Source organism: Pongo pygmaeus, chromosome 9, assembly GCF_028885625.2.
Source record: "Pongo pygmaeus isolate AG05252 chromosome 9, NHGRI_mPonPyg2-v2.0_pri, whole genome shotgun sequence".
Classification (NCBI taxonomy): Eukaryota; Metazoa; Chordata; class Mammalia; order Primates; family Hominidae; genus Pongo; species Pongo pygmaeus.
Genome location: NC_072382.2, coordinates 91422199 through 91566377, shown reverse-complemented (window position 1 = coordinate 91566377; position 144179 = coordinate 91422199). Strand labels below are relative to the sequence as shown.

Here is a 144179-nt window from a genome sequence, read left to right as displayed (position 1 = left end):
GGATCCTTCATGAGTACATCAATGCCCTCTCTTGCGGTAGGTGGGGGGATTTGAGTGAGTTCTCACTCTATTCGTTGCCTTGCGAGCTGGTTATTTAAAAGAGCCTGGCACCTCCCTTCTCACTCTTTCTTATTTCCTCTTGCCATGTGATCTCTGCACACACTGGCTCCCCTTCATCTTCTTCCATGAGTGGGAGCAGCAGGAGGCCAGAAGCAGATGCTGGCACCATGTTTTTTGTACAGCCTGCAGAACCTGAGCCAAATAAACCTCTTTTCTTTATAAATTACTCAGCCTCAGGTATTCCTCTATAGCAACACAAATAAACTAAGACACCTTCCTAACTTGAATAAAATTGAGATAATAAAGTACCCATCTCAGTTTTTGTGAGAATTTAATAAAAAGAGCCTGGAACAGAATAATAACTAAATTATCTTTGTTGTCTTACATAGTAATGAATGTAAAAGAACAGAATGATTTCATGTTCTTGGCTATTTTTAGCAATTAAAAAATATTTAGATGACTCAAGAGAACCATAAAAATGTACACATGTGGACATTTTATGGGGTTTTGTTTTTAAAATACCTTGTACTTCTATTTTTTAAGAAATGTGATATAACAAATATAGAAATATATGTTGATTAAACTACTATTAACTTTTGAAGTTGCAGTTTACATCATTATCTTTCAGATATGTTTACTTATTTTCAATAACAAACTGAAATATTATGAAGCAGATATCAAAAGTTCAACCAGTGAAGTATTTAGTATTTATCACATGAGATATTCAAAATTACAATGCTACCAGTATTCATTTTAAAAAGATAGTAATTTTTTACTTCTTTAACACATTCAGAAACATCTGGATTTTATTTTAATGTTAGTAAATATTGAACTGGTCCTATTAAAGTCTGATGCCATTTAAAGTGCTTAGCAGATGTTTTCTGCTTTCCCTCTTATTTTTTTTTCATTTTCATTATATTAGCCCTCTTTCCCACTTTTTATTTTACAAAATTATTTTCCCAGACAAGTAATATGTGTGAATAAAAATATGTAATAGAGACTGACAACACTTAACAAGTTTTTATTTTCAAAATTCTTTGAAAGTCCTCATTATACTTACTACTTAATAGACTAGTAAAATGTGACTGTATTTTATTAAAAGAATCATGTTACCTGCACTATTCACATTGTTTTTAAATTTTACTTTCCAATGGCAAATACTATATAAAAGTTGCCATTTTATTTAAGTCACACAAAGTAGACATGGTAAAGGCCTATCAGGCTCCTAGTCAACTCAATCACTGTATAAAATGACTCCCAGGAGTGTATTTTTAATGCTGTTTCCAGGCTGGTTTTGAATAACTGAAGTTTTCACACTTCCCATGGGAGGGTATTTCATAGCATGATTTTAGTATTAGAATATTTGCCCTGAAACTCTATTTATTTAAAATTTCCTTTTTTATATTATAATATAGTATCTATTCAGTTCTCTAAACACACTCCACATTTGTTTTTATGAATTCCTCATTTGGTTATCTCATGACCAACTGAGTACTTTATCATTAATATTTCATATAATATAATTTATATTAACAGCTATTCAAAGAAATGGAGAGAGGCTAAGCATATGTTATTTGGAATCACAGATGACTTACCAAATATGTGATTTCTAAATGTCTATTAAAATGATATTAAGCTGACAAATTTTGCAGGGTTTCAAAAAAGAAAAGGCACATTATAAATACATAATGAAATAAAACTGAATTGGAAAGATTGCCAGGACACAGAGGGATTAAAAGAATGAGGAATAGGCCAGGCGTGGGTGGCTCACTCCTGTATTCCCAGCACTTTGGGAGGCCAAGGCAGGGGGATCACCTGAGGCCAGGAGTTAGAGACCAGTCTGCCCAAAATGGCGAAACCCCTCTACTAAAAATACAAAAATTAGCTGGTCGTGGTGGCGGGCACCAGCAATCCCAGCTATTCAGGAGGCTGAGGCAGGAGAATAGCTTGAACCCGGGAGGCGGAGGTTGCCCTACACTGAGCCGAGATCGCGCCAATGCACTCCAGCCTGAGTGACAGAGCGAGACTCCGTCTCAAAAAAAGAAAAAGAAAAAAGAGTAAGGAATAATTGGCTTATCTATACAAGAAACCAGCCTGGATACTGGCTCAATCTTAAACTAACTGAAGGCAATTAATTGCCCTGTATGTTTTTTCTAAGATTAGCTGAGAGATAAATATAAACATTCATTCTTTAAATTTTTGATGAATGTAACTAGTACAAATAAGCAGGAAAAAAAAAACATTGTAAATAGATAAAATTTCATGTGTAACATCATAATATATAAAATCCGGTGCAAGTATATTGGATTTGGTAGAAATAATAATCACCAAAAAATATCTAATAGCAGCAGTTATAACTAATAATATTTTATAGAGACAAAACAATCAGTGTATCAAATCTCAGTTAAAAACTTTAAAAGAAAAAATATATTTTGATAAAAATTTCAGTACATTTAAAGTGAAATAGCAAAGTTGTGAATAGATAACTGTACAGAAATTGATCAATAAACTGACATGATGTTTATTACCCAAAATATTTTTATTTTCTTCCAAATATTTTCTCAAAAATAAACAATTTTGTCATAATTCTGGTTAAAATGCTTTAAACTTCTGAATAAAAAGCAAAATTACCTTAGGGTCAAAATCTGAAGTTAAGTACCCATTACCTAAAACCAGTCAAGCCAAAATATTCTGTGCCTGTATTTAAAATATGCAATAAAGACTTTCAGATGTTTAAAAACAAGATAAATATTTTTATAGGATCCACTATTCACTAATTATTCACATAACAAACATTTACTGAAGGACTTTTAATTGTCAAATTGTGGTAATAAGAACCAAATTGCTGTCAATATGAAGATCAAAATCTGTGAAATATACAGAGAATCAGATACTGTAATTTTAATAAAGCTTCAAAAGTATAATGCGCTTTAATATGAATATTTCTTTAAAACATTTACTAATATTTTTACAACCATTTGTAGTTGACAACACATTTTCACAACAAAAACTTCTTAATTGATACTCCTCAAAAAGTTTTTACAGAAGCATGTAGGCCTGAAAAATAAAGTATATACCCAAGATTATGCACTTGTACTCAATGCCAGGTCTTGTTACTCCAGTTCCTGGCTCTTCTCATTACATGGGTTTTTTTTTTTCTTACAATTTTAGTGTACAGCTATTTGTATTGTTTTTCCCAATTTGACTCTTTTATATTGCTAAAAAGTCACATAACAAAAATTTAACAAGATTTTAGGAGTACCATTGGGAAACTTAAGCAGAAACAAAAATTAAATAAACATTTTCTTAACGGTAAATTAATATATATTTTGCTTTTAATAATAAGAATAAAGACATCAGCAGGATGGAGGAAAAGCTCTTAGACTTTGTATACCCATAAGAGCAACAATTAGACAGCTATCCACAAATGGAAATACCTCTGGAAGAGCTCAGGAGTTCAGTTAAGAAGGTGCAGCCACGTGGCGGGGAAGAAAAATGAGAATAATCTCACAGAAAGGGTAGAAAGAACAGTTTTATTTTTGCCTGCATCATCCCATCCCCCAGGTCCACACAGCTCAGTACTGAAAGGGAGCCCCAAGTCCATAAGTTTCCTTCATGAGGGAAAAGGAGAGCCTTTTCAGAGCACTGCCTGAGGACCACTTTGGTTTTATCCCACCCAGATTACTAAGGAGATAGGAATAGTCAAGACATCTGGAGACAGCTAGGAACAAAGAAGGTTGTGGACTATAAGTATCAGCCATACTGCAGGTGCCACTGTTGTCCCTAGCGGTGTGCTCTACAGAGGATCCCGGGACACTTCACAGCTGAGGACATCAACAACCATCACAGCCACTGAGACTCACTATGTTCACCACCAAAGACCTCACAATGTGGGCTGTCAAGGACCCCAGAAGTGTGCTCCACACAGAAGCCGATAGACCTCACCACTGAGAAATCCAACAGCCAGCACAGATGCCACAGACCCCTACATCTTTTGTCACAAAGGATCCTGCAGTTTTTCACTTCTGCAGAGCCCCGCTACCTGAGCTGCTGTCCCCACTCCTCTACGGGCCACCCCAGTCAGCACACTACAAGTGCCCTAGCCTTGGACAGAGTACAGCCACCCCATATGCTCCACAACCAACCCCAGTCCCATCAGTAGTCTCATCTATACCACCATGCACATATCTACTGCCAACCCGAACCACCAGTCCTCATTGCCTTGCGCACACACACACACACACTGTGAGTCCAGGACCCACAGCGAAGCATACATATGACCAGCTCTGACCAATATGGCCAACCCTTACTTCTATATGCGCATACACCACAGCCCCAGCCCTCACAACAGCATGTGCACATGCAGACAGCCCTGACCCCAGCTGCTGGTCCCACCATAGCATATACATCTGCAGAAGACCCCTGCAACCACAATCACAGGGCACCAGCTCTAACCTCTGTAGCCTTGTGCACTCACCACTGATTTTGCCACTGTAACCATGCCAAAAATCAGCCCTAACCCCTCTGACTGATCCCAGCCCTTGACACTGGGTGCATACCTACAGCTAGTTCCCATCACTGTGCACACACTGCACATACCACTGCCTACTGCCACATACTTGCCCACCGCTGCCCCTGGTTTTCACCAACATGCATGTTCATCACTGATGTTCACTTGCTGTGTCCTGCCTCAGCCCAGGTCTAGGTATACCCACAACTAGAATTGGAGGCACTGCTAAGGACTCCAACAGCTCTCAAAGCCACTACAGACTTGGTACAGTGGGTCTCTTGCCACTGAGGACCACGAAGTTGCTAATGCCACTGACACTAACTGCCTGAGCCCCCTAGCCACCATGCCTTCCTAAACCTAGAATCACTGCACATTCTCACATTTGGCACTCCATGCCATCAGACTTGCTACTGTAGTATGCTCCATCATACACCCCATAGTCACCACCCCACATCTCCTTCCTACCCCCACCTTCCTATAAGTGAAGGTCTTTCATTACCAAAGCCAGTCCATAAAATCTGGAAGAAGTAATTACTTATTCAAATGTACAGACACCTATGCAGAGCTACAAGAATCATGAAGAATCAGGGAAACATGATAACATGAAAGGAACACAATGAGTTTTCAGTGGGTACATGAAAAATAACATAAAATCAATCAACCCAAACCACCACAAACATCATCAAATACCAAAAGAAAACAACAAAATAGGAAAAAAAAGAACCGCAAGACAAAAAGGAAACAATGAACAAAATGGCAACAGCAAGTCCTTACATATCAATGATCTTTTTAAATGTAAATGAATAAACTCCCAATCAAAATGAATAAAAATACAATATCCAGCAATATACAATCTATATGAAACTAACGTTAGATATAAGGACATACAGAGACTAAAAGTAAATGGCTGGGAAAAGGTAGTCCATGCAAACAGTAAGAAAAAGAGATGTGAGTGACTATACTCATATCAAACAAAATAGTCTTTTAGTCAAAAAATGTCACAAGACAAAGAAGGTTGTTATGTAATGATAAAAAACTTAATTCAACAGGAAGACACAACAATTATAAATATATGGGCATTCAGCATTAGAGCACATAAATATATTAAACAAACATGGACAGAGCCAAAGGGAGAAATTGACCATAATACAATAATAGGAAACTTCAATACTCTCACTTTCAATAATGGATAAAACATCTAGGCAGAATTCCAATAACGAAACAGCTAATTTAAACAAAACTATACACCAAAGAGACCTAACAGATATACACAGACCTTCTCCCCCAACAGCAGCAGAATACAAATTATTCTCAAGCACACATAGGACATTATCCTAAATAAGTCATATGTTAGATCACAAAACAAGTCAACAAGTTTTAAAAGATTTAAACCATATCAAGTGTCTTCTCAGATCACAGTGGAATGAAATTAGAAATAACAAAAACACAACTGGAAAATTCTCAAACACATGGAAATTAAACCACAGCTTTTGAACAACCACTGGGTAAAATAGAAAATCAAACGGGGAATTTTTTAAATATCTTGAGACAAACAAAAATGAAAATACAATTTACTTAAACTTATGAAATTCAGCAAAAGCCATATATTAAGAGGGAACTTCATTGTGTTAAATGCCTACATTAAAAATGAAATATCTTAACTAAACAACCTAACTTTACAACTCAAGGAACAAACCAAACCAAAAGGCAACAGAAGGAAGAAAATAATAATGATCAGAGCAGAAAGAAACAAAATATAAGATAGAGAGAAAAAATAATATTACAGAGCTGGTTTTTTAAAAGATAAACAAAATTAACAAACTTTTAGCTAAACTAAGAAAAAAGGAAAGACTCAAATTATGAAAAAAAGAAATGAAAAAGGAGGCTTTACAATTGATGTCACAGAAATAAAAATGAAATTAAACAACTATGATGAATAATTATACACCAACAAATTTGATAATCTAAAAGAAATAAGTAATAGAAATATACAACCTACTAATGCTGAACTAAGAAGTAATAGAAAGGCTGAGTAAACCAATAACAAACAAGGAGATTGAATCAGTAATAAAAAACCTTCCAACAAGGAAAAGCTGAGGACAAGAAGGCTTAATGAGTGAATTCTACCAAATATTCAAAGAACTAATACAAACCCTTCTTAAACCCTTGCAAAAAAATAGAAGAGATAACACTCTCAAGCTCATTTTATGAAGCTAACACCACAATTCTAAAGCCAGAAAAAATCAACACCAAAAAAGAAAACCGCAAGCCAACATTCTCAACCGCCATAAATGTGAAAATCTTCAATGAAATATTAGCAAAAGAATTAAAATAATCATATATCATGACTAAGCAGATTTTATCCTTGACATACAAGGACAGTTCAACATGTAAGAACTACTCAATGTGATATACTAAATTAACAGAAGAATAAACTACATAATCTCAGTAGATACAAGAAAAAATATTGGACCAAATTCAACATTAAGATAAAAACTATCAACAAAGCAGATATAAAAGAAACTTTCCTCAGCACAATAAAAGACATATATGAAAGAGGCACAGATAACATAATAATCAGTGCGGAAAATCTGAAAGCTTTTTCTCTAAGATCTGTAAGAAGGCAAGAATGCCAACTCTCACCACAGCTATTCAGCATAGTACTGGAAGTCCTAGCCAGAGCAATCAGGCAAGAAGAAGAAAAAAAATAAGTATCCAAATTGAAAGGGAAAAAGAAAAATCACCTCTTTCTGCAGATGATATGATCATATACCTGGAAATCCCTTAAGATGCTACACAAAACACTATTATAACTAACTTAAAAAGTCAATAAAATTACAGGATACAAAGTTAACATACAAAAATCAGTGGTGTTTCTATATACTAACAACAAAATTTCCAAAAGGAAAACCAAGAAACAAGCTCATTTAAATTAGCAACAATAACAACAAGGAAATACTTAGAAATTAAGAAATAAAAGACCTGTACCCTGAAAACTGTAAAACATTACCAAAAGAAATTTTTCAAAAGACACAAATAGACATTCCTTGTTCATGGATTGGAAAAATTAAAATTGTTAAAATGTTCACACTACCCAAAGCAATCTACAGATTCAATCTCATCCTTATCAAAATCCCAATGGCAATTTATACAGAAATAGAAAAAACAATTCTAAAATTCACATGGAACTGCAAAAGACCCTGAATAGCCAAAGCAATTTTAAGAAGAAAGAATAAAGCTGGAAGCATCACAAACAAATCATATTACAAAGCTATAGTAATCAAAACAGCATGGTATTGTCATAAAAACAAACATCTAAATCAGTGGAAAAGACTAGAGAGCCCAGAAATAAGCCCATACATTTATGGTCAATGTGTCTTCTGCTAGGGTGCCAAGAACATATAATGGGTATAATTTCTTAAGAAAAAAAAATTGGTGTTTGGAAAACTGGTTATCCACATGCAAAAAAAAAAAAAATTCTAGTGAACCCCTATCACACACGTACAAAAACCAATCTATAATGAATTAGAGACTTAAACACAACATGAAACTGTAAAACTCCTAGAAGAAAACATAGGGAAACACCTTTTTGACAGTGGTCTTGGCAATATGTTTTTGGATATGGCAACAAAAGCCAAAATAGATAACCAGTGTTACATGAAACTAAAAAGTTCTGCACAGCAAAGGAAGCAATCACCTAAATCAAAAGGCAACTGATGGAATTGGAAAAAGCATTTGCAAACCATTCATCTAATAAGAAGTTAATACCCAAAATATATAAAGAACTTACACAACTCAGTACCAAAAGTATAAATAACTGAATTAAAAATTGGGCAAGGTACTTAAATAAACACGTTTGAAAAGAAGAAATTCAGATGGTGAACAGGCATATGAAAAAGTACTCAACATCTCTAATCATCAGGGAAATGCAAATCAAACCACAATAAAATATCACCTTACACCTTTAGGATGACTATTATTAAAAAGACAAAAGATAACAAATGTTGATAAGGCTGTGGAGAAAACAGAATGTTTTTTCCCTGTCTTTTCAAAGGGACCTTCTCATAGAAACAGTTCATGATTACTAACACCCCTTCTTTGCGTCTCAACACAGCAATCAGGTTCCCACCCTGCCATGCCACTGAAGCTGTTCTGGCAGAGGTCACATCCAGTCTAATTGCCAAATCTAGTCAATAGTTCTTAGTTCTTGTTTCGGTTCTTAATTCTGCAGCATTTGACAATAAATTATCCATTCCTAAAAGTCTTGCAATTCTTGTCTTACATGACCTTATTCTCTAGATTCTTATTTAGCTTCCTGGCCACACTTTTTCAGTCTTACTTGCTGTGTCCTCCACCTCCCTCCTCCTGAGTTACTGTTAAGTGAATTGTAGTTCAAAAACAGGAAGCACATTATGGCACTATTTATGATGTATTATGTATACATAAATATGATACTGGATAGAATTGTCCAGGTTCTTGCCCTGTTGAACAAAGAATTGAACAAAATGCAGAAACAAAGTGACAAAAGAACAAAGCAAGGAAAGACAAAGCAACCGGAGAATGGAGCAAGGAAAGCACAGATTTATTGAAGATAGTTCACAGAGTGGGAGCTGGCTGTAGCAAGCAGATCAAGAGCCTCTCCAATTAGGGTTTTTATAAAGTCAAAATAACTTGGCAACACCCCTAGGTGCCCTTTAGAGGCCTCCAATTGGTTACACCCTACGAAAGATGGGCCTGCAACCCAACTGAGGCTGAAGTGGAAACTTCTATCTTGTTATCACAGGAGTGAAGACGTGGCCTGTATGCTGCCTAATCTTGCCTAGAACTGGCTGCACCTGCTATTCCTTTGCTTAGAACTGGCTGCACCTGCTAGTCCTTTGCCTAGAACTCGCTGCACCTGCTATTCCTTTGCCTAGAACTGGCCGCACCTGCTATTCGTTTGCCTAGAACTGGCTGCACCTGCTATTCTTTGCTTACTTATGCCTCAACCCTTGTCTATCCTAATTTCCTATTTTTCTGCCTCAGATATATTATACATAGATATTTAGAGTGTACACATAAAAGTTGTGTTTATGTCTAAGATAAGTGTGAGATATCACTATATATTATATATGTGTATGTGTATATATGATACATATGTGTGTGTCAAAATGTTAGGCAATGGAAATAATCTGTGTGAATTTCACTTTAATAATTTCTGTAGCTCTTGAATACATTTGTAATTATTATTTATAACTCTAAGAATCAATATTATTCCGTTTTCAGACTACTATAAAAAAATACCCAATACTGGGTAATTTATGAAGAAAAGAGATGTAATTAACTCACAGTTCTGCAGGCATAACGGGAAGCATGACTGGGAGGCCTCAGGAAAAATATTCGTGGTGAAAAGCGAAGAGGAAACAAGCACTTCTTTACCATGGCACGACAGGAAAGAGACCGGGAGATGGAGGAAGTGCTACACACTTTCAAACAACCAGATCTCGTGAGAACTCACTAATTCTCACAAGTACAGAAAGGGGGAAGTCCGCCACATGATTGAATCACCTCCCATCAGGCCCCTCCCCCAACACGTGGTAATTATAATTCCAGATGAGATGTGGGTGGGGACATAGAGCCAAATCATATAAATCAATAATAAATTATCCACTCATGTTTATAGCTTTTTAATTGTACTTATATGCTGATGATTTCTAAACTGCCCTCTCAAGCCCAGTTCTTTTCCCTGAGTTCCATACCTGGATGATCCATAGTCAAATTTACCCTTAAGCCTTATTATTTTATGCCTTCACAGTCCCCAAACCATTCTCTAGCTAATTGCTTTCTTGCAGCTGTATCTTCACAAGTTTATAATATTCAAAATGGAAAGCTTCGTGAATTATTTGTGTTTCTATTCCTAGTGCCCATGATACATACATAGTGCCTTGTAAAGAGAACATGGTTACTGATAATTGATTGAGTGAATAAACTAAGTGGGTTCTTTTTTTTGCTCTGTCACCCAGGCTGGAGTGCAGTGGTGCGATATTGGCTCACTGCAAGCTCCATCTCCCGGGTTCACGCCATTCTCCTGCCTCAGCCTCCCCAGTAGCTGGGACTACAGGCGCCCGCCACCAGGCCCGGCTAATTTTTTGTTTTTGTATTTTTAGTAGAGGCGGGGTTTCACCGTGTTAGCCAAGATGGTCTCGATCTCCGCCCACCTCGGCCTCCCAAAATGCTGGGATTACAGGCCTGAGCCACCGCGCCTGGCCGGATTATTCTTTATTCCTTGTGGTTTAAGGAATTATCAAAGTATTTTTAGTTAGGGAGTAACATGTTCAGATTTCTAATTTAAGATTAATCTGGATGTATATTAAAAAATGAAATAAGGCCGGGCGCGGTGGCCTGTAATCCCAGCACTTTGAGAGGCCAAGGCGGGTGGACCACTTGAGGTCAGGAACTCGAGACCAGTTTGGCCAACATGGTGAAACCCCGTCTGTACTAAAAATACAAAAATTAGCCAGGAGTAGTGGCGCGGGCCCCAACTACTCGGGAGGGTGAGGCAGGAAAATCGCTTGAACCCGGGAGGCAGAGGTTGCAGTGAGTCGAGATCGCGCCACTGCACTCCAGCCTGGGCGAGAGAGAGACTGCTGCAACACAGGGAAAAAAAAAAAAAAAAAAGAGTGGAGAGTTTAGAAGGGAGAAGGCAAGTATAAAAAGTCGCAGAAACTCTATGCACCAATGATAGAACCTTTCTGATGAAGTTTTACTTCTAAGGAACAACAACAAAAAAATCTGCATTTCTTACACATTAGCTTTTTAAGATACACATTATTTTGTTTAATGACAGGTTGTTTACTGATTCTAAAATAAATCTTTGCTGCCATCTTGTGGACAGAAACAATATTTATTTATCTTTTTATACCAATGTTTAAACTTTGTAGTATTTACTGAGCCTATAATTATCCATAATGTTATTCATTATTTTGAAAGAAACTTCAACTTAACCCTTAAAAATCAAAAATCATTTCTTCTTCTGCTTTCATGCAAACTTATTTTTAATTCTACATGGACTTTTTATGTGTATATATTTACAGTCATACTGTTTTGTTAATTGTAAGATAAATATTTCTAAACTAATTTCTTATTGAAATTTGCTTTTGTTCAATTTTATTCCAAATTCTATAGGCTAAAGAAAAACCTCAGTGATGATTTCATTGTGAATATACCTATTGAGCTTCTTTCCTATTACTGAGTTCTTATATATTAATTTATTTGATTTAACAAGTATCTACTGAGTACCTACCTTATGTCAGTCATTGCTCTAAACACTGAGGATATAATCGTTTTAAACAGAGACAAAAATTCCTTCCTTCCAGGAGTTCACATTTTAGTTAGATACATGGAGTGGATTTATATGTCCTAATGTTCCTTAAAAACTTATTTCCTGCTATAACAAACTGATTTGGAAGGAAGAAAGATATAGGAGAAATTATCTCTAAAATAGACTTTTTTGAGAAATATGGTCTGGAATACTCCAAAGTTAGGGTCATGCATATAAAATTTTGTAGAAACCGCAAGTCTTAGTAACTTTCTGTATTGATAGGATTGTAGAAAAGTATACTACAAATATACAAAAATTCAGTCAAAGAATTCAAAACTGTAGGTAGTTTATTCAAATCTGAACAAAGCAATTCATTTAGCACTTTTATGTGCCATTTAAAAAACTAAAGTTTAATAAAAATTGAAATGGTTTAGAAAAGCTGGGATGTTACATAATAATGGAAATGTAATTTTTTTGGAAATGCCAGCCATCGTTGCACAAAAAAATTCTTCTTCCTAATCAGCAACGGTTCTGAACACTCTGCCTGTAAACTTGTTTTTGTTATTAGTAGAGCATTTAGTCCATCAAATTCTGAAATATGATTAATTTCATTTTCTGAATCTTTAATCTAAAAAAAAAGATTCTCAGTAAAAATGCTTATACTTCAAAATATTTCAGTTTGTCTCATGCCTAGGTCCTCTCCAAAAGCAGAGCTGAATACAAAGGCTTGTAAGCAGATAGTTTTTTTTTTAATGTTTGTTATTAAATTATCTCAAAGAAGAGAAGTGGGAAACTGGGAAGAGAAAGAAAGGAAGGAAGAAAACTAAACCTTAGAGTATACTGTTGCACTAATTATTGCAGTATTACTTGGGGCTCAATCTTTCTAAGAAACCTTGTAGAAATTATCTCAGGTGTATTTTCCACTTGAGACAGAATCAGGGAGATTTTACACACCAGTTCCCATTCCTAAGTTGGACAAGTGTTGCACTATTTTGTGTTTACTCCTCTCACTTCCATGGTGTTTTTTTTTTTTTTTTTTTTTTGAGATAGAGTCTCGCACTGTCGCCCAGGTTGGAGTGCAGTGGCGCCATCTCGGCTCACTGCAAGCTCCGCCTCCCGGGTTCACGCCATTCTCCTGCCTCAGCCTCCCGAGTAGCTGGGACTACAGGCCCCCGCCAACACGCATGGCTAATTTTTTTGTATTTTTTTTTATTAGAGACGGGGTTTCACTGTGTTAGCCAGCATGCTCTTGATCTCCTGACCCCGTGATCCGCCCGCCTCGGCCTCCCAAAGTGCTGGGATACTTTTCAGCTCTTTTATGAAGCTATTAAAACCAATTAAGGAAATTTTAAAGGTAAAAACATATATAAGATTTTATCATAAGAAAGTGTATTTCACAATTTGGATATAAAAATTTAATAAATTACTTCCATCAAGATTACTGTTTATAGAGGAAACTCAAATATAGATAACATTAGAAAAGTTGTATTCCTCAAATAACTGTGTGTATGGTTGCATGAGTGCCCACAGGCATGTGCTAAAGAGTAAAAATATATATTTATGTTTTTTAATATACAACTTTGTCATCTCTAGTTCCTCCTACTCTTTGTATCCATTTTAGTTTTTTCCTTGCTTTGTAGGGATAAAGTTCAATGTATTCTTATTTGAAATCTTTATTTTTAAAAATCACAACTCTCTAAGAATTTCCAAAGCTGAAGGTTTTCTGGCAATGTAAATTTATTAACTGTTTTGTTCAGCTCCTTCTGAAAAGAAAATGCAACTGAATTTTCGAAGAATCATTTATAAAATATGCAATACCATTTTGTTGATTTACAAAATAGTGAAATAGAGTAGTAGTGTTTATGTTGATTTACAAAGTAGTGAAATAAATTTAGGACATTCCTAAAAATTTGATTGATGCTAAGAAGAAAGAGAAGAAAACATCCAGCCATACTGAGGTTTTGTTTGTTTGTTTTTCAGGAAGAGAAGGAATTAAACATAGGCTTCACCACAAAAAAATTCAGTTTAGTCATTCTATGGTATACAAAAATATTTGTAAATTCTGACAGTTATATTTTAAATAGTGCACTATCATAGTTTAACTAAACAAAATTACAATGCACCAACACTAATCTCAAGTATATTTCTGCTTCATAAATTTCTTAATTTCATAACATTGTACCATTCTGCTGTGCTCCAACAAAATTAGTATTCATATTATATTCGTATTCATAAAACACTTTTATTTTCAATGTAAAATTACTTAAGTGAATTTGTAATAGCATTCACCATATCTCAGATGTACAACCTTTACAGAAAGCAATACAAAAAACAAAATAATAGTGAAGCAACATTTTAAAAAATGTCTAGAAGTATATAAAGGATTTTATATCAAGCTCTCCTTCAAGTTTCAGGCCTTTAGAAAAAGCTATTTTAAACATGTAAGAACTCAAGGAATATTATTTTCATAGGCTATTCCTGAGGACTCCACTAGAGTACAAGCTTTATATGACCACAAGAATGACTGAGGAAACTGCAGCCAAAAGATGGATGGAAACCAGTGAACATATTTATTAAATATATTTGTTATAAATGAATAAATAAATTTAGATCAATTTAATATGTATACTTATAAATTTAGGTCAATTTAATATATACATATATTAATAAATAATTTATATAATAAATGTATTTAAACTATAAATGCATAATAAAGCTGGGCTTAAGGGTGGAAGACTATTATACAAACGCTACATTTACTGACTAATATGGCTTTCTTCTGTCCCCACCCAAATCTCACCCTGAACTGTAATAATCCCCACATGTCAAAGGTGGGGCAAGTGGAGATAATTGAATCATGGGGGCAGTTTCCCCCATACTGTTCTTGTGGTAGTGAATAAGTCTCACGAGATCTGATGGTTTTATAAATGGGAGTTCCCCTGCACAAGCTCTCTTGCCTGCCATCACGTAAGCGGTGACTTTGCTCCTCATTCACATTCAGCCATGATGGCGAGGCCTCCCCAGCCATGTGGAAGTGCGAGTCAATTAAACCTCTTTCCTTTATAAATTACCCAGTCTCAGGTATGTCTTTATTAGCAGCATGAGAACAGACTAATACACTGACAAAGTAAAAAAAAAAAATTAGAGAAGATGGAAGAAAGAAAAATAATGTAATAATCTCATTATCCTGTAGAAAGCAGTTAAAGGTCACTCAGTTAAAGCTGACAAACTGAACAGTAGAAGCCTAAGTAAGAAAAGAAAGAGGTAATTATATAAAGATATTAATACACAGAAAACCACTGAAACAAAAATGCAAAAGTTCCTATATACCAAAATAAAGACAACTAAAATAAACAAAATAAAACAAAACTTGGTTGACATCATTTGTTGCAGTCTTCTATTTAAATCTCTTTTCTCTTTATCTTTGTGGATTTATATACTTTTTTTTTATTCCTACACTATAATTTTGGTGGAATCTGAGGAGAAAATGGCAATAAACGTATGTGTTCAATATGACATGGCTTACCAAAATAAAATCTTTTTTTAAGCCCTGAGGTTGGAACTTCCTGCTGTATGTAGATCATCGGGTTAGGTCTGTAACTAATCCTACATGGTATTCCAATTCACAACTTATCCTGAAGGAAGGTGAAAGGTGACTGCTCATCGCTGGATATGCTATGTCTCTGGCTTGGGAGGCTGGATGGATGATGGTACATAAATTGCTTGTTTACCTATTTCTATCCAGCTTCCAGTGGTCCTTCTCTGTAAATAAGAGTTGCAAGTTCTTTGTCTAGTTAGCACAATACACCACAATCTGTATCTAATTTGATTATTTAATCTAATTTTATGCATAAAATTTTTCTGCTATAATGTTTTCTTGTTTTTGTTTTTGTTTTTTTTTTTTTTTTTTGGAGACAGAGTCTCACTCTGGTGCCCAGGCTGGAGTGCAATGGCACTCCGCCTCCTGGGTTCAAGCCATTCTCCTGCCTCAGCCTCCTGAGTAGCTGGGATTACAGGCACCCACCACCCACCCCTCCCCAGCTAATTTTTGTATTTTTAGTAGAGATGGGGTTTCACCATGTTGGTCAGGCTGGTCTTGAACTCCTGACCTCAGGGGATCCACCTGCTTCGGCATTCCAAAATGCTAGGATTACAGATGTGAGCCACTGCCCCCAGCCTTTCTGCTATAATATTTAAGAGCTGTGTTGCCACTGGAAATTTCAAAATATTTAAATAATCTAGGCCTCAGATTCCCGTGATATGGAAGTAATAATATGGAAACGTACATAAAATATAAACATACTGCTTTATGAATCATAAAGTGAACATCCATGATCTAAAGAAATGGAATATGCCAGTGCCTCAGAATCATTCCTCTTTCCTACCACGATCTCTCACCTCCCCATAAGTAACCATAGCCTGTTTTTTGTAGTAATAATTTCTTAATTTTTCTATATGGGTTTACCATGATGGTATGTATTCTTAAATTTAATGGTTGCCTTTTTTCTGAACTTTATGTAAATGTAATTACGCTGAACGCATTTTTTTCTTTAGCTTTTTTTACTCAACATTATGCTTGTGAAATTCATCAATTTTTGTTGAGTGTATCTGTAATTCATTTGTTAATTTTGTATAGTATTACATTGTATGGTTATACCACAATTTATGCATACCCTTTATAGTTAATTAATGCTTAGATTATTTCCGGTGTTTGATTTTATAAATAATGCTGTTCTGAACATCTTTGTACGTATTTCCTGGGTGTCTTTGTGTGTGCATTAATATACATGTAAATGTGTAGCATTGCTGGGTCTGAAAGAGGCTCATCTTCATCGTTATGAGAAAGTGCCAAAATTTGACAAAGTATTTTTACCAATTAACATGAACCAGTAGTTGTACTTTCTTGGAAACACTTAAAGTACAATATTTTCAACTTTAGCCAAACATAAATGTATGGTGGTATCTTAAAGCACATTTTTTCCAACTTATTAATAATGGGACAAGCATCTGATCATATGTTTGATGGTGATTAAAATTTTATTTCCCCTACTGATTTCTATTACAGTTATGTAAATGTTCTTTGTACAGTGTTGATACAAATGTCTATCAGTTACAAATAATTTAGCTCACTCCGTAGTTTGTTTTTTTAGTCTCATCCATTGATGAAAAAGTTCTTAACTGCAAAATATCATAGTTTATATATTACTTAGTGATTTTTGTTTTCTTTATGCTGTTTCAAAAATCATTCTCCAGTGAAATGTTCTTGTATGTCATCTTTCAGAAGTTTGTTTTTCGTTTTATTTTGTTTTGCTTTTACTTTCATATTTGTAATCCAATAAGAATCCTTTTTAGGTACGTGGTAAGAGGTATAGGTAATAGTTTACTCTTTTTTACATATGATTAATTAACCCAGCAAAACTTTTTGAACAGTTCATCTCTTTTACTGCTGCTCTGCTGTGCCACCTTTACCATCAATAGCATTTCCATGTAACCAATGTGGTGGAAATGGAGATGTGTCATTAAGATTTTCCCTTCAAGAACTGTTGCTACAGAGCACTATACAATCTCTGTCAGTTGTATCAGGTTACAATTAGCTTCAGGTGCAGATAGCCACTTTACATAATAGGATACATTACCAGGCTGTTTCACAAGCAATGAGTGATTGTCATGTCGATATAAAGACCTGACCATTTCACTTCACCACAAGACAATATTTATATTTTTCAGAGCTCCCCATGGGATTGGCAAGATAATGCTGGGCCTACATCATAGTTTGAAATCTCCATCTACCCAATCCCGTTTCCTCCTCCTTCCTTCTACAGATATTGATTCCTGTAAATATCCTGTATGCCAAGCATGTCTCAATGTCTGCTTCCACAAAGCCCAACCTGAGACAACTGGTACCATTAGTGGTTTGAAAAAGCATTCAAAATCTCCTGTGACATTGATTCTAACCAAGACAGAAGAAGAGAAGCAAGATTTACTTTATTTCCCAAAACAAAAACAAACAGACAAAATGCATGGAACAACAGTTCACAAGACAATGGACATTAGGCAATAAGTGACAGTGATCTCTGAGAGATAAGACACAAATGAGATGAGTAATACAATAACCCTAGCTTACAGTCTAGAGAAAGTTTCAAGTTTACAACACAGAGGAACTTAGGCACGGTAGTGGAATGGTCTTCCTGAGTTAAAGAGTTAGAGCTGGAGTTCCAAGGAGGCCAAGGTGGATAGAATTTGCAAGGCAGAGTACTGAAAGGTAGAGAGCTGCACAGAGAAAGAATTCCAGGGATCTACAGAGTCTCACGTGAGGAGCTGCTGCGTACTGAGCAGCACATGAATTTGAGAAAACTAATCAAAGATGGGAAAAGCATCATCCAAAAAGATTTCATCCGAAAAGATTACAGAAAACCCAAGAGATCATACAATGTGGCAATATTTTGGTTCCCATCTGTCAGAGTTAACCTCACAATCCATGAGGTGTGACCTAGAGTACTCTGAAGGTTTTTGTCTCAGAAGGCAAAAATACCCACAGATTAACTGTTGCTGTTGTTCTCCATTTCCCTAAAAAAGCTTAAAAGGTATATCCAAATAATAGAATGTTTAAGTAATTTAACTGCAAGGCAGAACAGATATTCAGCACCCACCAGGTAAAATTCACAATGTTAGGAAGTAAAATTTTAAATAGGTATGTAGAGAAGAAGGAAAATGTGTTCAATAATGAGAAGAAAAATCAAACAACTTAAATTAAACAATTAAATCAGAGATGGCACAGATAATATAATTAATAGGCTAAGACATTAAAAGAGTTATTATAGCTCTTTTATAGCTCTATACCACATGTTCAAAAAACTAAATCAAAGATAAACATGTTAATTAGACACATATATTTTTTAAAAACTTCTACAGTCGAAGACTATGATGTAAAATATTGCATGAGATTAATGATGAATTAGACATGGTAGAATAAAAGATTAGTAATTAGTATCAACAGAAATCATTGAAAATAAAACAGAGGGAAAAACAAACAACAAAAAAGTAGTGGACAGAACATCAGTAGCAGTGGGAGAACTTCAAAATCCTGATATATACAATATTGGCGACCTCAAAGGAAACGGAAAACCAGAAAAGATGTTTGAATAAACAATGGCCTACTTTTTTCCAGATGTGATTTAAACTATAAACATGAAGATCCAAGTATCTCAATCAACCTTGAGCACAAGAAATATGAAGAAAACTACAGCAAGTTTTGTATATCATAATCAAGTTTCTCAAAGCCAGTGATAAAAATAAAATCTTAAAAGCATCAAAAAAAAAAAAAAAAAGACACAGTACAAAAAAAAAAAAGACACAGAGATATGGAAGACTACCTATTTCTTGTCTAAATGCAAACCAGAAGAGAGTGAGGCAACATTTTTAAAATAATAAAGGAAAAAGGTGATAGCCTAGAATTATATACCCAGTGGCAATTCAAAAAGACTGGCAAAATAAAGAACTTTCTTTTAAGATATAAAAAAGCTGGGGCCAGGCATGGTGGCTCATACCTGTAATTCCAGCAATTTGTGAGGCTGAGGTGGGAGAATTGCTTGGCCCAGATGTTTGAGTCCAGTCTGGGCAACATGGCAAAAACCCATCTCAAAAAAAAAAGAAAAAAAAGCCAGGCATGGTGGTGCATGCCTGTAGTCCCAGTACTAGGGAGGCTGAGGTGGGTGGGTCACTTGAGCCTGGAGACAGAGGTGGCAGTTAGCCAGGATTGCATCACTGCACTCCAGCCTGAGAAATAGACAGAGTGAGACCCTGTCTCAAAAAAGAAAAAAGATATAAAAAAGCTGAAAGATTCTTTCACTATACAAGGTTACTATGAGAAATGTTGAATTAGGTACAGAAAGCAGAAGGAATATGATATCACATGAAATCCATCACCGATACCTTTTCTTCCAGTTGATCGAATCAGCTCCTGAGGCTTGTGCATTCGTCACATAGTTCTTGTGCCATGGTTTTCAGCTCCATCAGGTCCTTTAAGGACTTCTCTGCATTGGTTATTCTAGTTAGCCATTCGTCTAATTTTTTTTCAAGGTTTTTAACTTCTTTGCCATGGGTTTGAACTTCCTCCTTTAGCTCGGAGTAGTTTGATCGTCTGAAGCCTTCTTCTCTCAACTCGTCAAAGTCATTCTCCGTCCAGCTTTGTTCCGTTGCTGGTGAGGAGCTGCGTTCCTTTGGAGGAGGAGAGGCGCTCTGATTTTTAGAGTTTCCAGTTTTTCTGCTCTGTTTTTTCCCCATCTTTGTGGTTTTATCTACTTTGGTCTTTGATGATGGTGATGTACAGATGGCGTTTTGGTGTGGATGTCCTTTCTGTTTGTTAGTTTTCCTTCTAACAGTCAGGACCCTAAGCTGCAAGTCTGTTGGAGTTTGCTGGAGGTCCACTCCAGACTCTGTTTGCCTGGGTATCAGCAACAGAGGCTGCAGAACAGCGAATATTGGTGAACAGCAAATGTTGCTGCCTGATTGCTCCTCTGGAAGTTTTGTCTCAGAGGAGTACCCAGCCGTGTGAGGTGTCAGTCTGCCCCTACTGGGGGGTGCCTCCTAGTTAGGCTACTCAGGGGTCAGGGACCCACTTGAGGAGGCAGTCTGTGCGTTCTCAGATCTCCAGCTGTGTGCTGGGAGAACCACTACTCTCTTCAAAGCTGTCAGACAGGAACATTTAAGTCTGCAGAGTTTTCTGCCGCCTTTTGTTTGGCTATGCCCTGCCCCCAGAGGTGGAGTCTACAGAGGCAGGCAGGCCTCCTTCAGCTGCGGTGGGCTCCACCCAGTTCGAGCTTCCCAGCCACTTTGTTTACCTACTCAAGCCTGGGCAATAGCGGGCGCCCCTCCCCCAGCCTTGCTGCCGCCTTGCAGTTTGATCTCAGACTGCTGTGCTAGCAATGAGCGAGGCCCCGTGGGAGTAGGACCCTCTGAGCCAGGCGTGGGATAAAATCTCCTGGTGTGCCATTTGCTAAGACCATTGGAAAAGCTCAGTATTAGAGTGGGAGTGACCGGATTTTCCAGGTGCCGTCTGTCACCCCTTTCTTTGACTAGGAAAGGGAATTCCCTGACCCCTTGCGCTTCCCAGGTGAGGTGATGCCTCGCCCTGCTTCGACTCATGCTCGGTGCGCTGCACCCAGTGTCCTGCACCCTCTGTCCGACACTCTCCAGTGAGATGAACCCGGTACCTCAGTTGGAAATGCAGAAATCACCTGTCTTCTGCGTCGCTCACGCTGGGAGATGTAGACTGGAGCTGTTCCTATTCCGCCAACAACAACATGGCACATGTATACATATTTAACAAACCTGCACGTTGTGCACATGTACTGTAAAACTTAAAGTATAATTAAAAAAAAAAAGAAATCCATACAGGAAAATAAATGAAACACAAAAAGACAAATACTACATTAACTCACATGTGGAATTGTAAATAGTTGAACTCAGAAGCAGTAAGTAGAATGGACTGGGGTGAGACAAATGGCAAAATGTTGATCAAGCGGTGTAAAGTTTCATATATGTAAGATTTATAAATTCTTGGGATGTAATGTACAGGATGGTGGCTATAGTTAATAATATTGTGTACTTGAAATTTGCTAAGAAAAGTATAAATTGTTATCACAAAAAATGGTAACTATGTAAGGTTATAGATATATTAAGTCAATGGTGGTAAATATTTACATTTTAAACATATATTAAAACATTATGTTGTACATTTTAAATATATACAATTTTTATTTGTCAATTATACCTTAATAAAAGTGGGAAAAAATGCCCTCAAAGAAAAGTTCAGGCCCAGAGGGCTTCACTGTGGAATGAAAACAAAACTTTTCTGAAAAATATATATTTTTTTCACAATGTCTTTTAAAATTAAAGATGAGGGAATACTTTCCAACTCATTCTATATGTCCACTATTACCCTGTTAGGAAAACAAAAAAAAAAGATATTAATAAGAAAAAAAATTACAGATCAATATCCTTCATGACCATAAATTCTATAATTCTTCAGAACATGTTACAAATCTAATTCAACTATAAGTGGAAAATATATATATATCATGATCATGTGGAGTTAATCCTAGGAATGTAAGGTAGGCACAACATTCAAAATTCAATCAATGTAATTCACCATACTAACAAATTAGAAAAGCAAATTCATATGATCATTTCAATATATGCAGAAAAAGCATTTAACAAAATTCAATACTGTTTCATGATAAAGTCTCTCAGCAAACTAGAACTAGAGAAAAATTCTTCAACTTATTAAGGAGTAACTCCTGAAAAACCTACAGTAAACATGATATTTAGTGGTAAAAGACTGAGTGCTTTTCCTAAGATCAGTAACAAAGCAAGCATAGCAGCCCTCACCACTTCTATTCAACATATAGGTGGAGATTCTAGTCAATGAAATATAGCAAGAAAAGAAATAAAAGACTACATTGGAAAGAAAGAAGTTAAACTGTCTCTATTCTCAGATGCCATGATTATCTATTCAAAAAATCCAATGGAGTCTATAAAAAGTAACTGCCCTAATGAGTGAGTTTAGGTTTCAGGATAAAAATACAAAAATCAATTGTATTTCTATATACAAGCAACAAACAATTGGAAATAGAAATTTCCTGAAGTCCCAGCTGCTCAGGAGGCTATTTAAGTACAGCCTGGGCAACACAGCAAGACCTTGTCTCTAAATTATTTTTTAATTTAAAAAAATTATATCTTTATAATCACATTCAAAGTATTGGAATATTCAAGAATAAAGCTTACAAAAGATATGCAAAACTTATAAACTAAAACTTTAAAATGCTAAGAGTAATTGAAAACCACTGAAGTAAGTTTAGAGATACACCATGTTATAGGTGGGAAGTCTTAATGTTGTTATGTCAATTCTCCCCAAACTGATTTAAGATTCAACACAACGGCAGTCAAATCTCAGCAGGCTTTTTGTGAACAATCAACACATAAGATTTCGGTGACCAAGTATGGAGGTTTCTCCCAACCACCAAGCAAGCAATCAGTTCTACACGCAGATTCTAAAATCCACATGAAAAGGCAAGTGAACCTAGAATAGGCAAAACAACTTGATAAAGAAAAATGATTTTTAAGGGCTAACACCTGATTCAAAATTTATTATTACTTCATGTCTATCAGAATGGCTAAAATTTTTAAGGATATAAAATGCTGGCAAGGATTTGGAGAAAATAAAGTTCTAACATATTGCTGATGGGAATATAAATGGTCCAGTATTATGGAAAACAGTATAGTACTTTCTTAATAAAATATGTAATTCACCATACCAACTTACCATATAACTAACTTATGATATGACCCAGCAATTATACAATTTCATTTATCTTTATTCAAGAGAAATGAAAATTTATGTTCCACAAAAAAACCTGTATATGAGTTAATTTTTAAAATGTTGTTTCTGATTTTTTTTTTTTTTTTTTTTTTTTGACGGAGTCTGGCTGTGTCGCTCAGGCTGGAGTGCAGTAGCACGATCTTAGCTCACTGCAAGCTCCACTTCCAGGGTTCACACCATTCTCCTGCCTCAGCCTCCCGAGTGGCTGGGACTACAGGTGCCCACCACCACGCCCAGCTAATTTTTTTGCATTTTTAGTAGAGACGGGGTTTCACCGTGTTGGCCAGGATGGTCTCGATCTCCTGACCTCGTGATCCGCCCACCTTGGCCTCTCAAAGTGCTGGGATTACAGGCCTGAGCCACCGCGCCCAGCCTCTGATTCTTAAGTTCTGTTATGTAATTTCTGTTACTCTAATTCTGATTTGTGCTGTTCTTTTGTGTCTTGAATCATCTTCTTAAAGTTTTTCAGCCCATTTTAAAACATTCTATTAAAGTTGTGTTTATTTCTTGAATATGTCTTTCCAGTTATTCTGTAGGATTATTATTCTACTTCTTATTCACATTTTTTTCTCATGGTAGATTCATATGAGATTTGATCTTAATATCTTGTGTCTCTCATTTTCATGTGAAATTATTCTTTCTGGGCTATGTGAAGAGATTTTGATTTAGATAGCTTTTATAACTTAATAGTTACCCTTCATCCATTTTTTTGTGTATGTTGTTAAAAAAATTGACAGTTTGTTTTCTGAGATTCTCCAATTCTTTCTCTCTAGCGCTTTTATCCAGCCCATCTTCTTTTTGCTCTGTCATCCTTATTGTGATTCCACTCCAAGCAGATCCTCGTTAGATTTGAGCCCTGCCCTGGGAGGAATGCCTGTTGGTTCAGTTTGAAAGTTAATAGGAAATAATCAGTTTCAGCTCTCTGAGGCCTTACTATGGGTCCCTTGCACTCAGTCACTTTTACAGTGAACTAAACCCATCAGTTGTGTTACATTAGTGCGCTGTGCTTTCTAATGAATGCATGCTGCCTATTTTGGGGTTCTTCTCTTCTCAGATCTGTCAGTGCTGTGTTGCTTCCCTTTGCTTTCCTCTGCACAGATGTTGATAACACACAAATCTTATGGGTCTTAATGGTTTATCCTCTCCCCCTTGTATTTTGGGGTTCATAAGGATACATCATCACCTAAGCTTCTGTTTTGCTTTTGTAAATATCATCCATAGGCTTTGGTTTTGGTAACTACCCTGTTCCCATGCAGTGATCTGGAAAGATCCAAAATCTATACTTCCATTGATGGTACCAGATTTCCCAAATCCAAACCCAAACCTTCATTTTTGATGTTTTTTTTTCATTTGATCACTTTAAAGATTTCATTCTATTGTTTTCTAGCTTCCATTGTTCTACTGAAAGTTATGTGAGTTTAGACGTAGCTTAAAACTTTAAAAACAAAAACTATTTTTTGTCTACTCTCATACTGCAACAATCAACACATAAGATTTCAGTGACCAAATATGGGGGTTTCTCACAACCACCAAGCAAGCCATCAGCTCTATAGCAGACACCACCTGAGTGCCCTCCAATTCAATTCTAACCTTGTCTTCCTGTCAGCAGCATCAGATCCCACAGAGACCTGCTTCAAATTGAGCTTCCTACAGCACCCTTTGTGGGTTTGATTAATTTTCTAGCATGGCCCACAGAACTCAGAGAAACACTTGTTACCTTTACCAGTTTATTGGACAAAGAAAACAGATGAAGAGATGCACAGGGTGAGGTATGAGAGAAGGGGAGGAGCTTCGACGAGTGTGTCACTCTCTAGGATCCTCCATGTGTTATCTAGAAGCTCTCCAAACCCAGTTCTTTTGGGGTTTTATGGAACCTTCATTACATAGGCATGATTGATGAAGCTATTGGCTTTTCATGATTGACTTAACCTTCAACCCCTCTATCCTATCTGGAAGTTGGAGATGGGGCTGAAATTCCAATCCTCTAATCATGTCTTGTTTTCTTCTATGACCAGCCTTCATCCTGAAGCTACCTAGGGGCTACTAGCCATCAGTAAACTTGTTAGTATACAAAACAACATCACTTTGGAGATTCCAAAGATTTTAAGAATTATATGCCAGGAAACAGAGACAAAAGCCAAGTATATAATTTACACAATAAAATATATAGTGTGCTATGTTAAACATTAAATAGCAAAGTGCTGACTACCTTAATCACATCATGAATTTAGTGTGGTTCAGGGATATGGACAGACTCACCCCTCCTTTATTGTCAAATGTTTCAAGGATAAGTTTTGTCTTGTGTGAGCATGTGTGTGTGTGTGTGTGTGTGCGTGTGTGTGTGTTTTCTTGATCCTTCTTCTAGCAGGACTTTGAATTGCAAGCACTGTGAGACTGAGGGAGATCTTCACTCTGCCTTTCTGGTCTAGCTCCCATATTCTTGTGCCACCCTTTCACTTAAAAAATGTCCCTTAGAGAAAATTGAATGTGTGTTGTGAGACAAAGTTGCAAATGTAAGAAGCCATGTTTGTTCATTTCTGCTTGCCAGCAAAATTTCACAAAGCCCTGACTTTGTAATGATATGCAGCTCTCCAGAAGGATGATTTGAAGATAAAACAAGGATACAGCACATGGACACCACATCTCTTGCCTGAGTCACTACATTCCTTAAAAGATAAATGACCCTAGTCCTTGCCTTTTCCTACACATAAGACAACTTCTGACATGGTTAGTGATTATGGCTCTGTAATCCACAACCAGATATACTCTTGCACCTAAACGGTGATATGATTTTGCTTCAATGTAAGTAACTTCTGAGCACATACTTGTAGCTGGCTGAAGTGCAGCCGCTTGCTGCTCAGAGGCTGAAAACTCAAGAAGTGAGGTGTGGTGAAAGGAAAGCAGTTTTATACATCAAATGCTACCAACTGGGAAATGGCCGGACTCATATCTTTAAAAGACCATTTTAGGTCTTCGGCTGAGGGGAGGGATTTAAAAGTGGAGGCTTGGCATGAGAAACACACAGGAGTAGCACAGGATGCAGGTCTGCATGTCTTGCTGCAAGTGCTATCTTGAATTATTGTCCACCTGGAGTTCCAGCTGGTACCATGTCAGTTGTAGCCAGGTTGCAGATAATCCATGTTGAGGTAATTTCTAAGTGGAAGAGAATCCCACAACTGGGCTTCCATGCTTGGCTTGTTGTAAAATAAGTCCGTGGAATTTTTAAACAAGCATACAGTTAGATAAGTGTGCGTATTTTAAGGGAGTGTCTGGTGGGAAAGAGAGGAGAGTTTCAAAGTACATTTCAAGGCTGTATTTTAAGACTAAGAAAAAAATGTTTCTACGGTCTATTTCAGGGTTACATCTTAACAGTAGAGAGAAAGGAGAAAAAAGTTTTAAAATGCATTTCATACATACTGAACTTTCACAACTTGTATATAAGTTATGAACTGAAACACTGTTTTGGAGCAGTCTGATAGAATCTCCCCAAAAGACTCCTTTCAGGCTATAATCATCTACAGTCCTCAGTAAGACTTGTGAATAAAACTAACTTTAATTCTTTAAAAGCTTTATTTTTCTTTCTTTAGTCAACAATGTCTTCGGTTTCTCTGGATTTCAGTTTGTCATGCCAGCCCATGCAGCAGTTTTTAGAAAGCTCACTTTGTTTAGCTAAACTTAGTAGAGCTTTTCTATCTATGGCAAGCTCAGTCTTAATCCAGTGACCTCAAAGAGGAAAGACTGATTAACAATTCAACTAGGAAGAATTCTTCTGTCTTTAAAATTTCAGCTGATATATAAGCTTCTTTGCTTCTACACCTATGCAATGTCTTTAAAAATATAATCTTATGATGTATTTCTTTTTATAGTTGTTGAAATAGAAGACAAAATAGCTTGCCACTACCTACTGTATCTTAATACAAAATAAAATTCTCTATGATCTTATCTTGCTTCTTTTTTTTTTTGGAGTGGATCATTCTACTTAATCTGTCAAAGGCTAAGGGGTGTTCTAATATAACCCATTATTATTGTATTTCTATCAGTGTTACATATTTATACACATTTTTTGCTCATTTTGAATATTATATTATTGAGTATATAACGTTTAATGAGACGGTAAAACATTTTTATCTTGGCTACTGATAGTATAATGCTGCTCTTTTCAGGCTTCCATTGTCAATTGCTACATACTCTGTCTTTTCTCTACAGCTTCTCTGAGGTCTCTTCTGCTTTTGCTACTTTACAATTTTAAAAATGTTGTAATTTTTTTCTTTCTGCTTGAGATTCATTGAGATTCCTGACTCTGTACATACTTATCTATCATTTCTAGAAAATTCTTACCAATTATCTTCCTACATACTATCTCTATTTCACTTTGCCCTGTTACTTCTCTGATTAGACAAATATTTGACTTTCTTAATCTCCTCTTGTCTTTACCTTTTTTCTGTATTTTCAATTTCTTTTTCTCTCTCTTTTGCATTCTATGTATTTTTTTCAGTTCTATATTCCAGTTCAAAAATCCTTCTTTTGGGTGGGTCTATCAGCTATTAAGCTCATTCATAAACTTTTAACTATATATATTTTTATTTCTGGCTGTTTCTGATTCTTTTTCTTTTTCATTTTTGAAGTTTATTGTTCTTACTTATGTTGTCAGTCCTTTTTATTTCTTTAAATCTATTGTATTTGATAAATTTCAACCGTTTAGAAGTTTAATTCCACTATTGTTTTGTTAGCTTTCATTCATGGTATTTTATACTTTTTGTTTTTTCACTGAGAGCTCACATTTCCTGCAACTTTATCTATTAGTATCTTTTGAGGCCTAGGTTGAAGTAGATGAATGCAGAGAGAATGTATATTGCTTTTATCAGGCAATTTAAAAAGAGCACTTTACACTAAATTTTTACTTTAGACTTTTAAAATTTTTCTTAACAATCTCTAGAGTGTGAATCTTGACTACCAACCTGAGTAAAGGTTGGCTTTTTTCCTTCTTTACTTATACCTGAGATGTGAAGCAAGCAATGCTCCTGGTAGTCTTCTGTAGAGGATGAAGGAAAAGAAGCAGAAAGAGCAATGTAGGTTTATTTCTATTTCATTTTTATAGCAGGGATATAGCCCTTTGCTTTCCCAGCTTAATAAAGGAAGGGAGGACAAATTTTCTCGACAGTTCCACCTCAGGGAGATCCAGGAATGTTTCTCTTTTCTCTTGCTCTTGATGACAACTTGAGCACAAGATCATTTCAAGATGACAGCCATCCTCAATGTTTCAGCTTTGGAGCTAAAGACTGCTCTTTCTCATAGTTTTTGTCCCCTGAGTATTTCTGATGTTCTTGCATTGGTGAATGTATAAAAAGTTTTAAAGAATTGTATGCCATGTTTTAAATTGTTTTCCATGGGACAGTTGATCAGTTACCTAGTCTGAAAAAGTATTGAATACAGAAGCTAGCAACATATATGACATAATAGTTTTGAAAAAGTCTACAAGTATCCAAAGAGGAAACACTGATAACCTACAAACAAAATTTACTCTGGCTTCCAGCTTCTCTTTTGCAATACCAAACATCTGAAAATACCAGAGTTATACCTAAAGAAGAATTTTGACAGAAAGCGATTTTGACCCAAAATTTGATGTTCAGGTAAGTTGTCATTCAAAAGAGACACCTTAGAACTAAAAGAATTCAGAAAGAACATCACTCTAAAGTTAAGAAACTGATATGAGTAAATTATGGTATGTTGACAGTGGTTATTAAAGCAAATTAACATATGACTAAGTAGAAATATTGCAGATATGGTCACAAAGCCGAATATAAATTTCAAAAATTATTTCCAAAGGGGATATATAACATGAAAGCTATTAGTTTAATATTAATAATGTGATTTCAATTCTCCTCATTATATTAGTAAAATCTAAAAAGAGGAAAGAGCTATCAGAAGAAATATAACATGAATTTCTATTAATTAACCTGTCACTGGGATGACAGTATTATATACATTAATTAAATTTAATCCTCATGAAAACTCAAACAGGTACATTAATTTTCTCTTGCTCCTGTACTAAATTACCTAAATTATAGTGGCTTGAAAACAGACAAATGTATTATTTTACAACTCTGTATGTCAGAAGCCCAACACAGGTCTCACTGGGCTAAAACAAATGTGTCAAAAGGACTATGTTCCTTTTTGGAAGTTAGGAAAGTGTGTTTCCTTCCCTTTCCAGATTCTAGAGGCTACCCACCATTATTGGCTTGTAAACTGCTTTCTCCATATTCAAAGTGAGCAACAGTGAGTCGAGTCCTTCTCACATCACATCACTTTAACCTCTTCTTGTATAGCCTCTCCTACTTTTCAGGAAGCTTGAGATTACATTGAGCCCATTTGGATGTCCAGGAAAATCTCTATTTTAATGTCTACTGATTAGCAATCTTAATTCTATCTGCAACCTTACATCCCCTTTGCCATGTAACATAATATTCAGAGTTCTAGAAATTAAGGTATACAAATTCTTGGGTAAACCTTATTCTACACATCACAGTCTGGCCCTCTGGCTGCCAAAGATTAATGTTACTCCAAATGTTTGCTCTATCTCAAGGTCCTCAAAATTTCTGAACCCATTATAGCATCAATTCAAATCCTCAAATCTCATCCAAATCTCATCATCTAAATAATCTAAATTAGGTGTGGGTGAGATTCTGGATATGATCTACCTGGTAGCACAATTTTCTTTATCTGTGGACCAAAAAAAACTAAAGAAGTAGACAATATTGAATTCATTTTACGAATAAGACATCAAAAGTAAAATACCTTTCCTAAAACCACATCCTTACTAAGTGTTGGAGATTCTAATCTGTTTTCAACTCAGAAGTTCATAATAGTTTTAATCATTTCACTATCTAGAGAACACAAACCTCCTAAATTCTTCATTTTACAATTGGGGAGTTTAGAGGGTATTAATTCACCAAGAAATAAATAAATCAGATATTGGAAAAGGCTTTAAATATTTATATCACTCAGAAGTAGTTTAAGTCAAGGATAGATATGGATAAGACCAAACTGATAGAACCCATTCTCAGTTGCTTTGGAGAACCTTATGATATTGGTATTGTGGTAGGCTAAATAATGCCTCACCCTCACAAGATGCTCACATACTAATACTTGAAATCTATAAATATTATTATATTTAGTTTTTGAAGTATAATTTTGCAAAATAGACCACTTAGTTGATGATCTTATTATTTTATGACTTTGAATGTGTCATCCTATTTCTGTTTGGACAAGAGAGTTTTGGAAATGAAATCATGTGTTAATCTTACAGAGAATCCCTTGTATGTGGAGACCCATTTTTCTCTTACTGCTTTCAAAATTCTCTCAGTATTTTTGGCTTTTGATAATTTTATTATTTTGTATATGTTCATCTCTTTGAGTTTGTTTTACTGGGGGTTCCTGAATTTTTCAGATGTGTACATTAATGTTTTAATTACATTTGAGAAGTTTTTAGTTATTATATCTTCAAGTACTGTTTCTTCCCCTTTTTCCTATCTTCTCTTCTTCTGTGACTCTAATATGTGTATGCTGGTAAGCATGCTAGTGTTCAATTAGTCTCTGAGACTTTATGTATCTTTATTTATTCAGTTTTTTTCCTGTTCCTTAGACTAGATGATGTAAACTGACCTATATTCAAATTCTCTTTTTCTACCAGGACTAATCTTCTATTGAATCCCTATAGTAAATTTTTAGTTATTATACTTTTCAATTTGAGAATTTTTACTTTTTATTTCTTCATTAGTAATATTTGCTGAGACATCAGTCTCTTTTTTTTAAGTTTTTTAGAATTAGTTTCTTCTATTTCTTTGAACATATTTATAATAATTGATTTAAAGTCTTTATCTATTATGTCCAATATCTACCTCAGGGACAGTTTATATTGCATGATTTTTTTTCTTCCTGTATATGAGCCATTCTTCTTATTTATAAGACTTATAATTTTTGATTGAAAACTGGATATTTTATATAATATAATGTGGCAACTCTAGAAATCAGATTATCTCCTCCCAGCCTTTCTTTTGGTTGCCATTTATTGTTGTTGTTGTTGTTGTTATTTATCTCCTGGCCTAATTCTGTAAACTCTTTATTCCCTGTTATGTGTGGCCACTGAGTCCTATGTACAGTTAGCTTTGTAGTTAGCTTGTGATTAGACGGAGTTTTCCTTGTATACCCTGAGTGAATAAGCTGTATATTATTTGTCGAGAGGCTCTTTGTATGTATTGACATGCTCTCAATGTTTTGATAGTTTACAATTCTGCATTAGTCTTCCCTTCCTGCTTCACAGGACCTAAAGTTCAAGTAGAGGTGAAAGGATGGAACTTTCTCAGATCATTCTTTTACATGCACACAGCCCTACTCATGGATGTGGCTTTCTTCAAATTCCTTAGGAATATGTCAGTGTTGTTCAAAGATTCTTGTGTTATCTCACTCATAAACTCTTCCATTTACGTTTTTATTGGCCAGCTTCTTATGGGCCTCAACTCGTATAGTCTCCTCAGGCAGCTGCCATGTTAAACGATCACTTTTTATTGTTTTCAGCAAATGTCCTAGAGACAAGATTTTTCCCAATCAACAAGCTTTCAGTAAGTCAAAATGATCATAAGCCTTAAAAATTGAGCTTTTCCAAGGAGCTGTCAGATGGGTCAATGCTTAGACAATGCCATTCTGCCTCCTCTTGTAGCTTCTAGAATTCCACTTCACATACCTATTGTTGAGAGGCTGCTGGATTTCATACCTACCATCTAGGTATAAAGAAGAGAATGGAAATGGGCAAATTAAAATGTCACACAACCTGTTGTTCTTACCCATATTTAGCACTTTTGTTGAATAAGTGCTCTTTGGATTATTGCATGCCTTCAGTTAATTTTGAGATTTCTGGAAAAATCACATTCATGGAAAACTCCTTCCAATTATTCCTCTTTGCCCTAAGGATAAAAGCCTTTTAATCATCCTTACAGCTGCCTCTCAGGCTGCCTGTGTTGTTGGGCCTCTGTCTACCTTTCCAGCCTCAGATGGTGTTATAGGTTAGATATTCGCCCCCATCCAAATCTCATGTTGAAATATAATCCCCAATCTAGAAGGTGAGGCCTGGTGGGAGGTGTTTGGATTATGGGAGTCGATCCTTCATGAATGGCTTGTGCCATTCCCTTGGTGATAGGTGAGCTCTTGCTCTGAGATCTGGTGGTCATTTAAAAGTCTGTGGAACCTCCTCTCCCCAACTCTCTCTCTCTTTCCCTGCTTTTGCCATGTGAAGTGCAAGCTCCTGCTTTGCCTTCTACCATGAGTAAAACTTCCTGAAGCCTCACCAGAAATTATGCTTCCTGTACAGCTTGCAGAACCATGAGCAAATTAAATCTCTTTTCTTATATATTACCTAGTCTTAGGCATTTCTTTATAGTAATGCAAAAATGACCGAGTACAGAAAATTAGTACTCAGAGTGGAGTATTACTATAAAGATACCTGAAAATGTAGAAACAGCTTGGAAATTGGATAACGGCCAGAGGTTAGGATCATGTGGAGTATGTCTTTCTAGAGAAGACAGGAAGATGAGAGTAAGTTTGCAACTTCTTAGAGGCTGCTTAAATGATTGTGACCAAAATGATGACAGTTATATGGAAAATGAAATCCAGGCTGACAAGATCTGAGAGGAAAATGAGGAACTTATTGGGAATCGGAGCAAAGGTCACACATGTTATGCCATAGGAAAGAGCTTGGCTGCATTCTGTTCATGCCCTGGGTATCTGAGGAAATTTGAACTTGAGAGCGATAACCTAGGGTATTTGACAGAAGAAACTTCTAAGCAGCAAAGTGCTCAAGGTGTGGCCTGGCTGTTTCTGACAACCTATGCTTAGATACAGAAGCAAAGAAATGGCTTAAAGTAGACATTTATATTTAAACAGGAAACAGAGCATAAAAGTTTGGAAATTTTGCAGCCTAGCCATATGGCAGAGAAAGAAAAAGCTTTTTTGTAGAGAGGAATTCAAGCAGGCTGTGGAGCAACCACCTGCTAGATACATTGGCATAACTAAAAGGGAGCCAAGTGCTACTATCCAAGACAATGGGGAAAACAACTTGAACGCATTTCAGAGAACTTCATGGCAGCCCCTTCCATCAGAGGCCTTAGGAGGCAAGAATGGTTTCATGGGCCGAGCCCTTGGCAAACTGCTCTCCCCACATCCCAGCCACTCCAGTTCCAGCTATGGCTCAACAGGGTCCAGGTACAGTTCGGGCTGCCACTTTGAAGGATGCAAGCCATAAGCTTACATGGCTTACACGAGATGTTAAGCCTGTGGGTGTACAGAGTGCCAGAGGTGAGGTTTGGAAGCCTCTCTGAGGGTTTCAGAGGATGCATGAAAAAGCCTGGATGTATAGGCAGAAGCCTGCTGCAGGGGCAGAGCCCTCATAGACAACTTCTACTAGGGCAATGTGGAGGGGAAAATACGGGGCTGGAGCCTCCACACAAAGTCTCTAATGAGCACTGGCTAGTGGAACTGTGAGAAGGGGGCCACCATCCTTCAGACCTGAGAATGGTAGATCTACTAGCAGCTTGTACTCTGTACCTGGAAAATCCACAGGCACTCAACCCCAGCCCATGACAAGAGTTGGGGGAGTTGCACTCTGCAAAGGTATAGGGGTAGGGCTGCCCAAGGCCTTGGGAGCCCTCCCCTTGCACCAGTGTGCCCTGGATGTGGAACATGGAGTCAAAGGGGATTACATTGGAGCTTTAAGATTTAATGACGGCCTGCTTGGGTTTTGCCTTGCATGGAGCCTATAGCCCCTTTCTTTTAGCCAATTTCTCCCTTTTGGAATGGGAATGTTTACCCAATGCCTATACACCTATCGTATCTTGGAAGTAACTAACTTGTTTATTTTACAGACTCATAGGTGGAAGGGATTTGTCTTGTCTCAGATGAAACTTTGGACTTTTGAGTTAAATCTGGCAAAGGTCCAGATTTTGGGGGATTGCTGAGAAAGTACGATTCTATTTTGCAATGTGAGGACATGAGATTTGGGAGGGGCCAGGAGAAGAATTACATAGTTTAGATATTTTTCCCTGCCCAAATCTCATGTTGAAATGTAATCCCCAATCTTGGAGATGGGGCCTGGTGGGAGGTATTTGGGTCATGGGGGCGCATCTCTCATGAATGGCTTGGGCCATCTCCTGGGTGATGAGTGAGCTCTCCAGTTGAGTTCACATGAGATCTGATCATTTAAAAGTGTGTGGCACCTCCTCCACCACTTGCTCCTGCATTTACCATGTGTAGTACAAGCTCTCATTTTGCCTTCTGCCATGAGTTAAAGCTTCCTGAGCCCTTCCTGTACAGCCTGCAGAAATGTGAGCCAATTAAACCTCTTTTCTTATAAATTATCCAGTCTTGGATATTTCTTTATAGCAATGCAAGAATGTCCTAATACATCTGGCATCCCTTCTTTCTAAGCATTGGTTTACCTCGATGACTCTGTGCTTTCTTTAATGTTATACTACCTTCCATTGCAGGACTTCTGTTTAGACTAATACCTATGCCTGCATTCCAACTCAAGATTAGGCAAATTCCCATCTCCACTAACTTAGCATAACGTACTTCCCATTCATAGCAATTATGGCAATTACCAGTGATTGAATTCATAATTGGGAATATTTGATTCACATCCATCTTTCTTATAAAATTCAAATACAACGAAGACAGGTAAAATGTCACTTCAGTTCACCACTGTATCCTGCATCTAATGTACCAACACACATTAACTACTTAATACACGCTGAAATACATTAAAACCAATATATATATATATATTTTTTTAAATCATGGACAAAATAAAGCAAGCATATACTTTATTTAGAAAATAGAATAAAATAAAAGCAAGTAAGCAGACTCAACTGCATATAAAAGGGAAAACAAAAATGAAATAACCAAATATGACTAAACATCTTAGTTGACCATTTTCATTGCTAAACTTTTGTGAAATTATCATTCAGTGCTTACACTAGACTATATGTTTTACATGCATTGTTTAACTTAATCTTCACAGCACTCTGTTATCAATGTTTTACAGATAAGAAAACTCAGGCTTATTGACGTTAATTGACTTATAAAACCATTAATAAGTTCTGGGCCACTTTGGCACCTGAACTTTCAAGCATTAATCAGAAATAAAAAGGTTAAGCTTCTCTGCAAAATAAAAAGATTCTCGGATTTTAGTTAAAAAAAGAAAAACAAGATGCAATCTATCTGCTGCTTACAGCAGATATGCCCAAAACAAGATGACACAGGTTAAATATAAATGGATAGGGTGAGGTTTATTAGGCAAAAACAAAGAGAAACATAGCAAAAGTTGAAGCATTAATATCAAGGTAAGTTTCAAGACAAAAATACAAAATGTTACAAAGAAGGTCTTTTTATATTAAAAACATAAACTATGTAAATACAAAAGACATGCACCTTTATAGGATGAATAACATATGTTTAAAATACATAAACCACAAACTGCTCAACACACAATCATAATAGATGAAATTTTCATATCTTTCGGATAAAGTAGATCAAATAAAAATAGTCATTGTTAAGTTGGTTTTTTGTCCTCTTCACAATGTTAACTATATCAAAAATGAGTATGTATTTACATTTTCAAAAAATATCTAAGAGTATAAAGTAAAATATTAACTTTACTCCTTTAAACTCATCCTTGTCTTTATACATATCCATTATTATAAGAGATTAATGGTCTTTTCAAATATTATTTTATACACTTACATGGATACATACATATCTATAATCGTTTTTAAGATAATGGAACTTAATTATTATTTATTTATACTATAAATTTTTTTTTTTTGAGATAGAGTTTCGCTCTTGTTACCTAGGCTGGAATGCAATGGCGTGATCTCAGCTCATTGCAACCTCTGCCTCCCAGGTTCAAGTGATTCTCTTGCCTCAGCCTCCCGAGTAGCGGGGGTTACAGGCACGCGCCATCATACGCGGCTAATTTTTTTGTATTTTTAGTAGAGACAGGGTTTCGTCATGTTGGTCAAGCTGGTCTCAAACTTCTGACCTCAGGTGATCCACCTACTTTGGCCTCCTAAAGTACTGGGATTACAGCCGTAAGCCACAGCACCCAGCCCAAGAAAATGGAGCTTAATTAAACTTAACTGAATTATTTTAAGAAATATTTTTAAATGCAGAAAAAGAGAGTACTCTGATAAACATCCATTTTGCACCAAGAATAACTGACAATTGTTTTAAGTTAACATATTTATTTAAGTCTTTTGTTAATAACAAGATAGTCAAAGTTAAAGCATATTTTGATATATATGGGGATAAAGAAGGAAGGGAAGATATATTCAAAGTGTATATAAAATATACATGTAAATGCCAGAAAGTTTTTCAAACAGTGGGTGGTAGTCAGCACTGAAGTGTTGGAATGGAAATGTAAGTGGAGGTGGGATGGAAACAGGCTGTTGCTGTATCACTGTTTTTCTTAATCATAAGAATGATTTAATTTTATAGTTTCTCAAAATACCCATGGGAGGAACATAAACACCTGTATATAATATGACTCTTTTTAAACATATATATCTATAAATGCTTGGGGTGACAGGAAACACTGAAAATAAATTTACCAAAGAGTTATTTTAGCCATTCAGTGCTTATTGCTGGGTGGTGGAATTATTGTTGACTTTGTTCTTAGCATACTTCTGCGTTTTCCAAATTATCTACCATAAGCAATTATATTCTGATTGTAAAATGCTACAGATGAAAAACTAGAAATAAACATTAAAATTATTTAAAAGGTTTAGTTCACTAACAATCCTGGTAATGTTGCACTGATACTAGGATACTCAAGACAGATTTGGTCACAACTAAAACTTTTTAGAGCTCTCCACTTACTCATGTCCAATTGTCTATGATCAATTTCTACGGTCTATTACATTCGCAGCTGGTGAAATTGTAAATTGGTACCACCTTTCGGAAAGCAATTGGCTCTATATATCTTTAAAATCTTAAAGTTATTTAAAAAGGCTTATGCCCTTTACCCCAGAACTGTCGCTTTCCAAAAATTTTCCTAAAGGGGGAAATTATAAATAAGAAAAACAATACACAGGTTGATCATTGTAACTTATATATAATAAAGTTGGGGAAATTAGAGAAAGGTTAAATTACAGTGCATTTATTCAACAGAATACTCCGTCATTTGTAACAATGATTATGAAACAAAATAGAAAAATACTCACGTTAGGTTAAATGAAGAAAACATATGTATCTATGGTGGATCACAATATGAAAATTTAATACTTCTAGGTAGAAGAAGAGAAACAGAATATGAAAAACTAAAAAGACTTTATGGGTAGGAGGACGTGAGCAGATCTCTAAATAACCTTGAGATCAATGGAAACAGTGTATAGATTTTTAGGTTTACTTATAAGCTGCTGATCTTATAAGATCCTTCAGTATATGTTATCAAAAAGTGTTTGCTTTTCTTGCAGACGCCCCAAGTTTGGGAAATATGCAAGTTGAAGCCAATGCATTACTGCACTTTTTATAATGCACTTGAAGTTTTACTAGCTGTTCCAAGAGTGGTGTACTGAGTATTGATAAATCATTTAAGTGGAGGCTCACATGAAATATTAACAATTACCCCAGGGCCTTAGAGCAATTGTGATCAATTCTGGCACAGCATCAGATCCATAATTTTCTTTGCTACTCTGATTTTTACGTTTTTTGTATTTTCAAAGTAATGTGACCGCAACTGTTAAGTTATTAAAATTGCTCCTGAGATGAAGGCACTCGAGACACAAACACACGGAGAGGTTCGTCCGCTATTCCTCTCATTTACTAAGCTCGCACGTCTACCCTGAGGATTTGGAAACACTGTACGATTGTGCACTTACTGTGCACTTACCCCTTAGTGCTAAGGGGTAAACAGATACCCACCGGGCTGTCTAAGGCGCAGCCTCAAGGCAAGGAAGAAGGGTGCTGGGTCGCAGGGGATGAGAGGGCGGGGCGGCCACTTTGCTGCAGGAGATACCCACAGCCAGTGAGCACTGAGGCAGTCAGAAGAGAATTGTCAGTCTCTTGGACACCTTCATTTTGTGCCCCGGAAACTTCTTCTCCGCTGTTGTCTGGGCTCCACTTCCGACCCCCAGTTGCTACCAGCTGTAGTCTGACCTCTTGCGGCCGGGGCTAGGGCCAGCCTCCCGCCGCTACCTCCGCCTCGTCCCTTCTCTGCGCCTGCGTGACCGGAAAATTCGCGAAGGTTCCTGAAACGCAACAGATCGTTTCCGGAAGCCGGTAGTCGCCTCAGTCGTCAGACCGGTGCTAGCGACACGGGAGTGGCTAACGCATGCTCTTGCCGTTCCCGGTGTTTGGGCCTTGCCTGTGACGGTGGGAAAAGAAAATGGCCTTGCTGTGCTACAACCGGGGCTGCGGTCAGCGCTTCGATCCTGAGACCAATTCCGACGGTAAGAGGAACGCGCAGCCAGCCCTCCCTCCCCTCTCCACCTCATCAGCAGGGGAGGCCCTTTGGGCCGGAGGGTGTCCGCGGATCTCCTGCAGCCGTCCTCGCGCGGCCCCAGGTCCATGCCCCTCTTGGCCCTCCCTTGGCTGCCCGCGCAGCCCGCCGGCCGCCCCTCTGGTGCGCCGCGTTCCCTTGGCGAGCACCCGGCCCCGGCGCCTGACTGTCCTCTGCCACTGCGGAGAGAGACGCTCCCCTGGATCCACGAGTTTCCCCCGTCGTCCCCGCACTCCTTTTAAGTCGCCTGGAATTTAGAACGAACACCTTTCTCCTCGGGCCCTCCAGTCTCTGGGGAAGCAAAAATTAACGAGGTACTGGTGGGCTTGCTTTGTAGTTCCCGAAGTAGTGATGGCTGTAATTGCCTGCGCGAGAGGGAGAGGTGGCCGGCATGAGCAGCGGGTTGCCCTAACATGTAAGCTTTGCCTTGTAGAAGTTTGTGTTCAGTCGATCCGCTGTTACAAACCTCTTACAAGTGTTCTTGGTAAGGGACATTACTCTGTATCTTTACACTGTTTTGATAGGTTCATCCTGGTGGTACGTTAGTTATCTTTTTATTACTAGCTGCATTTGTTGCTTGTTCTTCTTGTGGCCTCCACGTTTTACTACCATGCCTACTCCAGTATAAAATGAGTGAATGTCATCTCCAGCACCTAGATGTCGAGTGAAGGATCCGAAGCGAAAATGACTATTAGGTGAAGGACGGTAAATGATCAGTAAATTGAAATTTTGATTGACAAAGAAGTGAGATGATTCCTTGCGTATCCTGGGAAGTGACAACACGTTTTCAGATTGAACTAGCATTTAGTTTATATTTTCTGCATGCCAGCCATTATTGCTTTATCTTATTTAATCTTCATAACCACCCTGGGACGCATGTAGTGTTAATTAGACGCATTTGATAGAGAAGCTCAGTTCAGTGAGGTAGTATTAATAACATCCTTCATTATTGTGGAGGAGATGAAAACTGATGCCTTTTAAACTCTTCACCTTTGAGATGTTTGAAATACTTTTGGCACACAGGTAAATTGATAGCGTTATGTAAAATAAAACTATTGATACAGGGTTTTAAGGAAAAGGAAAATCCAACCTATGCAATACTCAAGTTACCACCACTGACATTTTTGTGATGGAAATATGATGCTACTCAAGAGTAAAATTGTGAGATTTCAGTCGATGACAAAATCGAGAAATGATTTTAAAGCCCTTTGGTGTTGGCAGCCTATGTAAAAAATTAATTGCACTTATGTCTGCAGATATTCTACTTTGATAGAGAATACAGGGGAAAGACTGACGCTTTGCTTATGAGACAATAAAGTTCAGGGGAGATAGTCATTTGTTGGAAGTCTGTATCCATGTGTGAATTGGTGCAGTGCCTAGGAAACAGAAAGCGACCAGGAAAACCGTCTCAAAACTTGGGTGGTCAGCAGTACTAGTTACAGGAGAGAAATTCCAGTAAGTATATTTACTTTAGCGAAATGACGGGTTTTTTTAGAGACTTAGAATAAATTTTTCAGGTAAACTGATTGAGTGAATGGAAGGAGAAGAAAATGGAGATACGGAGTAGTAGACAAGAACTAAATAGAAAGGTTGGTTAGGAGGTTTTTTAGGAAGAAGTTTGACCTTGTACAGTTGACAGAAATAAGTTAAAAGAGGTAAATACACAAGCAAGTTCCATTTTGCGTAAGTCAGATGCTGGATCTGTCATCTTTAAATATTTCTTAATCTACACTAAATGCTTTTTTTCTTGGTGCTACGGCATAATTACCATGCTCGTTGACTTATAGTCTCATGATTTTTTTTCCCCCCTAGAGACAGAAGTTAGACTCCCTTTTAAGCTGATAGAACGTTTTAACTTGTAACTCAAGTTAAAGGGTGTTTAAGGGAGACACAGTTGGTAACTTACATATGTTAAACACTTATTCTAGAATAAACACAGCTTCACCAACAGTATTTTTTTTTAATCGACGTATACGAGGAAAACTGAAGGAACTACTAGCGAGTAGCTCAGTGAGAAATTTAGCCAGGGTCAGACCCAATGTTAGAAGCCCTGGACACTTAACCACTACTACTGTCTTGTAGCTTCTCTCCCATAAAATATTAATTTTGCCAAAACTCTTAAAACTGATAAAGAAAGGATGGATATTAAAGAAAGGATGAAGAATGTCCATTTTCTTGTTACTTCTTGTTTTTGAAAGCAGTGGCTTTCAAACTGTGTTCGTATTAGTTGTATGGTTCAGATCTGACTCATTCCTTCTGCCATGCTGCCAAAATTGACTTATTGTGACATTTTATGCCTCTGACTCTGTTATACATTGCGTTTTATGTCTCTGACTACTTTAAATTTGGTGTTTGAAAATACTGGATCTATTCTCTACTTCCATTCCCCTCTCAACTTCATGTCCTTCTGCATACCCATTTCTACTTCCAACCTCCTTTTTCAGCCCTTAATTCCACAACTACCCTTAATTAATAACATCTTTCTGATCCACGGATTTACTTACTGTATCAGGAAGATACCTAACACTTTCTACATTAGCTAGTATTTATGCAGCACATGGTTACTAAGGAAGCAATACTGGCTAGTAACGGGGTAGGGAGATTTCTGTGAGCACCAGTAGTAAATTTTGAGGCAACACCAGGAATCAGGTGATGGAGCAAGGGTGTCCAATCTTTTGGCTTCCCTGTGTGACATTGGAAGAAGAAGAATTATCTGGGCCACATTGGAAGAAGAATAATTGGGTCACATATGAAATACACTAACACTAATGATAGCTGATGAGCTTAAAAGAAAACAAAAACAAAATTCATAATGTTTTAAGACAGTTTATGAATTTGTGTTGGGCTACATTCAGAGTTGTCTGGGGCGGCATGTTGGACAAGGTTGTTGTGGAGCATTGTAAGCTAAAAGACTCGAAAGGTTGAAAGATAGTCTTATAAGCAGATTGCAGAGGGATGAAGCGGACTGTTACCTGATTTCTAAAAATATAGTACTCCATCTTGCAAATTGCTGAGACCAGCTCGGTCGTGGAGACCCTAACCTGGTGGTGCTAGAAGAATTAAAGACACACACACAGAAATATATAGTAAGGAGTGGGAAATCAGGGGTCTCACAGCCTTCAGAGCTGAGAGCCTCGAATGGAGATTTACTAAAAGTATTCCTTATGGGAAATAAAGGGATGGGCTCTGGCTAGTTATCTGCAGCATGAACATGTCCTTAAGGCACAGATGGCTTATGCTATTGTTTGTGGTTTAACTACGCCTTAAGTGTTTTTCCTGGGCGGGACAGTTGTTCCTTGCCCTCATTCAGGTGGACTCACAACCTTCTAGCCTGGGCGTCAAAGCCGTCAGGAGCATGTCACAGTGCTGCAGAGATTTTGTTTATGGCCAGTTTTGGGGCCAGTTTATGGCCAGATTTGGGGGCCTGTTCCCAACACAAATTGTAATAAACCCATTTACATAAGAGAAGCAAAGATTGATGGTGTGGTGGGGAGGGAAGTACAGAATAACACCCAGTGAGAATCTAGAAAATAGGCTGTAGAACTTCAGAGTTTTGTTTTTTTTTTAAGACGGAGTCTTGCTCTGTCGCCTAGGCTGTAGTGTGGTGGCGTGATCTTGACTCACTGCAAACTCCGCTTCCCAAGTTCAAGTGATTCTCCTGCCTCAGACTCCCGAGTAGCTGGGACTACAGGCATGCACTACCACGCCCGGCTAATTTTTATATTTTTAGTAGACACAGAGTTTCACCATGTTGGCTAGGCTGGTCTCCTACTCCTGACCTCAGGTGATCTGCCTACCTCAGCCTCCCAAAGTGCTGGGATTACAGGCATGAGCCACCAGGCCCACCTAGACTTCTATTTTTTTTTTTTTAATTAAAAAGTAAACTTTAATGTTGAAAATGCACACTTGGGGAAGGCAGAAAGATCACACACAAGGCTGTCACTTCACACTTGGAAGGTTGCACAGTGGCCAGGCAGAGGCGCTCCTCTCTTTCCAGACAGGGCTGCCACCAGGCAGAGGCACTCCTCAGTTCCCAGATGGGGCGAGGGCGGGGCAGAGGAGCTCCTCACTTCCCAAACAGGGCAGGGGCCAGGCAGAGGCGCCCTAGTCTTTTTAGTGAGGTTTGTACCTAGGAATGACTGTGTCTAGGAAAGTTAAATTACCAATTAAATACTGCAAAAAATCTTTACAGTATTTAAAATGTTGAGCTTGTTATTACAAAATGTCTTTTAGGGAATCTCTTGTGAAACCTTTATGGATGAATGCATGTAAGAATACTTCAAGTTTGATAGTATATTTGTAAAAGCAGGTTTGAAAAATGATGGTCAAAATTTGGGGGTTTGAAGTTTTGGTACTAAACAAATTTTACTACCAAGATTAGGGGAATATAAAATATAATTGTTATACATAAACAATTCTGTATTTTTGTCCTTAGTCATCATACGCTTGAATTAGAATTTTTAATACTATTTTAATATAGTACACTTTGTGCTGCGTGTCAAACTCAATCATTTGTACCTTTTTAAGGTACCAGCGTTTGGAAAAAGGATTAAAGGTTAACACCTTAAGGAAATGATCATGTATATATTTTTCTTCATTATAAAGAGTGGTACTTTTTTTTTTTCTCTGTTTTCTCCAGATGCTTGCACATACCACCCAGGTGTTCCAGTCTTTCACGATGCATTAAAGGTAGGAACTATATTTTCATTTTTTTCATATCTGTGTAGTAAATTGAGAGATGTAATGCTAAATCTTTATTTTCTCATCTTTTTTTCTCAGCTAGTGACTTTCTTCTTAATGACCTTTGCGGGGGAGGTGCTTTAAGCGTATACTCCACTAAAGGCAAAGAAAAGACAGTAGATGATGATCTTAAGGTCTTTTCCAGTTATAAAATTGTATTTTAATTCTGTTTTTTTTTTTTTGAGATGGAGTTTCACTGTGTCGCCCAGGTGGAATGCAGTGGCGCGATCTCAGCTCACTGCAACCTCCGCCTCCTGGATTCAAGTGATTCTGCCTCAGCCTCCTGAGGAGCCAGGATTACAGGCTCCTGCCACCATGCCCAGCTAATTTTTGTATTTTTAGTAGAGACAGGGTTTCATCATGTTGGTCAGACTGGTCTCGAACTCCTGACCTCAGATGATCCACCTGCCTCAGCCTCCCAAAGTGCTGGGATTACCATGCTGGTCATAATTTTCATTTTCTACACCCATTTCTTCACTTTTCTAATTTTGAGGGAAAATAGAGTGGTTGTATTGAATCTCGGTCTGTCACTACTGGCTAATAACAGCTCTGAATTTTAGAAAAGATTCTGATTTAGTGCCAATCTTGGGACAGACATGTAAGTTTAGAGTGTTTTTAACTTCAAAGAAACATTACCTGTTTTCCAGCTATACTTGGATGTTCTGGAGAACTAGTAGAATGTTGTTTGACTAGATTTTTGCTGGTCGTCTTTTTAAAATTCATGATAATATGATATATTTAAAGAGTTTCTTTTGTATATCTCAAAAGATAATGCTGTGGTAGGGCTGCCATGGTTTTAGGTTCTACAACTTTGGTTCTTAGGAACATAAGCAGTCTTAACATGTTTAAATATTGTTGGTGCCCTTTAAATGTCTAATTATACCTTCCAGAGAGTAATTAGACTGTTTTGGCACTTCACTGTTATACCACTAAATCTAACAAAAGATGTATTAGTCTGGTTCTGAGTGAGGAAAACAGAGAAGACATTCAGTAGGGCAAGTTGAGACCTTATTCCTCCATACATTTTTTTAGTTTTTACAAATCTTTGTTGTGGTGGAAACTGTGGTGCTGTGGAAATGTTTATTTTTCTTTTTGTGGAATTTTATCTTTCCTAGACTGCCATTTCTTCTGATATTTTTGTTTTACTGTATCTTTTTCTTTTTTGCCCCTATGCTGTTTTCCTCTTAGCTCTTAAAGGTAACCTTTGGCTGTTTTCTCTCATTCAATTCATTCATTCGTTTTCTCAAATGTCACCTCTATGCCGATGGCTCTTACAACATATTTCTATTTATGTGTCTCATTGGCAACGTCAAACCAGTTTCTAGTGTGTACCGTTGATTCCAAAAGTAGTCTGCCTCTCAACTTTACTGCTCCTAGTAATGATACTACTGACTTTCTGATCATTTGGTCCATTGCCCATTTTTTCTCTTACCGCATTGTTAATCACTCCAAGTCTTAATGATTTCACTTTGAAGTATTTTTGCTTCTCTCTCTTTTGCAGTTGTAGTGTTTATTATGGTCTCTATTTTATAACCATTTCCTAAAGTCCTAGACTGTCCAAGATTATTGGATTTCACAGTCTGGAAGATTTCAGACGAAATGTGTATACATCAATACAGGGATACTAGTTGACCAAGTAAGAAGTTAAACATTGCATTGACAAAAGAAATACTATTTTAATATTAGAAGGGGCATATTCAGAGAAAAGGACAATCTTGCTGAAAAAAGACAGCTAGCAACCTTATATTCACATAACTTAAATTTATCTTTCCTTTTCTCATTGCACTGAAGACTAGCATAGAATCCAGATTGGCATTTGGGAACAGCTGGCCTGTATCATATTTTACATGTGTGTATCACAGTATCTGACATAATTTAGTACATGATTAAGACAGTAAAACTTTTTCTCCTATAGAATAACTTTTCTGTTGACTATATTATTGATGCTATTTAAACCCTATATTTAAGGTTGTAGTAATTGATCTACATCTCAATTCGGAGTAAAAGATAATTAAATGTCAAAATAAAGGAAAATTTGAATTATAGGATATTTGAAATTACCTTTAAAGAAAACCGACAGGTGCATATTATGAGAAAAATCACTACCAAATTTTTATGCAGTCTTTTGAAAATCAGCAGGGTCCAGGTGGATGTGTGCAAAGTTGCGTCTTAATGTGAATTTAGTCCCAAATCTTAAATCTGAAGTTCCAAGTTTAGAGATTTTGCATTTTTGTTTCCCTATTCTCTATAAACACTGGAATTTAGAGATAATTATTAAAGCCATTTTTTGGTAAACTACTTGATGGTTTGTTCAAAAATCACAAATAGTAATAGTTTCTGTGTCTTTATGCTTCTCACTGAAAAGATCACCTTCAAAGGCTTAGTAGTGCTTTGGCTGCTGTGTTAATTAATCTTTGTTGTTCTGAAAATAGAATGCTTATTGTGAAACTAAAATAGGTTTTGTTTAAAAACTAAATTATAGTTACTATCTTTAACTTAATAGATTTTAAAAGTAAAATACCTATACTTATTTTGAATATTCTTTAAATATGATAGTTTTAGGAATTATAACATGTTTTTCTTCTAAAAAGCAGACACGATTGTTGAAAACAGAAGCAGTTTTTGTTTTATAAAGGTGCTTCCCTTGATGATAGGGCATAGCACAAATCACTTTAACATTGGTTAATTGGTTTTTTAAAAATCAAAGATTAATATTCATTTTACTTGATTAGGTGAATTATATGCAACACTAAAATTTTGCACTCTGTATACGCAAGTTACTGCAGGATTCAAGTAGATAAGTGCAAGTAGAGTGTTTCAGTGGGTTGTGTTTCTCATGCAAATAGTTGTTAGTTTCTTTCTCTGGTTTTTCATAGGGTTGGTCTTGCTGTAAGAGAAGAACAACTGATTTTTCTGATTTCTTAAGCATTGTAGTAAGTACTAATTATTTTTTCTAGATTATCTTCCTAAAAATACATGTTATAGAAAGCTTCAGATTTGAGGAGTCTGATTTCTGATATAGATTGATTGGTCTTCATCAACTTGCAGATAACACCTTTCAAAAAGGTGCAGATAACACCTTTCAAAAAGCAGCTCATCTCCCTTCCACAGCTTGTAAAGTAAAGAATCTGTTTTGGAAATTAACATTTTAAGGTATTAGTTACCTGCTTATCATTTTAGGTTTGTTCTTTCTGTTGTGTTGAAAGAACATCAAGAAGGAGAAAGTGGTAAGCAACAATTTAAAGCCTTTTCAGTTAGGAACGATAAAGTTTTATCTAAGATGCTGTTGAAATATTTTATATACTACTTTTATATAAAACCACTTTATATACCACTAAGAAAACTAAAGCTACTAACAAACTGATAATGCTATTGATTGTATCATTTCAGAGGTGTTAAAGAGTATATATAATTCAGTAGAATGTAGTAGAAAAGTAGCTAACGTTTGTTGAATGTTATCACCTGCCAAATGTGCCAGGCATTTTATTATTTAACCCTCTCAGAAAATATCTTACCTGACATTACCTCCGTTTTACAAATGAGGAGATGGAGGTTTAAAAAGATTATCTTGCTTAAGGTCATATAACCAATAAGTATGTTGAGAACTAGGTCTCAAATTGAGGCCTTTTGATGAACAGATTTTTCTGTATAACTATTTTTTACAGTTCTTTGTGAGATTCTCCAGAATTCTTCTGTAAACAAGAGGTTTATGCCATATTTTTAATAGAATAAGTAGATGTTTATGAAGTGTAATTCAAAGACTTTTTAAAAAAGCCTTCATTCAGAGATTCAGCAAATATGGCAAATTTGGAGTTCTGTTTTTAATTTCTTAAAATCAATGTATTGAAACTGGAGAAAACATGAAATAGAATCAATATCAATAAAGAACTGAAAAGATAGTGTTTCTATCATGAAATGTAAAATAGATAGCTCTTAATGAATATCTTTCACTAACAGGGCTGTACAAAAGGTAGACATAATAGTGAGAAGCCACCTGAGCCAGTCAAACCGGAAGTCAAGACTACTGAGAAGAAGGAACTATCTGAATTAAAACCCAAATTTCAGGAACACATCATTCAAGCCCCTAAGCCAGTAGAAGCAATAAAAAGACCAAGGTATACTTTATACAGTTACATATTTTTGTCACACTTGAATAGTAGCACTTGTGCATGGTACTTTCCTTTATGATTTAGCATGATACCATTTGTAGTTACTATGTAGGCCACCAAGCTTTGAACCATTTGGTTTCTCCCTTAAATCTGCCTTAAATTTTTATTTCTCTTCAACTTGAGAGCATGTACACAATATAACTACATAACAGATTTGCATATTGTACTGTCATAATTACAGGGACATGTATCATCAGGGTAGGGAAGTCACATTTTTCTTGTGCCTTAGAGTGCATCTTTTTCACTGTGGCATGGTAAAATTCTTTGAAGCAGTTTTCCTTGTCATGGCATCAGTTTGAAATAGAAAATAATGCAGAAGCCTAATCATCCATCTTTACTTTCAGATGCCTGAAAACTACAGTTAGTCTCATTACTACTGGTCAATTTTTAATGCATTTGATTTACATGACATATTTGTGAAAGTAGTCTTAAAAAAGCTTTTGCTCATTGTGCAATAGAATTGTACAGATTCTTCATACTTGCCTTCTGATAACCAGACTCTGTATTCCCACACATGTATATTGAGTACCTTTGTTGAACCAGGTCTTCTTCATGCCACACTTGAGTACTAAATTGTTCTAGAAGCAAACTACAGGACTTAAAAAAAGGTGATTTTTTTTTTTTTTTTTGGCCGCAAGTAGGCACCTATTGCAATTTTTATTCATGCTATGAACTCATGATTTTCCCTTTATTCTCCATTGATCCTACTTAAATAAATTTATAGAGTATTGAATAATATAGAACCAAGATAAGAACCCTAAGAGACTTTAGATATTTATTTGTTCATTAGCACTCTGAGTACAGATTATTGCTAAGGAAACTACTCAGGATGATTTTATTCTCTCTCCATCTTCATAGTTAGAGGAGACCATTGAATGCTTTGGCCAATTTAGCAGTTAGAAAAATACTTGGGAAAAGACAAAACTTCAGTCATGGCTCATTCTTAATCTCTTTAGTAATATAATACAGTCTATAATAGTATGAGTTAATTTTTTCTTTAAATGATGGGCTGTTATTTTACTTAAAGGGCAGTGAGAGGCCAGGCACTGTGGCTCAAGCCCATAATCCAGTACTATGAGAAGCCTAGGAGGGAGGATCCTTTGAGCCTAGGAGTTTGAGAACCAATCTGAAAGAGATCCTGTCTCTCCAAGAAAAAAAAATTAGCTGGGTTTGGTGGTGTGCTCATGTAGTTGCAGCTACTCAGGCTGAGGCAGGAGGATCTTGAGACTGACTTTTTGAAAAAAAGGACAAAGGCAGTGAGATGAGAAAAACTAAATATTTTATCCTAAATTCATTTGGTGGTATTATAACAATTATGAGAATATAGGTTTTTACATACTTTTTTTTAAGAAGAAAAGTCCCTCTCTTACCCAGGCTGTAATGCAGTGGCATTATAGCTCACTGCAGCCTTGAACTCCTGGGCTCAAGCCATCCTCCCGCCTAACCCTCCCTGGAACTATAGGTGTATGCTACTATGACTGTATTAGTCCATTTTCACAGTTATGAAGAAACACCCGAGACTAAGTGATTTATAAAGAAAAAGAGGTTTAATGAACTCACAGTTCCATATAGCTGGGGAGGCCTCACAATCATGGCAGAAGGTAGACGGAGTAATAAAGGAATGTTTTACATGGTGGCAGGCAAGAAAAAAACCCATCAGATATTCTGAGACTTATTCACTATCATGAGAACAGCGTGGGAAAAACGCATCCTCATGATTCAGTTACCTCCCACCAGGTCCGTCACTCACCATGTGGAGATTATGGGAGCTAGAATTCAAGATGAGATTTGGTTGGTGACACAGGGAAACCATATCAATGACTGACTAATATTTTTTATTTTTTTGCGGAGACGGGGTTCCACTTTATTGCCCAGGCTTCAAGCAGTCCTCTTGCTTCAACCTCCTGAAGTGTTGGGATTATGGGCATAAGCGACCATGCCTTGCCTATGTACTTTTAAAATGCCTCTTTCGTCAGTTTTTTCATTGTGGATATAGAATGAATAGCCTACAATTTTTATTTTTATTGCTGTGTTTATTAATATGTTTAATACTTATTTATTGAATGGACTTAAATAAATTGTGTATACAACACTTAGTCATTATGAAATGTTAGAAGATGTTGTTTTTTTAACCCTACTGAAATTGCCTTGCAATACAATTATATCTGAATTTACAGATCCATATGCCAGTGTCCACATAAATTATCTCCACTGGTAGAAGTGAGTATGGATTCACTTAGAACTTACTTATATTTCATGTTTATTAGGTGCTCAGCATTGAGCTTGGGCATGGGATGTAAAAGTACATTATGGTCCCTTCCTCGGCATTACTCATCTTGAAAACCTTGGATTCCTAGTCTTTATTCCCTTCTCGTTAGTGCAACTGATTAATACTTAAATATGCTGACAATAGTGTGATTATTTGAGACTTACTATTCTAATATAAGGAGCTTTTCTGTTAAGACAGAATGTAGATACATTGTAACAATTATTTATAAAATACCTTCTTTTAACTTTTTAATGGGAATCATTTGATACACAAAGCATTTGGTTTCTCAAAAAGCTTTTAAGGTTGTTAATTTGGAGTACAAAAAAATATTTTGGTATATTAATGGTAATAAGGTTTCAAAATTCTCCAGCCCAGATGAACCAATGACAACTTTGGAATTAAAAATATCTGCCTCCCTAAAACAAGCACTTGATAAACTTAAACTGTCATCAGGGAATGAAGAAAATAAGAAAGGTAAGATTTTAGTTTGTTTTATTGTTAATTATTTTCTGGTACAGTTAAGCAGTTATCCAAAAGAGAGAATAGTAGTTTACTGCATATAAATAGGGAAAAGTTGCACATTGTAGTTAAGAAATTTTTTTTCTTCTAAATGTCAGATATGATAAACTACAAATACTCCAGAACCTAATAGGTTAATTCCATATGTCTTTATTCAAAATGAGAACCTATATTAAATTTTTTTTCTTTTATGGGTCATTATTTTTTTAAGAATCAGCTAAATTTCTTTGATATTTTAAAATGTTTTCTTGTACATTATACAAAATATATTCACTATTCTCTGACTTTTTACCTGGTACCATGGGAGGAAAACACCCTTTCATGATTTATTTTACAAAGTTAAGATACTGGATATAACATTTTGTTGTGGAAAAAATTGTGTCCTGCATTGTCGAAGACACCAGGTCCTCAAAAGAAGAAGAAGAAATGTGTCATATATCAATTTGGGGATATAAGCAAAACCTAGTCACAGTCGTTTTTTAAAAAGTATTGTTTTCTGGAAAAACCTACTTTTTAAGAATGATGCCACAGCGAAGTTCTATTTTAACTTTTTAATTTGATTTTTTTTTCTTTGTTACAGAAGAAGACAATGATGAAATTAAGATTGGGACCTCATGTAAGAATGGAGGGTGTTCAAAGGTATATATCACAAGATTTGTGATGTGTTATGAAGTAAAATTTTAATTTTGAGGAAAGTGCAGTTTGCTGACTCAATCCAACAAACATTTGCATGCATATTATATATTGAACATTATGCTGGGGACTAGGGCTACAATCATGGATAAGAGACTCTGAGTAGCATCATGTCCAGTAGAATAATGGAAATAAGTAATTCCAATTTACTTAACATTTACTGAGCACTTATGTGCCAGACATTTTATGGGCTGGAGACATAGTATCAAATAAAGCAAACGTTTCTGTTCTTATGGAGCTGATATTCTAGAATGGGGAGAAGAGCAACAAATAGGTAGTTAGATATTACAAAATCAGGATGATAGGAAGAAAATAAAACATACGAAGGAGTGCTTATCAGCAAAGCCCTTCTTGACATAGTAACACTAAATCAGAAATCTTCATGTTGTACTGGATGGATTATGTAAACCTGGGTGAAGAGTGTTTTGGATGCAGTAACATGAGCAGAGGCTTTAGAACTTGGCTATTCAAGGAATAACAAGGTCTGTGGAGCTTGGGCAAGGATAGCAGGTAAGAGAGGTAGACAAAATTATGGTGGTTCTTTTAAGCCATGATGAGGTATTTGGGGTTTATTCTAAGTATTACGAGAAGCTATTGCTTGCTTTAGGGAAGGGTTTTAAAAAGATTCTGTTGACTGGTGAATGGTAAATACATGGTGATGCAGCAGGAGTGGAATTGGAAGAAGAGAAACCAGCTAGGATGCTGTTGTGGAAGACCAGACAGTGGGATTGGAGAGTAGTTTGTTGAGAAGTGATTAAATGTGGGATGAGGTCAAACATACCAGTAAGGCTGCCTCTTGCTACTTGATATAAAACTTGCATATCCTCCAACATTTCTTCTCCCTCTCCTTTTTTCTCCATCGCTTTTATCACTTTATATTACTTATTTTGTGTACTTATTTTACTTCTGAGCTATACCATCTAACCCCCATGCTGAGTAAAAGTTGTGAGGATAGGGATTTTTTTTGTTTTTTGTTGTATCTTGAATGCTTAGAACAGTGCGTGTAGAATGAATGATAGAATTTGAAAGTACAGATGGTTCCGAACTTACCATGGTGTAACTTAAGATTTTTTTTGACTTAACAATGGTATTATCAGGCTATAACCACACTGTAAGCAAAGGAGCATCTGCCTGTATTAGCAGGATTTGCTAATGGATTTGATGTGAAGGGAATTCAAGCATCTAGGTGATTGGTGACACCATTAACCAACAAGGTGAAAATGGGGTGGGGGCAGGTTTATACTTTTTCCTCATGTTAAATTTTAGATCACTTAAGGAATGGAGATACAATTGTATTTACATGTATATGAGGTAGAAGTAGTAGATAAAAGGGAATTAGTAATTACTGGATTGGGGAAGGCAGTGCAAATGGTAGGGTAATAAAGGAAGATCAAGCAGAAGGTATCAGATGCGTTTTGAAAAGTGAATGACAGGGAAAACAGAGAAAGGGTATTTCAAGCGTAAGTAATAGCAGAAGTATAGAGAAAATTATGTAATGGTACAAATTTGCTGCTGTGGAATTGAGATTAATAGAGATAAGTAGACCTGGCCAGATCCTAAAAGGGTTTAGTGGTGCAGGGAAGTTAGATTGTACGTTAGAGTGTGGAGGCCACTGAAATTGAAGAAATTTTTAGTCTTCTTCATTGAAATATAACATTGAAGTTTGTTAAAGGATATACAAATATAAATTTATAGCTCCAGGAATTTTCACAAAGTTAAACACACCAGCAATGCAGAGCACTCCTTATGCATTTTCTTATTCATTATCTCCCTCAGATGTTTTTCTGTCAGTCAACATAGGTTTTTTCTGTTTCTGAGTTTAATGTAAAAATAACCATAGAATATGTACTTGTGTTTGTCATCTTCTGCATAATAATGCTTGTTTTATTTATCTTTGTTGCATATAGCTTTAGTTTTGTTTTTTTATTTCTTTAAGGTATGTCATTATTTGAATGTGCCACAAATAATTTCTACTTTATATTGTCCTTTGATTTTAAAAAATTGTTTTTAATAATGCTATTATGAACATTCTTTTTGAGATGGAGTTTCACTCTTGTAACCCACCCTGGAGTACAATGGTAGGCTCTCGGCTCACTGCAACCTCCGCCTCCCGGGTTCAAGCGATTCTTCTGTTTCAGCCTCCTGAGTAGCTGGGTTTACAGGTGCCCACCACCATGCCTGACTAATTTTTGTATTTTTACTAGAGACAAGGTTTCACCATGTTGGCCAGGCTGGTCTCAAACTCCTGAACCTTAGGTGATCCACCTGCCTCAGCCTCCCAAAGTGCTGGAATTACAGGCGTGAAGCCACCGCACCCGGCCTATTATGAACATTCTTGTGCATGACTTTTGTGACACATATACACATTTCCATTTCTAGTATTTTGGATTTTTTTTTTAATTTTTGCATATGTGCATTATACTTATCAGTTAGTTCAGCATCCCTAATCTGAAATGCTCCAATGAGCATTTTCTTTAACTGTCATGTTGGCTCTCAAAAAGTTAACAGATTTTTGGAGCATTTGAGATTTTGGATTAGGTATGCCCACCTGTATATCTTTAGCATTAACAGATACTTCCACATAGTTTTCCAAGGTGGTTGTATTTCTTTACATTTCTACCAGCAGTATGTGAGGCTGGTTCAACTTGTCCTACGGTTTGTTAACATTTTGTTATACAAGTTTTTTTTTTTGTATTTTAACCATTCTAGTGTGTGTATAGTGTTTTCATCATGGTTTTGATTTGTACTTCCCTAATGATGACTGCTTTTATGTATGTTGATTAGCCATTTGTATATCCTCTTGTGAAGTGTGCAGAATCTTTTACCTATCTCTAATGTCTCTTGCTTACCAATTTGTAAGAATTCTTTATGTATTTTAGCTGTGACTCTTGTCAGAAATTCTATGCTTTTTCACTGTCTTAATGATGACTTTGATAAACACAGGCTTTTTAATTTTAACAAAATCCAATTTGTCCATCATTTTGTTTATGACTAGTGCTTTCCATGTTCTATTTAAGAAATTGTTGCTTACTTCAGGGCTGTGAGTGTTTTCTCATATGGAGGCACATTTAAATATGTAAATGACCTGGAACTGATTATTGTGTAAGGTGTGACATGGATGTAATTAAAGAACTTTAAACAAAAAGGTGATAGTAATTTGATAATTAGATAGTAGAAAATAGAAGTCGAAGGCTGAGAAATAGTAGAAGCCTGTTAGTATAGTCTGATTGCTTAAAAACTGCTAGATTATGAGGAAGATTAACAAATTAATATATTCAAGTCAAATTGATGAGATTTCATTATAGACTACCTATGGGTGGAGGGAGAGGAGATGCTGAAGAGGAACTAATGGATTTTGCTTTGAGAAACTGAGTCTGTACGGTGCCATCAAATAATATGGGGAAAAGAATAGACTGTGGGGGCAATAGCATAAAGTTTGGTAGATGCTAACATACTGAGTTTTATGTTCTTATGAAATATCTTAAGGAGAAATACACATTTAATACTGTACTTTGGATTTATAAAAGATAAACACAGAATTTTATTTTCTGTTTGTAGGTAGTGCTATAAATACAAAAATAGAAAATATACTACTGGCTACATCCATGTTTTATTAACATAATTTTTTGTGAATTCATCTGTAGAGCCTCCATCTACAGCAGCAATGGGGCCCGGATCTTCCAGACAAACCCTGGATATATATATAGGTCTGCAGCTCATTTTACCCTTTATAGGGATAAGAAATCACCATCACTCTAGAACTTCCAGAATTGCTTATTAGATTTCTCATATTATTTGACAATACTTACATGGAGTTTACTGTACACATAAGTCATGCCATAACTGTATTCTATTGAGAGTATTAATCCCTTGGTTTCAACATTGTTTTCTAAATTAGTAACTAAGTAAGTACTTGAATATGATTGGATGGGATCTCATACTCAAAAGGCTGAAAGCATCTTAATATGACTTTCTCAAAGGAACCTAAAACTTAACCAAGTCCAAAAGGGAATCATTTTTCATTTTTTAACAGAATGGCGTGGGATGGATTTATGAATTTTCTAGGTAATTGTCATTTAAGTATTTTGCAAAGTTCATAGAGGTCACCAGTACTGCAAATATGTATGAGATGTAACTGTGAGATACGCAGCTAATTTTTTTTCTCTTTGTTTCTTTTTTAGACATACCGGGGTCTAGAGAGTCTAGAAGAAGTCTGTGTATATCATTCTGGAGTACCTATTTTCCATGAGGGGTAACTTATGCATGACTTATTAAAATAGTTTATGGTAGAATTTAGAAAGTTAAACCTGTCTTTAAACATTGTTTGCCATGCAGTGTTATTAGGCATTTTACTTACATTGTCATTAACATCTTCACAATAGCCTACACAAACACAGGGGTTTGTATGTTGTGTGTTTATGCATGAGAAAACAGAAACAAGGTTACAGTTCTTAAGTTATATCATTGTGATATAAACCGCCTGTTTTTCTTTATATCCTGTATTTAAAAGTGATGCTCTCTATTTGGGCTAAATGTTTTGTTTGAAGGACTGTCCTACACATTGCAGGGCATTTAGAATTTTGGGCCCTGGGGCACTAAGACACCATTATCCCGAGAAGACCCATACGTTTCCGCATCCTGCAGTTGAGAGCCTCTCTTCTGTATTATGCTCTAGTTTATAGAAATGCAGCACTGTATAAAAATCTTCCATTGTTTCCACATTCTTCCTGATATACTGTACATTCATTTTTAGCTGTTTAGTAACTTAGACACTTGTAAAATACTAGAGTTGTACACTTACTGGCTTCTTAAAAATCAGATTTATCCCTAAAATACTTCTGGATTTAATTGGTTGTGAGATTTTATTTCTGAAGTTTTTCTGTGATAATTTAAAGGATGAAATACTGGAGCTGTTGTAGAAGAAAAACTTCTGATTTTAATACATTCTTAGCCCAAGAGGGCTGTACAAAAGGGAAACACATGTGGACTAAAAAAGATGCTGTAAGTAACTCTTCCAAAAATAGCACTCTGGGTTTATATTCATCTGAGTCATTTTTTAAAGATTTGAAATTATTCTGTCTTTAGATTTAAAAAAAAAAGTTTTCTTTTTTGCACCATAGAGCTTTGATATGACTACGAAATAAAATGAATCTGAGTCAAGCTGCCAGTGCACTGCCTTTTGAGCAAAATAGCCATTGTCTGTTTTGATGCAAGCATGTGAGGTTTTGTGAAATACTTAAGCCTGACAAAATTGAAAAATTTTTGTCTTTTTTAATTAAGAAAATTAGCTCCATGGCCTCTTCCTACTTTTCGTTTTTTAAAAATTACTTTTCTATGAATTTGATGATGTTAAACGTTTAGACCTCTGATTATTCTTTTGGCCACTTAAAACTTCAATCATTTACAGATGCACAAACACTCCATCTAGTGGCCAGAGAGGAGGATTGCAGTCTTGTTTCAGTGGAATTCTTTTGAATGCCTCTGCTTGCTAATGGGATATTTATCAAAAGGGGGGGAAAAATCATTTCCTACTTCCCTGGACAGCTTTTTAAAAAGACTTGGGGGCTATGCAAATAATTTCCCAAAACCCCATTAAATTGTAAGAGGATGAGCAACTTATTGCTCAGTAAGTTTTTGTCTGTTAGCTATTGTTAATGTATTTTATAATGTATTAAATTTTCAAATTAATTTAGAGATTGCAATATTTAAGTCTTCTGTAGTGCTACCCCTCCCCCACTGTTTTTTTCCTTGAGACAGAGTCTCGCTCTGTCGCCCAGACGTGCAGTGCAGGCTCACTGCAATCTCCACCTCCCGGGTTCAAGCAGTTCTGCCTCAGCCTCCCTAGTAGCTGGGACTACAGGTGCGCACCACCACACCCAGCTAATTTTTGTATTTTTAATAGAGATGGGTTTTCACCATCTTGGCTAGGCTGGTCTTGGACTCCTGACCTCATGATCCACCCGCCTCGACCTCCAAAAGTGCTGGGATTATAGGCGTGAGCCACCGCGCCTGGCCCTAGTTGCTGCTTTTTAATAACACATGGTTGGATATTATAAAAATACCCTGAAGTTATAAAAATTCATCTACCACAAAACTATCAGAAATGTTTTTAAATAAAAAGTGGGAGTATCTATATTTTTTATAGTCCAAAAGTTTGAAAATTTTAGTTTGAAAAAATAAAATGTCATTTTCCATTATGTTAAGTTTGGGAGTATAATCCTAGATAAAATGATGTAATTTCTCTTTTTTTTTAATGTATGCAGTTATCAAGTATTAAGTATCTAAGCTAGTAGCTAAGGGGAAAAATGTGACTGATATATATAAATTTAGTTAATGTAATTTTATCAAAACGAAAATATTACCTTTTACAACAGTAGTGTCTCAGAGTTTCTATGTAACTAAATTGTTCTCATTTATATAACAAATCATCATTTGCCTCTATAAAAAAAAATACTAATAGGGCAGTGTAGTATACTACTGGTATGTAAGGATTATTTTCATAATCAGAAAATCCAAAAATCATTTGTTCTTTATTAAAATGGGAAGAAAGTAATAACTGGTCAGATTGTTTTCTTAGATTCTGATTTGTAGAAAATAAATAAGGTTTCTAGTGCATGAGGTTAAGGTGTTGTCTGATTTATCCCAGTAAACAAATGTCTTTCATTTCAGTCTTCAAACAATGTTTTGATGACAGTACTTAGTAGGTTACAGAATGTTAAAACTGGATTAAATTTAGTCGGAGTTCTTAAATTGTCTTTTTAAATGTGTATCAATATTATGGCCCTGAAAGAAAAAAACAAAGGGAAGGAATAAGTGTGTTCTGAAATCATAAAATTTATGAAGAATCTTTGTATCATGATATATTTTCTTGTTTAAGCCTCTTGGGAAATATAGAAGTTTTTTGCCCTTAAACATTAAGTGCTTAGTTGTTGTGCATGGTAGTTTTTTCTCAGATGGGTCAAATTCCTCTTTTTAAGAAATTAATTATGTGGCACTTTTTTAACTTACAGAGTTTCTCTTACATTACAGGGGAAAAAAGTTGTTCCATGTAGACATGACTGGCATCAGACTGGAGGTGAAGTTACCATTTCAGTATATGCTAAAAACTCACTTCCAGAACTTAGCCGAGTAGAAGCAAATAGCACATTGGTAAGTACATCTTATAATTTTGGGTAAAAGTTCTTTTCTATACATCATTCTTTATGTTACTGTATTTTAAAGTATTGTTTATATCTCACCTGATTTGGGGGTAAGATTTTATTATGACTCCCATTAAAAAAATTAAATTACTTCTATGAAACTATTTTAAATGAAAATTTCTGTATAGTAGAGTTACTGCTGAACCATTCTGGAGATACTGTAGTAGATATATCAAGTAATACAGCACTTAGTTCTCAATATGAAACTTGAAGCCAGTTATTCTTTTTTGTCAGTGGCTTTTCTCATATGAAACAATACAGTATTGGCAGTTTCTTAAAATAGCTTAATTCATTTTTGTCAGTCTTATTTTTATAATCAGTGTTTGATACCATAAATCTTCAGTTTGAATTTGATCAATTAACTATGTATGTCTTTTTCAGTTAAATGTGCATATTGTATTTGAAGGAGAGAAGGAATTTGATCAAAATGTGAAATTATGGGGTGTAAGTATTACAAATTTATAAGAATTTTTTTTCTGATAACTTAAGAGATCATTTGTAGAATAAAAGACAGTTCTTTAGTAAACATTGATGCAAAGTATAGATATATAACTTAACAGTGTATCCTACCAAAAAGTTTAAGTCTAGATATAAAAGAGGCCTTTAGAAGCTTGGATTTGGGATTATTGGCATAAGCAAGTCTGACGTTTTCCTCTGAGACTAATAAAACCACTGAGGTTTCCTGTAATTCTCTTTGATATGTTACAGGTGATCGATGTAAAGCGAAGTTATGTAACTATGACTGCAACAAAGATTGAAATCACTATGAGAAAAGCTGAACCGATGCAGTGGGCAAGCCTTGAACTGCCTGCAGCTAAAAAGCAGGAAAAACAAAAAGATGACACAACAGATTGAGTGGGAGATGGGAGGAAGGCTATTACATTATTTCAGAATTTTTAATACTGTGTGAAGTGGTGGCTTGCTGCTGTAATCTTTTGTTTTGTTGTTGTGTTACTGAATGTGGCATTTCAGGGTTAAAATTAGGTTCTTAAAAGCCAAAGTCAGTTTGTCTTTTTGTGCCTCTCATCTTTCTTTTGTGTTACGTAAGATTGATATTCATTTCTCCCTACTGGTAGGAACCATAGTTGTGTCCTATACTTGAAGAGGCTAGAAGATAGCCCATAACCATAATTCCAGTATTTCTTTGTATTTATCTGTTAAGCAAAGAAATATTAAGGAACATGTTTTTTTATGTCTTTGTATTATTCCATAATTAGTAAAGCAAGATGAAATGTCAAATTTTAATCAGTTTTTTCATGGATTTGTGTTCTTACAGTACTTGAAAATATTTAAGGAAGAGATGAAGCTCTGCAGTTTTTTCTATGTGGGATGATCACTTTTTTAAGGAGGATTAATTCTGAGGTAGTATAGTAACGAAAGGGGAATATATAAATTGTTTAACAAATTAGAATTTGTTTACAACTACTTGAATTTTTAAATTATGTCAAAACTTACATTACTTGCCAAGCAGTATGATGTAAGAGTATAGGAAACATAAATAAGATTACAGAGGTATCAATTTGGTTAAAATTCACCATTTTACAAGACTAAGCAATAATCTTAAAAACCTCTTTCCTGAATATTTAAATGTGTTTGTATGGTGTTATGACTAATTGTTACTGATTTAGAGACTAAGCCCTCTTAAAACCTTTAGTTAAATATAAAAAGAAATTATATATATCTTGCCTCCCTGATGGAAAACTATAAAATTGTAGACTTAAAAGGTTTGTGGAAATACATTAGGATATCAGAAAACTAAATATATGGAGTTGCTTTATGACTATTATATGTTAAATAAAATAGCTTAATTGTTTTGGAGTTTTTTTTTAAGTCATGAAGAGCTTCACAATTCTAGTGATACAGTGTTGATTATATATTGTACTTTATTTAAATTAAATATAGGTAACACAGAATTAGATCTTTTGGATAGGTTTTGAGTTAGTACAGAACTCAAGAAGAAAAATTAGGAAATATTCTGAAGGCCAGAACTCTGGAAGAACTTAGAAAGTCTGGGAATAAATTAAACTTACGTAGATTTAAAATTAAAAGGGGTTTATTTCCCAAACCCCTTGAGTCTTTTCTTTTCCTTGGTATTTATGGAATTCTTACAAAGAAAAATTTGCAGAAGTACTGTTTTCCTTAATAAAGCATATATATCATTCTACTACCATTAGCAAATAACTTAGTTGTAGTTAATATAATTGTTAAAAGGTTTAGCTCTGTTACAAATAAAAACATAAAGATCTGGCAACCAGACTTTCATGATGTTACATTACCATGACAAGAAACTCTGGGCAGTAAAAGTTGGACCCACATGGAGTACATAAGCATCTGATACCTGGAGATGTATTTAAAATTTTTCAAGTTGTCTTCCATGATTTAGGAACCATTTAGAGACATGAAGTCTTCATGGGTTGGGGGAAAGGTTGATACTTAGATTAAAGGTAATGATTAATATGCCTTTTTGTTCATACTTCTGAGGCTGTTTTCCCCTAAACAGTATCTTAATCTGTTACATGTAATTAAAATATTATTTGAAGCAGTGAGATATTGTAACCTCAGATTAGTTACATTGATCAAAACATTGATTTATACACACACACACACACACACACACACACACACACATATAGCTTTTATATTTAGTCTGGTTACATTAGTGACCATGGTATTTCCTTTCTTCTTAAGGAGGCTTTGAATTTCTTATCCAGATAAAAATCCAAATATTTCTCTTAGACTCATACATAAAGGGACACAGTTATCGTTAGGTAGCATATGTTTTACTATCGGTTTGTCAAAAAAGTTAATAAAAAGTGCTTATTGATTTGTTTCTCTAGAAATTTGCTTTGTCTTTTTTAGCATTAAAAATAATTACTATAGCAAAGCAGTCAAAGTTAGGTATATTATATATATACTTGGTAACTAAAGATGGGAAACCTAAAATGCTATTTTTCTTTCATAGCACATTTACTAGTATAAAGGAAGTAAGATCCTAATAAACTGAGCCTTTATTTAACCTCTTTGACCTAGTTTTAGGTTTACAGAAAAGTTGTAAAAATATAATACAACAGTTCTTTATGTGTTATATTAATCTTCTCTTAATGTTAAAATCTTACATTATCAGAACATTTATAAAACTTAAGAAATTAACCTTTGTATAATACTATTAAGTAGAACATTTTATTTTTACCATCTGTTTTTAGTGGAATTCTTCAAGGTCTTAAGACTTGTCCTACTTTTTTGGTAATAATTTAAGCCAGTAATTTATAAACAATTAAGATATGATTAGGAATCAACAAATGTTTATAGGTTGAAGATGTAACTTCTTGGTGTAACTATACTGGCAAAGGACTGTAACGATTTTACTTTATTCTAATTTATGTTTTATGCAAGGATTTAATTAAGAATTTTCTTCAGAAAATTATTCAACCATCAAAGTGTAGAGAAACTTAAAGAGTTCTTGCAAATATTTTAAAGGGACTTTATTTCCCCTCTCCAAATTCCCTATTTTTTTTTTTATCAGCTATTCCTCAGCCTGAAAATTTATGTCATGCGTATACTCACAGTAAGTAAACTCTTAAAATCTCATTTATGAGGGCTGGTGTCCCTTTTGGATATATGGGTATGTACTCTGTAAATTATTTTTTTTAGCAGTCAGGTACTTTTAAATTATCTATTTGAACATTAACAGGGTTTATTGTTGTTGTTCATCTTTTATGGCAAATTATTTTGACCTGGCATTCATATTTGTTATTTACTTTGTTTTCACCAGTATCATAATTCCATGGCCTCGGTTTTGAAATGCAAGCTATTAAGCCCAGCTTGTTTTTAGGTTTTGTTAATAGGTTTTTCTGTTTCATTTGTTTTGATTGTTTGATAGGTTTTTTTTGTTGTTGTTAATTATCCCTGACTGCTTCCCTACTGCCCAGGTATCTTACAACTTAAATTAATCTGGTGGTGTTGGATGGCTTGCCTTCTTCAGTTACGTATATGCCTATGACTTTATACATATGGCACTATCTCTAAAATACCAGGCTTGCAGAGGTTTTCTTCTGCATATTCTTTGATTTTAACTTAACAGAATTCTTCATTGTGAAGAATATCTTTAAGAACAGTTTTTCTGAAGACGATGTTTTCACTAAAAACTCAATGACTTTTCTTAGTTTTTCCGTTTAGTGGGTCACCTTTAATGTCCATTGGAAAGAAATATAACTTCCAGCTTTAAACATTTTTATGTTGCTTAAATATTATGTGTTAAAATAATTCAATTTGCCATTCTTTTTTCATTAGGCAGAGATGCTGTTTAAATGTTTAAATTCTTTTTTAAAAACTTTGCTAATAAAAGTAAGATTAGTGATTGAGTCTGGAAAAGGGAAACCTCCCTGAACTTGAGGCACTTTCCCCTTGTTCAGTAAAGAGGTTAGATGGGTGCATTAATATTTTTAAACACCCTGATCCTTTTCATTTTGCTTATCTCATTTTGCAGTTTCATATTTATTCAGATTTTATTTTTATGATTAACTTGTTAATCTTCCTTACCATGCTATGAGGTGGGTTTTTTTATCCTTGTATTACAGATGAGAAAACTGACTTTATGACGTTGGTTAAGTAGCTTACCCAGAGTTCAGACTAATGAGTTGTGGTATAAAGATTTCAAACTCATGCAGCCTGCCTCTGTATTGTTCCATGCTCTTAACCACTATTCTGTGCTGCTTCTGTCAGTTGAGTGAATAGGCTTTATATAACATGGGCATATAGCATGGAAAACTCTTAATGTGTTTGGTAACCAGGAACAATTTTTTTGTTGTGTTAGTAAAGTTATAAAATTATGTAGTAATTTTGCCTGGATGGTTTTGGATATAATAGCCAATTCATCACTTGTGATTTGATGACTCTTAGGGTCTCTAGTTTTTCTTAACAGCCTCCAAAGAAGTTTCAGAATCCTTACTGCAAAAAGCACAAAAGTTTTCATTGCCTTTTTGATAGTGATATGTAGCTCGTAAATAATAATTCTTACCTCTGTGTTAGATAAAACATCCAGTAAAACAGCATCAAGTTTAGCTTTGATAGAAGGGAACAATTAGAGTTGGTGTAGAGACAGACCAGTTAGGATGAGGGCATGAAATACAGCAGAAGCAGTAGGAAGAGAAGAGAGACTGAGGATCTTGAATTAGGGTCTAGATGAAAATTTAGGATAATTCCTAGATTTGGGAATGGAGGGAGAGCTTAAACAAGATAGAGAATACAGACACAGATTTTGGAGGAAATGATTTTCTCAAGGGACTGCTGAGTCCAAGGAATGTTTACAAATCCTCAAGAAGTACTCCAGGCTATTTGTAAGATCTGAGGCTCATAGGCCTTGTCTGGGTGTCAGGATTTAGAGTCATAATAGGCAGTAATGTAAATTCACTAGCTAACTTTGAGGATGCAACATTCATAGCACTCTGAACTTTGAGGGCATCTTGTTTTAATTCAAAAAACTGGTAATCCCTGCTTTTGATTATGATGTAAGTAGGAGTACACAAGCATGGGAATAAGTAAATCCAATAAAGGAGTATTTAGGCTCACCTGCTAAATATTCAGTGTGCCACCCAAACCATCTGTAATGGGTTCCCTTATGAAAACATTCTTTTTCCAGAATGGGCAAGGAAGGCTGGATGGGCAAAAGCAAAATAAATCTACCACAGACCTTGATTTTGTTAGTATCAGTGATAAAACATGATTGATAAAACTAGGCATGATATATTCTTAAGGTACAGAAAAATGTGGAAATTGTGTCAAGAAAATCCACAAGTTTTAAATGGTTCTTTAGACTGATAGTAATAAATGGGTTCATTATAATTTTGTGTAAAACCTTCAAAGGCTTCCTACTAAAGCAAGCTGAATTCCAGTAACAGATTGAGCCCAGACTACTCAGTTCATATTTGAGGCCAACTTAGACTATTTTTGATGCCTTAAAGATTCCTTCAAGTCCCCTTTCTCTTTCTACCATACCCCCAGTAAAGCTACTTAAAATCCTCTGTAGGAAAGAGCTGAATAATTGGGGGCAGAGATGGAGGACAAATTTAAGGGAACAGAAAGCCATTGGGAAGACAAATGAAAGCCAGAATCTGAGGATAATTTTAAAACCTTCAGGGAAAGTAGGTGTCTAATCACAGGACTTAATTCACTTGAGTAGAAATTTGTAATTTAGCCATAGGAATTTAGGAAGTGTTAGTTACAAGAGGTAACTTGAAGCTGTGGACATAATGATAGCTTTTGTTGCATAATTAGAATGTGCCAAACACTTTGCCAAGCTCTTATGATAGCTTTTCTCTTCAGAACATCACCATGATTATTTACAGTATAACCTGTATTTTACAGATGGAGAAATGTAGGCAAAGGAAAGGTGCATAACTTGCCTCCAGGGTCACATAGATAGCAAATGGTGAAATTTAATTTTAAAATTAGAAACTGATTCCAAAGTCCTTACACTCTTAACCATGAAACTGAAGACATGCAAGTCACCACGCAAAACCCAGAATCTAAATGGCCATTTGCTTATTAGTGCTTATTCCTTTATTTCCTAATATTAATTAAATGACTAAATTACCATGAGAAGATAATGTGTTCAGTTTTCACAATAGTTAGTTGAGCCATTGATTTTCTAAGAACCTCTAAAAGGCCAATGGGCAGTTGACAAAAATTAGGGATGGATTTTGCAGCTGTAAGACCGAGTCAAAGTAAAAGGCCCATGGCGGTAAATTTGTCCCTTGCAGGCAGTTTGTTCTAAATGCTTGTGCCTAGAAATAACCTTAGCCTTATTATCATCTGGACTCTGAGCAATTTTTGCATCTCGGTATTCTTAGATGTGGTTGATTAAAAGGCCACGTATGAAGGCAGCTAACATAAGACACTTTGTGGGAGTGAGAGAATTCATTAAAATCAAATATTAGTGTATTAGGCAAACAAATTCAATCATTTCAATTATGTAAAGCTAGCTGGGTTCTCAGTTTTAGCAAGTTAGGGAAGATACCACATTACAGGAGAAAGACAGTCTAGAAGTTTTTGAAGTTTTAATGGATCTAACCACTTGTAAAATGTTATAAATTGTAGGACACTTCTCCCAGAGAGATCCTCTAGCATACATGGATCTACTTTTCATATTTATGATTTGGCAGGAAAGTTTGAGTTCATTTGAAGTTAGGCTTTTTAATGGTTTTTCTCCTCCCAGTGAATTGTTCTGAGTTGATAGGTGTAAAATTTATAGATTTTATTGATAATAAAAGTTTGTAAGCATCTTTAATGTAGCGATTCCATTGCTTATTTTGTTTTATTCAGCACTCAGGTCACTTCCTCTGTGCTGGAGATAATTGAACAGACTCCGCTTCCAAGAAAGGATACAACAAGGAAAATAGGAGGTTGTTAAATAAAAATTATGCCAAAGATAAGCCTGTAGAAAGTTTCTGTGGTGCATATTTGGTAGATTTTATGGATGGATTTCGTGAAGGATAAATAGCAGAGTCCTGAGGGGGAAAAAAAAGATAGGAAGTGGCCAGATAAATACAAGAGAAGAGAAGGGAGAAAGAATAGGATATGAAGAAGCCTGGCATTGAGAGGTGGTATTGGCCTGTTCAGAAAACTTGTTTGCCTAGCCCGTAAGCTCTAGTCTCACTCAGTATTGGGTTTAGGGCTCCTCTAGATTCTAGTACATCATGATAGATCATGCAGTCAGTAAAAGTCCTGCTGATTTTCCCCAGTAAAGTGCTTTAGTCCACACAAAGCCTGATCTTTAGTCCATGCCTAGAATTGGCAAATGATCCCAGGAAAGAAAACAGTTGGTAGTCTCAGCTATCTAGAAAAGACTCAAAGATTTTTAGTACATCTAGTCTTAAGCACTTCCACAGCTCTTTCATATCTGTAATGTATTTTGCATTTGATCCATTTTTTCCTAGTTACTGCACCTGGGAGCGATTGCCAGTACTACCACATCATTTCGGTAGTGGAGGTCCCCATTGAAGGATTTTTTTATAGCACATAGCATGATCACGTTTAGGAAGATCGTTTAGGCTGTAGATAGTATAATTATCTACTAATACAGAGGGGGAAAAGACGTGAGATGATGTGAAAGGAAGTTTTGCATCATTTACTTAAAAGATACTGTTCTTCTGAATTTAATCACATTGGGGATTGGAAAAAGTAGATGAATAAAAATTAAAAGAAAAAATCAAATGAGTTCATGAAGTTAAGCAATTAAAGAAAAAGACAAATCTAATACAGTACTGTAATTATTTCAGTGGTTACTATTTTACCCTAAACTCATTTCTATACTTGAAAGTTCAAGGATCAATTGATACTTTTGAAATTCTGAACTAAATGGAAATATTAAGATGGCTCATGTGTGCATATATAAATGTTATTTGTATCCTCAGAATAAACTAATAAATTTCAAGGGTACAAAATAGGATTACTATTTGTGAACTGTATTGTATCCCAGAACTCTGTACTTTTGTCTGTTCAAAATGAAAACAGTAGTTTTTATTACATTATTTTATCCCTTATAAAAGGGAATATACTCTGATGTAAAAAATTTTAGCAATTCAGTACAGAGTACAAGTCACATAAAAGTCTACCACCGAAATGCAAGCACTGTTGGTATTTTGATATTCATATATTTAGTTTTATCACTTTTTTTAACCACTAAGTCATGGACAACTTACTATATAAGTGAAAAATGTATATATAATCACTTTATGATCATTTTTATACTATAATCAATTCTCCATTGATATTTAGCTTGTGATTTTTTTTTTGCAATTTTTTACTATGATAAAAAATGCTGTGGTAAACACCCTTGTGTCACATACATTGTCATTCTCTCCAGTTGTCTCTATAGAAACCAATTTTTAGAATTTCTTGGTTAAAGTATATACATTTCACATGCTTTTTGCTTACTAGTTTTTGTATTAGACAACTTCTGATTAAACATATGTAGGTTAAATGATTAAAAGTATGGCATTATAATAAGAATTTATGGCTTGATTTTAAAAGTAGGTCTTAAAACAGGCAATATACTGTGACAAGCAAAATATTTCCGTGTCATTATTTCCTAAATATCCTTAAGAGGAATAGTATCTCTCTCAGGACTCGGACCAAGGAATGAGATCAAAGGGGAATAATGATTAGCAGCTTAATTCAGCTGATCTCAGTTTTAAAAAGTTCAAACATATGCCCTATTTAACATATGGTAATACATATTCTATATTCAATATCCTGAACTGATTATAGTGCATGCCACACAATCACTTGTTCTATTGCTAACAATCAGATATTGATTAAAAATGATAAAACTTAATTAAAGGAAAAATTAAATTGCAATGATTACTATTTTACTCCAAACTCATATTTCAGACCACATATGCTGTTTTGGCAGCTCGCGTTTGTCTTCAGGAAAACTACCAGTAGGAAGAACACCCAAGAGATTTCTAAACCTTTGTGCTTTGTCTCCTTTAGAAATGATAGAGTTGGAGGGAACTGATACCCAGAGATATGTAGTGATTACTCAGTTGGGTAGTAGATAGTATGATTCATGGGTCTTAATGCAGTATTTTTTCTACAACAGTGCTTCAAGGCAAAAGTTAAAGTGTTATACTTTGGTAGTGTAGCGAGGTAGTGAAGTTAACTCCCTAACTTTTACAAAAGTCTTAATCGTGTATATTTATACTTCATAAATAGCACACCTTATTGCCTCTTTAAGCAGAAGGAATAGAACATATTTAAAAATTACCTTGATGAGTCATTGCTATACTTGCACCTTATTTTATCGTGGGGGATCAATGAAATACCCTCTAGTAATACTGAGATGTATAGAAAATGCCTCTAAACTAAATGCCCCCACTGTTTTAAGTTAAACTGTATTGTTGGCCTGGGAGCAAGGGTAATGGGTAGTTTTTCCTTGTAGTTAAGCTTTGAGCTGTGATTTATTTTAGTTATTGTGCTTGCCTATGAAGACTCTTCTGATTTTTAATTCTTATTTTGGTGAAGTAGATGAACAACCAAGTTTATTGAAGCTTTAATCATAGTTGAACATGTAATTGAGTCACTGGGATCTGCATAAAAGTTTGCAGATTCTGATATACAGTCTTTATAGGAGTTAGAATATGAAGATTATAGTAGCTATTTTCATCACCCATCAGACTTATATGTTTATTCAGTAGAGCTGAAATTATTAAATGTATGAGTATTACTGGCTTTTTCCTGACCATTCACACTTCATGGTGATTTCACAAGAGAAGGTATATGATTCTGGTTTCCTTGCCAGACTTGTTTTTTATAATCACATTTATTGAGGCTTAATTTTCATACAATAAATTATATATATATTTTAAGTTTACAATTTACCACTCAGATCAAGATACGGAAAATTCTCATCTATTGGAGAAAGTTTCTTCATACTTCTTTGCAGCCATCCTCCCCAACCTGCCACTTGCCTAGGCAATCACTAATCTAATTTTTAACACTACAGATTAGTTTGCCACTTCATCTAAATAGAAGCATTTTCTATGTAGCTGGTTTGTCTGGCTTTTTTCCTTCAACAATGTCTGCCAATAATATTGCATTTATTGAAAGTTACTTCATTTTTATTGCTGAGTAGTAAGTAGTCTGTTGTGGATATACCACAGTTTATCCATTCATCTGTGGATGGCCATTTGGGGTTTTTACGCTTTTAAGTTGCAATGAACATGCATACAAATATTGCTGTGATCATTGTTTTTCCTTCTCTTGAATAAATAACTAGAAGTGGAATTCTGCAGTCCTAAAGTAAAAGTATATGTTTAACTTTATAGGAAACTGCCAAACTGTTTTCAAAAGTGATGTTACCATTTTACATTCCCACACTCACAATGTCTGAGAATTCACATTCCTTGCTATAATTTAGGAAATTTTCTTTTACTTTCTGCCACACAGGAGTTTTTTACTTCATTAGGTTAACACTTTGCTAATATAATTATTAACTTTTAAAGAGCAAAAAAAAACCACTTTGCAGATGAAAAGACCAAGGCCTATAATCAAAACATGACATGAAAAGAGTTTGGAACACCCTGGCTTCATAAGTTATCAGAAAGGTGAATTTTATCCTCAGACTTTTAGCAACACCTTTAATGGCTAGCCACTTGAGACCTTCTATAATACTTCTTTCAGAGTCCCTGCTGCTGCTTGAATTGTAAAAGCTGCAATAGAAATATGTTTCTTTACTTCTTTCCAGGCTAAACGAGAGTCGGCTTTATTTTCAATATCAAAGATAGCATCATAGATTCCAGGAAATGATTCTCCAGCATATTTGTTGTGGCTACTTGGAGCAAATATGATGTGCCTAAAAAGAAGAAAAGGCAAATTGAACTAAAGTGTATACATGCATTTTGCATGCTTTTTGTTTAGACCACATTATGTTTCCTTGTGATACTTTTGTTCCTATAATAAGAAGACAATTGATTTACTTATGCCAATCATAATTTCAAGCCAGGAAAGAAGCTAACAATATGCATTCGCCAAGACATATCTCAGGAATCATATACCATGTTGCGAACCCAAAACAGGTGGAAGAAAGTAAGTTCTTGTAAGTCGTGCAGAATAATTGTTCAGCGGCCCGTGAGCATCCACAAATGTGGTGATAACATGTAAGTTTATGGATGTTTTTAGTAAGAGGAGATTGAGAAAGATAATTTATTTTTGTGTTGCCTTTAAAAATAGATTAAACAAGAATGACAGTTGTTCCCAATACTTTTTAGACATTAAAAAGCAAGTATTTAAAGAAGCCTGTATTTCAAAATGTCACAAATGGCAAGGATAATGAAGTCCATTCCACAAAGGTAAGACAGTTATATGTGGGTTGTCCGGAAAGACACTCAACTTTTGATCTAGAAAGAAAGTTTTATAGTTGCTTTTTTACTTCAACATAAGTAGCTCAAGGGATTAAGCTACTTCTTTCCGCAATAATTATGTAGAATTTTGCTTTCCAGAAAGGGATGTATTTTATTAATACTCACATCAGGAATTAGGTCCAACAGTCAAACCCCAAACCTTATTCTAGAGTAAATCTGTATGAAGCAATATAGAGCTCCATATAAGTCAGTATTAACGATTAATGACAAATCTATAACACTCATCATTCAGATTTACCAGAGTACATCAGGATTTATTATCTTGGCTTTTAAATCTTAATATGGCCTCGGATCTTTTTTTTTTTAATTAAAATCAGTAATGTGCTAAGTTGTTTATAAGCATTGGTATCCTGACCTGTATATGAGTCAAGAAATTAGAGATGCAAGTCATAGATATTCCTTAGTATACTTACCCTCTTCTGGAGAATTGTAAAGGAAGAATATAGCAAAAAAAAAAATTGATGTAGGAAGCGAATAACCTTTGAATCATTGATCTGGCATTTAATATCTCAGTGACCTTTGGCAAATTGCCTAAGTTGTCTAAACTTGTCCCAGATTTGTAAAATAATTGAAATAATGTAGACTCTGCTTAGAGTAGTGACTGAGCAGGTTGTAGAGTGAGACTGCCTGTTTTTTAAAAATCAGAATATTAGCATATTTACTATCAACAGAATACTATCAACTATCAGCCTTGTGGCCTTGCACTGGTTATTTAACCTCCCTGTGCCTGATATCTTAAAAATGGTGGTGATAAAATTACTGTCCTAAAAGGATTGTTGTGAGAATCAAATATTGGATGGAAAGCATAGCTTGACACTTAATAGGTGTTCAGTAAATATTAGCTATTTGAAACTAAATCCTTTCCATAATTTTCTCAGATAAGAAGCAGGCAGCAAGCTAAAAGAAATGATCAGACAATTGGTAATGCTTAAGCAACTCAAATACCCTTTTATGAAATGGTGGACTCAAATAGCTATTCTAGTCCCATAAGAATTCAAACTCTGGTCTAGTTCTCAAGATTTCAAGTATATGATGATTTAATTACCCTCCACAATGAATATTTCTGAATTTTTAAGAGGCGTCAAGAACCACTGTAGCAGACTAGAGAATACGGTCAACACTTCATAGTCTTTCTTTTTTCCTCAACCTTCCCCTCAGTACATAGTAAGTATTCACTGACGAGTTATGATAATGCAAAATTTTTTTTTTTTTTTTTTGAGATAGAGTCTCGTTCTGTCGGCCAGGCTGGAGTGCAGTGGCATGATCTCGGCTCACTGCAACCTCCACCTCCTGGGCTCAAGCAATTCTCCTGCCTCAGCCTCCCGAGTAGCTGGAATTACAGGTGCCTACCACCACACCTGGCTAATTTTTGTATTTTTATTAGAGACGGGGTTTCACCATGTTGGCCAGGCTGGTCTTCAGCTCCTGACCTCAAGTCAGCCACCCGCCTCAGCCTCCCAAAGTGCTGGGATTACAGGCGAGAGCCACCATGCCCGGCCACAAATGTTTCTAGAATTTCATAATTAAATGCTTTGCAGCTTTTAAAGACTTTTACAGTATTTCACTTGATGTTTGCAAGAAAAGCTTTATTTAATCCTTTTTAGATTCCATTACAGAGTGTGTTCATTTTATATTGCTGCTGTGCAAATTACCACAAACTTAGTGGCTTAAAAAAATTTATTATCTTACAGTTGGTCTGACATAAGTCTCACTAAGCTAAAATCAAGGTATGATCAGGGTCACATTCCTTCCTGGAGGCACTAGAGGAGAATCCTTTTCCTTGCTTTTCTAGCTTCTAGAGGCCTCCCACATTCCTCCACCATCAAAATCCGCAACTGCATTTTAGAATGAGTCTTTTCGCAGTGGCATCACCTTAACTTTCTCTCCTGCCTGCCTCTTGCAGGAAGACTTTTAAGGACCCTTGTGATTGCATCATTGGGACCACCAGTATAATTCAGAATACTGTCCCTATTTTAAGTCAGCTGATTAGTGTGACTAATCCATCTGCCACCTTAATTCCTCTTTGTCATGTAACCTAACATATTCAAAGGTTCTGGGGTTTAGAAAATAGAGATCTGTGGGAGGCCATTATTATGCTTACCACACAGAGCAATTAATTTTGTGGAACTTTCATTAGGGAAAAAACAAGAGGAGTAATAGAATATAGAAAATGAGCTCAGCGGTAGATAAGGAAGGATTTATTACTTATTTGCCTTTGTTGTGATAGTTACGATATATTACCCACAACTCAAAATAATTAAGTTTGCAAAATTTATCAAGCATGCTGCTATGGTCTGAATGTGTTCATTCCCCAAATTCGTGTGTTGAAACTTAATTTCCAGTGTGACAGTATTAAGGGATTAGAGCCCTTATAAAAGAGAATGAAGAAAGCTAGCTAGCCCTTCCATCTATTCTGCCAACTGAGGACACCCTGAAAAAAAAAAATGCCATATATGGGACAGGTGCTCATAAAACATTGAATTGGTTGATACTGATCTTGTACTTCCCAGCCCCTAGAACTGTGAGGAATAAATTTCTGTTTTTTTATAAATTACCCAGTCTCAGGTATTTTGATATAGTAGCAGGAATGGACTAAGACACGTGTTTTTTATTCACAATAAACATTTAGTTATACTTCTGAAATTTAAGATGAATGTTTTATATGTTCCACATTAACATTTTATTTTAAAATATGTATAATGTTTTCTGATTTATTCATTACTGAATCTCAACTGTTAAATCAAGTTTAACTTAAAGCTGCCTCCTTAAATGTTTTAAGTTCAGCCTAAAGGTTTCTGTGTACATAGCGAACGATAATCTAAATGGAGTTGTCAACAGACTGAGTCTACTCTTGTGCCAATCACCAAGTTTTGGTCAATTAAAGGGGGTCAGTTCAAACTGTTCAAATAAGGTAAATTCTGTGCTGCAACCAATCTGACTGTGTCTGTTACTCATTTCCGTTTTCTGTATGTCACTTTCCTTTTTCTGTCTGTAACTCTTCATCACGTGGCTGCACTGGAGTCTGAGTCTATCATTCTTTGCTCAATTAAAGTCTGTTAAATATAATTTGGCTAACGTTTTTCTTTTAACAATACATACATATGTAATGTACACACATATATATATAATGGCTATACATATATACATCAGATTAGTCTAATTTTCTTAGTCTATCAATTCTACATGGTAGAACAGTTTTATTACACTACAAATTTGGTAATCTCTCCATTCCTGAGATTCATGAAATAGCAGATCTTAAAAATGTCATTGATCCATTATACGTACTGAAAATTTTTACTCTTAGGTTTTATAAGATTTACAAGATCATTTTTAACCTGATCTACATTGCCTGATGAGGAAAAAATAATTTTGAAATAAATTCTTTAAGACAAATGAGAAATTCTGGGTAGCTGGAATTGCTATTATAGCTACATTTATCTTAGCAGTTATTGGGAAAAGTGTGCATATGCAATATGTCATATCAATCCATAAAGTAATCCTTATGATCATGAAGGAAGAACTTATTTCCATACTACTGCAGTAGACTAAAACGTAATAATATGAATTAGCATTAGAATATAATCTTAACATTCAGCTAATAGTTCAAAGTGCATTTTTAAAAATATGGTAGTCTTTGGAGGACAGTTTGGTAGTAACCTAATCAAATTTAAAATGTGTTTACCCTTTCACCCTGAAATCCCAGGTCCTGATTATAGAGATATTAACAAACGTTCAAATAGGACTCAAGGACATCCATACAATGCCAATACTTTTCATAATAGTAAATAATTGTGGAAAAAACCTAATCTGAAACTCAATAAGAGGTAGATAGGTATTTTCACAAGAGTCAAATCTTTTCTCTAAAAAAATGAAAAAAAATCTTAGAGATTGTCAAAGCTGGAGTGCAATGGCATGATCATAGCTCCACTGTAACATCAAGCTCCTGTGTTCAAGCAATCCCCCTGCCTTACCCTCCCAAGTAGCTAGGATTGCATGCACCACCACACCAGCTACTTTTAAAAATTTTTTGTAGAAACAGGGTCTCGCTGTGTTACCCAGGCTGGTCTTGAGCTCCTGGCCTCAAGCGATCCTCCTGTCTCAGCCTCTCAAAGTGCTGGGATTACAGGTGTGAGCCACCTCGCCCAGCCTAAGATACATTCTTAAGGAAAAAAAATAAAATTATAATGTATGGTCCCATACATTATTTATGTAAATATAAATGGGTTTACATATTTATACATGTAAATATAAATGATTACGTATGTAAATTTATATGAATATAATATGTAAATATAGATGTTTATGTAAATAAAAATGTCTATATAATGTGTGTGTACATTTTTATGGAAATATTTGCATATATATTGTATATAAATGTAATATTATATGTATATATAAATGTATAAGTATATACAATAATTCCTCAGCATCCATGGGGGATTGGTTCCAGGATCCCCTTTGGATAACCAGAATTTAAGGATGCTCAACTCCCTTATATAAAATGGCTTACTATTTGCATATAACATATACAAGTCCTCCCAGATACTTTAAATCAGCTCTAGATAGCTTACAGCACCTAATACAATGTAAATGCCATGCAAATAGTTGTTTACTATATTTAGGGAATAATGACCCAAAAAAGGTCTGTAAATCAGTACAGACACAACCATTCATTTTTTTTTTTCAAATATATTCTATCTGCAGTTGATGAATCAACAGATGTGGAACTCACAGATACAGAGGGCTGACTATATACATATATAAATATGTATATAAGTGCATTAAAATTTACACCAAACTCTTAACATTGAGTTTCTCTGAAGAGAATAACAGAACTGGGTGTAGGGGGTAGGGGGGAATGCTGAAGAAACACTGCTCCTTTTTATTTTATATGCTTCTATAGAGCCTGAGTTTTTAAAATAATGACAAAATATAGATTTCTTATAAATAAATAAAAAATAAATACATAAAGATAGACTAATAACACCTGAGAGGACTAACAAACACTGTAGATATTGCTTTTGGCTTTTGATTCATATAAATAATTGATCATTGCTATTTCATTTGTATCAATGAGAAACAAACATTTGTGTTCTTATTTATAAAAATAGCTGCTATTTATTGAGTGCATCCCTCTTGAGCTAAATCTTCTACAGGCCTTAAATCTACAGGCCTATTGGGTAAAAGCAATTATAATCTCCACTTAGTAGCTGAGAGATCTGAGGCTTAGAGAAATAATTTTTCCAGGTCACATGAAGTATGTGGCAGAGCTGGGTTCTAAAAGCCTATGCTTGTAATTATCTAAATGTTAACATTAATCATTAACATTTATAAGAAAGGTAACATATAGACCTTTTTTGCATATTATTTGATGATAAATAGCCTTTAAAGTAGCAATTATCATCATCTTAATTCGGATGGGAAAACCCTAGAAGATACTTGCTCTAAATCACACATCTGCAAGTGAACTAGAATATAGATTTTCTGACTTTGAATGCTAGGACCTTTCTAATTTCCACCAGAGAACCACTGTTTTAGAAGGACCTTGAGAAAATAGAGAACATCCAAAGGGATGCAGCCAAGACACTGAGAGAATATGACATAGAGATACAGATAGGAAAATAGGATACAGAGGCTTCGTGACTTAACGATGAGTTGTTTTCTGATAGAACCGTCATAAACTGAAAATATCACAAGTCAAAAATGCATTTAATATACCTAACCTACCAACAATCGTAGCTTGGCCTAGCCTACCTTAAATGTGCTCAGAACACTTACATTAGCCTACAGTTGGGCAAAATTATCTAACGCAAAGCCTATTCTATAATGAAGTGTTGAATATCTCATGTAACTTATTGAGTACTACACTGAATATGAAAACCAGAGTGGTTGCATGGGTACTTGAAGTATGGTTTCTACTTAATGTGTATTGCCTTTGCACCATCATAAAGCCGAAAAATGAAATCTAACCATCATTGAGAACCATCTCAAAAACCTAAAATACTATATGGAAATAGAGCTAGACTTATTTTACTTGACTTTAATAGAACAAACTCAAAGAGAAAAGTATTACAGGAAAATAGATGTTAAATCTTTATGAAGAAAACTTTCTAATAAGACCTTTCATACAGTGAAATGGGCTTCCTCATGAAGTAGTAAGCTTCTCATCACTAAAAGATTGAGACTGGATAACTATTTATCTGAGATTCTATAAGAAGGATTCATATGTATAAGGTTTAACTAGATGAGCTCTAAAATTCCCTTTAAGAGTGTACAGTTTGAAGATTTTGTTAGAAAGAGTTCTTTTTCAACTAGCCTTTACCATTTTCACTCAAAGCAAAGCAATAAACAATATGAAATTTATTTTTCTAATATGTATTATACTATTATTAAATGTACAATCTTACCCAAATTCCCTAGAGTGTACATATTTGCCTTTCACCCATCTAATGGCATTAGTTTAAAGCCAACTTTAGGTATGCTGGTTTTGGTCACAGTGATGTATTTGGCGCCTGTTGTTTCCTTACCTATAGAACAGCTTTCCTGGTAAACCAAGAGGATCGATGAATGCTCTTTCCAGGAGCATCAATTGGTCATTCATCATTCTCACTGCAATGGGACTTTGAGAAGAACATATACATAATTATAACCCAAACTGCAGAATCATGCTTCAAAATAATATTAAATAAAAACAAGGCTCGGGAAAATATATTTCCAAAATTGATCAATTTTTAACAAAATGAATATTAACACAGTAATGCCTTACATGGTGAGCTACAAACAACAGCAGAGTCATCTTTCTAATATTTACAGTCAGCAGAGAGACCTAATGGGAAATCGTTTGTTATATTTTTTTAGATCACACACCAATCAAAAAGGACTCAAAGACATTCTTTACTTCTTTCTAGAAGGATAGCCAGGCCTCCTGGAAAGGTAGACAAAGTGAGCTATCAAGTTATTCCTGATAAGTCATTCAGTTCTACTGAGGAAAAAAGGAGCAGATACAGGCTGGACAACAAAGAGTGAATGAAGGTTTCAGAAGTCTGTAAGGAGGGTAAGAGATAGCTGCACATAATGGATAGGAATCCCTTTTCACACTCAGACTATCCCTTTGGGGAGTTGAATAAGTTCCCTGGGCTCCCCTACAATCCAAAGGAGAATGAGGTCCCTAAAAACTACTGATAATAGCTTTCTTCCAATATGGGAAGTAGCAAAGTTTACTCTGATTAGGTCTGAAAAAATAAATGTGACATGGACACATCTGTGGATAAATTTATGCTTGTTACATGGTATTTAAATATACTTTGAAACTATTTTCAATCTGAAAGTGGCAAGAAATTAAATAAAATGCAAAAAAAATTACCCATGAAAAAAGAATTTCTAAACTGGTACATAGGAGTACTGAACAAAGAACTAGTAAAATATATTACAAATGCACTTAAACTCATAAAGCTATGAATTTACAGCTATAGTCAGAATTTTCATCATGCAAACTCCTAATGACAGGTCCATTTGGCCCTTGTCTCTTTAGGATGAGTTTTTAGTCTACCATTCAGAGCAGTGCTCCCCAAACTTTATTGTTAGTATAAATCATTGAAGGGCGGGGTGGGGGTTGTAGTTAAAATGCATAATTCTAATTCAGCATGTCTTGGTTGGGGTCTGATATTTTGCCTTTCTAACAAGTTTCCAGGTACTACTGCTATTGCTGATTTGCAGACTATAATTTGAATAGCAGTGATTTAGAGGTTAATGCTCATATGAGTGAAAACAGTTCATTCTAGTAACCAGATTGCTTTTTTTTTTTTTAAAAAAAAAGGATTTGAAACTTACTTGTTAAGATCAACTTGTATAAGTCGTTTATGAAAATCTGAAGCAGCCTCTGAGAAGTTTTTCACAGCAGAAAATAAGGAGTCTTTTTTAAAAATAGAAAAGCAGAAGAGAAATTACCTTGTATTTCAGAGGTTCGCTTTCCCACCCTCCCCATTCCAGATTGATATGACTACATAGATGTCAAAGCCATTTTTCTACTGAGTCTTCTTGCAGACCCATGAAAATTAGTAGAAAATATAACAAAGTAATATTGTATGAAAACAAAAAATGGTAAAATTGTTTCTTAAAGGAAATGACCTTCAAAAATTTAGGACACAAATAATTCCTTAACCCATAGTTTACCAGAAACCCAGAATTCATTTTTTTATTCATTCATTCATTCATTGGGACAATAACTGTATGCTAGACACTGGATACAGCTATGCATAAGATATGATTCTGTAATTATTACAGGGCAAAAAAAATACCAATTCTTGTTTTCAAATAGTGCATTTAAGATCTTGTTCAACAGGCAACCTGTGACAAACTGATATAACCAGATACTGAGAAAGAGGATCAGATTTGATCTGGTCAAACTCTTCTTTAATTCACAATGCTTCTGAGTAAACTGATTAGGTTCTCAGTACAGACATACCTCAGTATCAGTGAGGCCTGGGTACCAGGATCCCCTGCAGATAACCATATTCCATGGAAGCAACTCCCTTATATAAAATGGCATAGTATTTGCCTGTTACCTACACACATCCTCCCCTATACTTTGTCATCTCTAGATTACTTATAATGCCTAATACAATGCCTATATATAACTTCATGTGGATTCAATGTAGTGCTCAGAGCACAACAAATTCAAGTTTTGCTTTTTTGAAACTTAGTGGGTTTTTTTTCTGAATATTTTTGGCTTGCAATTGGTTGAATACGTGGATGCAGAACTCATCAATATAGAGGGGTGACTGTATATTATTTTATTACAATAATGTATTATTTTCCATATTTTCTACACAGGACTTTAAACATACATTATTGATTTGTTGCTTGCATCAATCCTGTGGTGCAAGCAAATCAGGAGACACGATATTCATTTTATAGATAAAGCACTTACAGCTCACGATTTCTATTAGGTCACACCTAATGGAAAGAATTTCTACTAGGTCTGACCTAATAGAAATCCTGAGCTCTAAATGCTTTAGCTAGTAAACGGTACATTCAGTATAAGTATATTCACAGTATTTTTAAAAACCTTCTTAGTCCCAGATTTTAGTCCTAGGTTTTAGTCCTAGTCTTTTAGTCCTAGATTTTCCTTAAGTTTTAATATTTGTTTTTAAGCCATGTTCAAATAATGTAATAATAGATGGAATAGAAACTATTAGAAAAGAATGCTGAAAACAGAATTTTAAATTTCAAATTCAGGACAGAAGTCAAGACAGATAACTGAAACATGTCCTGGGATTTAGTGACACATGTCAATGGCGACTTTTGCAAGAGCAGTTTTACTAAAGCAGAAAGGACATAAGACAGCACAGTGGATTGGCTAGTGAGAGGTAAAAAACTATAGACAGGGAGTGTAGATCATGTATTCATTCATTCATTCATTCATCAATTATACCTTCATTCCTACACCAATACATTTTTTCAGGAACTGTTTCTGCCTGGCACTAAATGAAGAATTTTGATTGTGAAGAAAGTGGGACACATCAGGCAGAAGAAATGTTGTTTTTGAAATAGAAAAGCTATAAGAATAATTAATCTAATGGATAGTCACCAATAGTAACGGTGATTTTTGAAAATATGACAGGGAAAGGCATTAACAGATCAAACCAGGCCTCTAAGAAGGTAAGTAGGTAGAGGAATTAACCTTGTCTAAAGAGAGCCCTTCCACTGTAACTGTGTGGTTTCTGCCTCTTAATTAGACCCTGACTTATAAAAACTGATTAGAGATCATTCACCAAAAGGAAATCGGGGTATTTAGGAAGACAACTGGATGCTGAATAGCCACAGAACTACCAATGTCCATTTTGCTGTAGGCTCTGCTTATTTCTCTGGTTTTATCTCTCCTTATTTCCCCCATCATTGCAGAGATACTCCAATTGTATTGATACAAACACATTTTATTTGCTTCGTTTTTTTTCTAGACCATAATATTTGCTGTTATTACTAATCCTGTATATAATATTAAAGATTACTAATCCTTTATATAATAATATTCAGAAGTCATTACTATTCCATACCCATTTTCTGTGTTTTTACAGTACTCTCTACATAGCCCCATAGTAACCTATTATCTGTATATTGCTTTCTTCCCCACATGAGACTTTAAGCTTTCTTAGGACTATGACCATGCCTTGTACACACTTATATCTCCCAGGTAATAACACAGTACTTGGTACACAGTAGAAACTCAGTGCATATTTGATAATTTGGGTATATACTAAAAATAGTGCCCCCAGAATAAAAAAAGACAATGTTTGCAATAAAACAGTAATAATAGGTAATATTTAATAAGCACTAAGTGCCACCCACCACAGCTTCTATGTATTACCAAACTGAATCTCCACAATGATCTTTGAAACATGATTTTTTTATCTTTTAATTGTATGAAAGCTAACACATAGAGAAGTAAATAACTTTCCCAAGGTCACATAATGAAGAAATGGTAAAGCTAGTATCTGAACCAGGCAAACAGCTTCCAAACTCAATCCTCAATGCTACTACAGACACTGCATTATGATTCATCCTTGCTGTATAGGAGATGCACAGTGTAGAAGAGCAACCACTAAACAGTCATTAATAAAAGAATACTTATAACCATGGAAAAAATGTTTCATATAGACCAACACTAAAAGATATATGCAGTAATAATCATTTTGTTGACAATAATTAAAAATACGTATGTAATAGTATTTGTGGCTTTCTCAATCTTTTAAAAATAATGTTATATTTTTCTAATATTGTTTCTGTAACAGTAATCTTTTTTTTCTTTTTTTGAGAAGGAGTCTTGCTCTGTCGCCCAGGCTGGAGTGCAGTGGCGTGATCTCAGCTCACTGCAAGCTTTGCCTCCCAGGTTCACGCCATTCTCCCACCTCAGCCTCCCGAGTAGCTGAGACTACAGGCGCCCACCACCATGCCCAGCTAGTTTTTTGTATTTTCAGTAGAGACACAGTTTCACCGTGTTAGCCAGAATGGTCTCGATCTCCTGACCTCGTGATCTGCCCACCTCAGCCTCCCAAAGTGCTGGGATTACAGGCGTGAGCCACCGCGCCTGGCCAGTAAAAATGTTTTTAAAGGCCATAATACATGAAAAATGTTTACCATCCCAATGTTTGTGGTAATAACTCAGCCATAATGGATTCATTCTATACACGCCAGATTAAATCAGATTCTTTAACAGGTGCTTGTTTAAAGTTTTTGTGTAGAAGTCAAAATAAGTAAGGCAAATACGTATTTTAGAATGAAACAATATGCATTGATCATCATAGGAGATAATATCTTAAAGCTCTAACTTAAAGATTGTAAAATATCTGCCCAACTATTTCTTACCAAATGATACTCCATGGTCTCTCAATTGTTGGTCATGTTTCTTAGATAGATTATAGATACTTGCTGCATAGTTTTTCAAAGCTTCTGCATAGTCTTGAATATTGAAAGGAATGATTTTAGAATCCACAAGCTCATATACCAGTGCTCCTCGTAATTGAGCCACAGAAAGTTGTTTTTTAAATGTGGGGTCATAAAATTTCTCTACCAGTTCAAATGTCTCATAAATTGTGTGGTACACTGGGTAGCTGCTGTACTTATCTGTTTTCTGGAAAAAAAATGGAGAGGCAAGTATAAATAAACATTATTCAAGTTATAGTATTTTTATGTAAGCATAAAAATAACTATAGAAAAAATACACCAGGCATGGTGGCTCACACCTGTAATCCTAGCACTTTGGGAGGCCGAGGCAGGTGGATTGCCTGAACTCAGGAGTTCAAGACCAGCCTGGGCAACATGGAGAAACCCTGTCTCTACTAAAAATACAAAAAAAAAAAAACAAGAAAAAGAAAAAATACAACCATATAACACCCTGAGTTTTACCACAATGAGGCAAAACGCTAATAACGAAAACACTATAGCCAAATATTCACTGGTTTTAAAAATTTTCTCATTATTTGTTTTATAATTTATGTAACCTTCATTCAAAATGCTACACCTTGAACATTCTCCTTATATCTTCGATAACTAAAATTAGGGAATACATATTCAAATTGCACCTCAGCATAGTTCAAAGTTATCTATCAATTGATTGGTAAAAAAAAAAAAAAAGGTTCTGGGCAGCTAAGTATACAGCTTAAGGATGATTTATTTAAGTAACTTCCCTTCCTTCTCAAACAGTGTATATCTAAATGTCATTTAAGCTTTATTACATAATTAAGGTACCATTATGAATATGAACTATTACATAGTAGTATCCTATATAAATATTCTTTTTAGTTCTTCGGTCTGCCTATTCTAATTTTAGTTTTTACCATTTGCCATCTTGTATGGCTATCGTTCTTACTGCTGTTAGTATCACTAAAAAGCAATCTCCTTATCAGTCCTTCTCCTTCTATCTAATTATCTGCTTCTAATCTAAAGTGGTCTTAGAAACTAGATAACTTTGATCAAATTACAGAAGACAGAGTATAAAAGTGAACAGGCCTTGAAAAAGAGTTAAAACACATCTTTTATGTATTAATTGTAATGAATGTAAGCATTCTGAGTTTATCTATTTTGGGTTACTCTGGAGTTGCTTTTATTTCTTTGTTCTTTGTTGTATTCTGAATAGTCAAATTTGCAAGTGATATACATATAATGGGCAAGCAAGATTTAGGTGTACTGTAATTATGATTTGACGATTGATTAAAATCTATGACAAATCTGTGTCTGCTACTGTAATCTTCAATTTGGTTTATGAAATAATTTATAACATTGATGAGCAAACATGGTATATATTGGTTATATCCAAGTACCTGCATATCACCAGGATGTCTGTGTGACAGTAGTGCAAACCAGTCAGTGCAGAACAGAAAAGGGGATCAAGTTAAAGAGAAACTTGCTTTATTTCCCAACCAAGAGCCCTTGACTCAGGTGACAGGCAGAAGTGGCAATACGAAGAGGAGCTACCGACAATAATGAATCTTACCCTAATGCTCCTCTTGACCAAAATATGTTCTCCAACTGCATTTATCCTCATGAAAAGTACATCAGAGCCTGCAAGACTAGTCTAGAGAATGAGAGTTTTCTGACAAATCAGGAAAAGGATATGAACTACTTAGTACTGATAACCAGACAACTGTCTGGCATTACTCTGTGAATCACCATTTATTTGATTAACCCTAACAATGAAATTTTCACAAAATTATTCAAATTACTTCCTTGTCCAACTGGAAAGGGACATGCAGTCTATCTCTATCCCTGGGAACTCTTCCCAGGCCACATCCACCAGGTGTCCAGTGCCAAACAACTCAGTGACATTCTTCGCCAAAGGACTGTAGATGAAATGTTATATATTCAAAATGATAAAATGGCTTACCTTATTCTTAGTGTAACGGGCTCTGCCTGAAGCAATTCCAAGTCTCTGAAAATAAGCTTCAAAGTCACTTCCAGATCCCAGCTTATTGATTCTAGATGTAGAATGCAATCCACACACACACACATAAACAAGTAAACGATACAAAGTTAAATAGATGGGACAAGGAATCCTGCCCCAAGAATAGCAAGGAATTATATATTACATTTATAAGAATTTAAAAAAGGTCAACCACCCTCAAGACATTTTCCCATAATCTGCAGGAAAATTGCTGTAAAATTAAGAGTAATGCTGACAATTAAAAATAATGGCAAAAACTGCAAATACTTTTGCACCAACCTATAACAAGAATTGGGCCGTGCCACCAAAGACTGCATCTTGTGATGATGCTCTCCATCATATTTTCAGCATTTCCATTTTTGTTTAGAGGGGAAAACAATGAAGACGTGGGCCCTGCCCTCAGAGAACTATCATCTAGTAAGAAAAATGCCATAAAAAAATCTACTTTTAAAATCATGAAGAATATAAATGTGCCTTATTTCATTTTAGAAATAAATCTAATTATAATTTATTTCTTTGCATATGATTAGGAAACCTCTGTTGATCTATCTATCACATATATATGCATATACATAAATAAGATGTAAGACATGAAAATTTTTAGTAAAATAATGGTAAATCATGAAAGCAGAATATAAAATTGCATGTTCATTAATAACATAACTGTTTATTTCCAAACTACTAGGTTAGTAGATATGTTTTTGAGACTGACCTCTTCAATGTTTTAGAAATCATTTTTGTATTTTACTATTTTTGTTGAATTGGCATGTGAAAGTTTTATAATGGACCCACATTCAAACTTTCACAAGACTGATTGGAAATGAGGAATAAAGCTATAAACTGTTACTATTATTTGCTTGTACACGTTGAGTATCCCATATGAAATGCTTGGAACCAGAAATATTTTGGACTTCAGATTTTTTTCCAACTATGAATATTTACATATATGCAATGAGATATCTTGGGGGTGGGGCCCAAGTCTAAACATAAAATTCATTTATGTTTCATATATATCTTATATACATAGCCTGAACTTAATTTTATATAATATTTTAAATAATTTTGTGCATGAAACAAAGTTTGTATTAAGTGCTATAAGGTGTGGAATTTTCCACTTGTGACATCATGTTGGTGCTCAAAAAGTTTTGGATATTGGAGTACTTCAGATTTCAGATTTTTGAGTTAGGAATGCTCAGTCTGTATTAGAAATGGCACTACAGTAGAAAACAAATATATACTTTTTATTACAAAAAAGAAAATAAAAACAAATAAATATAAATTTAATAAAGCTGCTGTAGCGTGAATAAGATGACATAAAAATAAAATAATATTTATATAAATTCTAAATCACAGGTAAAGACACAATTCAGTGGTTATTGATAATGTTCCTTAATAAATTTACAAACAAATAATCTAGCACTTGTCTTTTCATCATCATCTGAAGTTATATATTAATACACCTAATACATATCTAAATGACATTTTAAGCAAGAATGCCAACTAATGGCTAATAATGTAGTGAAACTATTTTGGCTAAAAAATTGCAAAACTAGATCTATTTGTGCTCTAATATAGGCTGAAAGAATTCACGTGCTGGCTAATCAGCAAAACAAAACTGGATAGAATAGAAGAATTCTTCTTTTTTTTTTTTTTTTGAGATGGATTTCCGTCTTGTCACCCAGGTTGGAATGCAATGGCACGATCTCGGCTCACTGCAACCTCTGCCTCCCGGGATCAAACAATTCTCCTGCCTCAGCCTCCTGAGTGACTGGGATTACAAGCGCCCGCTACCATGACCGGCTAATTTTGTATTTTCAGTAGAGACAGGGTTTCGCCATGTTGACCAGGCTGGTCTCGAATGCCTGACCTCAGGTGATCCACTCGCCTCGGCCTCCCGAAGTGCTGGGATTATAGGCATGAGCTACTGTGCTCGGCCAGGAATTCTTTATTATCTTTTCTTGACTCAAATTATTGATGAGACGCTTGAGAATTTCATGCTTGGAGAAACAAGAGGCAGAGGGGAATTTATAATTTATCCTACGGTAGAAAAGGTGCATACCAGTAACTTACCTAGGCAAATTTTTATTTTCAGGTGAAGGGTCTTTTTCCAACCAGCTTTCATACAGTGATTTACTCTCAAACCCATCATCAGGGCTGGGGACCTAGAAAGAGAAATCAAATACTGGAAATCAGGGGAAGAAGCAACTACATTTATGCCAAAATAAAACTATATATAATTTGTCATCAACTTCTACTTTTAATGACATATGTACATATATATTTATACACATGTATATATATATTTATAAAAAAATTATATTTTTGCCAATGTCAAGAAATAAATCTAGCCCAAATTATTGTTTATTCATGATGCCTACCTGTGTTGGTAATTTTGCCATGTACCTACGATGTAATTTCCTGCTTATTTTGGTAAACTTTTAAATAGAACTTAAAATCTTTACAAATGCCATTTTAATGTTTGGCAGCTTAGATTTCTTTTAGTGGGAAGACACTGGAGAAAACTTCAGATATAACATTTGCTTTTGTAAATTATTTTTGCCTAATAAGACCTATAAAGGGGTCTCAGAACAATAAAGGTGACAATTTCAAGCTCAGCTTCTTAACCTGTAAGTCTTGGTTTTGCAGGGCAGGCAGGGGTTAGTGCTGGGACTATTCTTTTAGACAGTCTTATTATGTTTAAACAAAGTTAAAATTCTATGGATTTTTAAAAAAACTCTACATAACCTCAGATTTCTACTCGGCAATTTTAAGAGTGCGTGCGTGTGTGTGTGTGTGTGTGTGTGTGTATACATTTTTATTCCTTTCATTAAAAGTACATTTACAAACTTATACTTGCCTTGTCTTTTGACACTCTAAGAAGAGCAGAGCCATGCGGTGAAAACATTGTGGACTGTGGAGTCAAATTGGTCTATTTTAAATCTAGACTACTACACATATTGACTATATTTTGTTTACTTGTTTATAACCCTGATTTGCTCAAAAATAGACCCAAGGTAGACCCTACTTAAGTAACTGTGAAAGCATTATAACTTGGTGTATTGCTTCCCCTCTTTGAACCTTAGTCTTCTCAGCTGTAAAGATGGGCATAATGGTACCTTTCTGAACATAAACATCTGATATTTTCTCTGGCCTTTAGACAAAGTTCGTTATTCTAACTTCAGTGCCGCTATTCTTAAAAAATTTTCTATAGATATTTACTAAGCACTGAACTCAGAAAAGAGATGCGGAAACAGAGACATAGTCTCTACCCTCTTGGACCTCACAATGAAATCTAATTGGGAATACACACACCAAATTTTGTAATACAAAATTATAATAAGCAGCTTAAAAGAAAATATCAAAGTGCTATAAAGAGATGTGGGGATGGGAGACAGATATGTCTCCAGGCAAGGCCTTTCTGAGAAAATGGCAATTAAATTTAAGAGCATCTAATAAAGATGTTGGGTACTGGCCCATGTTTTTGAACAATTTCCCTGTTTCAATCTCATCCCACTTATTTCAGAGGCACAAATGTGTTGTGTTTACTGATAACACAAGCCGTCATCAGCCTTTAAGTAGAAGGTAACAGTGGTGAATCTGCTCCCACCCATAGAGTAATGGTAGCGCTGGGAAGTGGTCACTTGCCCTTAAGCTTAGTATGAATGAGATGATACTTTATGACTGCATAGAGGGTCCACAGCTTAGAAACAGTTTTGGCACTCCACACCCTTCCTCACCAACATGAGGCAGCTGCAGAGATGTTCTGCTCATTTCTAGCCAGCTGACTGGGTTCTACTCTCTACTCTGCTCCTGCCAATTTACAATGGTTGAGAGAGATTCTGTTCCAGTTCCTACATCCCCTTGGATTGAATTCCCACTAAAATCCTCTTCATTTTCTGAATCATACTGTCTCCATAGTAGTGATAATCAGAAATCATGTCCCATTGGCCTAGAAAATCCAGATCAGTTTTATTTCTCTTTCTTTTTTCTTTTCTTTCTTTTTTTGTCAGGATTTCTATGGCTTACACTCCTGGGCTCAGGTGATCCTATTGCCTCAGCTGGAACTATAAGCATGTGCCACCACACTCGGCTAGATCAGTCTTACCTCAGCTATATGCATTGTCAGAATTGATAGCCCTCCTCTTATTTAGCAACACTTTGCCCCATTTCTTGCTCCATCTGGCAGCTGCCCTTCTCTCCAAGCTCAGCCTTGTCTCTCACCCCTACACTATACTCACATCACCAATATGGCTTGACTATTTGTGCTAACACACACTAGGGATTAATAAAATTGTAATAATCCATTTACAGGAGAGTAAAAACAAGTCTCCCTTGTCTACTGGGTCTTAGTATGCCCATAGATAAGAATTTATCCTTGTACAAAGCGGCATAGATGTCAACTTCTCCCTTATCAACCACCAAATTCTTGTTCCTGACATGAAGGCCAGGGATCATCTCTCTAGGACAGCACAAATCATAAATTCCTGCTCCAAAAAGGGTTCTCTCAGTAAAGATTTTCTTTTCAGCTTACTTTTAGATAAGATGCTTTTATGTAACATTCCAATGAAAGGATCAAAGACATCAGCTACCCAAGATGGTGAGAGCATTGTGATGAGGAAAATGAGAGGTGTTTCATTTGGAAAACTAGTTTTTAAAGACATGAACAGTAAAAAGAGAGGGGTAAGATTAAGGGAGAAAATATTAATAGTACCCAGAGAGAAGTGATATCTACTTCATATTGTTATCTAAGGCTGACCTTGAAGCAAACATTTCCACAGGTAAATTCTTTGGCAAGGAACTATTTAAATGATGTTCACAGATATTAAATGAGTAGATTATATAAGTTTTAGAGATTCAGAGTCCTTTAGATTTTAGTTTTTAAAATATCTATAACTCATTTAATATTTATAAATTACTGGGAGATTAGCAAGCCTGCAGAATTATTTCCATTCTGCCTTCAGACTTGCAACTACTTAATGTATTCACTACACTGACATAAAACAATGAACCTTGTTAGAAGTTCTTTAATGATTTCTCCATAACAGATTTCTGAACTCCTTGGCCCATTGGTTATGCTTCATTTCTTACCATCTTTCCCACCAACACCTTTGGCTTGACCGTGCTGAGCTACCTTCAGATCAGGAAATATGTTTTTATACCTCCACATCTTTTTTAGATACTGTGTCCTCTGCTTAGAATGCCCTCTCCCTTACTTCTACATCCCTTCATTTGACAGTCCGAGCATCAATGACTCTGCAAACTTCCTCTTATGCTCCCTCAACTTCCGCCAGCCACCCCAGGATTTAATATTCTCTATTCCATAACTGTTCTCCATCATACATAGTATCAAATATTCTAGTGAATTCTAATTCCTCATTTACCAATCTGTGTCCTCTCTAGATTACAAAGTCTTCGAATTCAGTGACCTTGTCCCTTTATCACTATTGCTGCTATAATTCATTTTATAGAGCCTGACATATAGTGACCACTCAATGAATATTTGTTGAATGGGTGAATGAGTAGCTAAGACAGTTTTTGAACCGTATGCCTTTTCTATTCCAGCTCAGTGTTCTTTCTGCTGTATCAAATACCTCTGCCAGATAAATATATGTTACAACTATTTACACAATTATTAATAAGAACTATTACTAGAACAAAGAAGCTGGTGATAAATCTTCTTAGTTATGTCACATAGGTAAATGGCACATTAAAGATTTTGTTTTGACTTGTTTATATGATTCTATTATTTTCTCTCACCAGCTTATAAATAAGTACCATTAATTTAGGGGGGAACACACGTTACTCATTTATCCATTCCAAAGAAAACATATGAAGACACATTTCCTTATATACCTCTTTTGTCAGTTTATACACTAATTGGTAAAGAAGGGGAGTACAGTCAACTCTGAGAGTATAATTGCCTGAAAAATAAATAAGACACAGAGTATTATTTCATACTTCTAAATGAAATTCCATTTATGCTTAATTCTAACTTTATTTTCTAATTTTAAACAAGATATAATGATCTTCAAATCAAATATTTTATTCCCAAAGAATAAAACAGGGTGGAAATAGTTCTTCAGGAGCAAGAGAGGCTGCACCAAATATTTTGAATAGAAGGAGGTCTTGGTGGACTTTGGTTGCTAAGGCAGCAGCTCTCACAGTGATTATAAGGGTCATTCTTATGGCAGCATTTCTTAGGGGCACTTTGGCAAAGGAAGTGGTAAGTCTGTAGCATTAATTTTTTACTTGTTTCATTCTACGCAATAGTATATATCAAGATATTAGACAAAGCCATGTCAGTAATTATTACATTCTAACATTTATTTAGAAATAATTACAAAGCAGTGAAAGCCTAGAGACACAAATCTCATTTTCTGAATCATACTGTCTCCATAGTAGTGCTAATGAGAAATCATGTCCTGTTGGCCTAGACAATCCAGATCAGTTTTTTCTTTTTTTTTGAGTCAGGGTCTCTCTATGGCTTATACTCCTGGGCTCAGGTGATCCTGAGCTAGATTCAATGGGAGTTTGTAGTTCAAAAGGAGTGAGTACACTTACTTCAAACTTGTTACAACAAATACAGGAAATATTTCTACACAGAACAGTCTGAAAAACCTTTCTTCTGAACTGTTTTAGCCAAATTCCATTAATATCTTTATCGAGAAAATATGTGGCTAATATTAGAGTTTTAAGTAGTAATTTAATATAAACAAACAGTAAATATATCAAAGAAATTAAAAGCAATAGCTTAGTTATAAATCATATCAATTCATATGAATCCTAATTACTTTCTCTGTGGCAAAATGAAAAATAAAGGTATTACTGAGGCATCTCATAGGAAGGGGATATCTGAGGTGCTTAATAAGCTAAAATTTACAGTCTTAATAGATGGTATTCTACTCAACAATAAATAAAACTTACTTGAAGTAAAATTTCCTTTCTGAAAATTTTACTTCAAATTGAAATAAAATTTACCTTCTATAGATGAATCTGAGTTGATGTATGCAATGCTTCTCTCCTGGAGTATTTTGACATTCTCCTGTAGTTGAAGCAAAGATGTTACTTAATTCACATTACTTACAGTTGTGAAAATGTAAACAAAACAAGCAAATTCATTTTGTAGAAAAGTGGTTTACAAGTATCTTTCAGAATAAATAGCTATGGCCACCTGTGACCCTAATTTCTGAGAAAACACAGAAAACCAGGTGGTTAATAACAATTATGCAATTAATATAAGAATTAAGGATACTATGAAGCAATAGCTACCGTTTCTAGCAATAGCAGAGAGCCCTAAGAAAAAAAAAATATTTTCGAAGTGTGGTTCCTTGATTCCCTGCGTCAGACTATGCAGGGATGTGGCTCCCATATTCTAGGGCCCTGCCCTAGATCTACTGAATCAGAACTCACAGTGAGGCTAAAAGTGAGGCCTGGAAATCTGTATTTTATTATTTTATTTTATTTTAGAGACACAGACTCACTCTGTTGCCGAGGCTGGAGTGCAGCAGCACGATCTCAGCTCACTGCAACCACTGCCTCCCAGGTTCAAACAATTCTCTTGCCTCCGCCTCTGGAGTACCTGAGATTACAGGCGTGTGCCACTGTGTCCAGAATTGGTGGGTTCTTGTTCTCACTGACTTCAAGAATGAAGCCACAGACCCTCGCGGTGAGTGCTACAGTTCTCAAAGGCAGTGTGTCCGGAGTTTATTCCTTCTGATATTCGGATGTGTTCAGAGCTTCTTCCTTCTGGTGGGTTTGTGGTCTTGCTGGCTCAGAAATGACGCTGCAGACCCTCGAGGTGAGTGTTACAACTCTTAAGGCCGCGAATCTGGAGTTCTTCCTTTCTCCTGGTAGTCTCGCTGGCTTCACGAGTAAAGCTGCACACCTTCGAGATTAGTGTTACAGCTCACAAACGCCACGTGGATCCAACGAGTGAGCAGCAGCAAGATTTATTACAAAGAGCAAAAGGACAAACCCTCCACAATGTGGAAGAAGACCTGAGGGAAATTGCACTGCTGGTTCTGGCAGCCTGCTTTTATTCTCTTATCTGGCCCCCACCTACATCCTGCTGATTGGTCCATTTTACAGAGAGCCGATTGGTCTGTTTTACAGAGAGCTGATTGGTCCGTTTTGACAGGGTTTTGATTGGTGCGTTTACACTCCCTGAGCTACAACACAAAAGTTCTCCACCTCCCCACTAGATTAGCTAGATATACAGTGTGGATTGGTGCATTCACAAACCCTGAGCTAGACACAGGGTGCTGATTGGTGTGTTTACAAACCTTGAGCTAGATACAGAGTGCTGATTGGTGTATTTAAAATCCCTTAGCTAGACACAGGGTGCTGATTGGTGTGTTTACAAACCTTGAGCTAGATACAGAGTGCTGATTGGTGTATTTACAATCCCTTAGCTAGACATAAAAGTTCTCCAAGTCCCCACCAGATTGACTAGATACAGAGTGCCTATGGTGCATTCACAAACCCTGAGCTAGACACAGGGTGCTGATTGGTGTGTTTACAAACCTTGAACTAGATACAGAGTGCTGATTGGTGTATTTACAATCCCTTAGCTAGACATAAAGATTCTCCAAGTCCCCACCAGACTCAGTATCCCAGCTGGCTTCATCCAGTGGATCTCACAGGGGGCCTCAGGCAGAGCTGCCTGCCAGTTCCGCGACGTGCGCCCGCACTCCTCAGCCCTTGGTCGGTCGTTGGGACTGGGCGCCCTGGAGCAGGGAGCGGTGCTCGTGGGGAGCTCTGGCCGCGCAAGAGCCGTCGGCGGGGGTGGCAGCAGCGGGGGCGGCAGCGGTGGGAGGGCAGGCTCAGGCATGGTGGGCTGCAGGTCGGAAGCCCTGCCCCGCGGGGATGCAGCTAAGGCCCAGCGAAAAGTCGAGCGCAGCAGCTGCTGGCCCAGGCGCTAAGCCCCTCACTGCCCGGGGCTTGCAGGCTGGCGGGCGGCTCCGAGTGCGGGGCCCGCCGAGCCCACGCCCACCCGGAACTCGCGATGGCCCGCGAGCGCCGCGCGCAGCCTGGTTCCCGCCTGCTCCTCTCCCTCCACACTTCCCGGCAAGCTGAGGGAGCTGGCTCTGGCGTTGGCCAGCCCAGAAAGCGGCTCCCAGTGCAGCGGTGGGCTGAAGGGCTCCTCAAGCACGGCCAGAGTGGGCGTCAAGGCGAGGAGGCGCCGAGAAGGAGCGAGGGCTGCCAGGGCTGCCAGCATGTTGTCACCTCTCACCACCACACCTGGCTAATTTTTGTATTTTTAGTAGACACGGGTTTCACCATGTTGGCCAGGCTGGTCTCTAACTCCTGACAGGTGATCCACCCGTCTCAGCCTCCCAAAGTGCTGAGATTACAGGCATGAACCACCGCGCTGGGCGGAAATCTGTATTTTCTTTTTTTTTTTTTTTGGAGACAGAATCTTGCTTTTTTGCCCAGGGCAGAGTGCAGTGGCGCTATCTCCGCTCACTGCAAGCTCCGCCACCTGGGTTCACGCCATTCTCCTGCCTCAGCCTCCCAAGTAGCTGGGACTACAGGCGCCCGCCATCGCACCCGGCTAATTTTTTGTATTTTTAGTAGAGGCGGGGTTTCACCATGTTAGCCAGAATGGTCTCGATCTCCTGACCTCGTGATCCGCCGGCCTCGGCCTCCCAAAGTGCTGAGATTATAGGCGTGAGCCGCCGCGCCCAGCCAATCTGTATTTTCTAATAGATATAACTGGCAATTGACTCTTACATACATTGAAGTTTGAGATCCATTTATAGAGGGGATACCCAAGTAAATTTATCATTTCAAAAGTGAGAAATATAAAATTTCTATTTGTTTATATTTACTATGTATATGAAGTGAAAGAATAACAAAGGAAGACAAAAAATTAGAGAGGAGGCACACATTAAGACAAACAAGACTCTCTTTCGCTCTCTCTCTCACACACACACAGACACAGATTAAAGAAAAAGTAAAGCAAGACTAACACACTTACAGAGAGGAACACGCTGAGAGAGCCCTTCACCTCTCTCTCTAGCTTGTTAGCTTTCTAAAATATGTTATAGTAAAAACATTTAAAGCTGTGTGTTGTTATGGCACAAATAAAAACTGTCACCTCTTTGCACTTGCCTGCATAAGCCAGGTGATAGTTGACTCCATTACAGAGAAATGTAAAATCAGAGTTTCCATTATAACATATTTATAGTGAAAATAAAGAAGATTCCTTATGAGTATTTAAAGAAGGTAAGCATGCTACTGAATATAATTAAGAACCTGGCACAAGACTGGAAAGTGTATTGAAATTGTCTTTTAATGCACATGTTTATAAATTAATGCAAAGCGTTTTTATTATTTTATATATTAGATTTCTTTATGTTCAACTGCTGAAATTTGAAAAACAGATGCATGTGTTTATATGTGTTTATATATGTGTCACAAGAAATCACATGTTTCTAAATCATATGTTTGTAAAAGCAAATGACCTCACCCACCACAGGGGCAGGGGGAAAAAAAGATAATGACCTGAACTAATAAAATTTGATTCATCAAATTAATGTTATAGTTTCAAAATGCATATTAATAATACCAATGTGAAAATAACAATTCGCAGTGTAAATGTAATCAACAAAGGATAAGTGATACCAGACAAGTAATTGTGAGTGAGATTTTTACCCCCTCTATATTTGTTTAATTCATATTATTCCTATTATAGTATTTTAAACTAATGTAAGAGAAAACGAGTTAGGAGGAAAGCATTTTTAAAACTAAACACAATGGCAAGACAGGTGTGCCATATTTTAAAACAGCTCTTTTTTTTTTTTTTAAATAAAATTTACAAGTTTTTAATGACACAAGGAGGTACTTACAACACCATGCTCAGAGAAAAGAGTAGAAATAAATTAAGTATTCAAATATTCATCCATAAAAAATGAAATTGTGTCTTTTGCAGCAACATGGATGGAGCTGGAGGCTGTTTTTTTTTTTAATTTTTTTTCTTTTTATTATTATTATTATTATTATACTTTAGGCTCTATGGTACATGTGCGCAATGTGCAGGTAAGTTACATATGTATACATGTGCCATGCTGGTGCGCTGCACCCACCAACTCGTCATCTAGCATTAGGTATATCTCCCAATGCTATCCCTCCCCCCTCCCCCCACCCCACAACAGTCCCCGAAGTGTGATGTTCCCCTTCCTGTGTCCATGTGTTCTCATTGTTCAATTCCCACCAATGAGTGAGAATATGCGGTGTTTGGTTTTTTGTTCTTGCGATAGTTTACTGAGAATGATGATTTCCAATTTCATCCATGTCCCTACAAAGGACGTGAACTCATCATTTTTTATGGCTGCATAGTATTCCATGGTGTATATGTGCCGCATTTTCTTAATCCAGTCTATCATTGTTGGACATTTGGGTTGGTTCCAAGTCTTTGCTATTGTGAATAATGCCGCAATAAACATACGTGTGCATGTGTCTTTATAGCAGCATGATTTATAGTCCTTTGGGTATATACCCAGTAATGGGATGGCTGGGTCGAATGGAATTTCTAGTTCTAGATCCCTGAGGAATCGCCACACTGACTTCCACAAGGGTTGAACTAGTTTACAGTCCCACCAACAGTGTAAAAGTGTTCCTATTTCTCCACATCCTCTCCAGCTCTATAAAGTCTAGACTTATAAATGATAAATAGCAGATGGAGGAGTACTTACGTAGTGCACCTACGTAGAAATACTACTGGACCCAGCAATCCCATTACTGGGTATATAACTAAAGGAATATATCATTCTATTATAAAGACACATACACACATATGTTCATTGCAGCACTATTCATAATAGCAAAGACATGAATTCAACCCAGATATCCATCAATGACAGACTTGATAAAGAAAATGTGGTACATGTACACCTTGGAATACTACACAGTTGTAAAAAAGAATGAGACTATGTTGTTTGCAGGGACATGGATGGAGCTGAAGACCATTATCCTTGGCAAGCTAATGTTGAAACAGAAAAATAAATATCACATGTTCTCACTTATAAGTGGGAGCTAAATGATGAGAACCCATGGACACATAGAGGGGAACAACACACACTGGGGACTTTCAAAGGGTGGAAGGTGGGACAAGGGAAAGGGTCAGAAAAAATAACTAGTGGGTACTGGGCTTAATACCTGGGTGATGAAATAATCTTTCACTAGTAATATCACAATATTAGTTTCATAGAGTCTCAAAAATCACTGCATTTGAGTTATAGGTTTAACATTTCAAACCAGGTTTTTCAAAATTCTCTCTTCACCTAGTTTTTAAAATAGTTTTTCAAATAACTTTCAAAATGATATACATGTGAAAAACTAGGTGAAGTTAAGGGAGGGGTAAAGATGAAGAGAGAAGGGAGCCAACATTTATTGATCACTTACTGTGTGGATTAAATGAGTTAAAATGGGTAAATCACATAGCTACTGTAAAGCTCAATAGAAATATTATTACAATTATTATTGTTATTAATACATGATAACACTCTTCTTGAAAAGATGTGATCACAAATTGTGTGTTTATTGAGCTTAGTCTTACAGAAAGAGTAAAAGTTTACCACTGGGTCAAGGCAGGCAGGAAATGCCAACTAGAGAAATCAGCTTGTACAGAGTAGTTGAACAGCGTGGCAAATCCCCATGACACAGTTTACCTATGTAACATACCTGCACTTGTACCCTGAACTTAAAAGTTAAAAAAATGTATGTGCTTACCTTTTACATTTAAGAACTTAGAGATTACTTGACAGAGAGACTAAAGGAAGAAGTTGGAAGAAAAGGGCCCTAGGAGAGACACTTAAATATAAATAATTAAGAGTCAGTGACAAATGACAATCATATGCGAAGAAAAAGAACCCCACCTATGAAATTGTAAAGCAGGTCAATTTATTAAAGTAATTCAATTCACAGAATTATCACTTTATACTTAACAATGAAGCACATATCTGTTGTAAATGCTAAAGTATACTTATGGTTGCCATGTTAAATGGAATCTGTAAATGTGAAAATATAGTCAATATATGGCCATCTTAATAGAACATCTTATATTTTCTCAGATTTAAAAACTCTAAAGAAACTTCAAAAACTTGAAAATTAGCTCTAAGCATCTGTATCAGTTTTTAGATAAGTAAATTATCATCAAAAACATCTCATTAATTTTGATTATTTTCTGAGCTTACTGATTTTCTTATTTTTAATAAAACAAATGCAAATGGCAATGAAAATATTTTGACAAGAGCCAATAACTCTGTTTGCAGTCTAGTAATAAAAGGTTATTGCCAAACTGATGTGAAAGTAAAAACAAACTATTTCTTAAATTGTCTTGAGTCATTCTCCAAATCAAAACCATATTAGGTAATGGAATATATTTTTGATCATCCTGAGATACATACATATTTGTTCCCTGTTGACCAAAAAAATAATAAGAACCTTCTTTGTCTTATTTACCTCAGCCCATTCTGTGGAACCCAGAAGTCCAAATTCTTCTGCATCCCAGCTGGCAAAAATGATAGTTCTTCTAGGTCTCCAGCCTGTAAGAATTGTTAACACACATGGTTAGGTACAACTGCCTAAAAAATAAAAGAAAATTCAGTAAGTCACTTTTTGTCATCACCTAGGAAAGAAAGTTTGTTTACCTTTACTCATCAGTTTCCCAAAACTCCGAGCAATTTCTTGCAAAACAGCAACCCCACTAGTTGGGTCAATAGCTCCAAATACCCAGGAGTCCCGGTGACCTCCCAGAATAACATACCTGTCTGGAAAATAATACGTTCAAAAAACCTACAACTTTGAATACATTATAAATATTTGTAATTTATGTTTTTAAAATAAACATCCTCTTGCTTGAGTTTCCTCTATAGAGGACAATAAACACTATAAAGTAAAATCTTCTTTTAGACTTGTACAGTTTTCTTCAAAATTTAGTAGTTTCAAATCAGCCAAAAAACCCCACTTCAATTGTTGACTACAGTTTATCTTTACTTACTCTTTAATTTTTGTAAAAACAAAATGTTTTAAAAAATTATGTGACTCACCAGGTTCCACAGATCCTCTGATAGTTCCAATTACATTGTAAATCCTTGTAATTTTATTGATGTTATGAACATGCATTCTAACCTTCCTAGAATTTTAAAAGGAATAAATTACTTAGTACAGCAAATTATGTTTTTTTACAGTGTTTTATTATAAAAAACTATCTTCATAATAGTGTTTTATTATGAAAAGCTGTGCAATAGCATAATGGATTCTCATATCTCTACCACCTAAATTCAATAATTGTTAACACTGTTGAAGCATTCGCAAGTAAGGTACAGACATTATGCCAATTTACTTCTAAGCACCCAAGCATGCACCTTGAAGTCAAATTTTAAAAGCTGTCTATTTTATATTATTTTCTCATAGCTAAATTGTTATTTATTTAAAATTCAAAATATTCTATTATTCAAAATGTCATATTTATTCTAAAATGTAAAAATATACCCCAGTTAATTATGAAAACGAAGAAGACAGCCCATTATGTAATAAAAAAGTATAAGCATATTATTTAAATGTATCTATTTATATTTAATTAAATCCTAGGTTCAGAAATTTTCTTCATGATTATGGAAATGATATGTAAGTTTAAGAGCTGGCTTAGTGCCACCTATAAAAAACATAAAAAATTCTGTTGTTAAATGAGAATTTGGGAAGCTCCTGCTACAGTGCACAACTACATAATGAAATGTTTCTAGGCCATGATTGTTGATTCTGATTTGGGTCAGGCTTTTAAATATTCATTCATGAGTTACAATCAACCGAATTAGAAAACAAGGGAAAATACAATCAAGCTCAGCCAGACAGAAAAAAAAAGTCTCACTCACATTTTATGAATCCAAGATGACATGGGAAAATGCTACTTTTCCCCAAGGGAACAAAATTAATCATCGTTTATTCTAAAGGTAGGGAGACCTCCCTTGTTTCTAGTTTGTGATCGTTTTTTAAGGGAAGAATGAATAAGCCCCCGAAACTTGTATATTGTTAAGAACAAATTCTGGCTTCCCTCACCCCCACCAAAAGTATTCTGTTCTTCTGATATTTAATCCATTTGCAATATTCAACTAAAAGTACCTCAGAGGAAAACTAATTGATGGATTTTTTTTCTCATTTTAAGGCATTAAGTAAATGATTTCTTTTTGCTACTGACAGATGAAAATTAATAGCAGAAAAGCAGAAATATTGTTTAGCATGTGTTTCTAAAAATATGAGCCTTAGATATATGATTAGTAAGAAACCCAAATTCACCGCTTTGTGTCATTAAAAGAAGAAAAGTAAAGAAAAATGCAACATATGAGGAATGAAAAAAATTGATATTAGTCTAAACAAAAACATAGACTATCTGCTAAGATTCTCAAAGAAGGACATCTACATCTTTAAACCTACGTCTTTCTCGTTTTTAGTATTTTTGAGCTCCAGAAGAATATTTATTTGTCCTATTATTACTTCGAACTCATCACGTTTCAAATAAACTGAACTCTAGAATGCAGGCTCCACAGGGAGGAGATTTTTGCCTACTTTATTCACTGCTGAATCCCCAGAACCCAGAATGGTTCCCGGGGCATAGGAAATGCTCAAGAAATATTCATGAAATAAATGAATATAATCCTGTAAGGAAAAATTGGGAAAAACTTTGGTTTATCCATTATGGTCAACTTTACCTGTCAGTGTCCTTAACTAGACTGTTTTACAGCTCTGTAAAGAGAAGTTAACTTGTAGAAACATGATAGTAATGCAAATAATTCAAAACCACTGAAATGCACAATCTGTCTAGTGAAGGTTTGTGTTCCTTTTCTCACTGTGGAAGATTTTTAGAGGTTCCACTTTGAGGTACAATGGATTCATTTTGCAGAACCAGGTATGGGCAGCTTAAACCAATTCTTCATATCTTCTTTTGGCTCTCACATGTAAATTCTAAACAACAGTAGAAATTTAACTTTGCTGATACTCTGTATCTCTAGCTTTACTTTTTCTCTACTGATGTTGTGTGTTATGTTTCTGCTTTGCTTAGGGCAGATTAAGTTATTCCTCATTGGTGGCAGCAATGATTTGGAGTTGGCCTTTATGTCTTGTCATTTTATAATATCTGTAAATGGATTAATGGATTTTCAAGATCTCTGTGAGGTGAGACATGAGAGAATCTAGTTTTTAGTTTTGTTGTTGTTTATTTGTCCACTTTGAGTTCTAACCAATAGAGAATTCTATGGAATTCAGTGAAGGAGCACGGCTATTTTATATCTAGACTTAGGAATGTTTATGCTTTTGAGTTTACTCTTTAATTGTGACTAAAATTGTAGAACTGAAGTTATATGTTTTCTCTGTAGGTTTCTATTTGTAAATCAGAAAGGGCTTTACGTTTCATTGAGTAAGTTACATTTTCCTTTCTCTGGAGGGCATACACAAATTAGATAATAAAGTCTCTTAAATTAAAAGAGCACTGTTCTGATTTAATGATAGAGATAAACACATATAAATCAAACATTTATAAACTTATTATAAAACAAGGAAATTGGACTTCTAATATTTTAAAATTTCTGGAATACAAGAAATCCTACAGAAACTAAAAAATATTCTGAGAATCCAAATTCACGTAGTTAAGGGTAAATTGTTAGCAAAGAAGACTGATATAATAATTTTGGTTTAATAAAAACAGCTATATGCACTCTGATTTATCAGTGTTACATTTCTCTCTCCCATCACATTTCAGGCAAATCAAACTTCTTGAAGTTCTGATCATGCCATGCTGTTCAACTACTCTGTACAAGCTGATTTCTCTAGTTGGCATTTCTTGCCTCCCTTGACCCAGTGGTACACTTTTACTCTTTCTGTAAGACTAAGCTCAATAAACACACAATTTGTGATCACATCTCTTCTAGAAGAGTGTTATCATGTATTAATAACAATAATAATTGTAATATTAATTCTATTGAGCCTTATAGTCTTATAGTAGCTATGTGATTTATCCATTTAAACTAATTTAACCCACACAGTAAGTGATCTATAAATGTTGGCCCCCTTCTCTCTTCATCTTTACTTCTCCCTTAACTTCACCTAGTTGTTTTTTTTTTGTTTTTTTTTTTAGATGAAGTTTCAGTCTTGTTGCCCAGGCTCAAGTGCAATGGCGCGATCTCGGCTCACCGCAACCTCTGCCTCCTGGGTTCAAGCGATTCTCCTGCCTCAGCCTCCCAAGTAGCTGGGATTACAGGCATGCACCACCACGCCTGGCTAATTTTCGTGTTTTTAGTAGAAACGGGGTTTCTCCATGTTGGCCAGGCTGGTCTTCAACTCCCAACCTCAGGTGATCCGCCCGCCTCAGCCTCCCAAATGCTGGGATTCCAGGTGTGAGCCACCACGCCCAGCACCTTCACCTAGTTTTTCACATGTATATCATTTTGAAAGTTATTTGAAAAACTATTTTAAAAAAAAGTTGAAGAGAGAATTTTGAAAAATCTTTGAAATGTTAAACCTATGTTCAAATATATTAATTTTTGCGATTCTATGAAACTAATATTGTGATGTTACTAGTGAAATAATTCAATATTTTATTTGTAAGTACTTCTTAAGTAATGTAAAATGGTTATTTAGAAAGAGAAAAAGAGATAAGCAAAATATCCCTGGCAGAACAGTTATCTTGACATGTTTCCATGAAAAATATAAAACTTTTTCAGACTATTAAAGTAATGCAAAATTACCTGAAAGAATCACTCCCTGTAAAGCCAGGTCCGATACTATAACTCACATTAAGGGCTCCCTTCCAACTCTTATCTGGTGGAGCGATTCCTCCCAAGTAGCTGACAAAATAAAATGAAAGTCACATAAAAAGGCTACCACAATTTCTAAGGAGAAATTTTAAAGTTTGATGACAATATTTCATTCATATATATAACAAATATTTGTCATTTACTAAGTGCCAGGTATTGTCAAAAAGCCCGCCCTTTGTGGAGCTCATTTTCTAATGAGAGAGCCATACTGAAATCAGTAAGTAAAATACGTAATACGTTAGTGATGAGAGCAAAGAGAAAAAATAAAGTAGTGATGGCAAATGGGAAGCCTATCTCCTTATTTTTGACCTTAATTATTTATGTGGGGACTCACTGAATCCAAGATATCCTAAATATAGGAAATTAATGACTGCATTAAGGAGAAGAAATGTATTTGTAAAAAAGCTGCTGATTACACAGTAGGCACCCAAACAATTATTAAGTTGTAATACTCATACAGGCATTTAAAAATGGGAGTTGGGGGATATGTAAAGAAATATCAGATATAGAATACAATAATTGTTTACTATATTCTAAATACGGTGCTAAGTATTTTACACATATGATCTCATACTAACTCTATCAAGGAGAAACAGTTACTAGCCTCATCTTACAAATAAAGAAACTGAGCCGGAGAAAGTTTAAGCAACTGATCCAAAGTCATACCTCTAGTAAGTGGGGGACATTGTCATATTCTTATACTAGATGTTGAATATAAATATCTAATGAATACCTATGAAAATTCAATTGCTTGAAAAATCTCAAATCAGAATTATCTTAGGACATAGCTTTGTATTTGAGAATTTCATTTGTAGCAAACAGAGCGATATTTTATTTTTATTTCTTAGTCACTAAAATGACTACTTTTATGAAATAAAAAGATAGTATACTCTGTTATTCCTATTTCAGGAGTTATTTAGTTATAAAACTTTGTGTTTAACATAAGAATGCCATATTGGTTTTCAATGAGAAAATAGACACCTAGTGGAAAATATCTTAATCTCATATCCAACAAGAAAACTATACCGTAATAATATTTCTGCATCATTATATCCAATGGGATGTACAGGTATTCGGGGGATTCCCACTCCTTCTTCAACATCAAGTCTGAAAGTGTATTCTAAAAAATCAAATGCATAAAATGAAAACAATTTAAAAATCTGAGCAAGAGATATACAGGGATTTTTTGCATAACTGTTGCAGATTTGCTATACATTTGCAATTATGCCAAAATTAAAAGTTCCTGGCCGGGAGTGGTGGCTCACACCTGTCATCCCAGCACTTTGGGAGGCCGAGGTGGGCGGATCATGAGGCCAAGAGATGGAGACCATCCTGGCCAACATGGTGAAACCCCATCTCTACTAAAAATACAAATATTAGCTGGGCGTGTGGCGCGTGCCTGTAGTCCCAGCTACTTGGGAGGCTGAGGCGGGAGAATCGCTTGAACCCAGGAGGCAGAGGTTGCAGTGAGCCGAGATCACGCCACTGCACTCTAGCCTGGCGACAGAGCAAGACTCTGTCTCAAAAAAAAAAAAGTTCCCCAAAAGTCAGACAATTGTTTTACCTAATACATCTTTATTTAATAAATCATTTATATTTTAAGGTAATGTTAATTATAGAGATGGCAGTTTTCCAAATTTGTTTTGACATTTCACATAATTTTCTTGACCTTTACAAGAATATTTTATTTCCTGAAGGATCTCTTGAATCTTTCTTAGAGAAACGTTATTAACCAGATGCTTAAAAAATGTGTCCCAGATTCTGAAACTATAAATAATTGGAAAAAACCCAAGAGAACATATGCAATCTTGGGAATAAATGAGAAACATCTTATTCAAATAGTAATATATTATCATTCAAGGAATATTGCCAGCCTTAAAACCTCATTGGAACTGTGACTTTCAGCCAAGATAGAGTTAAAGGGACCAAATTTACCTTCATGCCTGAAACACCTTATTTTTTATTCACCTTATTTTATGTAAATGAAACACTTTAAAAATAATAAAATATGTAAAATAATAGTTCTATCATGAGATTTTTATTATGTAAGTAGCTTCATGAGATAATTGCCTGCTGAAACAAAATTTTAACAATATAATTAGATAATAAATCAGTAAGTATATAAGACTTTCATGACACTATTAACTAATTTGACCTAATTGACATTTATAGAATACTCCAACCAAAAACAGAATATACATTCTTTTCAAGTGCATATAGAATATGTATTAGAGAGACAATATTCTGGGCCATAAGACATGTCTCAGTAAATTCTCAGTATGTTCTCCGACCTCAGTGGAATTAAATTAGAAATCAATATTAGAAAGATAACTAGAACATCCTCAAATATTTTAAAATTAAATAACACATTTATAGATAAACCATGGGTCAAAGTAGAAATGAAAAGAGAAATCAGAAAGTATTTGGAACCAAATAAAAATAGAAACACTCAGCCTAGGCAACACAATAAAACCCATCTCTAAAAGTAAACATTAAAAAATTAGCTGGGCATGGTGGTACATGCCTATAGTTCCAGCTACTTGGGAGGCTGGGGCAGGAGAATCACTTGAGCCTGGGAGTTTGCGGTTACAGTGAGCTATGGTTGGACCACTGCACTCCAGCCTGGGTGACAGACAGGGTGACAGAGTGGAATCTTGTCTCTAAAATAAAATAAAACCACAATATATTAAAATCTGTAGGATGCAGCTAAAGTAGTGCTTATAGGGAGAGGTATAGCACTAAATAATCCATCTTAGAAAAAAAGTTAAGTTTCTGACAAATGACATCAGATTCCACTTTCAGAAACTAGAAAAAGAACAAATAAAGGCCAAAATAAGCAGGAGAAAGGACATGATAAATATCACAGCAGAAATCTAAGAAATAGAAACTGGCTGGGTTCCTGATGGCTCATATGTGTAATCCCAGCACTTTGGGAAGCCAAGGCAGGAGGATTGCTTGAGTCAAGGAGTTTGAGACTGTCCTGGGTAGTGTAGCGAGAGCTGTCTCTATTTAAATTTAAAAAAAGAAATAGGATACAAAAATAATAGTAGAGATAATCAATGAAACCCAAAGCTAGTTATCTGAGATCAATAAAACTAATAAACTTCCAACAAGACAGATCAGGACAAAAGGAGAAATGACTAAATTGCTAACATCAGGAATAAAGGAGAGAATATCACTCTAGTACCTGCAGACAGAAGAATAGTAAGAAAATATTATAAACCACTCTATGCTTATAAATTCAACAAGTTAGATGAAATGGACAAAAATCTTTGAAAAAATGCAAACTACCAAGGCTCACTTGAGAATAAATAGATCATATATATATATTACATATATATACACATATATATTACATATATATTACATATATACACATATATATTACACACACACACACACACACACACACACACACACACATATATATATATGTATGAAATTCAATTTGTAGTGAAAAATAGTTCTACATAAAACACTTCAGGCCCAGATAGATCCCTGGATAATTCTACCAAATATTTGTAGACAACATTGAACCCATTCTTTATAAACTCTTGCAAAAAAGTGAAGATGAAATGGTTCCCAACTCATGCTAAGAGGCCAGCATTTCTTTGATACCAAATGACACAAAGGTATTACAAGAAACTGAATCTACAGGTTAACATCCCTTATGATCATAGACAGAAACATTCTTAAGAAAAATATATCAAAAATTCAACAATATATAAAAGGATAATACATTGTCACCAAATGGGATTTATTTTAGGATGACAGGGTTGGATTAACATTAAAAACATCATATAACTTAACAAAAGTAAATGATAACATATGATCATCTCTATGTGCACAGAAAAAACATTTGGCAACATCCAACATACATTTCTAATGAAAACGCCCAGTATATTAGGATAGAAGTAAACTTCCTTATTGTGACAAAAGGAATGTATAAAAAACCTAGAGCTAACATAATATTTAACAGAGAAAGACTGGATACTTTCCCTGTTGGAACAGAAATAAAAAGCAAGTACGTCTGCTGTAACAACTTCTATTCAACATTGTACTGGAGTACCTCTATAAAATGTATATGAAAAAAAAGAAAGAAAAAAAATGTCCTGGAGGGTCTAGCCAGTACAATAAAGCAAAAAGAAGAAAGAGAGAAGGAGAGAAAGAAAGAAAGAGAGAGAAAGACAGAGAGAGAGAGAGAGAGAGAGAGAGAGAGGAAGGAAGGGCATGTAGATTGAAAACCAAGAAATAAAATTATCTTCATTTGCAAATGACATAATCATGTATGTAAAAATGCTGATAGAAGCTACAAAAACCTAGCAGAATCGATGGGTTTAACAAGTTTGCAGGATACAAGACCAATGTATTTCTTCTAGAAGTAGAATAATGTTTTCATTTCCTAGTAATGAAAAATTGGAATTAAAACTTTACAGTAGCATAAAACTATGAAATGTTTGTGGATAAATCTGGCAAAAGGTATGCGTGATTCATACAGTGAAACTATAAAACTCTGCTGAAAGAAATTAAAGAATGCAAAGTTATATTTTATTTACGGATCAGAAAATTCAATATTGTTAATTCAATTCTCCCAAATATTGCCAATTCTCCCCAAATTGATTTATAGATTTCATTCAATCTCAATCAAACTCCCAGGAGGCTTTTTGGTGGAAATTGTAAATTAGTTCTAAAATTCACATGGAAAGGACCAAAATTAGACACAACGTTTTGAAAAATAGAAGAGTTGTAACCTGGAAGTCATACACATCTGTTAGAATGTAGAATTGAAAAGACTGACATACTAAATGTTGGTGAGGACATAGCAAATAGAACACTCATACATTGCTGTTGAAATATAAAGTGAAACAACTTCAGAAAACAATTTTAAAATTTCTGTAAAAGTTAAATATCCAACTAACCATAATATTCAGGCATTTCACTTCCAAATATTTCCCAAAGAGAAATAAAAGAACATGTACATACAAGGTCTTGTACAACAACTGTTCATTACACCTTTATCTGTAATAGCCCCCACACTGAAAGCAATCCAAATGTCCATCTACAAGTAAAGGAATAAACTGTGGTATAGCCATTCAAGGGAATACTACTCAGCAAAAGAAAGAAAAACTATTGACAAAGATGCCAACATGGACAGATCTCAAAATAATCATGCTGACAGCAGAAATCAAGATGAATGGTTGCCTAGGGATCGGATGAAGTGGGAAGGAAGAGTTGGGAGGGTGGGAATATAAAGAGACGAGAGGAAGCTTTTTTAAGATAATGGGTATGTTCATTATTTTGACTGTAGAGATCATTTCACATAGGTAAAACTTCCAATTTTGTTTTAAATAACACAAAAACTCATTTTTTTAAAAAAAGAAATTTATGATATAAAGAAGGATACAATCCATCAGTAATTCAGCAAACCTAAATTGTCATTTGTTAAAAGGAGCATTACTTTAGGTATGAGGATCAGTATTTCTGAACTCTAATAAAGGAAGAAGGAGAGTATGAACTGAGTGTTTATTCCCCATGCCGACATCTCATGAAAATTTAAAACTAAAATAATACAAGAGCAAATGTTTTAAAATTCCCAGCAGCAGTAATCCAAAATGATATAAGTGTACTCAATTTTAGTTTAATATTATTCTGAACATGCTTGCTTGTATTCCTTCTAAAAGGGCAAGGAGTATTTTTTGCAAAATTGGTGGACTGATAGGCTCATCCCTTACCTTTTGCTGGATAGCCTGGAGTGAGTGGGTCACCAGCACCATTCAAATTTAACACATTTCCTCTCTGGGCTGCAGTTCCAGGAAGATTCCATCCTTTGGGATATGGCTGTACCTCCGGAGCAAAGTAGTCAGCTGGATCTGAGTACAAGATGATTCCTCTGGCTCCTGCTAACATGGCATTTTTAACCTGCAGGGGCAATGTGCAATTTATAATGCAGATATGGCAAATGGTTGGCTTATTCATATAAGAAAGACATTAATTTAATAATGGAAGGATATTTAGACACTGCCTTTTACCATACAATTACACATTCAGTTCTCTTGGCTTTGAACACAATTTCCCACCTGTTAGACCTAATAGACTTCCATTATTCCGTGGAATTCTAAACAAGCTCTCATTTCTTCTGTGAAACATTCCTATTACAACCTGCAACTGTAGAATTAATGTCCCTTCTTTGTAGTTCTATATTTTCTATATTATAGGATAGCTCTTAATGTATTAAAATATCTTTTAAATATCTATCTCTCCTATTAGGCTGAGGGTGTTTTTGAAAACATGAACCATGTCTTCTTAATTTTAAACTACTGCCCTGTAAAATCTTGCACAACATAGAGTAAGCATTCTACAAATATTTATGGAACTAAACTGATTTAAAATTGTATGCAGAGCAGTCATATTTGTGAAAAACAGCCCAGGGTTTTTGTAAACATCTTTCTAACAATCCAAACTGGCCAAGAATAGGAAAATGTACCCTGTGAGATACTAAATTCTTCTTCACCAAAAGTATTGTAGCACAAGATGGATAACAGTCTTGATTCATAAAAATGCATTCCAACATTTAGAGAACACCCTGTTATATCACTAAGAGTATAATCTGTCACAACTTTTTGAAGGAAAAGTGATGATGTCTATCAAAATTTTGAAAGAATATACACTATTATTTAGCCATTTAATTTCTATGAAACTATACTACAATAATCTTCCCACAAATTTCTGAAGCATATATGGACAAAGATGTTCACAATTAAATTATTTCTAATAGTAACAAATTCAAGATAAGACAAACATCGTCAGTAGTGGAATGGTTAAATAAATGGCTTATCAATTCTGTGAAATATGATGCCATCATTTAAAATAGTAAGGTAATTAATAAGCAGTTATATAGAAATTACTAAGTACCAGCCACTCTCCTAAGTGCTTTCAAACAAAGTCATTCAATAAGGACTCTATGAGATTGGTGCCCTCGGCATTCACATTTTATATATGACGAAACTTTGCAACAGAGAACTTAAGTAACATGCTCACAGTAAAAGATCTAGAAAGAATAGGAGCCAGACTAGACCAGAACCCAAGTGATATGGATCTAGGGTTCTATACTCTTAACCAATGTATTACATAACTCTCAACGTGTGGACATGAAGAATATGAGTCATGGCTGAATGAAAAAAAATAAAGTCTTATACAATGTAAAAGTAAATAAATAAATATATGTAAAATGGGCATATAGGGACAGATGTATTTATATTTCACATAATTAGGTTTGAAAAAAGCTATTAAGATTGATTATATCTGAATAATGAAGTGGGTAATGCAGAGGAGCTTTTCATTTTTTTCTTTATACAAATTTCCTTCAATTAAATTTCTAAAAGCAAATATTACTTTTGTAATAAAAATGATTAAAAATAATTTTCTTTTCCAGGTATGTGAGAAAACATAAAAACATGAGTTTCCGTGTACCCATGGCAAATAGTAAAAAAAAAAGAAAAGAAATGTTTGAAAGCAATTTGGAAACAGAGAAGCAAGTTGGTCATTTACATTTACAGAATATATATATCCTCTCATTCTCTGTAGAAAAACAAATAATACTGTACTTTATTTCCTCTGAAGATTTTTCCATATCTTGCAATAACAATCTTCCCAGTACAGTTGATGCCCATCTCTCTTTCTAGTTTGAAAAAGTCTTCAGTGCGAGCATAGTTCACATATACAAGATCTCCCTATAGGGAAAAGAAAATATATATAATACTGCAAAAATTAAAGAAGAAAAACAAAAAATAAGTTTGCTTCACAATACTACATCATCAAAAGTGTTTCCTTTCTTTATTTGGGGAATAATAAACAGACCCACGGTAATTATGCAGAAGTCATTACAGAATCTTTTAAAATCCTGAAAAGGTTTAAAAAACGACAATGTATAAGAGTTATTTATTTATTTATTTATTATTTTTGAGACGGAATTTCACTCTGACGCCCAGGCTGGAGTGCAGTAGCACTCCCTCGGCTCACTGCAACTTCCTCCACCTTCTGAGTTCAAATGATTCTGCCTCAGCAGCCAGAGTAGCTGTGATTACAGACATGTGCCACCACGCCCAGATAATTTTTGTATTTTTTAACAGTAGAGATGGGGTTTCACCATGTTGGCCAGTCTGTTCTTGAACTCCTGACCTCCAAAGATCTGCCTGCCTCAACCTCCCAAAGTGCTGGGATTACAGGTGTGAGCCACTGCACCCAGCCAGACATATCTAAACAGCATGTCCTGTGTTGAAGAAATTATCAGTGTATGCAAAACCACAGGGAATACAGTAAATAAATGTCATTTTAAATATCCTAACTATATTTATTTAATTTCCAACCATTGCATTAATTTAAGAACCTCTATGGTATGATCTATAAAATCCTATCTATGAATCCATAAAATATTCAAATTATGAAAAATGGAAAGAAGCTTGTAAAAACACCTACTGCTGGGCGGGAGCGGTGGCTCACGCCTGTAATCCCAGCACTTTGGGAGGCCGAGGCAAGCAGATCACTTGAGGTCGGGAGTTCGAGACTAGCCTGACCAACATAGAGAAACCCCGTTTCCACTAAAAAAAAATACGAGGTTAGCAAGACGTGGTGGCATGCACCTGTGGTCCCAGCTACACGGGAGGCTGAGGCAAGATAATTGCTTGAACCTGGGAGGCGGAGGTTGCAGTGAGCCGAGATTGTGCCACTGCACTCCAGCCTGGGTGACAAGAGCGAAACTCTGTCTCAAAAAAAACAAAAAAAACAAAAACAAAAACAAACAAACAAAAAAACACCTACTGCCTCACTGAAAGGCATGTTCAGCCGTTTGTTATTTCAGAGAGTGGCAACTGCTTCAGCACTGTCAGTTTTTAATGTATTTGTTTTGTTTCTTTTTTCTGTCTGGTGTTCTTTTCTATTTTATTTTATTATTATTTTTTAATTTGAGGGATGAGGTTTTCATAGTACTGAATATCAAACAATGAACCTGCATGAATGATTCACCTAATTTCCTTGGGTTTAGTCCTCCATACAGGTTTTACATAGCAAAAGAACCATTTAAAGACTTGGATTACAAATGTATTTTATTTTACCTCTGGCATGCCTTGGGCTGAGAAAGCATTATATGCTGGCACAATATTTGTAACATTCTCATAGCCATCTGGTGGTGGTTCGAGGTATGATGTTTTGAAAATCTAGCAAGAATTAAAATATGTCAAGTTAGAGAGAAAAATTCCAGATTATTATTAAGATATAATTCATTTTGCCTCCAAGTATATACTTCAGATTAAGCATCCTGGAACTAGGTTCTATAATAGATAAATTACACTGACAACAATGAGAAAGAGCCTTATCATTATTATTGTCTTCCTAATAATAGAAACTTTTATAAATGCATGCAATCCCAGGTAACCAAAAGTTTCCTTACGAAGTGCAACAGCAGAGCTTCAAAGGTGGCACTTTGGTGATCCTCTTTTTTTGACTATGCCTTTTCAGCTTCCTTTGTGGGCTCCTTTTCTTTCATCTTTATTTAAATAATATTTCCCCATGTTTTATCCCCAGCCCATTGCTTGCCTCTGTACTCCCTCCCTGCGAGACTTCATTAAGTATCAGAATTTTACCAATAGCTAATATGCTTATGATGCTTACCTTTTCATATTCATATATTTAAATGTTTGGTGGTTATTTCATCCTGGATGTCCAAACTCAACATGTTAAAATTCAAATTTATCATCTCTCACCCTGGGCCTCCTTTTGATCTGCATTTCCTACCTCTATTAATAGTTTCAGTCATTAGCCACCCACACCAGACAGTCTCGGAGTCATCCTGAACTCTATCTTCCCCTCCTTCCCCAAGTCAATCACTAATCAAGTCCTGCTAATACATTTCCTTACTATTTCTGAAATCCATCCCTCATCCTCATTCCTACTAACATCCTAATTTAAAACTTTATTATCTTTTACCTGGACTATTGTCTTAAGACAACAACTTTAACCCGTTGCTTAGCCTAGGTATAATCCACAGAGGATCTTGTCTATCTAAAATGCCCCTCTAGCCACATTCTTCCCCTGCTCAGGACTTGTCATTGGCTCCCGTGAACTGAAGTTGAAGTTTAAGCTCCTTAGGACAGCATACACGCCCTTCTATGATCTGTTCCCAGAACATATTTACTGGTTTATCTCACATCATGGCCCACTTTGTATTTTACACTTTTGAAATACAGAAAATCACTACATTCTCCCAATAAAACTAGGCTAGTATATGCCTCCAAGCCTTTGCCAATATTTTGTCTTTTGTTGAGAATTTTCTTAGCTTATTTTGTCACATGGTTAACTCCTTATGTCCCTTCATGACTCACATGTCTAGACTTCAGGAAACATTGTCTAACTCCCAGACTGGGCTGAGTGACCCTTTTCTGGGTAAATAATGAATTCTAATCATAATCTTCATAGCACTTACCGTACTAATTTGAAGTCTGAAGTATTCCATTGTCTGCCTCAACTTACTTAGGCAAAGGAACCATGTCCTAGTCTCATTCTGGCCTCAGGACTTAACACCATGTCGAACACATAGTGGATACTGAATAATTCACTATTAACAAATTTCTACTTTTACTTGACCCTACATTACAATCCACATAAAATGGTCGGATTGCAAAATATAAAAAGTACCAACAATTTCACATACCTCAGTTTCATGTTCATCCACAATCGATATATAGTTGGCATTTGTCTCATTGGGGTAAGATAAGAGGACATCATAATGAACCAACTTGGCTGAATCTAGTCCAAATTTCTTCCACTGGGTTTGGATTTTCTTGGCAAGCAAGAAATTTTGTTCTGTTCCTGCCAGATGAGGAAGCTTTGTAAAAGAACTAAAATGAAAATAAAATATAAGAGGGCGTTAAAGACTATGCTCAGACGATGTGCCTAAAAACTATTCTAAATGCACTACTTATGCTTTGGGCATTAAGTTGTCATTCCTATATGACAGATAAAAGAAACACAGCTAATGCTACCAGTTTCTAGATAGGCCAATTTTTAAGTTATTGGTGGGCAACTGCAGTTTTCATATTATGCTTCCTCAGAAAAGAACACATTGCATGGTAGACACAATCAGCAAAAGCTCAGATATGAGAAGACATCCTGGAAGAATGTCATACTTCTATATCAATAATGTTCCTTTTTGCTGCTTGTCAGAACAGAGACATTTTGGAAAAAAAAATTAGATCTTAACATCTCGCAGGGACCACTTGGGCACTTCCATGTTTAACTTATATATTTCTACTGTTGATTGTATCGTGTATGCAGTTGCTTATTTATCTCATTGATGTCAAAGTCCATGCATTTTTATTTTTCATATCCCCTAGTGCTTAGTTCTTGCCTTTTACCCAAAAAGTACAGGCTTGCTGAATTTAATTTGGGCAGTGTTCTCTTGGTTTTGGATGTAAATGAGTTGTAACATTTAAGTGACCTCACAAACATAGTTCTTAGTGAGATTTATTTTACTTGGGGTGAATAATATTTTTAAAGTCCCTGGCCGGGCATGGTTGCTCACACCTGTAATCCCAGCACTTTGGGAGGCCAAGGAGGGTGGATCAACTGAGGTCAGGAGTTCGAGACCAGCCTGGCCAACATGGTGAAACCCCGTCTCTACCAAAAATACAAAAAATGAGCCACGCATCGTGGCAGGTGCTTGTAATCCCAGCTACTTGGGAGACTGAGGCAGGTGAATTGCTTTGATCTGGGAGGCGGAGGTTGCAGTGAGCCGAGATCATGCCAATGCACTCCAGCCTGGGTGACGGAGTGAGACTACGTCACAAAAAAAAAAAAAAAAAAAAAAAAGTCCCCCACCATCAGTAGAACAAAAATAAACACTTTTTTAATTTTTTTTTTTTAGTTAACCAGACGACATCCACAAAATATACAGCAGTAGAAGGAAATTAACATGTATTGAAAACCTGTTGTATGACAAGAACTCTACATTCACTTTCACATGTGTTTTCTCATTTAATCATCACAATCCTTCTTCTGTCATCCCCATTTTGCAAATGAGGAGACTGACAGAGTGACTGAATAATCTACTCATAATTTTACAGCTAATAAATGCTGGAACTGGAATCCAAAATTGTAGTTATCCGATCCTGAGAAATAGTGATATTTCTAAATAATTCATCTGCTGTTATTACCCATGTGCTTAAAATTCTTCTACAACTCCCTGTACCCTGCATTAGAAAGTTCACACTCCAACATGGCATCTAAAGCACTTTTAGGTTAGATCTTCTCTCCTGTCTTTTCAGATTAATTCCACATCACTCTCTTATAAACTCCTCTACTCTCTGTCACTGAGTATACTTATTTTTCTCATAAAATGATTATGATCTTTAATACCTTTTAGCCTTTGCGCAATGTCTTATCTCAGCCAAAAATATTGTTTCATCTACCTGAATCTTCCTCTATCACCACTTCTAATCACTCTCCTTTCTCATCTGCAAACTATTAATCATCCATAAGGACTCTTCAAGCATCATCTTCTCTGAGAAGATGTCTTTCTCTATATCAGAAAATGAAAACTGCAGGTATCAGATGTTTAATTTCTTACCATATTTATTTTTTAAAAGTACAAATGTGTTCAGACAGAAGTTATTTTATATGTATAGGAATGAAAAAGCAAAACGGCTAGAGATATTTAATTTCTACTTTATACAATTCATCATTTTTGTTTCTACATAGAGCAAATATGATTCTTGCAATTAGAAAAAATATATATATTTCCTTAAATTAGGAGGGAGGATTAGCCATGAACTTTTTTGCCTCCCAAGTTTTCAAGAACTCCCTGAAATGAAATAGAGAAGTACAGAAAAAGAGCAGGAAGGTATAACACCCTTTATTTTATATCAGGTTTTCTCTGTATGGTCCCAAGATGGGCATTACAGCTCCAGGCATACATATTCACCCAGTAACTTCAGGAGAAACAAGTACAAACTACAACAACTATTCCTTCTTTTGTGTTTAACAAAGGAATATTTTTGCAGAAGATCTCAGCTAAGTTTTTCTCCCATTTCATTAGGCAAAATAGGGTCATTTACCCCTTCTAAAATCAATCATTGCCAGAGGGAGGATAATGATTGGCTTATGGACTAATCAAGAGATTCCTGGGCTGGGAGGAAGGTAACCTTTACTGAACACATACCCTCCTGAGGGAGGGAGAATACTCACAGTTGAGGCTCTGTTAATAAGAAAGTGGCTGGGAGAAATACAATTGTTCCCACATTTAAGCCCTTTAACTCAATCTTCAAGCCCTCCTTTGCCTTCTAAACTCTTCTGCTGTGTTCATTAACCCTTTAGCTCTGCAATCAACAATTTGCTTATATCTTCAGCACCTTCTCTGAATATTTTCTTGACCTCCTTGTCTTTCTTTTCTGTCTTTTTTTCTTTTTTTTTTTTTTGATGGAGTTTTGCTCTTGTTGCCCAGGCTGGAGTGCAGTGGTACAATCTCGGCTTACTGCAACCTCCGCCTCCCAGGTTCAAGCGATTCTCCTGCCTCAGCCTCCTGAGTAGCTGGGATTACAGGTGCATGCCACCATGCCCAGCTAATTTTTTGTATTTATAGTAGAGGTGGGGTTTCATTATGTTGGAAAGGCTGGTTTTGAATTCCTGACCTCAGGTGATCCACTGTCCTTGGCCTCCCAAAGTGCAGGGATTATAGGCGTGAGCCAACGTGCCCAGCCAACATCCTTGTCTTAACTGGTTTCCTCTGAGGACCCTGCTCACCTGCAGGCTGTTTTATTTTCCATGACCCCATATATCTCATGGCTAAAGTTCAGCTAGGAGGTCTTCTTACTCTCCACTGGCTGTTTCAAATATATCTCTTTTTTCTTCTTTCCAAACTAACAGCTTTTTTGAAGCTTACACAAAAAGTCACCACCCACTACACCTTCTAGGTATGTACTGTCATCTACAAAACTTTGAGTCATGCCTCTTCATTCATTAAAGTTGGGGGCCCCTAATATGGTGTGTTTCCCTCTACCTTGTTCTTGTCATCATTCTTGGTGTGTAATTTTTGTATGTGATTGGATGCAAAAGAAAGAAAAAACAACACCAACAAGATATTTAATCATCAAGAAAACCATTCAAAGATTGCTTATCAACTTATGCATATTATACACTAAAGTATAATAGTAATAATATAAATAGATAATTTTAATGTTTAAGCAAGAGCATCACCATATTTTACTTCTGATACCTCATGCCATTTTCTAGGAGCTTTCTTTTGGACACTTAATGATACAGTGCAAACAGTTCAATAGTGTTAACATCTTACCTGGTCTTTTAAGTTAAGCAAATTTAAATGTAAGCACTCTGTCTCACTTGATAAGACATTCACAACTGGGTGCGGTGTCTCACGCCTGTAATCCCAGAACTTTGGGAGGCCGAGGTGGGTGGATCACCTGATACCAGCCTGGTCAACATGGCAAACCCCTTCTCTACTAAAAGTACAAAAACTAGCCGGGTGTGGCGGTGGGAGCCTGTAATCCCAGCTACTCGGGAGGCTGAGGCAGAAGAATTGCTTCAACCTGGGAGGTGGAGGTTGCAGTGAGCCGAGATTGTGCCACTGCACTCCAGTCTGGGCAACAGGGCAAGACTCTGTAAAAAAAAAAAAAAAAAAAAACCACAAAATCCCCTGCCATTCTACTCCATTGCATGAGCTATATATAGACTGAGTCTCTCTTTAAGTGATGTTCATTCCTACTCATTCGTTTCCTGTATCATCAAAAAAGCACCTCACAACAGACATTTTGAACTAACCTCTTGATATCTGATGTGCCTTGATAATACATAAGCTGAAATTTAATAAGAACATTATAGCTGATTTATTCCTCATTACAATAGCTCACTCGAGTTCATCCATAGACACTAACATGGAACCTTGTGATCTCATCAACAGCACAGACGGGTAGAAAACAGAGATACTACTCAACTTATGGTGAGGTCATGTCCCTATAAACCCATTGAAAGTCAAAAATATTACTAAATTGAAAATGCATTTAATACCCTGATAAGTCCATCATAAAGTTGAAAAATTCTAAATCAAACCATCATAAGTCAGGGATTGTCTGTTAACCGTAGTGTATGTACTTCACTCGATATATCTGTCTGTAGGGTTTAACTGGAGTATTAGAAGAAAAGAAGAGAAAGAATGGTGCAGAAAGATAATTTAAGAAATAGTAAACAAGACCTTTCTAAATTAATGGAAGACATAAATTTACATCGTCAAGAAGCTCAGAGAGCCTAAACAGGCTAAATTTAAAAAAAAAAAACTATGCCTAGACACATAGTAAAACTGCTGAAAATCAAAGACAAAATTGATACATGTTACATGATTTAATGACTGTAAACTTCTCATCAGATGACATGGCAGCTAGAAGACAGTGAAACATTTAAAGTTCTAAAAACGTCATGTGTGTTAGCAGAGTCAACCCAGAATTCTATATCCAGGAAAAATATGTTTGGAGAATAAAGTTGAAGTAGAGAATTTTATGGATGAAGAAAAACTAAGAATTTGTCACCATCAGACTCCACATTACAGGAAATACTTAAGGAAGTTATTCAGACTCAACAGAAATAGCACACGGCAAACTAAATCTTCAGAAACAAATGAAAAGCATCAAAACTGATAAATATCTAAGAAACATGAAATACTAATTTTAACTTTAATTAGTTTACAATACATATACATGTTCAAAGAAAAAATATAACATTAATATAGCATTATTTTTTGAGGTTTATATTTCATGTATGTATGATACATATGACAGCTACTTTATAAAGGATGGTGGGGGAGAGAGTAAATGGACATATAGAAATGTGAGTTTCTCCATTTTACATTAAGTGACACAGTAGTAAATTTAAGAATACAGTGAAACATAATAGATGTATAATATAACCTTTAGACTATCCACTAAAAAGTATAGCCAAAGAGGTATAGCCAAAAGATAAAATAAAATAAAATTTCATATATTTTCCCCACTATCAAAAATTCAGAAAATGAGTAAATGTACAGAAAGAAAACAGAAAACAAACCATAAAGTGGCAGACTTAAGTTTAATTATATCAATCAATAACTATATTATATGTTAATGGACTAAATACTCACAAGGCAGAGGTTACCAGAGTGGATAAAAAAGCAAATATCTATTATATGCTGCCCGCAGAGGGCATACTTAAATTAAGATTACAAAAATGGATAAAACAGCAAATGACAACTGTGTTCTCTCTATAGAGGGTACATTTTAATTCTAATGAAAGTGATAGTTAAGAGTAAGTAGATGGAAGAAGACATCCTATATAAACATAAGTATTAGAAGGCTGACGTGGCTCCATTCATATGAAATAAAATAGACTTAAAAAGATTATTACTGAAGATAACTAAGCACATCTCATAAAAATAAAAGGACATTCTGTTATGAAGACATAACAACATCTATGTGTAGATGCCTAATGAATGAGCCTCAGAATACATAGAAAAAAAACTGACCAAATTGATGGGACAAATAGACAATTTCGCATTCATGGAGAAAACTATAACATACCTCTGGATTAAATTTGACCCCGTCCCAAATTAGTAAAGAAATAAAGGAATTACCCTACCAACCAGCTAAAAAAGAAAAATCATATGATCATATTAATTGATACAGAAAAAGCACTTGACAAAATTCAACACCCATTCATGATAAAAACCCTCAGCAGTCTTGGAATAGAGGGGAGCTTTCTTAACTTGACAAAGAGCATCAACAAAATACCGACAGCTACATCATACTTAATGGCGAAACTAAATCTTTCTCCTTAAGATTAGAAAAAAAAAAAGAATGTCCATTCTTACTACTCTTATTCAACAGAGTAATGGAAGTTCCAGCCAGCATAAAGAGGCAGTTTTTCTTAAAAAAGCAAAAGGCATACAGATTAGAAAGAAAAAAGAAATGAGACGTTCCCTTTTTGAAGATGACGTTATTGTCTACACAGAAAATTCCAATGAATCTACAAGAAACAAACCAAAACAAACAAAGAAACAAATCAAACTCTTTCCCACCTTCCAGCCAAGTCCAGTGGCTCACACTTGTAATCCCAGAACTTTGGGAGGCTGAGGTGGGAGGATTGCTTAACCCCAGGAGTTTGAAACCAGCCTGGGAAATACAGCAAGACTCTTTCTCAGAAAACCCCCCAAAACCAAAACAAACAAACAAACAAACAAAACCTTCTTAGAGTTCAGCAAGGCCACTGGATGCAACATCAATACACAAATGCAACTGTATTTCTATATGCTAACAATAGAGTATGTGGAAATTGAAATTAAAACACAATATAATTTGCATTTGCTCCAAAGAAAATGCAATACTTAGATGTAAATCTAACAAAGCATATAAAGCATCTGCTTAATGCAAATTACAAAATACTGATAAAAGAAGGAGATCTATAGTTGGAAACATACCACGTTCATGTAATAGAAGACTGGACATAGCAAAAATATCAAGAATTCCCAAATTGCTCTATACTATTAATGTAATTCCTATCAAAGCTCCACCAATAGTTTTTTATACAAATATGAGTTTATTATATATTTTAAATGAAAAAGTAAGAGATATAGTATAGCTACAATAATAGCTTAAAAGAATAAGGTAAGAGGAATCATTCTATGTTTTGTTAAAATCTACTATATCACTTTAATAATCAGGACAGTACGGTACTGGATAAATAGGGCAGAATATAAAACCCAGAAACAGAATAAGACTCTGTCTCTACAAAAGAGAGAATCTAGAAATAGACTCACACAACTATGCCCAACCAATTTTTTACAAAGTTGCAAAAGCAATTAAATGAAAGAAGGATAACATTTTAACAAGTGGTGATACAGCAATTGGACATTCTCAAGCAAAAGAATAAACTTAACCTAAACCTTACACCTTTATGCACAAAATAACTCAAAATAGGTCAGAAACTTTAATGTAAAAGGCAAATTATAAGTCTTTGGGGTAAAAAAGAAGACAAAATTGGTCAAAGTCCAGATCAAAAAGTTCTTAGATATGAACCCAAAAGCATGATCCAAAAAGAGAAAAATTGATAAATTAAACCTCATCAAAATAAGGTTTTAACTTCTGATCTGCAAATGAGGGTGGGCAAATAGACAAATTACAGACTGGAAAAAAATATTTGTTCACTGCATTTCCAACAAAAGACATATCTAGAATAGAGTTGACCCTTGAAACATAGGTTTGAACAGCATGGGTCCACTTATATATGAATTTTTTTCAATAAATATATTGGAAAATCTTTTTGAGATTTGCAGCAATTTAAAAAAAACTCATAAATGAACCATATAGCCTAGAAATATTTAAAAAAAAGAAGAGGTTTGTCACGAATGCATGAAGTACATGTAAAAGTATTTTATCATTTACTGTTTTAAAATAACATGAATCTATTATAAAAAGTTAAAATGTATCAAAACGTATGCATACACTTACAGACTACGTGGTGCCATTTGCAGTCTAGAGAAATGTAAACAAACATAAAGATACAATATAAAATCATAATTATGTAAAATTAACTATAATACATTGTGTACTACAGTAATACTTTTGTAGCAACCGCTTGCTGCTCTTGCAGTGAGCTTGTGCGGTGACTATCTGCTTAAACCACTGTGTGATACTAAGCATCTCCCTAATCATCACTACGTGAACAGTTTGTTTCTCCAGTAAATTGCTTATGGCAGTTTAAAAAATGATCTCCCATGGTTCTCATGTAGTTCTCACCGTGTTTAGTACAATACTGTAAACCTTGAATAACACCATGGGATCCATACAGAGTGCCACTAATGATACATTATAAGAAAAAGATGAATTGCTTGGTATACCATAGACTGAGATGTGCAGCTGTGATTGCCGTCCATTTTCAAGATAAATCCAGCATAAAGACTATTGTTAAAAAAAAAAAAGGAAAAATTTGTGAAGCTGTCATGGCAGCTATGCCAGCAAGTGTGAAAACCTTGTTCTTTTGCAAATTACCTTTTTTTCTTGTATTGAAAATGTAGCTTTTATGTGGGTGTAGGATTGCTATAAGAAAGGCATATCTATAAACTCTAATTAATGTGATTTGAGAAAAAGCAAAGTCATTCTATGATAATTTAAAGCAAAAGGAAGGTAAAGGTGGAGAATAGTATGCCTGCAAAAGATGGTTTGATAAATTTAGAAAGAAGTTTAACTTTTTAAGTGTCAAGATAACAGGAGAAGCAGCTTCTGCTCACCAAGAGGCAGTAGACAAGTCTTCAGATGACATTAAGAAAATTACTGAGGAGAAAGGATATCTGCCTGAAAAGACTTTTTAATGCAAATGAAAATGCCCTATCCTGGGGGCGGAGGGGGATGCTACAAAGGATATTTATGAGTAAGGAAGAGATGTAAGCACTGAGATTTAAGGCAGGAAGGGATAGGCGAATTCTACTGTTTTGTGCAAATGCACGGGTTTATGATAAGGACTGCCCTTATCTATGAAGCTGCTAACCCCCAAGACTTGAAGGGAAAAGGTAAACACCAGCTTTCAGTCTTTTGGTTGTACAACAAGAAGGCCTGGACAACAGAAACCTATGTTCTAGATTGATTCCACCCATACTTTGTTCCTGCAGTCATGAAATACCTTGCCAGGAAGGGATTGCCTTTTAAAGTTCTTTTGGTATTGGAAGACACCTCTGGCTACCCAGAAACCCTGAGATCAAGTAATCTACTTGCCCCCAAACACATCTCTCTAATTTGCCCCCTAGATCAAGGGGTCATAATAAGAATTTTAAGGCTCACTGCACTCTATGGAAAGGACTGTCAATACTACGGAAGAGAACCCTGACAGAACTTCATGAAATTCTGAAAAAAATTACACCATTGAAGATGCCATCATTGTTATAGAAAATGCTGTGAAAGCCATCAAGCCCAACACAACAAATTCCTGCTAAAGAAAACTGTGTGCAGATGTTGACATGACTTCACAGGATTGATGACAGAGCCAAACAAGATAATCATGAAAGAGATTGTGAATATGGCAAAAAAAAAAAAAAAAGATTGAGTGATGAAGGGTTTCATGATAGTAATCTTGGAAAAATTCAAAAGGTAGTAGACACCAGAAAAATTAACAGAAGACGATTTGATGGAGATGAATACTTCTAAACCAGTACCAGATGATGAGGAAGAAGACACAGAAGAAGCAATGCCAGAAAACAAGATGATATTAGACAATCTGGCAGAAGGGTTTCCATTATTCAAGACTGCTTTTGACTTCTTTTACAACACGGTCCTTTCTATGATATAGGCAATAAAACTAAAGCAAATGAAGGAAGAAGAACTGGTAGTGTATAAAAATATTTTTAGAGAAAAGAAAAAGTAAAAAACAGGCATGATGTCTAAGAATTAAACGGAATGTGACTGCCTTTTCTGCCTCCCTTCTCTACCTTCTCTGCCTCTGCCATCCTTGAGACACGAAGACCAACCCCTCCTCTTCCTCCTCCTCCTCAGCCTACTCAATGTGAAGACTGGATGAAGACCTTCATGAAAATCTACATTCACTTATTGAATAGTAAATGCTTTTTCTCTTTCTTATGATTTTCTTAAAATCATTTTCTTTTCTCTAGCTTACTTTATTGTAAGAATACAGCATATAATACATATACAAAATACATGTTAATTGTCTATTTTATTGCTAAGGTCACTAGTAGGGTATTAATAGTTAAGTTTTGGGGGAGTTCAAAGTTATGTGTGGATTTTTGACTGCATGGGGGTCAGCACCCTATGCCCACATTACTCAATAGTCAACTCTATATAAAGAGCTCTAAAAACTCCATAGGGGGGTTGGGGATGGTGGCCTATGCTTGTAATCCTAGCACTGTGGGAGGGTGAGGTGGGTATGTCACTTGAGCTCACAAGTTCGAGACCAGCCTGGGCAAAATAATGAGACCCTCTAGCTACCAACAACAACAACAACAAAAATAAACAAATAAACAAAAATAAAAAAATTAGCTGGGTGTGCTGATGCATGTCTGCAGTCCCAGCTATTCAAAAGGCTGAGGTGGGAGAATCCCTTGAGCCTAGGACATGGAGGTTTCAGTGAGCTGAGATCGCACCACTGTACTCCAGCCTGGGGGATGGAGTGAGACTCTGTCTCAAAACAACAACAACAACAACAACAACAACAAACAAAAAACTCCACAGGGGGAAAACAACTTATATCTAAATACAAAATAAGCCAAAGCCGTGAATAGATTTATAAAATTATTTTTTTTATTTTTAAATTTTATGGCTACCTACTACTTGTACACATTTATAGGGTATATGTGATATCTTGATACAAGCATACAATAAGTAATGATCAAATCAGAGTAGTTAGGATAGCTATCACCTCAAACATTTATCATTTCTTTGAGTTTGGAACACTTCAAATCCACTCTAGTTATTTTGAAATATACAATAAATTATTGTTAACTATAGTTGCCCTATTGCGCTATGTAATACTAGATCTTATTCCTTCTATCTAACTGTATTTTTGTACCCACTGAACCAACCCCTCAGTATCGTCTACCCTCCTCACTACCCTTCCAGTTTCTGGTAACCATCATTCTATTCTCTATCTCCATGAGATCAATTTTTTTTTAGCTCCCACATATGAGTTACATCATGCAATATGTGTCTTTCTGTGCCTGGCTTATTTCACTTAATATAATGACATTTAGTTCCATTCATGTTGCTACAAATGATAGGATTTCTTTCTTTGTTAAGCTGAGTAATAATCCATCCTGTATATACACCATAATATTTGTCGATGGAAGTTGATCATCAGGTTGATTCCGTATCTTGGCTATTGTGAATACTGCTGTGGTAAACACTGGAGTGCACATATCTCTTTGGAATACTGATTTCCTTATTTTGAGGTAGACATGCAAAATGATGCAACCACTTTTCACTTATCTTAGGCATTTTCTTAAAAAGTTAAACTTAACGCTTATCATCAAACTCAACCATTTCAAGAGAAATAAACCACATATCCACAGAAAGACTTGTAAACATCTGTTCATAGCAGCTTTATTCACAATAGTCAAAAACTATAATCAACCCAAATTTCCATCAACTACACATTGCAGTATATCCATACAATGGAATTCTAGTCCGCAATAAAAATAATGAACTACTAATACATGCAACAATCTAGATGAATCTCAAAATCATTATTCTGAGTAAAAGAAGCTAGATACAAAAGAGCATATACTATATGATTCCATTTAAATAAGATTCTAGAAAATGCAAATGAATCTCCAGTGATATAAAATTGATTAGTGATTGCCTAGTGCCAGAGATGGAGGGGGATGGGGAATAAACTGCAAAGGGCATAATGGAATATTTTTGTAGCGTGATGGAGGAGGTGGTTTGTTCAGCATAGCATACGTCTGTCATAACTCTCAAATTGTAGGATTTATAGGGATGCAGTTTATTTTATGTAAATTATACTTCACTAAAGCTGATTTTAAAAAATAACACCCATTTGAAAGAGTCTGAATACAGAAATAAATACCATGGCCATTGTTCTTAAGGAGTTTATGATCACTCCCCCAGTTTCCACTGTTTTTCCTGGTTAGAAGCTGGAGGAATGGCAATGATTCTTTTTGGTTTCATTTTGTCTTATTTGTAAACAACAAATTTATACCTGCAAAATGGGATAAAGGTTTAACTTTTGGCAGACAGAATCAGACACTTTGATCACTTTTCCACTAAATCACTTAGTCAACCAGCTAAGGGAAAGTCAACTTTCCCTGACAGAATACGGTATCTAAAAAAATTGCTGATTAAAACCCAGGCACTGATGAACAAAGAATAACATTCAGTTAGATCCAAAGTTACATGAAGTTGAAACATCTCTCAATAGCCAACCAGATACTTTTTGTTAGATAAAGTTAGGGAAGAAAGACCTACTTTTTCACCCCAAGACTGGTATAAAGAGACATTAAAAAAAAAAAAAGTTGATGACTAATATGTAATTTCACACAGAGAAGACTGTCCTCATGCATACAACCAGGTATAATATGCTTCTCACTGTGATATTTTAAACATGATTTTTGAGATCAAATACGTAAAATAAACTTACCGAAGAAATGATCTGATGTTTTCAGCTTTCATTTCGGATACCAGTTCCCACCGTATACTTTGATGATAGCGCACAGAAGTGGTTGTTTCTTTGAGAGGCTTAATAAACCAGCCTGAGGAAAAAAAAAATACAAAAACATGCACACATATACACAAAATCACTTTGACTTTATTAAAACTGGAAGCCACCCCTCCGTCCTTCCCCCCAAAAAGCCTTTATCTGACAAAGAGATCATGGTGAGCTTTAAAAAATAATGTTCATATTAAATGCAGAAAACCTGTAAATTCTGATATGTAATATAATTTTTAGATGCTTGAAAGGAGTTTTATTTAAGAGAAGCTCTTTCATTTTCTCACGTTACGCATGAAGGCATGGCTTTTCTTGTTCTTCCCTGGATCTCTAGTCCCTGACACATAGGGAACATTCCACAAATGTTTATTTACATATAGAGCAGGGTTTTGTTTTGTTTTGTTTCGTTTTGCTTTGTTTTTAGTGCTGCCCGTATTAGTTGAAAGTTTTGACTCACTAACGTTGCTTGGAAAAAAACGATTTTTTTTCATCCCTGCAGATGGTGACAGCTGTAGGTTGTCTTTAGTGAACTCAGTGAACATTTAATAAATTTGAATTTCAAGCACACTTTGTCTATTAGGAAGCCCAAAATACATTCCATCTGGTTTCTAGTTTTGCTGAAATTTGCAGAGTTTATCATATCTAGCCCAGCCGGCCAGAGCTAGCGTACAGTCCAATCCCTTCCAGCTCCAGGATTTCTCCCTTTATTTCTGCAGGGAATCACGAGCCCCGGAGTCAGGGGAGAGTGTTTCTTTCACTTACCCACCATAAATCCCACCAGGAAAGATGCCAGCGCAGCAGCCAAGCACATCCAAAGGTACAGAGGGCCCCTGGACTTCGCCATGGCTTCTTGAGGACCGAGCTTGGGGCGCCTGCTACATTTGCGAGCTTCGGGACTGCAGAGAAACAGAGAGTGCGCTGGCAGAAGGCTGTGAGCGCTGGGTGGCCTCCGCTGACCTTCGCAAGGCCACGCCTCCGCCCTACCCGCTGGGGACCTGTGGTCCCCAGGGGCCCTCGATGGGGGAAAGGAAGCCCTGCAGAGGGAGGAGGCATTCTTCCTGTTGGCGGGCAACTTCCATTCTGTGGATCCCGCAGTAACCCGGACATAGTAGGTGACGGGAGCTGCTGAAAATATCCCTAATTATTTCCTAAAGAACTCGACTGCTGTTTGCCACGCCCATCCCCCAAAATGCCCAATTTCGGCTCAGAAGTGAATTTAAGTATTGCTTTTCCTGATCTATTGGTTATTCTTCTTCCAGAGTCTCTGCTATAATTTCCCACTCGTCAAACTCAGAAAGAATTTCTGGTCCTGGGTGCTCTGCTGTTAAAGCTGTTAACACCACTAATACCTCAATCACTGTCAGCATCAAAATTGATGAGATTGCGTTCTTTTGTTTCCCTTTACTTAAACAAAACTCCACATTTCTGCAATTCTGTTTCCACTCATTTAACAGAGGTTTTTACCTGCCTTACTGGAATGTTTTAGGTTCCCATTAGTAAAAGTAATCATTGAAAGGACCTTGCACTGCCAGTAGTTACTGAGAGTAGGTTCTTAATGCTGAAGCTCAGACACCAATTTCCCAAAATATGATGCTTTGACATGCTAAACTGAAGAAGCCAGAGGGTCTCTCTGACCATACCCGTCTGTTCCAGCTCCTCTCTCTCAATCCTTTGTCTCTCCCATAGCACAGAATAAAGCTGTTCTTTAAAGTTCCCTTATCTGCCTAAAGTCCAGAACTACTAAAGGCAAAAACAAACAAACAAACAAAAAAACAGTTTCTTTCCTGAGTTTTCATTAACCGAACTAATATCTCAGGAAGAAGGACTGCAGTCTGTCAACACAACTGGCAGACTTCTGTTACAACTGTTGTCTGCCCTGTAGGGCCAACAGACTTTGTCCCAGGCCATTGTATATTCTTCAAGCCCATTGAATTCCCCTAAAATTCATTTACTACCCTCCTAAAATTATAGACACATTCCCATCTTCCTTTCCTCTAAAAAGATAGGTATATTATCATCTCTACCTCATTGGTTATTGGGTAATCATTCTACTACGATTCCCTTATGCTATGTTGTTCAATAAATTTGTAAGCCTTTTGTTCCTAATAGTCTGCCTTTTGTGAGTTCATTTTCCAGTAAAACTTCAGAGGGTGAAGGGTAAGCTTTCCATTGACCCCTACATTAACAATGGCCCCTGTCATTCCCCTGTCCTCACCATACTACGTTCATGAAGCATTTCTCTTTAAAGATGGGTTTGCAAAATAGTGGCCATCGTAAATAGCCTGCATCCAACCATCTCATCTCAGAGAAAAATTTTAGGAATTTATGATTGGCTTCACGTATCTAACCAAAAGTAGTTTTCTCAGCCAAAGCAAAACTGCTATGTTGATTTCAAAGACAGTAGTATATCTAGGATAAACTTCACAGCATTGTCTGCAGCCCTGATAGCTTTAGGTAATGCACATTTGCTCCTAACAAGTGACTGGAAGAGTCAAATTTATTTTTCTGGGACATAATTTTTTTTGTCCTTGTGTTTCAATGGCTATGAATTGAACATAATTGTTGATAGGTATGCCTAATGACTTATTTCTTGAAACTTTTGTAGCATACCTGGTACTTAACTTTGAAGCAAACCTCCTTAATGAACTATTGATTTCTAAATGTTTGCATGCAATTTAAGTCCCAACTAACTTCAGCTTTTTCAGCTACTAGCCTGTTAGACATTCCTTGACTGACTCCTCCAGTGTTTTCTATTTTAGAGAGAAACATCTTTCAAAAAACATTTTCACAACAAAATAAGTTTTTTCTCCCTTATATGCATACACACAACACCATATATAGGGAATTAGAATAGAATTATTCAAAAGGTTCAATATCCAGTGAAGTAACTAAACCCCTCAAATATGGCTTAAGAAACATTTTCCAAGAGCACTCAGAATTATTTTTATGTGTGACATTATGAAATAATACTGGGATTTTAATAACTCTCCAGTGTTTAACAGGTGACACACAAAGGTCTCAAAAATATCAAACGTTATTTTTGTACATATAAACATTTTTGGGATTGATTGTGTAATTTGTCAATTTTTAGATGCTTGGCTTTTTCTATTTGCTACCCATTGGACCATTCACTGTTGACTACATAGCCCTCAAGAGGCAGATCAAAATTATCTCCAGGAAAAGAATTATTGAAGAAAGAGAAGGTAGAAACTAATGAATAAAGTTGCTAAGCCATTTATTAAATTTATTTTTTCTTGCTCATTTTGTGTTTTTTATTGCTAATTGAAGTTTGAGTAATGGAATAAATCAATGCATTATTTAACACAGTTTGCCAGTTTGAATAATCTTCCTAAATTAAAATTAGATTATTCATTCAACCAACATTTATTGAGAGGCTATAACATGCCACACATTATGCAAAATTCCAAGAATATGATCCTTGTTTTTATGAAGCCTATAATTCAATGAGAAGGCAAATATTGAATAAAAAAATTAAATGTAAAGAGTTCCAAGAATGAACAATGTTACCTCAAATATGACTGTCGTCTCTGTAGGCGGCATCTGCAAACTTGAAAAGCCATTGTAAAAAGCCCAGTTAGCTGGCTCAATAAGTCTTTGGCCTTTTGTCAATATAGACACTGCAAGCATTCAAAATTCTGTTAATTAAGTTTGCAACAGAAGGCTGCTATCAAAAAGTAATTCCTAATTATTACCATCTTGGCAGATACTTGTACTTTGCAAAGCACACTTAACAAAGCAACACTGTTGACATAGGGCAATCCTTTTCAATTTCTCCATCAAAGCTAATGGTATATAAAAACTTTGAGTATTGAAAACCAGTCTCTCAATGAAGCTATTTGACACATTTGACCTGCTCATGATTCAGTGAGCCTCTAACATAACAAAACTCACCACTTCCTCCATTTAAGTTAAATTGCTCTTATCTAAGCATTTTTTCCTCCTCTTCTCCATCATAGCAGAGGCAATTTGGTAACTCTGAAGCTCAAGTTCCTTTCAACAGGTTATGGCAATGTTTGAAAACAAAGTGTCATATATATGTACTAATAAAGCAGTATATATAAATTTCACTTGCAGAATTAAGCTTTAATTATTAAGCTTTAATAAAAAAGAATAATGTTTAACTTGATGATAGAGTGGCAAGATATTTGTCAAACCCACAGTCTCACCAGGTGCTGTGCCACAAAATTTCAGGTTTTGCTTGAAAATGTTGCCTTATTCTGCATATGAGAGGCTCACTGTATAGATACAGACATTATGCCATTAGTGATGTCACAAGGTGGCATTACTAGGGAAATGAATAGGCCCACATGATGTTGTGGTCATCCAGAAAGCAATGTTCACTTTGAAAAATGTGAATCGTTGATGTTATGATAGCTGTGATTCAGCACAAGAATTATATTCCAGTTGGGTATTTGTTTCTTTTCTCTTTTGTAGGACGGGGTCTCACTATGTTGCTTTGGCTGATCTCGAACTTCTGGGCTCAAGCAATTCTCCCAACTCGGCCTCTCAAAGTGCTGAGATTACAGACATGAACCACTGTGGTTAAGTATTTTTAAGATTCTTGGCTACAAAATTGTCAAAAATTAGTTTCAAACATAAAATAAGATGTTAGAAAATTAGTACATTAAACAATATACCGGAACCTATATAACAGAGGAGAGGTGAAACAAAAGAAGTCTAGATAGTGAGAAGAGGTGAAAGACTGATAAAAGTGAGAAGAAATATTAAAAGAACAGGAGAAACCATGATTGGATGATTTCCTTCTGATGTCATAATTACTCTACTCAACAATAAATGTAGAAATTAGGAAAGACCTACCAGGTTAATGTGTAAAATAGACCATCCATACCTTCTCATCAACGTAGGGTATGCCTCCTATCATGCTAACATTCTAGTTGGAACCTTGACACTGGTAAGTTGTATAACTTGGCCTTTAAACCAGATTTTCCGACTTAACATTGCTCATCCCTTATCATTAAAATGCACCTTCAAGCTATTTTCCATAATAGCTTTAACTAATAGTGCCATGATTAGGGTACCTCCAGTGCTATTCCTTCACAAACTCTCATCCTATAGCCTTATTTACAGCTGCGGTCCCTGTATCCCTTTAGTATCATTTTATTGTGCATAAATCCCTTTATATTTCGAATCCTCTCTCTAACATATCTTTTTCTACCCCCTCTTTTCTGACACCTATTTTCACTTGATACCACTTTTTTCTGAAAACCAGTTAAATGGACATTTCCTTTTCTTGCCTCCCCATTGACTCATGCGGTCAGAGAGGAAGGACAGATTTTTGCTTTGTCACCATTATTCCCTGTGCATTCTCTTCTGAAGTCACTTCCATCTGATTATCTGATTATGTAATTTGCTTCCTTTTTTCATCATTGTCTCCACCAAGATATTATCCTACTTTCTCCAGTGGTTTTAATGGCTACATTGTAGAATTTGAGTGTGCCCCGTTCTTTGGCACTTCACTCCTCATTTTCTTTCACACCTCACATAGAATTCTTTAGTATGTTCTATTGGCTCTGCAATCAAAACGTATCTTGAATCTAGCTGCTTACCGTCTTCACCAGCATTATTCTAATCTTAGCCACAATAATCTCTCATGTAAAGCATTTTTATTGGGTTCTCTTTCTCCACCTTTGCAGACCAACTTTGACTCAATAGAATGTCCTTCCTAAGGCGACAATCAGATCAAGTTATAGGTTAAAATTTTCCAAAGCCCTGTCTTTAAACTTAAAAACAAAATTTATTAGAACATGGATCTCTGAGAAAAAAGAAAAATATAAACTAAAAAAAACCCCAATTTCCCCCAAATTTAGACTCATTAGAGTGGCTACCAAAAACCCATACGATCTAGCTTTTGAATCTCACCTCCCTTCAAAGGAGAACTGCACTAAGGAAATACATGCAAGCCAAACACATGGAGACCAGGCAACCACAAAATCAACAAAGATCACAAGCGTCATAAAGAAACAGACAAACCCAAAGGAAGGGCTTGTGGCACTAAGCCCTCCTAGTGATAAATGTAATAAATTCATATGTCTATAGTTAAAGGAGGCTTTGTTATATAGCAAATGGCTAAGAAAGCCCCAGCCTTCTATAGTATTTTTCAAAGATCCCTAACAAAGTAAAATAGCAAGAAGGGGGTGTTTAACAATTTTACAATTGGAGGTAACTATTGGAGAAACTAAAATTATTTGATATTTTTATTGTGGTGAGTTGAAATTCATTTGTTATTTTAAAAGAGAATTATTTTTATTAACTGGTTACTTTTCTTGACCAGCTAACCTGACCGAGGACAGTCTAATTCATAACAAGAGGAATATAATCCCTATTCTACAAGCCGCATCCATAACCTCATAGTTCCCTAAACTATATTGCCAGTATTTGAGACTGAGCATTCATTTCCTGCTAAGTCTCAGATCACTCTGAGAAAGGCTGCCAAACATTTGCCAGCCCTGCTCACTACTAACCCACCTTCCATGCAAAATTCTTTTTCTTAGGCTCAGACAAGCAAGGCTATTAATGAATGAGTGAAGGGAGTTTTTCAGATCATCTAGTGATGAAGTTATGGCACACTCTGGTTTGTACAGGTTGATATGGTTTGGCCATGTCTCCACCCAAATCTCAACTTGAATTGTATCTCCCAGAATTCCCACGTGTTGTGGGAGGGACCTAGGGGGAGGTAGTTGAATCCTGGGGTCCAGTCTTTCCTGTGCTATTCTGATGATAGTAAGTCTCATGAGACCTGATGGGTTTATCAGGGGTTTCCGCTTTTGCTTCCTCCTCATTTTCTCTTGCTGCTGCCATGTAAGAAGTGCTTTCCACCTCCTGCCGTGATTCTGAGACCTCCACAGTCACATGGAACTGTAAGTCCAATTAAACCTCTTTTTCTTTCCAGTCTCAGGTATGTCTTTATCAGCAGCATGAAAATGGACTAATACAGTAAATTGGTACCAGTAGAGTGGGGCACTGCAGAAAAGATACCCAAAAACGTGGAATTAACTTTGGAACTGGGTAACAGGAAGAGACTGGAACAGTTTGGAGGGCTCAGAAGAAGACAGGAAGATGTGGGAAAGTTTAGAACTTCCTAGACACTTGTTGAATGGCTTTGTCCAAAATGCTGATAGCAATATGGACAATAAAATCCAGGCTGAGTTGGTCTCAGATGGAGATGAGGAACTGGTTGGGAACTGGAGCAAAGGAGACTCTTGTCATGTTTTATTAAAGAGACTGATGGCATTTTGCCCCTACCCTAGAGATTTGTGAAACTTTAAACTTGAGAGACATGATTTAAGGTATTTGGTGGAAGAAATTTCTAAGCAGCAAAGCATTCAAGAGGTGACTTAGGTGTTGTTAAAAGGCATTCAGTTTTATAAGGCAAGCAGAGCATAAAAGTTTGGAAAATTTGCAGCCTGACAATGCGATAGAAAAGAAAAACCCATTTTCAAGGGACAAATTCAAGTCACCTGCAGAAATTTGCATAAGTAGCAAGGAGCCTAATGTTAATTCCCAAGACCATGGGGAAAATGTCTCCAGGCCATGTCAGAGAACTTCCCAGCAGCCTCTCCCATCACAGGCCCAGAGGCTCAGGAGGAAAACGTGATTTTTGTGGGCTGGGCCCAGGGTCCCCGTGCTGTGTGCAGCCTAGGGACTTGGTGCCCTGTGTCCCAGCCACTGCAGCTGTGGCTGAAAGAGGACAACATAGAGCTCAGGCTGTGGCTACAGAGGGTGGAAGTCTCAAGCCTTGACAGCTTCCACGTGGTGTTGAGCCTGCAGTTGCACAGAAGTCAAGAATTGAGTTTTGGAGAGGCCGGGGATGGAATGATGTGATTTGGCTGTGTCCCCCACCCATCCACATCTCAACTTGAATTCTATCTCCTAGAATTCCCGCTGTTGCGGAAGGGACCCAGGAGGAGGTAATTGAATCATGGGGGCTGGTCTTTCTTGTGCTATTCTTGTGATAGTGAATAAGTCTCATGAGATCTGATGGGTTTATCACAGCTTTCTGCTTTTGCTTCTTCCTCATTTTCTCTTGCTGCCACCATGTAAGAAGTGCCTTCTGCCTCCCTCCATGATTCTGAGGCCTCCCCAGCCATGTGGAAGTGTAAGTCCAATTAAACCTCTTTTTCTTCCCAGTATTGGGTATGTCTTTATTGGCAGCATGAAAATGGACTAATACAAAGGTAAAAAAGATTAAAGAAGATGCAGAGAGTAAGAGAATCATGGTGGGGCCCAAGAAGATATAAAATAGCTGGTTCAGTGAATGGTCTCTGGCCTTCACAAAGACCAAAACTGTACCTGGCTACCTATTCTAAGTCCCAAAACACACACAAGTCATCTGTCTGCAACAAAACTAAGTCTCTAACCAACACAAACTTTTGTTTTACTTCTCCTTAAAATCTCTTTTCATAAAAAAGACCCGGAATCCGGAAAACATTACACTAGGTGAAATAAGCCAGACATAGAAAGGAAAATACTGCATGAGCTTACTTTTATGTGGAATCTAAAACAAGTCAATCACATAGAAACGGAGAGAAGAATGGTGGTTTTCAGGAGCAGGAAGGAGGAGAAAATGAAAAGTAGTAGGTCAAGGGGTAGAAAACTGCACTTTTATAGGATAAATTAATCTAGAGATCTAATGTACAGCCTGAGGACTGTAGTTGATAACATTGTATTGCATACAAAAATTTGTTGAGGGTAGATTTTAGGTGCTCTCACCACACACACACACACACACACACACACACACGCACGTGCACACGTGCACTCACACCAGTAATCATGGTAGGTCATAGATAGTTTAATTTGCTGGACTGTTGTGGCCATTTCATTATGTATACATACATCAAAACACCATGTTGAACACCTTAAATATATACGATACACATTTTATTGGACTATTTCATAGAATTCTTTTTTACTGCCATATTGAGAAATGGGATAAAATCCCCTCAAGCTAAATATATAAAGCTGAGTATTAAATGTGCAATAATCAGAGGATAATTATAGTCAAATGAAAACACTGTTAAAAATTTTTCTTCAAAAAGATTTAAAAAGCATTTAACTTTATTCAACAGTGAAGGATACAGAGACCCTAGGACTATTATTTTTGTCCCACCTGTTGTCATCTTTGACGTGGTGAGCAGGTATACTACAAAAGTGGTGTTGCAACATCAAAACATTGCATTTTATATATTTCTTAGAGAAGAGTCTGTCTTTACAATTTATTGGCCTGACGAGACCCCACCTCCCACTCAGCAAAATACAGTGAAAGAGAGACTCTACCCTACTAGACAATCAGCTTTCCTGCATCTTATACTTTTATCCCATTTGATCAGTTTTGGTGAAACCAAATTTAAGACTCATCTTTGAGTACAGAATTTCAGAATTTAGAGGAAGGTGATTCTTGTTTACCTTCCACTTTAAAAAATGCTTTCGATACTTGATCTGTAAGCATTGGGAAGTGACATTTCACCTAAGTGAAAGGGTGTTTTGCCTATCATTAAAATGACTCCATTGTAAACTGTATTGCGTGTAATCTGTATCATTTTTGGCCTATGCTGTTAGCTTCTATTTTGCAAGCAATATACATTACTCTAACTTGAACAGAAAAGAAATAGTAGCTCATAGAATCTCTGGCAAGATTAGAGAATCTTTTTTTTTTTTTGAAGTGGGCAGTGATTAAAGTGGCCAGTCAATTATAACTATGGCAAAAATGATGACAGAGGAACAATCTGGTGAGGCTGGTGTGGCTGCGGCAGCAGGACACTGGATGGCACCCCTTGTTTTAGAGACGATCCCCGTGATCACCACCACCATAGAACAGTGAGATCACGTGCCTGTGCTCTACCAGGGGCAGGGAAGACAGATAACTAGACTTTATAGATTCTGAGACCATGAAGAATCACACAGCAGAACATTCCACAAACAGAAAGGGTGTTCAAATGCTGTACAGACAAAAATACACCAGCAAACAATTATATAGTCTCTTTTTTCTGCCTGCCCAATAGCTGTACATGTTAATCTTCCAATAAACTTCCAAAAAACACATCCCCAGTGGTAGTTTTGTAATTTTCACTTTTAGCAAACAGGGCTACACTAATCATTTCTCTAAACAGACAGGAAAAAAAAAATGCATTAGAATATCATTTAGAGAAGTGGTTCGCAAAGTGAGATCCCCAGACAGCAGCGTCAATGTTACCTGGCAACTTGTTAGATGTGCAGTCTCAGGACAATTCTAGAGCTATTGAATCAGAAACTTTTCTTCAGAAATGAAGATAACTATTACTTTTAGAGTTGCTTTTATACGATGGGAAAAAATCGACCCAAAGTCTTGTGGTTATTGCATCCAGCTGCAAATCTAGCTTTCTAGTTGATGCTCATTCTTCTTGTAGTTCTGTCATGATTCCATCTCAGTTGTCTCATCCTGTGAACAAAACTGAAAAGCTAACTACTGCTTTCACATCCTGTTTACCTCTATGTGCAATAGGAGGCTGGGTTCAGTGACTCGTGCCTATAATTCCAGCTATTTGAGAGGCTGAGGCAGGAGGACTGCTTGAGCCCAGGAGTTGGAGACTGCAGTGAGTCATGATCATGTGACTGCACTCCGGCCTGGGCAACAAATGAGACCCTGTCTCTTAAAACTAAAAATTTAGCCAAGATGGTGGCTCACACCTGTAGTCCCAGCTACTCTGGAGGCTGAGGCTTGAGCCAAGGAGTTTGAGTCCAGCCTAGGCAACAGAGTGAGATGCCATCTCCATTTAAAAAAAAAAATGAAAAAAAATATGTAATAGGGAGAGAGAAAAGAAATTTAAGATAAACTATAAGAATATATACATGTTACAGTAAGAAATGAGACACATGAGATTAAAATTTTTGTTTCAGCATTTCATTATAAAGTCACTTATAACTTCCTTCCACCACTTTTCTCCCATATCCCCTTTGCTTTCAGCAAGTATCTCAGCTATTCAGAATTATTTACGTTCATTTCTAAGGGACCTGAACCCTTGCTGTACCCTCTAGTTTAGTAATCTCAGTGAACCTTTTGCACTGAATGTAGGTTTGAGGAGGCGATTTAGATTATTATCTCAGTTTAATAGTAACTCTTATCTTCTTATGACAAGAATCTCAATTCTCTCTTACCACGAGAATTTTCCACCCCAGCCAACAGTAAACTCATCTTCTGCCTACAGTGTTGTGTTCTGTTCAGTGGCACGAGAGTCTTAAGATAGCCAGGTTGGAGCTTTAAATGCCATATCTATGTAACTATTATTTCCCCTGATAGAAACATTTGCTCTGTAGGGACTGGAACCTCTAAATCATCAGAGTCCGGAATTGTGGGGACTACAAGTGGATCTTCAAATGTAATCATGAGAAGTACTACCTTTTCTCTATGCTTGGTTTCCTGAGATATATATTCTGGTTGTGGGAGAAATGGCACTACATGTGTATTAGTTGCAGCTCAGCTCATAAGGTGTCCTTCAGGACAGCACTTCAAACTCACAAAATGTTGTCTAGAAAATGCTACTGTAGGCTGAACGCAGTGGCTTATGCCTATAATCCCAGCACTTTGGGAGGCAGGGGCAGGTGGATCACGAGGTCAGGGGTTAAAGACCAGCCTTGCCAAGATGGTGAAACCCCATCTCTGTTAAAAATACAAAAATTAGCTGGGTGTGCTGGCGGGCACCTGTAATTCCAGCTACATGGGAGGCTGAGGCAGGAGAATCGCTTGAACTCAGGAGGCGGAGGTTGCAGAGAGCCGAGATTGCGCCATTGCACTCCAGCCCGGGCGACAGAGCGAGACTCTGTATTTGTTTTTTTTTTTTTTAATTAGAAAATGCTACTGTGTCTGAATCATCAAAAAGCATTCCACTGTTCTATAAGGTTAGATTTTTGTGAATCAAGAAGTACATAAAAAGACCAATGATGATCAATTAACTAAGACTACTTCCAGGTACCTGAGCTAGCACCTCGAACATACAATGTCTGGTAAACACATTACATGGGTAAATTCACCCTAATCTAAAATTTTCATTTTTGTCATTTATCACCAGAATCTATAATCCATGCACTTGCAAGATAGTGGCCAATATAAATTGCTAAAATCTGTAATTCTTGCAATGTGAAAGCATTGTTTATAAGGATATGCTATGGAAAAAGCCTTTTTGGATTTGATTCCATTTTAACCTGGTTACTATTTGGGAGACAATGAGTTATGAAGACTATGGATATTTTCTTTAAAAGTAGGAAAATTCCTTTGAGTGAGAGTCTAGGAGGCTCATTTTCCTCAGGGAAAGGAGGGGCCACACAGGCTGGAAAGCTGGACTCTAAATCCTCTAAGTACCTCTGTATATTCACATTCCAGTGTTTGGTATCTCACTCTTTTAAAATCAATGCTCAGACTTTCAGTTAAGAGATTCCAGGCTGGGCGCCGTGGCTCACGCCTGTAATCCCAGCACTTTAGGAGGCCGAGGTGGGCAGATCACAAGGTCAGGAGTTTGAGACCATCCTGGCTAACACAGTGAAATCCCGCTTCTTCTAAAAATACAAAAAAAAAAAAAAAAAAATAGCCGGGAGTGGTGGTGGGCGCCTGTAGTCCCAGCTACTTGGGAGGCTGAGGCAGGAGAAAGGCGTGAACCTGGGAGGCAGAGCTTGCAGTGAGCCGAGATGGCGCCACTGCACTCCAGCCTGGGAGACAGAGCAAGACACCGTCTCAAAAATAAAAAAAAAAAAAAAGAAAAAAGAGATTCCAAAACCCGGATTCAACCGACCTTGCAGTTTGTCAAGTGACAGAAACAAACTCGGCATTTGTTTATAACAACCTCAGCCTTTCACTTGCAAGTAATAAGAATTTGTGTGAGGGAAAAGGAGGAAATCAGTCTCAAAGTTTTAGAATGTTACTGAATGATAATTAAGAAACTTGAGTCTATTTATATCCTTCTTTGAGATACTTTGCTGTTAGAGGCAGCTACCCTCAATTATCATTCTTTGAATTTCTCTAGTCTTTCGTGCTGTCTGTCCTAAGTCAACAAATATGTTACCCATATGATTTAAGAAATGAACGTATATTATTGTACTGAATGTAGACAAGAAATAGACGTATATTATTGCAATATACATGTAGACGAGAAATGGATGTGTATTATTGTAAAGTGCTTATACTACACATGAAGTGGTATAATATCATTCATAGGTAAACTGATAATTCAAAGATACATACCCTAAAGCAGTCACTAAAATAACAAAGCATACAGCTAACAAGCAAAAAAGTAGATAAAATTTAATCATAAAATACTGAATCCAAAAGAAGAAAAAGAGGAAAAGAATACTTGTAACAAATAGAAAACAAATAGCTGTCCTTTCCATGGTCAGGACAAAAAAACAAAACAAACAAAGAAACAAAAAACACATTAAAAAAACAAAAAGAAAAAAGAAAACAAATACTAAGATGATAAAATTAAACTTTACCGTACCAATAATCACATTAAATGTATATGACGTAAACATTCCAATAAAAAGCCAGGTTAAGAAGAACAAGATACAAAAGACACAGTTATACATGCCATATAAGAAATGAACTTTAACTATAAAAACAAATTGGTTAAAAGATGTAACTTGATAACACTAGTGAAAAAAGCAAGAGTAGTTATTAATACATTAGAGGAAGTATATTTAAGAGCAAAGAATATTAGCAGTGATAAAATTAGGTCATTTTAGAATCATAAAGTGATCAACTCATTGCGAGGACATAATGATCCTAAACATTTATGCACCTACGAACAAGCTTTCAATATACATAAAGCAGACACTGATACAACTGCAAGAAGAATCGAACACGTTCTTAATTATAATGGATTTTTAAACTTCTCTGTCAACAGTTGATAGAAAAAGTAGACATAAAATCAATAGAAACATATAAGATGGTGCAACACTGTCAACCAACAACAGTAGATCGTGCATTTTTTTTCGACATTAGAGAAAACATTTAACAGGATAGTTCATATTCTGGGGCATAAAACTAACCAAGTTTGAAATGGTACAAATTACACAAAATACATTTTCTGAGCACAATGGAATTAAATTAGAAATCAGTAACAGAAAGATGTCTGAAAAATTCCCAATTATTTGGAAACCAAATAACGTATTTTAAATAACCTATGACTCAGAGAGGATATCTAAAGAGAAATCAGGAAGTGTTTTAAAGTGAAAACACAACATACAAAAATGTATGGAATGCAAGTAAAGCAGTACTTGAGATGGAAATTTTTAGCACTAAAAGCCTACATATTAGAAAAGAAAAAAAAAGATCTCAAATCAATAACTTCATATTTTATCATAAGAACTAGAAAAAGAATAGAAATTCAACCTAAAGTATGCAGAATCACAGAAGTAATAATCTTAGCAAAATTCAGTGATACAGAAAACAAAAACAATTGAGATCAATAAACCCAAAACCTATTGGTCTTTGAGAAGATCAATAAACTCGATAAACCATTAGTAAAACTGATAAGGAAATGAAGAGAAGACACAACTTACCAATATCAGGAATGAAAAAGGTGATATGGCTGTAGATTTTATAGATATTAAAAGAATAGTAAGAAAATACTTTGAAGAACTTTATGCCAATATACCAGATGATTTAAGTAAAATAGAAAAAAATTCTAGACAATAATTACAGGCAAAGACCTCTAGAAATACACTCGTAATTAATTGGATTTGCTACAACTTTCTTTTTTCCTTTTTTTTTTTGAGACGGAGTCTTGTCCTGTCACCCAGGCTGGAGTGCAATGGCACGATCTCGGCTCTCTGTAACCTCCTCCTCCTAGGTTCAAGCAATTCTCTTGCCTCAGCCTTCCTAGTAGCTGGGATTACAGGTGCCCACCACCATGCTGGGCTAATTTTTGTATTTTTAGCAGAGACGGAGTTTCATCATGTTGGCCAGGCTGGTCTCGAACTCCTGACCTTAAGTGGTCCTCCCACCTCGGCCTCCTAAAGTGCTGGAATTACTGGTATGAGCCACCATGCCTGGCCTGCTACAAGGAGAACACATACCAAGAGAAACGGATGGATGTCTCAGTAATAGGATGTTAAAAGGAACCTATTATAGGACTTACCCTTTGGTTGGGAGATGAGTGAATGTCTAAGAAAGAAGGGGTTTGCTCTAATTGGATGCTGTCAGAAAACAGGCAGATGGTCCAGCCATTTCATTCCTAGGTATTACTCAAGAGAAACAAAAGCATATGTCCATATAAAGACTTGTATATGAGTGTTCACAGAAGATTTTTAAAAATTATACCCTCAGGCCGGGCTTGGTGGCTCATGCCACCTAACACTTTGAGAGGCTGAGGAGGGTGGATCACCTGAGGCCGGGAGTTTGAGACCAGCCTGGCCAACATGATGAAACCCTGTCTCCATTAAAAATACAAAAATTAGCCGGGCAGGATGGTGCATACCTGTAATCTCAGCTACTTGGGAGCCTGAGGCAGGAGAATTGCTTGAACCTAGGAGGCAGAGGTTGCAGTGAGCCGAGATCATGCCATTGCACTCCAGCCTGATCGACAGAGTGAGATTTCATCTCAAAACAAACAAACAAACAAACAAACAATTATACCCTCAAACTGGAAACAACAAAGATTTCCATTAACAAGTACTATAAAAGGTTAAACAAACTGATATAGTCACGCAATCAAACACTATTTTGCAATCAAAATGTATGCACTTAACAAGGACAAATCTCATAACAAATATTGAGTGAAAGAGGCCAGGCAAAAACAAGTGTATACTCTATGACCCATTTATATAACATTCTAGACAATGCAAACTTATCTATAGTGACAGAAAGCAGATCAGTGGTTGCTTGGAGAGGAGCAGCAGGGAAGGTCAGGAGGGTGGGATTACAAAGTGGCAAAAGGAGGCTGAGCGCAGTAGCTCAGGCCTGTAATCCCAGCATTGTGGAAGGCTGAGGCAGGAGGATTACTTGCACCCAGGAGTTTGAGAACAGCCTGGGCAACATGGCAAGATCCCATCTTACACAAAACAAAAAGTGGCACAAGGAAATTTTTAGGTGATTGATGTTTATTATCTTGATTACGGTGGTGGTCTTACACACGTATATTTATATATGTCAAAACTTCTCAAATTGTGCAGTTTTAAATATGTGGAGTTTATTGCAGGTTGCCTATAACTCAACAAAGCTACTTAGAAAAAAGGAATGGAGGTAATTGACTTTTTTAAGCTTCATGCAGAGTCACTTGGATCAGAAGAAAATAGACTCATCCAACATCCTCCTTCTTCCTCTATGGGCACTGATTGTAATATCTCTATTAGCATACAGATATTTAAAAAATTTATAGAAATATTTTTGTTTGACAAGCCATAATTATATACATTTATAGGGTACAATGTGAGATACACACCCACATATATATATATAAGGTGGCATGATTAAATCAAGCTAATGAACATATCCATCACCTCACTTACCCATCATTTTTTATGGTGAGACGTGAAATTTACGTGAATTTTGAAGTATGTAGTACATTATTATTGACTACAGTCACTCTGCTGTGCAATAGATCTCAAAACCTGTTCCTCCCATATCTGAAACTTTGTACCCTTTGATCAACAGGCTCCCACTCCCTTCCTCCCCTTCTCCCACCCCTGCCTCTGGTAACCATCCTTCTACTTTCTACTTAGAGCACACACCTGTATTTTAGTGGAATAGATTTGAGGCTAAGTAACCTGAAAGGTTAGTTGGAAGTCAAGGCTTCTATATGAGCCACTTTTTCCCCATTGGTAAGATAGGTAAAACGACATTTTCCTCCTCGTATACGTAGGCAATATTATGACCCACTATTATGTTTAAAGACTAAATTACAAATTTGAGTTCATGGAATTCAAGCAGAAAAATTCGGAGAACTTTTCTTTTTTTTTTTTTTTTCCTGGACCAGATGCTGATTTTCTTCCAGCATCTCTACCCAGAAATCTTGATTCCTACTCAGTACAAATATCCAGAAACTTCTTACCTTCCTACACACTATAGCCACTTCTTTAATCATATTTTCTCTAGATAATGGTATTTACAGGCGCCACTTGGATTGGCTGAGAACACTTTGCTTTGCTTTACTCAGAAGGTGGACTTTATTCTCCCCCCGCCGCCTTTTGTGTTATTTCCTGTCAGTCCTTGAAGGGGCAAACTATCCCTCTCCCTTGTCCTGTGTTTCCTCCACCCTTAGCTTCACTCAGACCCACGGTATCAACACTCAATGGGTGAACTGCTGTCGATGAAAAACATTGCCATCATTGTAGTAGACTTTATTCTTAATAATAATCGGAGCAAACTGACCTTAAATGTCACGTAGGTCAAGTTGTACACAAATGCCTATCAGGGATCTGTAGATGGGTATTGTCAAGTTCATTTTTGTATGCTTTCTACTTCTGTTCCAACTTTGACATTCATTTGTGGTTTCCAAAAGGGAGGCAAAGACAATTTTACACTTTATAGTTTTTAACTTACAAGATGTCTGTAAAGACCTCACATTAGAATCACCTGGGACCTTTAAAAACGCCAATGATTGGCCGGGCGCGATGGCTCACGCCTGTAATCCCAGCCCTTTGGGAGGCCCAGGCGGGCGGATCACGAGGTCAGGAGATCGAGACCATCCTGGCTAACACGGTGAAACCCCGTCTCTACTAAAAATACAAAAAAATTAGTTGGGCGTGGTGGCAGGCACCTGTAGTCCCAGCTACTTGGGAAACTGAGGCAGGAGAATGGCGTGAACCCAGGAGGCGGAGCTTGCAGCGAGCCAAGATCGTGCCAGTGCGCTTCAGCCTGGGTGGCAGTGGGAGACTCCATCTCAAAAATAAAAAAAAATTGCCAATGACTGAAGCCTAATACTGAAGATTCTGATGTATTAATAATTAGTCTGTTGCTGGGTGTTAATTGAGCTCCCCATGTGATTACACGTGTAGGACTTCAAACCACTACTTTAGAACCTTGTGACTCAAAATTTGGGTAAAAATGAGCAGCATCAGTATTACCTGGGAGCAGCTTCAGGCCTCACTTTAGATTTACTCTAAATCTAAATATTTTATTTTTATTTAAAAAAATTAAGAACAGATTACAAGCTTCAACTACATCTAAATTCTCTGGATTTACTTTAAAAGAATCTACATTTTGACACAATACCAAAGTGAACTAAATTCGCTTTTTTTTTTTTTTTTTTTTGAGACAGAGTCTTGCTCTGTTGCCCAGGCTGGAGTGTAGCGGTGCAATCTTGGCTCACTGCAACTTCCACCTCTCCAGTTTAAGCGATTATCCTGCCTCGGCCTACAAAGTAGCTGGGATTACAGACGCATGCCATCATGCCCGGCTAATTTTTGTATTTTTAGTAGAGACAGGGTTTCACAATGGTGGGTCAGCTGGTCTCGAACTCCTGACCTCAAGTGATCTGCCGGCCTCGGACTTCCAAAGTGCAGAGATTATAGGCATGAGCCACCATGCCCAGCCTAAATTTGCTTTAATTTGGAGAACTACTGGTCTAGAAAACACAAACTCGAAGGAGACTCAAGTTCTTAAAATAAGTTGATTTCTTGAGTACAAGTTCTTCAAATGCATTCTTCAAGATTAATTTTTTTTTACTTTTTAAACTGACAAAGATTATACATATTCATGGCTATATGGGGATGTTTCAATACATGTAGATGGTGATCAGATCAGGGTAATTAGCATATCTATCATCTCAAACATTTATTATTTCTTTGTGTTGGGAACATTCAAACTACTCCTTGGTATTTTAAACTACATAATATAGTATTGTTAACTATAGTCATTTACAGTACTATAGAACACTAGAACTTATTACTCCTACCTAACTGTAATTTTGTATCCATTAACGAATCTCTTACTATCCCTCCTTTCTCCCTACACTTTTCAGCCTGCAGTATTCTCTCTTCTACGTTTTACTTCTATGAGATCAACTCTTTTTTAGCTTCTGCATGAGTGAGAACATGTGGTGTTGAAATTTCTATTTCTGGCTTATTTTGCTTAACATAATATCCTCCAGTTCCATCCATGTTGCTGAGAATGACAGGATTTTATTTATTCTTTTTTATGGCTAAATAGCCTTCCTTGGTATATATATATACCACATTTTTAAAATCCATTCATCTGTTGTTGGAAACCTAGGTTGATTCCATATCTTGGCTATTGCGAACACTGTTGCAATAAACATGGGGATGCCGATGTCTCTCCAATGTAATGCTTTTCTTTCCTTTGGATAAATTCCCAGTAGTGGGATTGCTTGAGGGGTTTCAATACTGTTCTCCATACTGGCTGCA

At 35.9% G+C, this 144179-nt stretch overlaps 2 protein-coding genes and 1 non-coding gene across 6 annotated transcripts; 1 reads left to right on the top strand and 2 right to left on the bottom strand.

Annotated features, from left to right (window-relative positions):
* The first annotated feature begins 36127 nt into the window (after window positions 1-36127).
* On the top strand, window positions 36128-60196 carry CHORDC1 (cysteine and histidine rich domain containing 1). Of its 2 annotated transcripts, XM_054438063.2 has the most exons (11): window positions 36128-38744; window positions 43434-43483; window positions 46411-46467; window positions 47492-47649; window positions 50343-50446; window positions 51072-51130; window positions 55366-55436; window positions 56080-56185; window positions 58214-58333; window positions 58765-58827; window positions 59092-60196. In XM_054438063.2, exons 1-11 carry the CDS (start codon window positions 38681-38683, stop codon window positions 59236-59238), a joined length of 999 nt encoding a protein of 332 aa, XP_054294038.1. In that variant the 5' UTR covers window positions 36128-38680; the 3' UTR covers window positions 59239-60196. The 2 variants fall into 2 exon arrangements, with proteins under 2 accessions (XP_054294038.1, XP_054294039.1); XM_054438064.2 differs by lacking the exon at window positions 46411-46467 and having other exon boundaries at window positions 38540-38744.
* Window positions 60197-68685: 8489 nt separating this feature from the next.
* On the bottom strand, window positions 68686-125844 carry NAALAD2 (N-acetylated alpha-linked acidic dipeptidase 2). 3 transcript variants are annotated; one of them, XM_054438060.2, is made up of 19 exons: window positions 125571-125802; window positions 124740-124851; window positions 112258-112444; window positions 110663-110764; window positions 109157-109282; window positions 107285-107471; window positions 102579-102672; window positions 101484-101582; window positions 97794-97879; window positions 97395-97514; window positions 97207-97289; window positions 90721-90784; window positions 89596-89663; window positions 85813-85904; window positions 83686-83776; window positions 81669-81933; window positions 78135-78216; window positions 76832-76924; window positions 68686-69736 (listed from the first exon to the last, which is right to left on the bottom strand). In XM_054438060.2, exons 1-19 carry the CDS (start codon window positions 125650-125652, stop codon window positions 69547-69549), a joined length of 2223 nt encoding a protein of 740 aa, XP_054294035.1. In that variant the 5' UTR covers window positions 125653-125802; the 3' UTR covers window positions 68686-69546. The 3 variants fall into 3 exon arrangements, with proteins under 3 accessions (XP_054294035.1, XP_054294037.1, XP_054294036.1); XM_054438062.2 differs by having other exon boundaries at window positions 125575-125709; XM_054438061.2 differs by lacking the exon at window positions 97395-97514 and having other exon boundaries at window positions 125571-125844.
* Window positions 125845-142077: 16233 nt separating this feature from the next.
* LOC129009137 (small nucleolar RNA SNORD56) lies at window positions 142078-142148 on the bottom strand. The gene has a single exon (XR_008492674.1). It is a non-coding gene; the product is annotated as a small nucleolar RNA SNORD56 (small nucleolar RNA).
* Between the last annotated feature and the right edge of the window lie 2031 nt (window positions 142149-144179).

Coding starts and splice junctions, on each gene's coding strand:
- CHORDC1 (XM_054438063.2), top strand. CDS start 38,681: ATGGCCTTGCTGTGCTACAACCGGGGCTGCGGTCAGCGCTTCGATCCT. Junction 50,447..51,071: donor GAATGAAGAAAATAAGAAAG/GTAAGATTTTAG, acceptor TCTTTGTTACAG/AAGAAGACAATGATGAAATT. Junction 58,334..58,764: donor TAGAAGCAAATAGCACATTG/GTAAGTACATCT, acceptor TGTCTTTTTCAG/TTAAATGTGCATATTGTATT.
- NAALAD2 (XM_054438060.2), bottom strand. CDS start 125,652: ATGGCGAAGTCCAGGGGCCCTCTGTACCTTTGGATGTGCTTGGCTGCT. Junction 97,880..101,483: donor ACAGGGAGTGATTCTTTCAG/GTAATTTTGCAT, acceptor TTAAAATTCTAG/GAAGGTTAGAATGCATGTTC. Junction 89,664..90,720: donor CTCAGATTCATCTATAGAAG/GTAAATTTTATT, acceptor TTTATTTTTCAG/GCAATTATACTCTCAGAGTT.